Source organism: Odocoileus virginianus, unplaced genomic scaffold (assembly GCF_023699985.2).
Source record: "Odocoileus virginianus isolate 20LAN1187 ecotype Illinois unplaced genomic scaffold, Ovbor_1.2 Unplaced_Scaffold_3, whole genome shotgun sequence".
In the NCBI taxonomy this organism is placed as follows: Eukaryota; Metazoa; Chordata; class Mammalia; order Artiodactyla; family Cervidae; genus Odocoileus; species Odocoileus virginianus.
In genome coordinates, this window is record NW_027224265.1 from 1,901,452 (window position 1) to 2,045,630 (window position 144,179).

At 38.3% G+C, this 144,179-nt stretch overlaps 1 protein-coding gene and 1 long non-coding RNA gene across 5 annotated transcripts; both read left to right on the forward strand.

Moving 5' to 3' along the window:
- Nucleotides 1–29,198: 29,198 nt before the first annotated feature.
- Nucleotides 29,199–30,474, forward strand: LOC139033355 (uncharacterized). The gene is made up of 2 exons (XR_011485938.1): nt 29,199–30,140; nt 30,264–30,474. It is a non-coding gene; the product is annotated as an uncharacterized lncRNA (long non-coding RNA).
- Nucleotides 30,475–35,057: 4,583 nt separating this feature from the next.
- Nucleotides 35,058–99,345, forward strand: YTHDC2 (YTH N6-methyladenosine RNA binding protein C2). 4 transcript variants are annotated; one of them, XM_020888252.2, is made up of 30 exons: nt 35,059–35,450; nt 36,986–37,076; nt 43,235–43,431; nt 44,763–44,962; nt 46,106–46,272; nt 51,065–51,167; nt 51,982–52,138; nt 56,351–56,458; nt 57,546–57,694; nt 59,539–59,674; nt 63,409–63,535; nt 63,927–63,992; nt 68,950–69,128; nt 69,366–69,462; nt 69,538–69,625; nt 69,712–69,792; nt 71,723–71,805; nt 74,429–74,534; nt 76,247–76,366; nt 76,694–76,966; nt 81,167–81,293; nt 82,347–82,552; nt 82,901–83,096; nt 84,231–84,340; nt 85,802–86,094; nt 90,330–90,507; nt 95,117–95,320; nt 96,068–96,250; nt 97,469–97,556; nt 97,672–99,345. In XM_020888252.2, exons 1-29 carry the CDS (start codon nt 35,267–35,269, stop codon nt 97,547–97,549), a joined length of 4,290 nt encoding a protein of 1,429 aa, XP_020743911.1. In that variant the 5' UTR covers nt 35,059–35,266; the 3' UTR covers nt 97,550–97,556; nt 97,672–99,345. The 4 variants fall into 4 exon arrangements, with proteins under 4 accessions (XP_070318454.1, XP_020743911.1, XP_020743912.1 ...); XM_020888253.2 differs by lacking the exon at nt 35,059–35,450 and adding an exon at nt 35,800–36,316; XM_070462353.1 differs by lacking the exon at nt 97,469–97,556 and having other exon boundaries at nt 35,058–35,450.
- Nucleotides 99,346–144,179: the final 44,834 nt, after the last annotated feature.

Below are 144,179 nucleotides of genomic sequence, written 5' to 3' on the forward strand. Positions count from 1 at the left end.
TAGCAGAGGCTAGAAAAGCACTGATAAGGAATCTAGTGGGTGGTATGAATATACAAAATCTAGGATCCCTTCCAACTCTAAGATTCAAAGAGTCTATGGTAAATATGTTATCTTATATTGTCTCATATATTTAAAATTATTCAAAATTTATTCTCTTGTTCAAAACTCTTATTTCTGTCTTCAATTTCTATCTTTCTTAAATAAAAAGATTTCATAAAAATATTGATGAAATTTGAAGTAGTTATGCTATATGAATATATATTATATATCTATCTTATTTCTATCTATCTATCTATCTATCTATCTATCCCTGCTGCTGCTAAGTCGCTTCAGTCGTGTCCAACTCTGTGCGACCCCATAGATGGCAGCCCACCAGGCTCCCCCGTCCCTGGGATTCTCCAGGCAAGAACACTGGAGTGGGTTGCCATTTCCTTCTCCAGCGCATGAAAGTGAAAAGTGAAAGTGAAGTCGCTCAGTCGTGTCCGACTCTTAGCGACCCCATGGACTGCAGCCCACCAGGCTCCTCCATCCATGGGATTTTCCAGGCAAGAGTACTGGAGTGGGTGCCATTGCCTTCTCCGATCTATCTATCTCTAAGCTAGGATAAATATTCATATATATATATCACATATATTCATGTACTCCTATGTATGAAGTGATTTTAGAAACTCTAAGATCTCAATTATGTAATCAATTGATTCTGGTATCGATTGATTTCTTTCATCCACCATGAATGATAAGTGCCAAAGAGTGATATGTGGTCATTAACATCAGCAAAATACCCTAAGTGACTATTTCTTATTCCATTTACTACCATAAGGGACTGATTATTTGGTGATTCTGTCTACAACTTGGCAATGATTCTAACCACCTTTTAAACTTACGTAAATATGCATCTATAAACCTCAAGTAGAGTTCATATTTGAACTATTTTTTCACATTAGCCTTTCTCTCAAGGAAATAATAATGAAAGTATGATAAATATTTGTAAAGGAATTTAGAGTTTTTAAAGAAATTTATGCACATATTTGATATAGTGCATTTTGTACCTTGTTACAGCCTGAATACAATCCTACTGTGGTTGTGTGTATATGTGTGCTTAGCCGTGTCTGACTCTTTGCGACCCCATGAACTGTTGCCTGTCAGGCTCCTCTGTCCATGAGGATTCTCCAGGCAAGAAGTACTGGAGTGGATTGCCATGCCCTTCTCCAGGGGATCTTCCCAACCCAGGGATCGAACCCAGGTCTCCTGCATTGCAGATGGATTCTTTACTGTCTGAACCACCAGGGAAACCCTACTATGATTACCATTTTATAGATAATGACACTTAAAGTCAGTGCAGTTGAGTGTCTTGCCCAAAGTTACCCAAATAGTAATGATTGAATTGGGACTGAAAAACCAGTTTCCATAATTCAATAATCCTTCCCCACTATACTAATATTGATAAATGTTCTCAGCAGTTTCTTCAAAGAGGTAATTGAGTTAAAATGGGGTTCTTTGATTTCTGTTTGAATGCTCTTCACAATGTTGGAATGTGATAAATCTAAGTACTAGAGAAATAGGACCTGCAGAAACCGACTGATTTACAGAATTTTTCAAAGCCCCTTTACAAAATTGTAACATGATGTATAACTTTTTAATAAATATAATTAGGAAGCATTTAAATGTTGGCAAGATCTGCTACTATATAATGAAGTGACAAATCAAACTGTGGTATAATCTCAATAAGAATATATAATGATAGTATCAATATAACTCCAAAATAACCACTTTTTTAGAAAATGACATTGCAGAGCCTAATTTTTTAATTTTTCTATTCATTGGTCACATTTTGGACATAATAGAGGCAAAGTCTCTATTTAAAAATATAAATACTCATATGAAAATTGAAGAATTCAGTCCAGTGTATCTGGCTTTTCTTGCAGTCATTTTTATATTTGATTTCAGGGTCTGCTCTTTGATCTTAAGCTTCTGGAGCACAGACTATATCTAGATTATATTTTTCTCAAGACACTGTTTGGAACAGAAGAGTGGTCTAAAGAACGTGTACTGAGTTGAATAAAACATGAAACAAATGGGCTTCCACGGTATTCTACTCTATGACCTGTAGTAAATTTCCAAAGCTGTTTAAGTTTCTCATCAAAATGAGAACCATTCCTTTCAACATAGACAACCACTCCTTGAAATCATTTCATCCCATGACTTGAGAACATTTCTCTCCCGGTTTCCAGCTCTTCCTTTTGCTTTGCCTTTCTCTTTAATGTTGGTGCTTCCCAGGATCCTCTTTTCTACTTCCTTCTGATCTCTTTCCCCATTATCCCTGGGTATCTTCATATATGAATCCTCCCCAGATCTTTATGAGCAGCTCATATCTTTCAGTGGAGTTCTAGATCTATATATCTAGCCACCCACTGGCTAGCTTCACATCTGCACTTGAATACACAAACACCTAAAACTGAATTTATTCTCTTTCTTCATGGGGGGATCCTCTTACCATGTCCATCATTTACTTAGTTTTCCAAGCCAAAGCCCCTAGAATCCTTGCCTTTCTCGGCCCCTCACTTCCCATCTTCTATGAGCCCCAATACCATGTCCATGACATATTCACAGGTTCTGGGGACTAGCATGTGGATATCTTGAGGGCCATCATTCTGCTTACCACATGATCCATCAGCTTATCTTTACTAAAATGAAATGCCTTTGTCTTTCTACCTTTGTCTCAATCATCCCATTGTATCCAACCCATTGGAAAGATTGGAAGATTGTGACCTGGGTGAACTCTCTGCAGCAGGGTTGGTTCCTGACAGGCTGATTGCTCAGGGTTGTCTGCTGACAGCATTCTTAGAAGCTGGGGCAACAAGCTCCTTTCTTGAAGGAAAACCATATGGTGTATCTCCAAGTTCATCAAAGTTCACTCTTTGAGCCATTTGGATTCACTTCTTCACAAATGTTTTGGGAACAGCTCCTCTTGGATTCTGGTGAGTCTTTCTGTCTGGGAGAGTTTCAGAATAAGTGGTGGGGAAAAGCACTGCTTTTCTGACCACTGCTGCAGATCCCAACTGACACTCATCTGCTCCCTCCCCACTAGCAAGCCCTGTCAGCCCTGGCTCACCTCATGGCACAATGCAGATCCTGTTTTTGATCAAAGCACTTGTTCATTTAATGTTACAACTGAACAAGGGAGTATGCAAGTTGTGCCCACATGAATTACTCAGCATATTCTCTGCCTCTGGTGTATACTTGTAGCCCTGCCTCTTCTGGACAACTGGGATCAATTACTTTAGCCAAGATGGTGACTTCTCTTCTTTCCTGCTGATATCTGTATCCCTTGGTGGGAGAGCTCTTCCACTAAAGACCAAGATTTCTAACCCTGCAGAGGCAAGAGCCTTATGAACAGGAGGCACCCATTTCTCAAATGGGTCATGGACGTCAAGGTAAGTGTGGTCACTTTGGCTTCTACCCCTTGGCTGCTAGATGTTTTTGGTCTTCCTAATGATGCAGCACTAAATGAAGTCTTTGATTCAAGGTATGTCCTGTGTCCTGGAGGATGGTCCACCATGTTCATAAAGTACCACCCTCAAGCTGGCATTTTAGCTGTACTTTCAGAAGGCTATCCTACTTTCTTCCCAGAATCTTCTTAGTGTGGAGTACGGGATGGGACCAGTGAATCCCACGGTCATGAGCCCCTTCCTGTGCTTCAGGTAATGTGAGTTCACTGATTTGCCATAATGTTTTGTGGGGCTCCTGGGTCCATAGAACAAATACTCTGCAAGCTCTTGGTTAATAACACTGGCTGAAGCCCTGCAGGTTGGAAAGGCAAACCCACACCAGGAATATGTGTCTAGTATGATCATGAATCACTGGCCCTTTCAGACTAAAAGTGGCCCAATGTAGTCAACTTGCCATCAGATGATCAGTTTATCTCCTCAAAGAATGGTGCCATATAGGAGTCCAAGCATTAGCCTCTGTTCATGGCAGGCCGAACATCAAGCAGCAGTGGCAGCAACACCAGCCTTTGTTAAGGGAGTCCCTGGCTGGCTGGGTCGGGAAGATCCCCTGGAGAAGGAAATGGCAACCCACTCCAGTATTCTTGCCTGGAGAATCCCATGGACAGAGGAGCCTGGTGGGCTGCAGTTCATGGGGTCGCAAAAAATTGGAAAACTCAGCAGTGGCCACAGGACTGGAAGAGTCAGTTTTCATTCCAATCCCAAAGAAAGGCAATCCTAAAGAATGCTCAAACTACCGCACAATTGCACTCATCTCACATGCTAGTAAAGTAATGCTCAAAATTCTCCAAGCCAGGCTTCAGCAATATGTGAACTGTGAACTTCCAGATGTTCAAGCTGGATTTAGAAAAGGCAGAGGAACCAGAGATCAAATTGCCAACATCCACTGGATCATAGAAAAAGCAAGAGAGTTTCAGAAAAACATCTATTTCTGCTTTATTGATTATGCCAAAGTCTTTGACTGTGTGGATCACAATAAACTGTGGAAAATTCTTAAAGAGATGGGAATACCAGACCATCTGACCTGTCTCTTGAGAAACCTGTATGCAGGTCAGGAAGCAACAGTTAGAACTGGACATGGAACAACAGACTGGTTCCAAATAGGAAAAGGAGTACATCAAGGCTGTATATTGTCACCCTGCTTATTTAACTTCTATGCAGAGTACATCATGAGAAATAGGCTGGGCTGGAAGAAGCACAAGCTGGAATCAAGATTGCCAGAAGAAATATCAATAACCTCAGATATGCAGATGACACCACCTTATGGCAGAAAGTGAAGAAGAACTAAAAAGCCTCTTGATGAAAATGAAAGAGGAGAGTGAAAAAGTTGACTTAAAGCTCAACATTCAGAAAACTAAAATCATGGCATCTGGTCCCATCACTTCATGGGAAATAGATGGGGAAACAGTGGAAACAGTGTCAGACTTTATTTTTGGGGGGCTCCAAAATCACTGCAGATGGTGATTGCAGCCATGAAATTAAAAGATGCTTACTCCTTGGAAGGAAAGTTATGACCAACCTAGATAGCATATTAAAAAGCAGAGCCATTACTTTGTCAACAAAGGTCCGTCTAGTTAAGGCTATGGTTTTTCCAATAGTCATGTATGGATGTGAGAGTTGGACAGTGAAGGAAGCTGAGCACCGAAGAATTGATGCTTTTAACTGTGGTGTTGGAGAAGACCCTTGAGAGTCCCTTGGACTGTGAGGAGATCCAACCAGTGCATCCTAAAGGAGATTAGTCCTGGGTGTTCTTTGGAAGGACTGATGCTGAAGCTGAAACTCCAATACTTTGGCCACCTCATGAGAAGAGTTGACTCATTTGAAAAGACCCTGATTCTGGGAGGGATTTGGGGGCAGGAGGAGAAGGGGATGACAGAGGATGAGAGGGCTGGATGGCATCACTGACTCGATGGACATGGGTTTGGGTAAACTCAGGGAGTTGGTGATGGACAGGGAGGCCTGGCGTGCTGTGATTCATGGGGTGGCAAAAAGTTGGACATGACTGAGTGGCTGAATTGAACTGACACAGTCAAAGTCTTTAGCATAATCAAGGAAACTGAAGTAGATGTTTTTCTGGAACTCTCTTGCTTTTTTGATGATCCAACAGATGTTGACAATTTGATCTCTGGTTCTTTTGCCTTTTCTAAATCCAGCTTGAACATCTGGAAGTCTCAGTTCCTGTACTGTTGAAGCCTAGCTTGGAGAATTTTGAGGATTACTTTGATAGCATGTGAGATGAGTGCAATTGTACAGTAGTTTGAACATTTTTGGCACTGAAATGAAAACTGACCTTTTACAGTCCTCTGGCCACTGCTGAGTTTTCCAAATTTGCTTGCATATTGAGTGAAATACTTTAACAGCATCTTTTAGGGTTTGAAATAGCTCAGCTGGAATTCCATCACCTCCACTAGTGTTCACAGTGATGCTTCCTAAAGCCCACTTAAGCTCACACTTCAGGATATCTGGCTCTAGGTGAGTGATCACACCATCGTGGTTATCTGGGTCATGAAGATCTTTTTTGTACAGTTCTTCCATGTATTCTTGCCACCTCTTCTTAATATCTTCTGCTTCTGTTAGGTCCACACCATTTCTGTCCTTTATTGTGCCCATCTTTGCATGAAATTTTCTCCTGATATCTCTGATTTTCTTGAAGAGATCTCTAGTCTTCCACATTCTGTTTTTTTCCTCTATTTCTTTTCGTTGTTCACTTGAAAAGGCTTTCTTATCTCTCCTTGCCGTTCTTTGGAACTCTGCATTCAGATAGGCATATCTTTCCTTTTCTCCTTTGCCTTTCACTTCTCTCCTTTTCTAAGCTATTTGGAAGGCCTCCTCAGAGAAACATTTGCCGTTTTTGCAGTTCTTTTTCTTGGGATGGTTTTGATCACTGCCTCCTGTACAATGTTATGAACCTCTGTCCATAGTTCTTCAGGCACTCTATCAGATCTAACCCTTGAATCTATTTGTCACTTCCACTGTATAATCATAAGGGATTTGATTTAGTTCATACCTGAGTGGCCTAGTGGTTTTCCCTACATTCTTCAATATAAGTCTGAATTTTACAATAAGGAGTTATCTATACTGTATTTAGATTCACATCTCTGTAGTAGTCTGGCATTTTCCTTGCACACACAGCATCTCTTATATGCAGGAGGCTTGCATTTCTTCTTGCAGCGAAAGAGTATGGCAAACACAGTATGGAGTCTTGGGGCAGGCTGAGTAGGGGATGGTGGACATCATCATTTTCTCATGACCCCAGATGGTGACTGGCTCTCCAGTGAACTCCACCTCAGCTATCTGTGAAGAGGAGCCTTCCATCTGGTATGTACTCAGTGTTGGTTGATTTTAAATAATCCCTAGCTAAATATCATCTTTTGTAAGAAGCCTAGGCACCTTGGATTTAAGCTGAGTAACCTTACTTTGTTGAGGGATCAGACTGGCTCCTAGTGAAGGAAACAGTGAGGCCAACAGCCCCAGAGAGGAGCACTCCAATCTAGCATCTTAGGTAAAGCCCCTAGGGCAGTGGCTTTGGACTGCAACCCATAAAATGCAAAATCATTTTATTTATTTAAGTGGATGTGACCAGCTTTTTTTTCCCCTTTGAATGAGCTAAAGAAATAGAAAATATCTGAATGTATTAATATTTAACTTAATAATCTTACATTATTCTTACATAATCTTACTGTTTCAGAAAACTTTTTCATTTGTTCATGTTTTTTTTTTTTTTTTTCTGGAATACAATGTAGAAAGAGTGTGTATTTGGTTGTGTGTCTGGTTGAAACACAACCTTAGGGAGAAGAGACTTATAATAAGAACAATTACCCTGACACTCTTAGTCCAGAAGCCTTACTTTTCTTTCCTTTTCTTTCCTTTTTTTTTTTTTTTTTGAGGAAGGGTTTGAGACATTTCTCTTAATCCTGTCCTTTTCATTCATTGTCTGTTCATCCTACTTGGGATAATCAAGAAAGAAAACATTTGCTTCTGTCCCTCCGATGCCCCTTCTCAGTTTCAGGCTGTGCCCAGGAGGGTCTAGAAGGCTGGGCTACTCCATCTCTCTCCTCAGGGGCAAAGCAGTGAAGAGTGAGCTGGGCTGCTGGGTTCTGGGGAGGGGTTGGAGTAGCCTTCTTACCTAAGGTAGGTGACATCTGTGAAAAAATTACAGAAAATATCCTTTGGATCCTCAAACCTAGGTTGCTAGGCAGAAATCTGGAGCCAGTGTGCAGGGACAGTGTTTAAAACAAAATAGAGGAGGAAGGGTTGATCTTGCAGTGTTGAAATGGGAAGAGGGGAGGTTAAGGGGAAGAATTCCCAAAATGAGAAACAGCCATAGTAATGCTTCATGATCTGAAAATGAGAAAAACTAAAAATCTGTAAGCTCTTTCCTTATTTACATATTTACATATTTTGAATATGACCAGAAGGAGATGACAGAGGTGTGTGTTACATGGGCATATCCGTTTCCAAATTATGTAGCTAACTGTGCATTTCAGTGCATATACATTTTACTTAAAAAAAAAAAAAGGATCCCTCCCACCATGTGAGGGTACAGTGAGAAGGCTCCAGTTGTGAACCAGGAAGGAGGTCTTTACCAGAGAAGGAGACCATGCTGGTACCTTGATCTTGAACTTTCAGCCTCCAGAACTATGAGAAATAAATTTCTGTTGTCATATATACATATGTCAAATTTATATATACATACATACATACATACATACACACACACATATATATGTGTATATATATATATATATATATATATATATATAGAGAGAGAGAGAGAGAGAGAGAGAGCAACAAAAATTTATTTCTCATGATTCTGGAGAAGACCATGAGAAATAAATTAGACATCAAGAGGTCCTCTTGATAAATTTAGACCTTGAGGTCCTCTGGTAAAGACCTCCTTCTTATATATATGTATGACAGCAGAAATATATACATAAAATTGAATAAGAGTGGGAAGTGTATGGTGCTTCCCTGGTGGCTCAGATGGTGAAGAATCTGCCTGCAATGCAGAAGACCTGGGAAGTGTATGGCGGTACATATGGTTCAAGAATGGCTGATTATAAAGGCTGGGTGATGGGTACATAGGGATTCATGATACTATTCTGTTTACTTTGTGTTTGAAAATTTCCACAATATCTCAAAAGCCATTAGCAGTCTTCCTTGTTATTAATCCATCCAAGGGCTGATATTATGTTTTTCTCCATAACCCTAACCAACATGGAATCAATGAATGGGCTACATTTCCCCACATTCTTAACTACTCCCAACAGCCAAGTCCTGAAGTCAAGGTAGACAAAGGTCTCCAGGAGTGGTATAGCTACCACATTTACACTGGACAATCAGAATAGATCTAAAAGAGACAGTGGATTTGTGTCTGAAAAATTTATTACGTCCAGCATTCTACAGATCTCTTTATTTATTTATTTTAATTAGAGGCTAATTACTTTACAATACTGTAGTGGTTTTGCCATACATTGACATGAATCTGCCATGGGTGTACATGTGTCCCCCATCCTGAACCCCGCTCCCACCTCCCTCCCCATCCCATCCCTCAGGCTCATCCCAGTGCACCAGCCCTGAGCACCCTGCCTCATGCATTGAACCTGGACTGGCCTCTTTAATGTCAGAACTTTCCAGAAGTCTGTGGAGGTAAGAAGAGACTTGTGCTTGTTATATCTGTGTGCCTTGATAGTTAAGGAGGCAATAAGACTTGTAGCTACCTAGCAAGTACCTGATGTTGTCAATGATGACTGAGAAGGTGGGATGGCAACAGCTGGAAATTCAACACATGTGGTTTGCTCTAACAGGAAGCCACAAACTAATCCTTGAGACCCAACACAGCATGAAAGTTGCAAAATTGCTTTCTCAGAGCTAAGACTATAAAGGCTTGCTAGTGAGGAAATGGTCCCCCTCATCTACCTCCTCATTAACAGGTCCAGAGTGAGGGTGTGCTGCCAGAGGCTGATCTGGTTGTCTAATGACATGAAGTAGAACTGGAGCACTGATATGAAATGATGTAGTAGAAAGACGTTCTAGTCTTGAGTCTTCAAGTAACAGTACAGTACTGGACAATCCATCCAGCTAAGTTATACTTTCATGAGGAAATTTGGTTGTATTTTAATGGTCCCTTTTATTTCTAAAATTCCATGATTCATTTGCCATAATTAAAGTTTCACTCACCCATTACATGAGTAAATTATCAATAAGGCAAAATTGTCCTCTGCTCATGTGTGACCTAATTTTTTTTGTTGAAGTATAGTTGATTTACACTACTTGTTAATTTCAGATAAGAGTCAATCTCACAAGGAGAGAGAATAATAATTACTTCTATGTCGTGATTTAGGGCATAATGAGATGGAGTCTGAAGTTTGCAAATCCTCACTAGCTCTAGCATTTCCTGAAATTACAATAGATTTGTCTCTTTATACTTTGGAGATTCCTCAAGACTCCGTTATTAAATGGAAATGCACTTGGAAGAATATTCAGCCCTTAATACCAATTTAAAACTTTATGAGAGTAGTCTATTAGGTAGGGCTTTGGGGCAGGAGGAGAGGAAGGGGTGAAGAAGAGTAACACAAGTGTGAATCCAGTACACTTCCTGCACTCCACTACCCTGAAGGATGGATTAGTTGTTATAGGACAGGGAATATGGGGGAATTAAGGTGAGACAGTTGTTTGGGGAGACTTGAACCAGTTGGAGTCAACATGAATTTTAGCACCTCTCAAATTCCTTTCATCTCTGTTATGGACTGAATATTTGTATCCCCTGAAATTCACATGTTGAAACTCTAACTTCTAATGCTATGGTATTTGGGGATGGGGCCTTTGGGAGGTAATTTGGGTTCAATGAGGCCATGTAGGATGGGGCCCTCATGATGAAATTAGTGCCCTTATAAGTGGAGACTTGAAAGAGTTTACTCTCTCCCTATATACACACAGTTTACTCTCTCTCTCTCCATACATACCAAGGAAAGGCCATGTAAGCATACAGTAAGAAGGTGGATGTCTGCAAACTGCAAAGACAACTCTCACCAGAACTGGACCCTATTGGATGAGATCATAGGCTTTCCAGCCTCCAGCACTGTGAGAAGATAAATTTCTAGTTAAAGCCTCAGTCTGTGCTACTTTGTCTTGTCAGCATGAGCCAACTAATACAATCTCCTTTTAACCATGTAGCCCCTTTCCCTTCCAATGTTAGCCATGAACCAATTTGCCAGAGTAAACATGAAAGAAGTGTCCCTAAGATATCTGTCCAGGATTATTCTTTAATGTTATTCCTCAAGCAGAGGTTACCAGGCTAGTTTCCTTGTGGTACTGTTGCTGACATTGACTACTTTCAGAGTCTATTCAAACATGGTGGTTACATTTCTTAAAGAAACATTTCTTTCTTAACCTGTCCCACGTGTGAAGTGGGTTTATTAACTTGATATCTGTTGGAACTGAAAAGACTTAAAATTTTTTTTTAAATTATCAACATTTTCAAACATGTTCCAAAGTAAAGAGAATGCTACAAAGAGAACCTGTATACCCATTACCCAAATTCAGTGATTACCAGGATTTTGCTGCTGAAGAGTTTAAAAAAAAATTACCAATGAGTGACAAAGGATTGTATTTATATTATATTTAAGCATGATATGGGGAAAGTAAGCTCAGTATTTTGTGGGGTGTGAATATACTATGAAGTTAGAGAAAAAAGCATATATCTGATTCTTCTTCAACTATATGCAAGGGTAAATTTGACCCAAGCTTTAAAAACTTAGATTCTTTAATAAAATTCAAACATTAAAATTCAGTGATAAATACTTTTTTTTTTTTGGACTGCACTCTGTAGCTTGAGGGATCTTAGTCGCCTACCCTCAGCAGTGAAAGTGTGGAGGCATAACCACTGGGTCACCAGGAAATCCCCAAGAAATCTTTTCTCCATCAGTAGGTTCTTGATTTTTTTTTTTTTTTTTCTCTTTAGAAGATCCTAGGAGAGGATTTCCAGGAGAGGGTCCCACAAATAGATAGGTTCTTTCTCTTCATTTTGAGTTCAGCTGAACACTCTTCTGAGGGAGAAATCTAGGGGCATTCATTCTCGGACTCTTTGCGACCCCGTAGACTGTAGCCTACCAGGCTCCTCTGTCCATGGGATTTTTCCAGACAAGAATAATGAAGTGGGTTGCCATTCCCTTCTCCCGGAGATCTTCCCGACCCAGGGATTGAACCTGAGTCTCCCACATTGTAGGCAGATGCTTTACCATCTGAGCCACCAGGGAAGTCTCCTTCTCCCCACCCTACTGCGTTCTCTCATAGATTCTCTCTGATTCTTTTCATGCTGCTGCTGCTGCTAAGTCACTTCAGTCGTGTCCGACTCTGTGCGACCCCATAGACGGCAGTCCACCAGACTCCACCGTCCCAGGCAAGAACACTGGAGTGGGTTGCCATTTCCTTCTCCAATGCATGAAAGTGAAAAGTGAAAGTGAAGTCGCTCAGTCGTGTCCGACTCTTAGCGACCCCATGGACTGCAGCCTACCAGGCTCCTCTGTCCATGGGATTTTCCAGGCAAGAGTACTGGAGTGGGGTGCCATTGCCTTCTCCAGATTCTTTTTGTAATCACAACTAAATCCTAACTTGTTACTGGCCCCCTAACAGCATCATTTCCCTAAAATTCAACAAAGATGTGTGCCAAGGGACATATTTTTATCACTCCTATCTTCCAAACAGTATAGGGGTTCTACTTCCCAGTAAACTCAATTTCCTCTGCTTCAAGACCACAGATTGGACTCATATGTCTCCCTTTGGGTTGCTGCTTTCTTCCTTGCTTCCTTCAACCTGCCTTGCTGTGTTCCCAGAGAGTAGTTTTCAGGGTTGTGACATGGTACTTTATCTTCAACACCCCTTTGCTTAGAAAGTTCTTCCCTGTGAACTTTTCCATACCTCTTCTTCCCCTTTTACTGTGTGTCTCTTTAAAATTACAACTACTTAAAAAACTAGTAGTCATATATGGATGTGAGAGTTGGACCATGAAGAAAGCTGAGTGCTGAAGAATTGATGCTGTTTTGGAGACGACTCTCAAGAGTCCCTTGGACTGCAAGGAAATCAAACCAGTCAGTCCTAAAGGAAATCAGTCCTGAATATTCATTGGAAGGACTGATGCTGAAGCTTCAATACTTTGGCCACCTGATGTGAAGAACTGACTCCTTAGAAAAGACCCTGATGCTGGGAAAGATTGAAGGCAGGAGAAGGGGACGATAGAGGATGAGATGGTTGGATGGCATCAGTGACTCAGACATGAATTTGAGCAAGCTCCAGGAGTTAGTGATGGACAGAGAAGCCTGGTGTGCTACAGTCCATGGGGTTGCAAAGAGCTGAACATAACTGAGTGACTGAACTGAACTGAAAAAACAAATAAGACAGTCTGTAAGAGGTGATCTTCCTCTTCTCTTCAGTCATCCTCAGCATGAGATAGCATATGCTATGTGAGTTATACAGTGCATTTGCTGGCCTAATGTACTCACATTTTGGTGCTGAGCTTTAGTGTTTGGGGGAGATTTAGGGGGTCCTAGATATTTTGAAGGCATATCCTGTAAAATATTCATTTAAAATTTACACTCTGAGACCTAAAATGCCACGCTTATTTCAATGTTCCTCCAAGTGCTAAATACATAGTGTTTGATATTTCAGGTAACAGTTGGGATATTCTACAGTGATATGATAGTAGATAAGAAAAAGAGGAAAAATACAAAATAGTCGATAGCAACTTGATAAGAAAAAGAAGAAGAATATAAAATAATTGATAGCAGCTTTCACAATCTATTTTTTAATTTTTAAGTATGAGCATTGTCTCACATGAACCTGCTATCTCAACTTCTGCTCTGATTACTGAAATTACAGTTGTTCACAGTTGTATTGATATATTAAAACTAATGACAGTCAAGGAGGGGCTAGGGCAAAAGAGAGTTTTCTAGTACCACCTTGTGGCCAACTTATTAACATACATTTTAAGCCAATTACTATGTAGGCAGGAAGGTAGATACATATAGAGAGAATTAGCAAAATAAATATTTTTGATATACCTGTAATTATACATGTAACAAATGATAGAGCTGGAAGAAATGTCACAATTCCTGAACACTTAGGTAGTGGGGACAGATTTCACTACATAGATTCTGACATGCAGGACTTAATTTCTTTGTAATTAAGTTAGTCTCAGTTAATTCAGTGGCCCCTAGACTTTTTCTTAAACTCTGGATGACTTAAGCGGTGTCATGACATTAGAAAATGTGGTTTCTGATCTTTTTTCATCTTACTACTTGTCCTGAGTGGGCACAGGAGGGCCGAGAGGAGATACCCCTCATCCAAGGTAAGGAGCAGTGGCTGCGCTTTGCTGGAGCAGCCGTGAAGAGATACCCCACGTCCAAGGTAAGAGAAACCCAAGTAAGACGGTAGGTGTTGCGAGAGGGCATCAGAGGGCAGACACACTAAAACCATAATCACAGAAAACTAGCCAATCTGATCACAGGACCACAGTCTTGTCTAACTCAGTGAAACTGAGCTTCAGTTAAGCCACGCTGTGTGGGGCCACCCAAGACAGACGGGTCATGGTGGAGAGGTCTGAATGTAGTCCACTGGAGAAGGGAATGGCAAACCACTTCAGTATTCTTGCCTTGAGAACCCCATGAACAGTGTGAAAAGGGCAAAATGATAGGATACTGAAAGAGGAACTCCCCAGGTTGGTAGGTGCCCAATATGCTACTGGAGATCAGTGGAGAAATAACTCCAGAAAGAATGAAGGGATGGAGCCAAAGCAAAAACAATACCCAGTTGTGGATGTGACTGGTGATAGAAGCAAGGTCTGATGCTGTAAAGAGCAATATTGCATAGGAACCTGGAATGTTAGGTCCATGAATCAAGGCAAATTGGAAGTGGTCAAACAGGAGATGGCAAGAGTGAACATCGACATTTTAGGAATCAGTGAATTAAAATGGACTGGAATGGGTGAATTTAATTCAGATGACCATTATATCTACTACTGTGGGCAAGAATCCCTTAGAAGAAATGGAGTAGCCATCATGGTCAACAAAAGAGTCCAAATGCAGTACTTGGATGCAATCTCAAAAACGACAGAATGATCTCTGTTCATTTCCAAGGCAAACCATTCAATATCACGGTAATCCAAGCCTATGCCCCAACCAGTAATGCTGAAGAAGCTGAAGTTGAGTGGTTCTATGAAGACCTACAAGACCTTTTAAAACTAACACCCCCAAAAAATGTCCTTTTCATTATAGGGGACTGGAATGCAACAGCAGGAAATCAAGAAACACCTGGAGTAACAGGGAAATTTGGCCTTGGAGTACAGAATGAAGCAGGACAAAAGTTAATAGAGTTTTGCAAGAGAACGCACTGGTCATAGTAAATACCCTCTTCCAACAACACAAGAGAAGACTCTACACATGGACATCACCAGATGGTCAACACTGAAATCAGATTGATTATATTCTTTGCAGCCAAAGATGGAGAAGCTCTATATAGTCAGCAAAAACAAGACCGGGAGCTGACTGTGGCTCAGATCATGAACTCCTTATTGCCAAATTCAGACTTAAATTGAAGAAAGTAGGGAAAACCACTAGATCATTCAGGTATGACCTAAATCAAATCCCTTATGACTATACAGTGGAAGTGAGAAATAGATTTAAAGGGACTAGATCTGATAGACAGCCTGATGAACTATGGACAGAGATTTGTGACATTGTACAGGAGATAGGGATCAAGACCATCCCCATGGAAAAGAAATGCAAAAAGGTACAATGATTGTCTGAGGAGGTCTTACAAATAGCTGTGAAAAGAAGAGAAGCAAAAAGCAAAGGAGAAAAGGAAAGATATACCCATTTGAATGCAGAGTTCCAAAGGATAGCCAAGAGAGATAAGATCAGTGATCAATGCAAAGAAATAGAGGAGAACAACAGAATGGGAAAGACTAGAGATCTCTTCAAGAAAATTAGAGATACCAAGGGAACATTTCATGCAAAGATGTGTTTGATAAAGGACAGAAATGGTATGGACCTAACAGAAGCAGAAGATATTAAGAAGAGGTGGCAAGAATACAGGGAAGAACTGTACAAAAAAGATCTTCATGATCCAGATAATCATGATGCTGTGATCACTCACCGAGAGCCAGACATCCTGGCATGTGAAGTCAAGTGGGCCTTAGAAAGTTAGTGGAGGTGATAGAATTCCAGTTGAGCTATTTCAAATCCTAAAAGATGATGCTGTGAAAGTGCTGTATTCAATATGCCAGCAAATTGGGAAAACTCAGCAGTGGCCACAGGACTGGAAAAGGTCAGTTTTCATTCCAATCCCAAAGAAAGGCAATGCCAAAGAATGCTCCAACTACCGCACTATTGCACTCATCTCACACGCTAGTAAAGCGATGCTTAAAATTCTGCAAGCCAGGCTTCAGCAATACGTGAACCGTGAACTTCCAGATGTTCAAGCTGATTTTAAAAAAGGCAGAGGAACCAGAGATCAAATTGCCAACATCTGCTGGATCATTGAAAAAGCAAGAGAGTTCCAGAAAAACATCTCTTTCTGCTTTATTGACTATGCCAAAGCCTTGACTGTGTGGATCACAATAAACTGTGGAAAATTTTTAAAGAGATGGGAGTACCAGACCACCTGACCTGCTCCTGAGAAACCTATATGCAGGTCAGGAAGCCTCAATTAGAACTGGACATGGAACAACAGACTGGTTCCAAACAGGAAAAGGAGTAGGTCAAGGCTGTATATTAAAAAAAAAAAAAAAAAAAAAGGCTGTATATTGTCACCCTGCTTATTTAACTTATATGCAGAGTACATCATGAGAAATGCTGGGCTGGAAGAAGCACAAGCTGGAATCAAGATTGCAGGGAGAAATATCAATAACCTCAGATATGCAGATGACACCACCCTTATGGCAGAAAGTGAAGAGGAACTAAAAAGCCTCTTGATGAAAGTGAAAGAGGAGAGTGAAAAAGTTGACTTAAAGCTCAACATTCAGAAAACTAAGATCATGGCATCTGGTCCCATCACTTCATGGGAAATAGATGGGGAAACAGTGTCAGACTTTATTTTTTTGGGCTCCAAAATCACTGCAGATGGTGATTGCAGCCATGAAATTAAAAGACACTTACTCCTTGGAAGGAAAGTTATGACCAACCTAGATAGCATATTAAAAAGTAGAAACATTACTTTGTCAACAAAGGTCCGTCCCTAGTCAAGGCTATGGTTTTTGCAGTAGTCATGTATGGATGTGAGAGTTGGACTGTGAAGAAAGCTGAGAGCCGAAGAATTGATGCTTTTGAACTGTGGTGTTGGAGAAGACTCTTGAGAGTCCCTTGGACTGCAAGGAGATCCAACCTTCCATCCTAAAGGAGATCAGTCCTGGGTGTTCATTGGAAGGGCTGATGCTGAAGCTTAAACTCCAATACTTTGGCCACCTCATAAGAAGAGCTGACTCATTTGAAAAGACCCTGATGCTGGGAGGGATGGGGGCAGGAGGAGAAGGGGATGACAGAGGATGTGATGGCTGGATGGCATCACTGACTTGATGGACATGAGTTTGAGTAAGCTCTGGAACTAGTGATGGACAGGGAGGCCTGGCGTGCTGCGATTCATGGGGTCGCAAGGAGTCGGACATGACTGAGTGACTGAACTGAACTGAGCTGACCAATGCCTACAGGTCTGGTGTGTATTTCTGCCAATTTCAGGCCCCTCTGGCACCGGCATCTGTGTTCTGTGCCGCATTGAATCCCACCTGCCAGACACCCTCTGCACCGCTCTTCCCCAGGCTTCCTCCCAGGGCTCCACCTGAGAGAGGCTTGTCAGGCTTGTCCAGGGTCTCCCAGACCAGGTGGAGCTTCTGTTTTGTCCCCCTGTAGGAGGAAAGAGCTCAGGATCCTTTTTATTTCTTAGTTTCTTATTTTCAAAAATTAAAAAAAAGTACTTTTGTCCGTGTTGTGCGGTATGCCGGATCTTACTTCCCAGACCAAGGATTGAGCCTGTGCCTGCTGCAGTGGGAGCGTGTAGTCCTAACCGCTGAAACTCCAGGGAATTCTTTCAGGATCCTTCTTAGTGACTCACTAGCATGTTAGTACATGACTTCTTCCTCCCCGTCTCCCCATTTCTTCCTCCTCCCAGCCCCTAACAGCCACCTTCCCACTCTCTGTTTAATTGAGTTTGACCTATTTTTTTTATATCTTAAAAAAAAAATCACCTTTAAGTGCTTATAATTCCACATGCAATATTTGTCTTTCTCTGTCTGGCTTATTTCACTTAGCATAATGTCCTCCATGTTTATCCATGTTCTTGCAAATGATAGAATTTCCTTATTTAAAAAAAAAAAATATTTCCTTACTTTTAAAAAAATGTGAATGACATCCCATTTTGTATATGTATATGTGTATATATATATGTACATATACACCGTATTTTCTTAATCCATTCATCCATTGACAAACATTTAGGTTGTCTCCTATAAGGAAGGATGTTTCAGTGAACATGGGAGTACAGATACCTTTTTCAGGTAATAGTTTTGTTTCCTTTGCATTTATACTTAGAAGTAGGATTGCTGGATCATATGGTGCGAAAAGTGTGTGAAAGTGTTAGTTGCTCAGTTGTGTCTGACTCTGCAACCCCATGGACTGTAGCCCGCCAGGCTCCTGCTGTCTGTGGAATTCTCCAGGCAAGAATACTGGGGTGGGTAGCCATTCCCTTCTCCAGGAGATCTTCCCAACCCAGGGATCGGAACCTGGGTCTCCTGCATTGCTGGCAGATTCTTTATCATCTGAGCCACCAGGGAAGCCAAGTTGGTATTTCTCTTTTTAATTTTTGAGAGGCAACAATTCTTTTGTCCGCAGAGGCTGTACCAGTTTGCATGTCCATCATTCATGTACCTGTTGGCCGTTTGTATGTCTTCATACAAATGAGGAAATGCTTTTTCAGGTCTTTTGCCCATTTTTACTTGGGTTATTTGTTGTTTTGCTATTAAGTTATGTGAGCTTCTTTTATGTCTTGGATATGAACCCCTTATGGGATATATGACTTGCAAATATTTTCTCCCATTTCATAGGTTGCCTTTTCCTTTCGTTGATTGTTTCCTTTGCAGAGAAGAAGATTTTTAGATTGATGCAGTCGCACTTATTTTAATTAATTTTTTTGCTTTTGTTGCCTAATTCAAAAAATCCAAGGCCAATGTCAAAGAGATTAGTCCATGTGTTTTATTCCAGGAGTTTTGTAGTTTCATGTCTTATGTTTAAATGCTTAATCCATTTTGAATTGATCTTTCTGTATAGTATAAGGTAGGAACTCAGTTTCTTTGTTTGGCTTGTGGTTGTCCAGTTTTCTCAACACCATTTATAATTAGAATACTTCTGTAAGGAAGAGCTGTCCTTTCCCTCATTTATTGATATATTCAGTTATATATTAATATTACTTTCAGCTCATGGATGTTTATTTTATGAGTTATATTCTAATACCATCATTATTTTATCAAATTATACCAGCACTGACTCTCAGGAAGGAGCTCCTTGAGGTTGTCTCCTGTGTCCTTTTGATAAGAACCCTGTTTTGAGCAATTCCTTGCTTTCTGATACATAAAGATGATTCAGGTGCATCTTGTTCTGTCCTTTCCAAGCCCTAGAATCAATCTTTTTTTTTAGGGAGCCTTGGTTCCTTTTATCAGAGAGTGGTATTTAGAAAATAGGATCTGAGTGCTAGGTGAACTCAAAGGTATCGGGGTGTCAGTGCGTCCAGGCCATCTCAGTGTTTACACTCACACATACACACTTATTTTTGTCTGTCTATCCCTCTCTGTATATATATTAAGACCCAGATAATGCTAATTCCAATACAATACCACAGACCTCATTCTGATTTTCCCTCTTATTTGTAATTCCTTCTTCCAAAATCCAGCTGCAGATTAGAGAAGAGGGAAAATCACAGGAGGAGGAAAGTAAATCACTCTGTAAACATTCCACTGGCTAGAACTTAGCCATTTGGCTTCACAATTTCAAGGCAAAAATAGAGGCAGACACATGAGAGGATATGGGAGAAATATGGTCTAGTATTCTTAGAAAGAAGAGGAAAAACATGAAAATTTATGAGAATGACCATTCTTTGCCATATACGTGGTGCCGCACAAATATTGTAATTTTCAAAGTGTGCTATGAAGTGGAAAAGTTTGGGAAGTACTGATCTAGAGAGACTCAGTGATTTGTAACAATTAAGGATCCACTACATTTCTTCCAATTAAGTGATGTTATCTAATTAGGGCTGAGCACAACAATTTTATTATTATTATTATTAGGGAATATTTTTGAAAAGTAAATAATGGAGTTAGTGGGAAAACATCAAAACTTAAGTGTAATAAGTAGCTCAAGGTTTCAATTCAGAACACGTATTTTTACCTTAATCTCTAAGACAAATAGAAATCTGAGTGTTTATGTATATAATAAGTCTATTTGTTGTGTTAGGTTTTTGGGTTTATTTTTGAAACTATCATTATTTGTGACTCTGTGACATCCTGGGAAATCTGTAAAAAAGTGATTAACATGGTAGAATAATAATTACTCTTTAACAGATACTGGGTTGCCAGTTCAAATTCTATGTGGATGTATGAGGCGTTGTGTGGTCTTTTCTACTTTAGTAAAGGAGACAGTTACTTTCTGTGGCCTACTTTCTAATTTCTTATGAAGTCTTAATGCACCTTCTGGGAATTAAAATATTCCACCCTCAAAGATAACTGTTCTTCCCCTTTTAGTGTAACCATATCTCTGTTATTTGCTTGTGGAAAATTAGACATATTTACTTGAGATAAATTATCTGAACTAAACAGACCTGCAAGTAGGTACCTGGTATGAGGGACTATTTAATTAATAAAGAATATTTGATCATTCAATTTGAACTGAAATTATATTTCATTTTAAAACATAAAAAAATCACATAACAACTCAAAGGGCCAAGAATGACTTTTATGAAGAAGGAAAACCAGTATACCTATGCCTTCTGTTAATATGTAGGAAAAAATAGTATTAGATTCAAAGTCTTGTAGGTTATTTTTAAAAAAAAACAAATTTACTGAGGTATAATTGACTACAATAGTACATATATTGGCAGTGCATAATTTTAAAAGTTCTGAGATATGTGCACATAAGTGAGACCGTCACCCAAATCAAGGTAATGAGTACACCCGTAACCCAGACTTTGCTCACGCCGCCCTGAAACCCCTTCCGGTCCATGCTGTGCCTAGGCAACAACTCATCTGCATTCTGTCACTGCAGATTAGTTTGCACTTTCCAGAGTGTTGCATGAATGAAGTTATATAGCTTTACTCTTTTTGTCTGACTTCTTTTATTTGGTATATTTATTCTGATGTTCATCCATGTTGCTGTGTGTAACAATAGCTCATTTTTTTATAGTTGGGCAGTGTTGCACCGTATGCCTGTATCACCATTTCTTTATCCATACACCTGCAGGTGAATATTTGTGTTCTTTCCAGTGTTTGAGCTATTACGAACAAAGCTGCTACGAACATTTGTGCTCTTATCTTTGTACAGATACATGCTTCTGTTTTTCCTGGGTAAACACCTAGGAATAGAATGGCTGGATTTTGTGGTAACTATATGTTTTGTGTTCTAATTAACTAACTTTGGCTCTGCTCAGTCTTTGCTGCTATGCATGGGTTTTCTCTAGTTGCAGAGTGGGGCTTCCCCTCCAGCTGTGGCATGCAGGCTTCTCGTTGCGGCACTTCAGTAGTTGCGGCTCTCAGGCTCTAGAGCGCAGGCTCAGCAGCCGTGGCACACGGGCTCAGCGGCTGGGCAGCATGTGGGATCTTCCTGGATCAGGGATTGAACTCATGTCTCCTGCATTGGCAGGTAGATTCTTTACCACTGAGCCACCAGGGAAACCCTGTGTTTTATTTTTTAAAGAAACTGCCATACTGTTCCAAAGTGCTTTGTTTCCCATCTTAGAATATGAAAATTCCAATTCCTCAGCTTGCTCTCTGATAATCTGTAAAATCAGTTAATTTTAGATTTAGACATACTGATCAGTAGGTAGTGGCATCCCTTGGTGGATTTAAGATGCATTTTTCTAATGATGAATGATGTTTAGCATTTTTAATGTATTTATTTGCCACCCGTATCTCTTTTTTGGTCAAGTGTCTGTTCAAACTTTGCCCAATTTAAAAAATTTGGTTGTTTGTTTTCTTCTTATGGTATTTGAGGGTTATTCATATATTCTGGACATATCTTTTATCAGATATATGATTCGTAAATATTTTCCCTCAGTCTGTGTTTTATCTTTTAACAATGTCTTTGAAAGAACAAAAGTTCTTAACTTGGATGAAATCCAATTTAGCAGTTTTTTACTTTAATGATTTGTGCTTTTTGGTGTTATATCTTAAAAAAATCTTTGTCTAACCCAAGGTCACAAAGATTTTCTTTGATGTATCCTTAGAGAAGTTCTATAGTTTTAGTTCTTATACTTAGGCAATGCCTATAATCCATTTTGAGTTAATTTTTTGTATGGAGTGAGATAAGGTTTGGAATTATTTGCATTTGGCCATTCAGTTTCAGCACTTGTTGAAAAGCTCAGCTTTCCTCCAGTGTGTTAGCTTTTACCTTTGTCAAGAATCAGTTGTCCAAATATATATGGGTTTATTTTTAAACTCTATTTTGTAGCAATGTTTGTTCAAATTTATGTCAGCACCACACTATCTTGTGAAATGCAGCTTTTTACTAAGTTTGTAAATCAGATTGTGGTAACCCTCAAACATTTTTTTCTACTTAAAATTGCTTTGGATATTTTAGTGCATTCCCATATGAAGCATCAGCTTGTTACTGTTTTAGAAAAAAGTTGTGCTGGGTTCCAGAAAAACATTTATTTCTGCTTTATTGACTGTGCTAAAGCCTTTGACTATGTGGATCACAGCAAACTCTGGAAAATTTTGAAAGAGATGGGAATACCAGACCACCTGACCTGCCTCCTTAGAAATCTGTATGCAGGTCAGGAAGCAACAGTCAGAACTGGACATGGAACAACAGACTGGTTCCAAACAGGGAAAGAGTACATCAAGGCTATATCTTGTTACCCTGCTTATATATGGAGTACATCATAAGAAACGCTGGGCTGGATGAAGCACAAACTGGAATCAAGATTGCTGGGAGAGAAATATCAATAACCTCAGATATGCAGATGACACCACCCTTATGGCAGAAAGCGAAGAAGAGCTAAAGAGCCTCTTGATGAAAGTGAAAGAGGAGAGTGAAAAAGTTGGCTTAAAGCTCAACATTCAGAAAACTAAAATCATGGCATCTGGTCCCATCACTTCATGACAAATAGATGGGGAAACATTTTTGGGGGGCTCCAAAGTCACTGCAGATGGTGACTGCAACCATGAAATTAAAAGATGCTTACTATGACCAACCTAAAAAGCAGAGACATTACTTTGTCAACAAAGGTCCGTCTAGTCAAGGCTATGGTGTTTCCAGTGGTCATGTATGGACGTGAGAGTTGGACCATGAAGAAAGCTGAGTGCTGAAGAATTGATTCTTTTGAACTCTGGTGTGGGAGAAGACTCTTGAGAGTCCCTTGGACTGCAAGAAGATCCAACCAGTCCATCCTAAAGGAAATCATTCCTGAATATTCATTGGAAGGACTGATGCTGGAAGCTGAAACTCCAATACTTTGGCCACCTGATGCGAAGAGCTGACTCATTTGAAAAGACCCTGATGCTGGGGAAGATTGAAGGCAGGAGGAGAAGGGGACGACAGAGGATGAGATGGTTGGATGGCATCACTGATTTGATGGACATGAGTTTGAGTAAGCTCCGGGAGTTGGTGATGGACAGGGAAGCCTGGCGTGCTGCAGTCCATGGGGTCACAAAGAGTCGGACACGACTGAGCGACTGAACTGGACTGAACTGATGGTGATAAGAGGAGAATTGCTGTCTTATTTCTACTGACTTTTCTCATCCCTGAACACAGTATATGTTTTCATTTGTTTAAGTGTTTCATTTTTCTTAGAAATATTCTCTTGTAGTTTTAGGGTTTTTAAACAATTTGGAGTAGGATAATATTCTTTCTTTCTTAGACATGTTTTGTTAGTTGTTTTAGTTGCTCTTAGACATGTTTTGCAGTGAAAAGTGAGGTCAAAATGAAAGTGAAACATAGCACTTCAACTCACCCCTCACTGGCCAGAACTAGTCAAATGTTCCCACTCAACTGCAACAGGGCCAGGGAGGACAATTCTGAGACATCCTGGAAAGGAAGAAAACCAGAAATGTTTGATGAAATCATTGTTGACTGACATATCTTTTGTTGCCTATGCAACAGTCATTCTCCACCCTTTTTTACTTGCTATGAGAACATAAATTTAGTCCATTTTCTTCTAGGTGACCACACTGTTCAACATAGACCAGACATTTCATGTTTGTTGTTCAGTCGCTCAGTTGTGTCCTACTCTTTGTGACCCCATGACTGCAGCACGCCAGGCTTCCCTGTCCTTCATTATCTCCCAGAGCTTGCTCAAACTCATGTCCATTGAGTTGGTGATGCCATCCAACCATCTCATCCTTTGCCATGGTAATCCCATTTTTCTTTGCTGGTTGTTGGGTTAGCCATGTTCTGACTAGGATACATAAGCATATATATTTCTGGAACTTCTAGGAAAGTTTATCTTAAAAGAAACATCAGACAGAAGGCACTTGTCTTTATCTCAGGCTTTGTAATGATTTGCTTACTTGGACCTACAACCAAAAGGGTAATGTCAAGCCCTAAGGAGGCAGGCTGGTAGGGTGGACAGATTCTGCATGACTGACAACATTGGTATACAATGTTGAAATAATCAATCCTGGAAACACCCTATCCTGTGACTTTATTTGGGGCTTTTTTTTTTTTTTTAACTTGAGTTTCCTGTTACTTGAAGTTAAAAGCATCTAGCAGTTAGTGCTGACTGTTAAGGATGAGCCAAGAATTGTACTAAGTATTTCATTTGCATAAGGGTAATATAGTCTAACTTAATTCCTATAATATTAATAACACTGTGGGTCAGGAAGATCCCCTGGAGAAGGAAATGGCAACCCACTCTAGTATTCTTGCCTGGAAAATCCCATGGACAGAGGAGCCTGGAGGGCTACAGTCCATGGAGTCACAAAAAGTTGGACATGACTGAACACGCACACACACACAGGGAAGGTAAGTCCTTCCACAGACCATAACTATACAGTGGTAAAAACAAACATGAGAACTTTAGGTCTCTCTGACACTAAGTTCAACTTGAAATCATTTGTAAATATTCCATATCTTCTCTAATTTTAATTTTTTCCCCAAAGCATATGTATAAAGGAGAATTGCAGTGTTTCACCCTAAGCACCAGAAATTTCTAGGAGTATACAAAAATGATAGATAATGAAGAATCTGATTAACCTTATAATTTATTGATATATAATGTGGGTAAATATTCTCTTCTATTTCAACAAACATATTCCATACTCTTACTAGGTGCTGCTGCTGCCGCCAGGTTGCTTCAGTTGTGTTTGACTCTTTGCAACCCCATAACTATAGCCCACCAGTCTTCTCTGTCCATGGGATTCTCCAGACAAAAATACTGGGGTGGGCTGCTCTTTCCTTCTCCAAGTAGGACTATGAATCTTTTGGCATTTATTCTAAAAGAAAAGAAAGAAGGAAAAAAGAAGCACACATCAGATCAATGCTTGATATTTACATCTTATGTCAAACTCACAGAAATCCTATAAAATAAATATTAAAATACCCATTTTATGGACGGGAACATGAAGCTGGGAAGACAAAGTAATTCATCAAGTCACAAAGCTTATAAATGATGGAGCCAATAAACAGTGGAATAAAGAAGTTATGGAGGGAGATTAAATATATGTCTGACCCCACACAAAATGTTTTCAGTTTCATCACAATATTCAAATATTATCTTCTATTTATGATTTGTCCTGGAATGAAGCTAGGCCTCCTAATCAGCTGGGCCTAGTTTCCATTACCTCATTAATTATTGCTAATTAATAAACCTTGGACCAGTTTTAACCTCATCCAGCCAGTTTCCTCATTTGTGTCTGAGGTAATATAACTACTTCATATGATTTCATGAGGACTGGAAAAATAAAAACAGTGCCCCTGGGCACTTAATAAATTGTGGGCATTATTACTGCACAGCTAAGGAACTTAGGATACACAGAAATCAACATAGTCTTAATAGAAAATGTCCACACAGTTCACTGGTAACCATGCCAGGACCGGGGTACAGGATCCATTTCTGCTTATCAAGAACTCTTTCTAGCGGCCAATCAAATTGATTCAGTTCAGTCACTCAACCATGTCCGATTCTTTGCGACCCCATGGACTGCAGCACACCAGGCCTCCCCGTTCAACAGAAACTCCCAGAGTTTACTCAAACTCATGTCCATCAAATCGGTGATGCCACCCAACCATCTCATCCTCTGTCATCCCCTTCTCCTTCTGCCTTCAATCTTTCCCAGCATCAGGGCCTTTTTAAATGAGTCAATTCTTCACATCAGGTGGCCAAGGTATTGGAGTTTCAGCTTCAGCATCAGTCCTTCCAATGAATATTCAGGACTGATTTCCTTTAGGATGGACTGGTTGGGTCTCCTTGCAGTCCAAGGGACTCTCAAGAGTCTTCTCCAACACCACAGTTCAAAAGCATCAATTCTTTGCCACTCAGCTTTCTTTATGGTCCAAACCTCACATCCATACATGACCACTGGAAAAACCATAGCGTTGATGAGATGGACCTTTGTTGACAAAGTAATGTCTCTGCTTTTTAACATGCTGTCTAGATTGATCATAAATTTCCTTCCAAGGAGTAAGCATCTTTTAATTTCATGGTTTCAGTCACCATCTGCAGTGATTTTGGAGCACCCAAAAATAAAGTCAGTCACTGTTTCCACTATTTCCCCATCTATTTTCCATGAAGTGATGGGACTGGATGCCATGATTTTAGTTTTCTGAATGTTGAGCTTTAAGCCATTTTTTTCACTCTCCTCTTTCATTTTCAAGAGGCTCTTTATTTCTTCTTCTCTTTCTGCCATAAGGGTGGTGTTATCTGCATAACTGAGGTTATTGATATTTCTCCTGGCAACTTGTTTCCAGCTTGTGTTTCATCCAGCCCAGCAGTTTCTCATGATGTACTCTGCATGTAAGTTAAATAAGCAGGGTGACAATATACAACCTTGAGGTACTCCTTTCCCTATATGGAAATAGTTTGTTGTTCCATGTACAGTTCTAACTGTTGCTTCCTGACCTGCATACAGATTTCTCAAGTTACTTTACTAGCATGTGAGATGAGTGCAACTGTGTGGTAGTTTGAGCATTCTTTGGCATTGTCTTTCTTAGGGATTGGAATGAAAACTGACCTTTTCCAGTCCTGTGGCCACTGCTGAGTTTTCCAAATTTGCTGGCATATTGAGTGCAGCACTTTCACAGCATCATCTTTTAGGATTTGAAATAGCTCAACTGGAATTCCATCACCTCCACTAGCTTTGTTCATAGTGATGCTTCCTAAGGCCCACTTGACTTTGCATTCCAGGATATCTGGCTCTAGGTGAGTGATCACACCATCGTGATTATCTGGGTCATGAAAATCTTTTTTGTATTTCTTCTGTGTATTCCTGCCACCTCTTCTTAATATCTTCTTCTTCTATTAGGTCCATACCATTTCTGTCCTTATTGTGCCCATCTTTGCATGAAATGTTCCCTTGATATCCCTAATTTTCTTGAAGAGATCTCTAGTTTTTCCCATTTGTTTTCCTCTATTTGTTTTCCGTATTGTTTTCCTTTATTTCTTTGCATCGATTGTTAAGGAAGGCTTTCTTATCTCCTTGCTATTCTTTGGAACTCTGCATTCAAATGGGTATATCTTTCCTTTTCTCCTTTGCCTTTTGCTTCTCTTCTATTCACAGCTATTTGTAAGGCCTCCTCACACAACCATTTTGCCCTTTTGCATTTATTTTCCTTGGGGATTACCTTGACTCCTATACAATGTCATGTACCTCTGTCCATAGTTCTTCAGGCACTCTGTCTGTCCCTTGAATCTATTTATCACTTCCACTGTACAATTGTAAGGGATTTGATTTAGGCCATACCTGAATGGTCTAGTGGTTTTCCCTACTTTCTTCAATTTAAGTCTGAATTTGGCAATAAGGAGTTCATGATCTGAGCCACAGTCAGCTCCCAGTCTTGTTTTTGCTGACTGTATAGAGCTTCTCCATCTTTGGCTGCAAAGAATATAATCAATCTGATTTCAGTATTGATCATCTGGTGATGTCCATGTGTAGAGTCTTCTCTTGTGTTGTTGGAAGAGGGTGTTTGCTATGACCAGTGCGTTCTCTTTGCAAAACTCTATTAGCCTTTGCCCTGTTTCATTCCATACTCCAAGGCCAAATTTGCCTGTTACTCCAGGTGTTTCTTGACTTCCTACTTTTGCATTCCAGTCCCCTATAATGAAAAGGACATCTTTTTTGGGTGTTAGTTCTAGAAGGTCTTGTAGGTCTTCATAGAACCATTCAGCTTCTTCAGCATTACTGTCAGGGCATAGACTTGGATTTCTGTGATATTGAATGGTTTGCCTTGGACATGAACAGAGATCACCCAGTCATTTTTGAGATTGCATCCAAGTACTGCATTTTGGACTCTTTTGTTGACTATGATGGCTACTCCATTTCTTCTAAGGGATTCTTGCCCACAGTAGTAGATATAATGGTCATCTGAGTTAAATTCACCCATTCCAGTCCATTTTAGTTCACTGATTCCTAAAATGTCGATGTTCACTCTTGCCATCTCCTGTTTGACCACTTCCAATTTGCCTTGATTCACGGATCTAACATTCCAGGTTCCTATGCAATAATCCTCTTTACAGCATAGGACTTTACTTCCATCACTAGTCACATCCACAATTGGGTGGTGTTTTTTGCTTTGACTTCGTCTCTTCACTCTTTCTGGAGTTATCATCTTATCTGAAAGATGATCTCCAGTACCATATCGGGCACCTACTGATTTGGGGAGCTCATCTTTCAGTGTCCTGTCTTTTTGTCTTTTCATACTGTTCTCAAGGCAAGAATACTGAAGTGCTTTGTCATTCCCTTTTCCAGTGAACCACGTTTTGTTAGATCTCTCCACCATGACATGTCCATCTTGGGTGGCCCTGCAGGGCATGGATCACAGTTTCATTGAGTTAGACAAGGCTGTGGTCCATGTGATCAGATTGGTTAGTTTCCTGTGACTGTGGTTTTCAGTCTGTCTGCCCTCTGATGGAAAACGATAAGAGGCTTATGGAAGCTTCCTGATAGGAGAGACTGACTGAGGGGGAAACTGGGTCTTGTTCTGATGGGCAGGGGCCATGTTCAGTAAATCTTTAATCCAATTTTCTGTTGATGGGTGGGGCTGTGTTCCCTCCCTGTTATTTGACCTGAGGCCAAACTATGGTGGAGGTAATGAAGATAATGGTGATTCCTTCAAAAGGTCCCATGCATGCACTGCTACACTCAGTGCCCCCAGCCCTGCAGCAGGCCACTGCTGACCCCCGCCTAATCAATCAAATTGATTAGGATTCCTAGAATTATGAAGAAAATTTGTAGAGGATAAAGATGATAAATCTTAATTACAGATTCTATTTTAAAAAAATTTTTTTTAAACCCCTTTATTGAGGTATGAGCAATGACTGACACACAAAAAGTGGTACACATTTAATGTTTATGATCAAATGGGTCTGGAGATAAGTATACATCCATAAAGCATCTCCATAATCTATACCATAAACACACCCATCCACTCTAGTTTCATTCCACCTTCATAATTTATTATTAGTAGTATTTGGTAATAGAAACATGACAGAACAAGATCTACCGTCTTAGCCTTTTCAGGACACATCAATTCCAGGGCCTGGAGGAGATACACAGGTGCTTGGTCCTGGCTTTAGCTACATCCTATATCCTGTGGCTCAGAACTCTGACAACCTACTAGAGGAAAATCAACAACAGGCCTTTCAGCATTCTGGAAGGTGCTTTGTCTGACTGATGGGGAGAGGCTGGGTAAACCAGTGAATCTCCCTAGGATTCACTGAGGTGTGTCCACTTCTGCTCTTTTCCAAAGCTGATAAGTAGTAGTACAGTAGGCTTGCACATGAATAAGGAGAAGCGAAGGAAGCTCAGAAAGCCAACCCAAATCGAAACTCTGAGGTGGCCTGGCTGCGACACTCAGTAACCCATTTTGGGTTCATGCTGGAGTCAGCATAGTGGACTGGGAGGGCAAATTCAAATCCAGAGGGATGAAGAGACCATTCAAATTGTACAGGAATGCACATATTTGGCTCATTCTGTCCACTCTTTTTGACAGAGCTGCACACTAAAATTCCACAAGTAAAACTCTGCCGGATCTGAGTCCTTGCCTCCTCCCAAGTATTCTAGCAGGTCCTGTGCACCACAAGACACAAAAATTGGACCTCTACCAATTGGAGATCAAATCTCTGCTCCTTCAGAGTGCTTGAGAAAGGGACGGTGAGAGATGAAGTTCAGCTCCGCTTGCCAACAGACTGCTGACATCAGCAGAGCGACTTAAACCACTTCTAAACAAGGTTTGTAGTTTTAATCCACATCTCCAGTGATCCTATTGATCACAGAGAAGTCGCCCTGAGGACATATGTATGGGTAAAAAGCTCTTAGAGGATAAGCAGTCATACTTTTTACTTGTCCTTCAGGTGCTGTTTCCACAAGTTCCTCTTGAGGAAGTTCTCTGCACAGGTCTGGCTACGGCCAGGCGTTTACAATCAGCTCTTGGAGGGATGGTGAAGATGCCGAGGGGACCTGGTGTCTCACGGGGAGCACATTGTAAGGGACACTCAGATAAGGAAAATTAAATTGCTCATGCTGAAAAGGGACGAATATTTCCTTCTCACATTTCCTCAAAAACTGGAGTGTGGTCAGTTCTTTGTCTGACTCTGCAAAATCACTTCATTCGTGTCTGACTCTGTGTGACCCCACAGACGGCAGCCCACCAGGCTCCCCTGTCCCTGGGATTCTCCAGGAAATAGGCTGCCATTTCTGACTCTCTGCAATGTATGCAAATCTTTTCTGTAAGTTAAATAAGCCTCTTGGAAATTTGGCAAACCAAGAGTGTTCCTTCAGGGAACTGGCAGCAAAAGCAGTGACCAAGAGCCCATAAAGCAACAGGTAAAGGGCAGAAAATATTTCTGGGGGAAAAATAAACAGTGTAAGCAACAGCAGTGCCTTCTCAGAACTCCCTTAGATTATATACTGTGCAACAGTACAGCTGGACAAAGAGCTCCCCTTCCACAACAGCCATTTGTCACAGGTCTAGGCAACACAGAGCAAGGAAGTGACAGCAAAGCCTTCACTTGCAGACAAAATCACAATTCACTTGGGAAAGTGGAAAATAATCCTCTTCTCACAAGAAATGTCCTAGTTTATATGAAAGCCGTATCTTTTTATAGTATATCCAACAGAGTCCATTGTTAACTTCTGTCCCTCAGCTATGCTAACCCAAAGGAAGGGCACGAGAATGGAGAAAGGAGACAGGAGAAAGAGCCCGGAGCCCAAAATGCCCACCACAGTCGTCACACCAAAGACCCTTGTCCTCCCCACTGTCAGTCTTCCCTTATACTCTCAGAGCCTCCTCCTCGTAGTCCTGCTGGGCCCAAATTTCCCGAATCAAGAGATAGCAGAAGCCTGACATGGGGAAACCATCAGGCCTTATCCCTCCCCCAACTGAGCTCCCCTTTCGTCTCCCCCACTCCAGTAGCACAACACCACAAACAATGCATAACTGTCCCTCCACTGGTGTACCAACAACACCTTCTTCCTTGAGAGTGCAGAGAAGGTCCCCCTGAGGCAATGTCACCCCCACCAACAGGAAACCCCAAATGGAAGAGGAGCCACCACCAGCCAGCCTTTCTGCTAGAAAGGCTTTCTAGCAGATACACGGGTGGGAGAGACAGTTACAGCCTGGGGGTTTAGCCCTCTCCCGCAAGAGGAATACAAGGGCTTCATCCTCCAGCTGGGGCACCTGGCTCGGGAGGTTCCTGGACATCCGGGCTCATTGGCATATGCCCTGAAGGAAGCAAATGGCCCCGGATTCATGGACAGTTCACTGACGAGACCCATCGGACCTCTGTCTTCCAGCCAATGTGCAGAGTTTGCTCAGTGGAAGAGTGCAGAAAGTGAATGTGGGAGAGTTCCAACCACATTCTGACAGACAGAGTTGGGACTCCTCAGGATTCCCAATGTGCCCTCGCTCGGCACAATGGCACAGAATTCTGACATCAGGCTACAGCCAACTTCTGCCAAAGACTCAACATTTCCCATGCATCACATGTTGCCAATGCCAATATGCACCTTCTTTAGGACTTTAGCAAGGCACCTGAGGTGTGTGAGTGTCAAAGGAAGAAGTGTCTGGTTGGTATATCAGTAGAACACACAAGCAACAGCAGTTCACATTCATGTGCCTGTTTATGGCCACAGGTAGTCTCAACAGAAGAGTTGAGTGGTCTACTCAACCAAGTGTAGTCAACGTCAGCATGCGCCTCCCAGGAGACCCTCTCAGACTACTGCTCTAGACCACAGTATAGGAGGGCGAAAGGTCACCTTTCCTGAGCTGCTTTTCACTGCCTAAGGCAGTGCACAGACTGAAGCAGGAACACAAGAACATCCCTAACAGTGAAGTCCAAATTCTGTGGAAGGCTGTAACATAGGGTAAAGCCTTCATCATGAAAGTCTCAACTTTGCCGGGAAGGAATCCACTGTCATGTCACACTCAGTGATGTGCACTATTATGTTCAGTCCGCTTGCTACAATGATCCCAGGCAGTACCAGGGATTGAGAAATAGGAGACACTTTTGACCACAGAAAGTCCAATGCACCTTTCACATGGAGGGCCTATGTCCTCCTATCCAGCTTTCTCCTTGTGCTCTCACAGCAGCTCTACAGAGGGTCACTCTCCCCAGTCCCTTCCCCACCTCTAGGCTTTAGGCACCCCAACGAAGGTCCCTATGTAGTCAGTCATTCCATCTTTCCTGATCATGGAACTGCTTCCCACTTTGAGCCTCTAATCTCTACAGTACTTCTCCTGAAAAGAACCGACAATCAAAAGTGGCCTGAGAACCACTCATGTAACTCATTTAGTTCAAGATTCATTTGGTATAGCTGCTATGGAAAACAGTATGAAAGCCCCTCAAAAACTGAAAAACAGAACTACCATCTAGTCCAGCAATCCCACTTGGGGTATGTATCCAAAGGAATACCTCACACCAAGAATTTATAGAACATTCACATTCCCACGAGTGAGTAGACATTCACTAGGTACTGTCTCATGAGCCTAAGTGACATGGCTGGCCTGGGAATGAATTCCTGGGAAAGAATATAATAATATAATAAGAATATAAGAATACATATAATATGGAAAATCAATAAATATTTATTGTATGACCATACAGTTCTTGCTGCTGATCAAATATTGACAAAAAAGATAAGCAAGTTTCCTGCTCTTAAAAGGCTTATGTTGTAGTGGGAAGAGCAAATAATAAATATATAAGTAAAGTAATTTCAAACAACAGTAAATGATGGTGGATTACTGTGGGAGAGCATATCTAAGTAACGGATGGAATCCTGGCTTTAATGATGAGAAAGAGGCATCCATATGAAGTATTGGGAGGGAGACTGTCATGTGCAGGAGTAAACCGTTCAAGTGGAAAGTTTCCTTGACAATAATGAACTCGATGTGTTCAAGGTACAGGAATGAATCAGTGCATTTGAGCACTGTGAGGATGAAAATGGTCACAGATGAGCCTCATGGAGGTAGACAGATGCCAGACCATGCAGAGTCTTAAGGTCTTAATGAGGAAATGAGGGTATTTTAGAGTTGCAGTGGGGACTGATAGGAGTGCGTTGTGTAGGCATGTTATCCTACTTGGCTTGTACAGTCGTCTCTCTGTCCACAGGGATTGGTCCCAGGACCCCTTGAGGATACAAAAATCCAAGTCCCTTATCTAAAATGGCAGTGAGTGAAAATCACTCAGTCATGTCCAACTCTTTGTGACCCCATGGACTATACAGTCCTGGAATTCTCCAGGCCAGAATACTGGAGTGGGTAGCCTTTCCCTTCTCCAGGGGATCGTCCCAATCCAGGGATCCAATCCAGGTATCTTGCATTGCAGTCAGATTCTTTACCAGCTGAGCCAAAAGGGACTCCCAACAATACTGGAGTGGTTAGCCTATCCCTTCTCCAGGGGATCTTCCAGACACAGGAATCGAACCAGGGTCTCCTGCATTGCAGGCAGATTCTTTACCAACTTGAACTATCAGGGAAGCCCTTAAAATAATAGTATTTGCATATAATCTATACACATCCTGTTATATACTTAGAATCATCTCTAAATTACATATAATACCTAATAGGATATAAACACTATGTACATAGTTGCAATGCATAGTAAATTCAAGTTTTGCTCTTTGGAACTTTCTGAATTGAAAAATTTTTTTTTTTTGGTTTGGTGGTTGGTTGAAACAGTGGATAAGGAACTCAAAGATACTGAGAACCAAGATATTTTTAATGTGTTTTAAAAAAGATCATTCTAGTTGCTTTCTGGAGAATGGATAATAGGAAGGCCAGAGTGGAAGCAGTGTGGCTGGGTTTAGGTTTGTGTTAGTGTAACTGTACAAATGTAAATGGACATTCTCATAATCTTCCTGGACTTCGCAGACTAAAGGGTCCATCTTCCTATTCCATTACCTCACATAGCACTTACAACTACCATTTAATCTTTTTTTTTAGTTTATTGCCTGTTTTTCCCTTCTAGGGTTGCCAAATAAGGCCGCTCAGTTGAATTTGCATTTCAGATATTGAGTAATTCTTTACTCCTAGTGTCCTTGTGTTCTCAGTCGTGTCCAACTAAAGACTGTAGCTGGCCAGGCTCCTTTGTCCCCGGAAATGCTACAGGCAAGAATACTGGAGTGGGTAGTCATTCCCTTCCCCAGGGTATCTTCTCAAGCCAGAAATCAACAACCCTGCATCCCAGGTAGATTCTTTGCTGTCTGAGCCAGCAGGGAAGCCCAGGGAATTCTTTAGTCTGTGTGCTCCCAAATACTGCATGGTAAAGCCCTATACTAAAATTCTGTTCTTTATCTGACATTCAGATAAACGGGGCATCTTGTATTTTTATTTACTAAACCTGGCAACATTACCCCCAATAGAACGCAAACTCCTTGAAGGCAGGAACCCCTTCTGTCTCCCAACTGGTTTCCCAATGTATATCCAGGACATAGACCAGGAGCCCACACACGCTTATTGAATGCATTAACAAAGGATTCAACTACAGAGCGATCGAATAAGAGCCCCTCGGTGAGGGTGCAGATGAAGACCGGAGGCAACGGGGAGAAACATAGGTGTTGACCCGGAGACTAGGGTGCAGCGACACCGGGCCTGGGCGGCCTGCGCGCTGAGGTCACGGGCGCCGGCCCCGGTGACGTCATCACGGCCGCGCTGTCCGCCGGGCTCGAGCTTCATTGGCGCCGGCCCCTCGCCGGCTGTTGTGGAGACCGAGGGCTTTCTGGTGCGCTCTCCGCAGTGCAGGCCCCCTCTGAGGCCGCCCGGCCCCGGCCAGGGCCCCAGAGGCCCACTTGCGCGGTCGTTGGCTGTCAGCCAGCAGGACTGGCCGCTCTACCGCGGGGAGAACGTCTCCTCAGGGCCATGTCTAGGCCGAGCAGCGTCTCCCCGCGGCCGCCGGCTCCCGGTGGGGGCGGGGGCGGCCCCGCGCCCTGTTGCCCTGGGGGCGGCGGCCGTGCCAAGGGGCTGAAGGACATTCGTATAGACGAGGAGGTGAAGATTGCAGTCAATATCGCTCTGGAGCGCTTCCGCTATGGGGACCAGAGAGGTGAGGTTCCTGACAGGGACCCCGCCGGCTGCCCCACCTCCCGGAAGCCCGGCCCCTCGGTGGGCAGGGGCTGCCTCATGCGTGGGAGGGAAGATGGCTCAGCGCAGGCGAGGAGGGCGGGGGGCGGAGGCCGGCGTGGTCGCCCTCTCCCGGGATGTGAGGAGTCGCAGAGTGCTGCGGGTCAGCCAAGTTTCGGGACCCTTCGTGGCGTCCGAAAGCGAAAAAATCAGGTTGCTCCGTAGCGGGAGGCATTTCTTTCCCTAGGGAGAGGGCTTCCGGTAGTTTTGCCACAACTTTTAGGTATTGTTTAGCCCCTGCTTTTTTTTTTAGCCCCTGCTTTTTTTTTGTTTTTTTTCCCTAAATCGAGGTAGATTTAGTTTGAGTTACGGAAGTAGAGGAGCGGAAGGAAATCGTAGAGATAAATGAAGTGGCAACATGTAGTCCTTTGCTTAAATCCTGGAAGCATCACTCTATTGAACAGTTTTTTTTAAAAAAGGAGTTAGACTCCTGGTAGACAAAACATCTTCCCCACCTCTTAAGGTTAGAAAGCGACTTGAGTCACACACTGCAAAGCCAGCAGCCGATCTGTGATCAGTACAGTATATATTAAGTGCTCATTCTGATTTGCTGGTCTAAGTACAAGACCCCCTTACTCTGGAAGCTTAATTAAAAGTGTCTTAAAGAAAAAGAAGAAAAGAAAATATGTGAAGCCCCAGAAATACGCAACATACCCAGTCTGAGATTGTAAAATATGAATTCTGTGCAGTTTTGAAGGCAAAGACAGTGGAATCTGATGCTGAGCGTTCAAAATTCTTGAGCATATCTCATCATTGAAGGAAATAAGCATTTTGTTAATTAAACAAGAGGTAAGATAGTAAACTTGTCAGTTTTTATAGGAGCTCAAGCAGCACAAGTAAGAGTAGTAATCTTTGGTGAACATCAGAGTCCTTTATCATATTTAGGTTTACGTGTTACTAATATCAGAATTCTGGTAGACATTAAGTGGTTAATTAGTACAGGTATATCTGATTATTACACTTTATTGTACTTTGCAGATTTTTTAAATAGTTGTTTTTTCTTTTTTAAACAGTTGAAGGTTTGTGGCAATTCTCTGTTGTCAGATGATGGTTAGCATATTTTATCAATAAATATTTTTAAATTACTGTGTATACATTGTTTTTTAATACATAATGCTGTTGCACATTTAATAGAGTACAGTGTAGTGTAACCATAAATAGGCCCAGGAACAAACCAGCATAGACCCTGGAAACCAAAACAATTTGTATGACTTGCTTTATTATTTTTTATTATTTTACTTTATTATTTATTATATTTGTTTTATTGCAAGAGTCTGGAACCAAACCCACAATCTCACTGAGGTATACCTGTATCTACTTTTCACATAAAATATGGTAAATGTGATTATATGCTTGTATGATTTTTTCAAATTTTATAAATACATGTGTACTGAAATACCTTGAAAAAAATTTGCCTATCAGCAAATGATGCTTTGTGTTTTTTTTTTTTTCATGTAGAAATGGAATTTCCTTCTTCTTTGACCAGTACAGAAAGAGCCTTTATTCATCGATTGAGTCAGTCTCTTGGTTTGGTTTCTAAAAGTAAAGGGTAAGCTGGTAACTTTTTTAACTAGAGAAACTTTACTGAAAAAGAGAAATGTTTTTGACTAAATAGTTAATACCGTTTTAGATTCACATCCTTAATTATATTGTATATAGAAGATCTGATTTATGTTTGTACTTTGCTTTTCTTCCTATCCCCCTTTTTTGGTTTCCCTGGTTGGGAGAGGGTGGGAGAAGAAGGTAAATTTTAAAATGTTAGCAAAATGGTTTAAAAGTTGAAGTTGATTGCATCCAGAAAGATATTTTCATTTTTTGTAGAAACCAAAACTCTTTTTTTTCCCTTGAAGAATGGATAGCCTTAAAATAATAAATACAATTATTAACAGAACTTATTTTTTAAAGCTACTGTACTATAATGGTATGCTTTAGAACACATGCTTATTTTCTTTCATACCAAGTCACAAAGCTGATTAGAAATGATTAAATAAAATGGAACTTATGTTCACTCCTGAGTAGAGATCTTTTATTTTTAATCTCCTAGAATTAACTTTGTTGATTTAGCAAATTAGTCTTTCTGTCTTTTTTTTTCTTTTGTGCCTGGTATTATGGTTCCACTATACCTATTTGAGAGGTATGGAGAAAAGGGCAAGAAACCTGGATTCTACTCCCAGGCTGTCAGTGCTTCATTCTTTAGTTTGATCATGTCCCTTAACTTTAAATGCCAGTGTTTTTTTTAATGTAAAAAAATGAAAAAGTTAATCTCTTTGTGCTAGTTGAGATTCTGTGATCCTGCAGTTTATTTTGAGCTTCTTATATGAGTTTTAAAAACAGATCGCAGAATTACTGTGTGATAATTTACAGTTGTTTTTCTGATCACTTTTTTTTTATATCCTTTCTTTTGAAATGAAACTATGTATGTTGGATTTTGTTTTTCATCTCCTCTTAGAGAGTTGGATTTACTTTGAATTGCTTTTTTTTTTTTTTTAGTAACTGTTCACCTTTTGGTGAAAATACTCTTGTTAGAATAGCACTTGTTTTATGTTCTTTACTATATCCTTATGTTTTCTTAGAAATTCCAGTCAAGTATTCCCATACCCCAGATTTCACCTCCTTATAATTTGTGTCATTTTTCCTGAACTGGTATCACTATGTTTTGGTTCTAAGAGCACACCTTTCTGAGTCTTTAATTTGTTCATGAAAAAAACAAAATTGGTTCCTATTCTTCTTAGTCCAAGTTAGACAAAATGAAACTTACAAAGTGAACTTGTTAAAAACTTGTAGAGAGAATAGATATAGAGTATATGAAAGCAGGTTTTCCAAGTACAGGTTTTTAATCTTGTGATTGCTGAAGGTGCTGCTTAATAGGTATACACGTATTTCACTTGGGCTTCCCAGATGGCTCAGTGGTAAAGAATCTGCCTGCCAATGCAGAGATACAGGAGACACTGGGTTTCGATCTCTGGCTTGGGAAGATCCCCTGGAGGAGGAAATGACAACCCACTCCAGTATTCTTGCCTGAGAAATCCCCTCGACAGTGGAGCCTGGGGGGACATGGAGTCGCAGTAGTCCAACATGACTTAACGACTGAGCGTGCGCACATGCGGCATGCATGCAAGTGTTTTTCTCACCCTGACCAGGATGCTGTGTCCTATAAGGCCTTCCTTTCAGATTTGAATTATTGCCTCCCTTACCTTCTGCCCTAGAAGATTGAATGCTGTACTCCCCCTCTCTTCCCCTAGCTAAAATAAGAAAAATGGGTTAAAAGTGAGGAACCCTGTTAGTGAAGTTTTGGAAATCCATTAAAACCCTGTGATGTACAGAAATAATAGTAACAGTAGCTAGTATTTATTAAGTGCCCTTGTGCAACAGGCATTGTGCTAGGTGCTTTAAGTAAATTATCATTTGATCCTCACAATAGTCTTGTATGGTGGGTTCTACTTTTTTAATACGCGATTCCTATATAACAGATGAGGCAAGTCAAGCTTAGAGATATTAGTTTTCCAAAGTTCACACAGCTAGCAAGTGGCAGAGCCAACAATCAAACATAGTTAATGTTTAGCTAATTTTTGTTGTTTGTAGTGAATTCATAGCAATGTTTTAGGAACTATGAGTAGTCAAGAGGGAAATGTTAGATAATGCTTCTTTCGACAAGGAAAGAAAATTGTCACAAACATAGTGAGTGTGACATGGAAATAATTGTGTTTAGTCACAAAATTAACTTGGTTTATTATTTCTGAGCTAATCATAAAAAGAAACAGATTTGTGTGGTGTAAACTTCAATAAATTTGTAAATTTGTATTACAGTATCAAAGGTAAAATGGTTTGGAGTTAGGTCTTTCTGTCTGTCTGCCTGTGCTTAGTCACTCAGTGGTATCTGACTCTTTGCCACCCTTTGAACTGTAGCCACCAGGCTCCTCTGTCCATGGGATTTTCCAGGCAAGAATACTGGCGTGGGTTGCCATTTCCTCCTCCAGGGGATCTTCCTGATGTAGGGATTGAACTGGCATCTTCTGTGTCTCCTGTACTGGAGTGGATTCTTTACCTGCTGAGCCACTGGGGCAACCCCTCTATCTGCCTAGTGGAAGTATAGATTAAAGGGAAATGAAATTAAGTATTTGCTAGACATTAAACAAATGTGTATTATCTTTGTGAAGTGAAGTGAAAGTCCCTCAGTGGTGCCTGACTCTTTGTGACCCCATGGACTATACAGTCCATGAAGTTCTCCAGGCCAGAATACTGGAGCGGGTAGCCTATCCCTTCTCCAGGGGATCTTCCCAACCCAGGAATTGAACCAAGGTCTCCTGCATTGCAGGTGGGTTCTTTACCAACTGAGCTATGAGGGAAGACTTTGTATATTTATATAGAGACATTAATTCCTTGGTGGCTGAGAACTTTTAAGTAGTGCTTTCAGATTTTGGCTCTTCAGCAGATTTTTAAACAATTCTCAGGTTTGTAAAGTGGGGAATAGCTGTATGGTTGTATTTGAGGTAAATTGTTCAGTAACATACTGTGTAAATGCAACATTTATGTCATGGTCCATGAGTGGGTTGGAAAAGAATTTCCAGACATGAGACAGAATGAGAGGGAAATAAAGTTTATTAGAGTGGGAGATGCTGTTAGAACAGCGGGCTGGCTCAAGGGAGAGCTGACATTGACTAGGTCCTTGGTCTATTTTTATAGCCAGGGTACAAGGAGCGGGATAGGGGTCTTGTGGGTCATTTGCTGATTGGATGAGGCATGTATACTGGGTCGGGGATGAGTAAGGCAAATACTTTTTCCCTGTGGGGTAGAAGGGGAGACAGGTTATGCTGCTCAGGAGGACCTGAAATTTGTTAATAGTTACAGCATGGGTGTGGGAGGGAATGACACTAAGGGTCTGGTTTTTCTCTTCCTGCATTCCAAGACCCTCCTTGGTTTCATCTGCTCTTTCATCCTTGGGTCACCACAATTTATTAATATTAAAATTACATCAAATTTGATTAGTTATATCATCATTTCTTTAAAAGGAAGAAGCTATTGAAATATTAGAACTTCATTATAATGTATGATTACTTTTTCCTTTGAAAGTTAGAAGTTACGATGTTCTTACCTGTACTTTCAGTCCATCTATACTTAAATATGGCATATGTGCCTTGCGTGCTACTATATTTTTAAAACTTCTTGTGAACTTCACTTATCTAGCATCTTTCCGACATTTTGCAGATTTCTAGTTAATTTTGCTTTGTAAAGGTACTACTAGATTTTCATGGTAGTGTGTTACCTTGGAATGAAATCATGGTGAGATTTCATTGTATTAATTTACGGACAGCTGCTGTATAGAATGTTTTCATCTGCATAATAACAGTGAATATTTTGCCAGAATTTCACTAATTTTTGAATTATATGTCAGTGCCACTGTGGTGGTGAATGGTATAGGGACAGCACTAATATTGACAAGTAGAAGTTTTTACTAAAACATAAAAACTAGTAGGTTGGTATTACCTTTCTGTCCACCATCTGTGTTCAAACCAAATTTAATAAATTTTAAATGCTAGTGGCTAAGTCCTCCCACTGCTTAGTATGAGTTATTTTTATACATTGTTTTGCTGTCTTTTGCAACATGAACTCTGTAGCCCACCAGGCTCCTCTGTCCATGGAGTTTTCAAGGCAAGAGTACTGGAGTAGGTTGCCGTTTTCTTCTCCAGAGGATCTTTCTGACCCAGGAATCAGAGTAGCATCTCCTGCATCTCCTCTTTATCACTGAGCCACCAGCGAAGCTCATTCTTACTCATTAATTCTGTATGATTGTTAGGCAATCTCTGTTAGGAAAGTTTCAACCTAACCTGTTCATTTAGTTGTTAGCTTACTGAGGAAAAGTGTGTTTTCCTTAACTTTGTAATCCTGATCTCTAGCATAGTGCCTGGCATACAGTAGGTATTCAGTATATGATGAATGATTGAATAAAAGAGAATTAAAAGTAAAATCTAGGAAAACTTTCCTGAGATGATTTTTAAGAAAATTAAAACATCTTGGAACTGATAGACATATTCGAGATTTTAAAATTAATGGTTCTACTGTGTCAGAGAAGTAAATTGATTTATTTTTGATCGCATGTTACTTGAAAGATTATTACTAGGTGAACAGAAGCCTCCTGACTCTTGCTCTAGTGCTCATTTCAGCACACTTCTGGCCTTCTATAGTTAAAATTTTATGAAGTAAATGAGAGAGAAGGGGAATGAGTGACTGATGGGAAAAGAACCTACTATGGAAAACATCTCTAGAATCCAGTAATTCTGATTTACCATGGAATTGACTAAAATTTCTAGATAAGTTTAAATTTTAATAAGTTCATCTTTATGTCATCATTTAAACATCACTAAGCACTTGTTCAGGAGTAGATGATGGCATAGAAAGGTTGTAATTCATGGAGGAATTTTCAGAAGTTAAAAATCTTGGTAAATTGAAGGCCAAGACTTAGAAAACTTAGATAGCTAAAACTGTATAGGTTAATCTTCGGTTTCATATCATTTTATAGTGAAGGTATTGTTGAAAAAAATTTAAATCTAATGAGAATTAGAAAAATTATACATGTATTTTTCATTGTATTTGTGGCTTTGTTCATTTTTGTAAGGTGATAGTGGCATTAACAAATTGTAAAAATTTTATTATAAAGTTTTGGTTAACTTTTTTGGTATAAGAAATGATATTTTTTCCTGGCTATAATAATTGCTTTCATTTATTATATTTAGTATGTACACAGTAAAAGATACTGCCCTTTATGCATTATCTTATTTAATCATGTTAATAGTTCTTTGAGGCAGGTATCATCATCATCATCATCATAGGCTCAGAGCTATTACATAATTTGCTTGTGGTCCCACAGCTAGTAAGTGGTAGAGGTAGGATTCAAATCCAAGTGCATGTGCTTTCAGAGCCGGAGCTCTTTGCCAATATTACATTGTACTAGATTATAGACATGTATTATTAAATCCTTCAAGATACATCTGAGGACTTCCTTTGTATGTGACATTGTACTTAGTACTCTTGAAGCTACAGAAGTCATCAAAGATATAATTAGGACTCGTTGAAGAATCTGGTAACTTGAGAGCAGTTATATGTCATCATTACCTTATAATCAAAAGTTGGAGTCGGAAACTTTGAAAGATTTCTTTTTATTTTTTTTTCCCAGTATACATCTGAAAATGCTTATCAATAATGCTGATTTTTTGGTTCAGCCACTAAACTTGGCTTTCTTAACAGGTTTTTCATGGGAGTGTGACATTACCAACATACTGGGAAAACACTCAGTGGGATATATTAGTCTGGATCACTGTCATAACTGGACCACCATGGCATTGTCATTATCATTTTTAGATTCTGTTGTTCAAATTGATTTTCTCCCTCTGTATATTTCCCAGCATGTATTAGTTGGTGATGTTTCATCCACCATGAAGCCTGCTAAGACAAACTTTCAGGGTAAGTAAGCCTTTTTTGCTGATTAAAACTAGATTTGCAGCATTTTAAAATTTTAATTGAAAATGGTCCTGTGGCCGCTTTAGCACTCAATTCCTCTTTACTGAATTTTTTGGAGATTTTCAGCATCTTATCTCAAAGCATTTTGATCTTTTTCAGTGTTTTGCTTGAGACATGTTTTCTAAGTAGCCATACATCATATGTGAACAAATTGACTTATATAGTAAATAAATGATTTTTATTAATATTCAGAAAGGGAGCAAATAGATACCTAACTGTGAAGAAGAAAGATGGATCAGAAACAGCTCATGCAATGATGACCTGTAATTTGACTCATAATACAAAACATGCTATTAGGAGCCTAATTCAGAGATTTCCTGTCACCAATAAAGAGCGTACTGAACTTCTGCCTAAGACAGAAAGAGGAAATGTGTTTGCTGTTGAAGCTGGTATGTATTTTCTGGGGAGATTCCTTGTTTATCCTTTTATTGAATGACTATTCTTTTTCCACTTAACATTTAAAATTTTTTAACATTTTAAAACAACATTGAATAAGATTTCTCACTGTGAATAAGTTTGTTTGAAATGATTAGAATTTGTAAAAATTTTTGTAATGAAATGCAGTGTTAAGGCATGTCATTAAGTTAGACAGGGTTTTTGTTTTTGTTTCTTTTTTTACATGTTATAGTAATAGCTAACCCTTTATTGAGCACTTATTGTGTGCTGGACAGCATTGTAAACTTGATATAGAGCCTCATGGCAACCCTTCCAAGGTAAGAATTTCCCCTATTTCACAGGTGAAGAAACTGGGCTCAGAGAAGTTTAAAGATTTGTTCAAGGCCGCTCAATCAGCTAGTAAACTGCAGAGCTGGGGTTTGACTCCAAGGTCTCCACTTGGACTATTATATATTATGCTGCCATGATACACTATGAGTGGAATTTTGAATTAGGGCTTCAGCTTTTGCGAAGAGATAGGACAGAGTCTTCAGTATATTAACTTGCTCAGAAGTAGATAAATATATATATTTAGGTTATAAAGTGAAGTTGTAATTTTACTGTTTGGAAAAATAATTTTCCTAATGAGAAGTTTATTTCTTTTATTATCTCCAGTGACAGAGTTTCTGTTGGTGAAGTAGGTTTGCAGAATGTAGAAAATGCATGGTCCTAGCCATCAAGGAGCTTTATTAATAAAAATATTTTCACACAAAAATATTTTAAGTTATATGAAGAATATAAAACACATCATGCCTTTTTTATTCATATCTGCTTAAATATAGATGTTGGCTAAAATGCACAATTAGGAGATTTGTTAAGCATTAAAGCCTTAAGTTCACACGTTATTCTGTTTGATCACGTAATCTTACATGCTAACTTCAAGAGGGGTTTTTTCTTTTTCATATGTGTTTTCATACTGCATGTAATAGACTTTACAAGTATAATGTGTATTGTTTCCTACTCTAAAATTTTGTTCTAATTGATAGAAACAAGTTTGAGAATCATTTTAGGATATCAAAATTGGATTTTATTTTTAATGATTTTTGTTCATTTTAAAACATTATACACTAGGAATACTTCCGAGAAGTTTGCCATCTAATTGATATCAAAACGTGTAGTGTTCTCTAAGAATACTGTGTAGGAATTAAGCAGCTAAGGTACTGCTTGCTAATTTTATGTTGACTGAGTAGAGAAGAAGCACTTAGAAGGTATTAATTACTTACTTATGTTTTTAACTGTATTGTTGATCATAAATTTTTTTTTGTTCTCTGATTCATTTTCAAAGAAAATCGGGAAATGAGCAAGACAAGTGGGCGACTCAACAATGGCATACCTCAGATTCCAGTAAAAAGAGGAGAATCTGAATTTGATTCTTTCAGACAATCTCTGCCAGTGTTTGAAAAACAAGAGGAAATTGTTAAAATAATTAAGGAAAATAAAGTAGTTTTGATTGTCGGAGAAACTGGATCTGGAAAGACTACACAGGTTTGTGTCTACTTTGTTGTTTATAGAAGAAAAATATTTTACTTCATGTGATGGTTTTGCATCAAATTTATGCTACATATACAAAGTAAACATAATTACAGTTTTTAAACTACTAGTTTGGCTGAAATTTAAAAATTCATGAAATCCAGCATTTGCATAGGTATTGACAAAACAGCATCTTCTGCTCTTAGGATAAAAGTATAAATTGTTTTGAAGTGCTGATTGATCATTTTTTTGAAAATTAAATTTATATACTCTTTGACTCAGCATATATTTGTCTTTGCAAAAGTATTTGAGGATAGATGCTCAGTACAGTGTTCTTTATAGCAAGCAACAACATCAATAATAACAAACCTAAAAAAGCTGGACACTATATGTAATCATATTTGTTAAATTATAGCACATCCACTAGATGGAATGTGCAGCTGTTAAAATGGATTAGGTAGATCTGATATGTTGTTAAGTGACATCAGCAGATTACAAACATTAATAATGACTTCGTGGGAATAAAAGCCTGTTTATATACACAAATATTTTAAGTTGTATAAACATATTTTCCCCCCAAAAGAGTTTATGAGAAACTTACCAGTAGTTACTTTTGTGGAGAGGACTGTTGGTAATGGTAGGGGTTGGTAAGACTTTTACCTTATATTCTAAATCTTTTTGACCTGTTTGAACTTAATTATATAAGAGTGTTTGCAGTCCTTCTATTAGGCTATTTCTGATTTCTTTATACTTTTCACTATTTAAAAGAGTCCAACAGAGTTTTATTTCATTGACTTTATAGGATATTTTGGAAAGAATTAATATTTTTGCAATATTGATTATTCCTGCCCAGGAATATGTCATATTTTTTTAGAATGTTCCCATCCTTTATGTTTTTTAGTAGTGTTTTATAATCTTTTTCATGTAAACCTTAACTGTTTCTTTATACTTTTGTTTTTAAGTGTTTTAGTTTCTATTGTGAACAAAATCTTTTTAAATTATGTTTTTTAGCTGATTATTAGCAGTTAACATGAAAGGGTTTTTTTTTATGTTTGGACATGTTACATAACTTTTTTAGTTCTAATGATTTTTCAGTTGACATAGATTTTCTGGATATACAGTTATGCCATCTTAATAGTACTTTAAAATTTGTTTCAGATTCCTCAGTTCCTTTTAGATGATTGCTTTAAAAATGGTATTCCCTGCCGTATATTTTGTACTCAACCAAGACGATTAGCAGCTATTGCTGTGGCTGAAAGAGTTGCTGCAGAGAGGAGAGAAAGGATTGGTCAAACAATTGGGTATCAGATTCGTTTAGAAAGCAGGTAAAGACAATTCACCTGTAACCTTTTATCATTCTTAGAAAAGACTAAATATTTGTATTTCACTAAACATAGAGAATGTGTTAGTTGAAAAATGAGGTGGTCATTTTGCTTCAAGTAAGTTTGTGAACAGAACATTGAGGTCATGTCTAAACTTATTGAGGTTTTGAATAAATAAATAGTTTGAAAAGAAATTCTGTTTCATAGTTTCATGATAAAGTGCAAGTTGTATCACCTCTTTGAGTCTTAGTTTCCTCATCTGTAGTATTCGGTTAATGAAAGCATCTAGAGCACAGGTTTGATGTGAAGTTTACAGTAAGCACTCAGTAAGTGTTAGTGACTGAATTCATTATTATTATTGTTATTGATATTAGTAGTACTTAGTAGTGCCTTCTTGACAGGTAGTACCATTTCTTTGCTCATAGTTATTTGGGTATAATGATTCAAAAAGCTGATCTCATTTATGATGTACTGTTTTACTCAAGTTAAAAATGTTTGGGATCTTAAAAACAATCTCTTTGTACTCTTTAACAATTAATTAATAAAAGGCTATTAGTAATAATAAATTTGTGATATTATCAAACATAAAATATGTATTTCATATAACTTTGCTAATAAAGCATGTATACCAGTACACTAAATGTATATGTATACCAATACACTACATGTATACCAGCGAACTAAAATGGACTGGAATGGGTGAATTGAACTCAGATGACCATTATATCTACTACTGTGGGCAAGAATCCCTTAAAAGAAATAGAGTAGCCATCACAGTCAACAAAAGAGTCCAAAATGCAAAACTTGGATGCAGTCTCAAAAATGACAGAATGATCTATGTTCATTTCCAAGGCATACCACACAATTGCACTCATCTCACACTCTAGTAAAGTAATGCTCCAAATTCTCCAAGCCAGGCTTCAGCAATATCTAAATCGTGAACTTCCAGATGTTCAAGCTGGTTTTAGAAAAGGCAGAGGCACCAGAGATCAAATTGCCAATATCCGCTGGATCATCGAAAAAGCAAGAGAATTCCAGAAAATCCTCTGTTTCTGCTTTATTGACTATGCCAAAGCCTTTCACTGTGTAGATCACAATAAACTGGAAAATTCTTAAAGAGATGGGAATACCAGACCACCTGACCTGCCTCTTGAGAAATCTCTATGTAGGCCAGGAAGCAACAGTTAGAACTGGACATGGACAGCAGACTGGTTCCAAACAGGAAAAGGAGTACGTCATTGTTGTATATTATCACCCTGCTTATTTATCTTATATGCAGAGTTCATCATGAGAAACGCTGGGCTAGATGAAGCACAAGCTGGAATCAAGATTGCTGGGAGAAATAGCAGTAACCTCAGATATGCAGATGACACCACCCTATGGCAGAAAGTGAAGAAGAACTAAAAAGCCTCTTGATGAAAGTGAAAGAGGAGAGTGAAAAAGTTGGCTTAAAGCTCAACATTCAGAAAACTAAGATCACCACGTCCTGTCTGATCTCTTGGCAAATAGATAGGGAAAGAGTGGAAACAGTGGCTGACTTTATTTTTGGGGACTCCAAAATCACTGTAGATGGTGTGACTGCAGCCATGAAGTTAAAAGACACTTACTCTTTGGAAGGAAAGTTATGACCAACCTAGAGTAGTCCAGTGGCTAAGACTCTGTGCTCCCAATGCAGGGGGCTTGGGTTTGATCCCTGGTTGGGGAACTAGATCCTGCATGCCACAACTAAGACAAGCCAAATAAATGGGCCTACAAGACCTTCTAGAACTAACACCCAAAAAAGATGTCCTTTTCATTATGGGGGCTGGAATGCAAAAGCAGGAAGTCAAGAAACACCTGGAGTATCAGACAAATTTGGCCTTGGAGTGTGGAATGAAGCAGGACAAAGGCTAATAAAGTTTTGCCAAGAGAACACACTGGTCATGGCCAACACTGTCTTCCAACAACACAAGAGAAGACTCTACACATGGACATCACCAGATGGTCAACACCGAAATCAGATTGATTATATTCTTTGCAGCCAAAGATGGAGAAGCTCTATACAGTCAGCAAAAATAAGACCGGGAGCTGACTGTGGTTCAGATCATGAACTCCTTATTGCCAAATTCAGACTTAAATTGAAGAAAGTAGGGAAAACCACTAGACCATTCAGGTATGGTCTAAATCAAATCCCTTATGACTATACAGTGGAAGTGAGAAATAGATTTAAGGGACTAGATCTGATATATAGAGTTCCTGGTGAACTATGGACAGAGGTTCATGACATTGTACAGGAGACAGGGATCAAGACCATCCCCATGGAAAAGAAATGCAAAAAAGCAAAGTGGTTGTCTGAGGAGGCCTTACAAATAACTGTGGAAAGAAGAGAAGCGAAAAGCAAAGGAGAAAAGGAAAGATATACCCATTTGAATGCAGAGTTCCGAAGAATAGCAAGGAGAGATAAGAAAGCCTTCCTCAGTGATCAGTGCAAAGAAATAGAGGAAAACAACAGAATGGGAAAGACTAGAGATCTCTTCAAGAAAATTGGAGATACCAAGGAAACATTTCATGCAAAGATGTATTTGATAAAGGACAGAAATGGTCTGGACCTAACAGAAGCAGAAGATATTAAGAAGAGGTGGCAAGAATACACAGAAGAACTGTACAAAAAAGATCTTCATGATCCAGATAATCATGATGGTGTGATCACTCACCTAGAGCCAGACATCCTGGAATGTGAAATCAAGTGGGCCTTAGAAAGCATCACTACAAACAAAGCTAGTGGAGGCGATGGAACTCCAGTTGAGCTATTTCAAATCCTGAAAGATGATGCTGTGAAAGTGCTGCACTCAATATGCCAGCAGATTTGGAAAACTCAGCAGTGGCCACAGGACTGGAAGAGTCAGTTTTCATTCCAATCCCAAAGAAAGGCAATCCTAAAGAATGCTCAAACTACCGCACAATTGTACTCCTCTCACATGTTAGTAAAGTAATGCTCCAAATTCTGCAAGCCAGGCTTCAGCAATACTTGAACTGTGAACTTCCAGATGTTCAAGCTGGGTTTAGAAAAGGCAGAAGAACCAGAGATCAAATTGCCAACATCCGCTGGATCATTGAAAAAGCAAGAGAGTTCCAGAAAAACATCTCTTTCTGCTTTATTGACTATGCCAAAGCCTTTCACTGTGTGGATCACAATAAACTGGAGAATTCTTAAACAGATGAGAATCCCAGACCACTTGACCTGCCTCTTGAGAAACCTATATGCAGGTCAGGAAGCAACAGTTAGAACTGGATGTGGAACAGCAGACTGGTTCCAAATAGGAAAAGGAGTACGTCAAGGCTGTATATTGTCACCCTGCTTATTTAACTTATATGAAGAGTACATCATGAGAAACGCTGGGCTGGAAGAAGCACAAGCTGGAATCAAGATATGCCGGGAGAAATATCAATAACCTCAGATATGCAGATGACACCACCCTTATGGCAAAAAGTGAAGAGGAACTAAAAAGCCTCTTGATGAAAGTGAAAGAGGAGAGTGAAAAAGTTGGCTTAAAGCTCAACATTCAGAAACTAAGATCATGCCATCTGGTCCCATCACTTCGTGGGAAATAGATGGGGAAACAGTGGAAACAGTGTCAGACTTTTATTTTTTTGGGCTCCAAAATCACTGCAGATGGTGATTGTGGCCATGAAATTAAAAGATACTTCCTCCTTGGAAGGAAAGTTATGACCAACCTAGATAGCATATTAAAAAGCAGAGACATTACTTTGCCAACAAAGGTCCATCTAGTCAAGGCTATGGTTTTTCCAGTGGTCATGTATGCTTTTGAACTGTGGTGTTGGAGAAGACCCTTGAGAGTCCCTTAGACTGTGAGGAGATCCAACCAGTCCATCCTAAAGGAGATCAGCCCTGGGTGTTCATTGGAAGGACTGATGCTGAAGCTGAAACTCCAGTACTGTGGCCACCTCATGTGAGGAGTTAACTCATTGGAAAAGACCCTGATGCTGGGACGAACTGGGGGCAGGAGGAGCAGGGGACAACAGAGGATGAGATGGCTGGATGGCATCACCGACTTGATGGACATGAGTTTGAGTAAACTCCGGGAGTTGGTGATGGACAGGGAGGCCTGGTGTGCTGCGATTCATGGGGTCGCAAAGAGTCGGACATGACTGAGCAACTGAATTGAACTGAACTGAGAAAGCATGTTAAAAAGCAGAGACATTACTTTGCCATCAAAGGTCCATCTGGTCAAGGCTATGGTTTCCAGTAGTCATTTATGGATGTGAGAGTTAGACCATAAAGAGAGCTGAGTGCCGAAGAATTGATGCCTTTGAGCTGTGGTGTTGGAGAAGACCCTTGAGAGTCCCTTGGATTGCAAGGAGATCCAACTAGTCCATCAAGGAAATCAGTCCTGAGTGTTCTTTGGAAGGACTGATGTTGAGGCCAAAACTCTAATACTTTTTCCACCTGATGTAAAGAACTGACTCATTTGAAAAGACCCTGATGCTAGGAAAGATTGAGGGCAGGAGGAATAGGGGATGACAAAAGGTTAGATGGTTGGATGGCATTACTGACTCAATGGAGATGAGTTTGAGTAAACTCTGGGAGTTGGTGATGGACAGGGAGTCCTGGCATGCTGGAGTTCATGGTGTTGTGAAGAGTCAGACATGTCTGAGTGACTGAACTGAACTGAACTGAACCAGTACACTGTTATTTTAGTAATACTTACTAAAATACTAAGGATACTAGCATTTTAATATGGCCATGTTTTAATTGCAAAAAAGATTTGTAATTATACTTTTTTTTCTTTTAAAGGGTTTCTCCAAAGACACTTCTGACATTTTGCACCAATGGGGTACTGCTTCGTACACTGATGGCAGGAGATAGTACATTGTCAACTGTGACACATGTTATTGTGGTAAGAATAATTAAATTTAAATAGCTAAGATTTTAGAATACGATATAAGTGAGCACCAATTTTTTTTTAAAACAAGCTGTTCTAATCAAGTTACTTTTCATTTTCTGTAATTATTAGAAGTAAATATTTATATTAAGTAAAGATATTCTTGCCATCAGTTTTCATGAGTGAAAATAGATAGCTTTGTAAAAAGTGCTTTTTATATGTGAAAATGATACATGTATTTCAAGAGTCTCCAGAATAGAGAAAGTTTTCTTTTTTCTCTGTACTTAGTCATCTATTTTCTCTTCCATATCTTAGGAGAATACTTAAAGTCAGTTAAATTACTGGTTAAGCTGCTAAATTAACTAGCTGCTGATGAAATAAGTAGATGAATTAGCACCTTATTAAAGAATTCTAAGCTTTTATCCAGTTTGTGTCAGAAAACTTAGATTAAATTCTATAAGCTTTTGATAAGCAGCTTTTGGAGTTATTAGTTCTCTGCATTCAAACTACAATATGCACCTGGTCCTGATGCTAACAAGCATATTTAAATAGATTTTATATTTATTAAAAGTACATTAAATTAGACTGTACTAATTCAGAATTTTAGTTTCTGCAGTTTTACATTCTGTGGGAAAAAGGGCAATATGTTACCCACAGAAGATTGTTAATATCTGAGTAGTTCTAAATTGTCCGTATAACAAAATTTTCACTAATTGACTGTGTCCACATTTTAATTTGATTTAGTGTGAAACTCAGCAGCTCCATAGTTTTAAAGACTTCACTTATTTTACGTTTTAACTGTTCCATGGTTTGTTTTTGTTTACTGCAGGATGAAGTACATGAAAGGGATCGATTTAGTGATTTTTTACTTACAAAGTTAAGAGATTTACTACAGAAGCACCCAACTTTGAAACTAATTCTTTCTAGTGCTGCCTTAGATGTAAATCTTTTTATTAGATATTTTGGGAGCTGTCCAGTGATATATAGTAAGTAAAATTATCAGATTTCTTCTAGGATTTTACAAAAGAATTCTTTTCTGGCTTGATTTTATTTATTGAAATAGAAATATTAAGGAATATTCTGATGTATAGGGCATCCTTTTCTGTTTTCTCTGAGATGAGCTTAATCAGTCATCTCTATATATTTTCATCCTCTCCTTTTTCACTTTTTGGTATTGTGTAGTGAGCCAGTTTTCTAGTCTTAAAAGGAGATATGTTTTAATTTGGTATTCCTCTTTAAATTCTGTCTTACAGCTTCACCTTTATTGCTAGACTCTTTCACAGAGTAGTCATAGTCCCATGTTTAGTTCCCATGTATTTCTGAATATGTTGCCACTGAACTTTTGTCCTTGTCCTTTAATAATACCTGATTTTTCCACCAATCTTTAACAAAATGATTAATTTTCTTCTCAAAAATTGAAGAAGTTGTGTTTACCTCAGTTCAAACATGTAGGATGTAGTTTATTATATTGAACAGCTACTTTTATATTTCCTAATATGAATGTACCATGATTTATTTAACCATTTCTTAATTTTTAGACATTCACATTGGTCCTGGATCCTTCCTTTTGCCAACTATAAACCTTGTTGTTATGAGCATCCTTATACATATATTCTTATATATGTATATATAACTGCTCTTATTTCTGAGACTAGATTCTTAAAAGTGAAATTGTTGAGTAAAAAAGTATGTCTGTTTTTAATTTTAACAATAATATGGTTTTGCCATTTTACTTTTCCAAAAGGCTGAAATGATTCACATTTCTGCAGCTTATGGGGCTATTCATTTATGCATTCTTAACAGTATTGTTTTGAAACTGATTTAATTGCCAAGCCTATTATTCAAATTTTATATAAAAATCTTACTTAAAGTTGCTGTAGTATTTCTTGTAATCATTCCCCCTTTTTTGTGAAATGCTCATATTCCCATCATCTGTTTGCCAGCACTGCTTCCTGAGTCCCATTCTGTATTACAGCCTATACTTTCTTGGTCTCCTCTGTGGGCTTCTTTTGCATAGTGCTTAAATATTGGTATTTTTGAGGATTATTCCCATAATCCATTCTTTTTTTCTCTTCCTCTCTTCTTTACCCTCCCCTTCCCCTCCTTTCCCTTCCTTTTTTGACTTCTTTGCTTTTTCTCTTTCCTGCTCTATGCTGCTCTCGACTTGATACTGGGAATGCATAGTTTGTTTCCCTGGAAGATCTCATTCTTACCCTTGACTTCTACTTCCTCTTTTATGGATGACTCCTGAATCTTTATTTCCCAATTCAACCTGTTCTCCAGAGCTTTGGACTTAGGAAGTTTATAAGCAGTTCACATCTAATATGCGCTAACTGAATACTAATCCTTTCTAAAAAATATACAAGCAACTCCTGCAGCTCAATTCCAGAAAAATAAATGACCCAATCAAAAAATGGGCCAAAGAACTAAACAGTTCTCCAAAGAAGACATAGATGGCTAACAAACATATGAAAAGATGCTCAACATCACTTATTAGCAGATAAATGCAAATCAAAACCACAATGAGGTACCATCTCACGCCAGTCAGAATGGCTGCTATCCAAAAGTCTATAAGCAATAAATGCTGGAGAGAGTGTGGCGAAAAGGGAACCCTCTTACACTGTTGGTGGGAATGCAAACTAATACAGCCACTATGGAGAACAGTGTGGAGATTCCTTAAAAAACTGGAAATAGAACTGCCATATGACCCAGCAATCCCACTGCTGGGCATACACACCGAGGAAACCAGAATTGAAAGAGACATGTGTACCCCAATGTTCATTGCAGCACTGTTTATAATAGCCAGGACATGGAAGCAACCTAGATGTCCATCGGCAGATGAATGGATAAGAAAGCCGTGGTACATATACACCATGGAATATTACTCAGCCATTAAAAAGAATGCGTTTGGTGCTCGCTTCGGCAGCGCATACACTAAAAAGAATGCATTTGAACCAGTTCTGATGAGATGGATGAAACTGGAGCCTATTATACAGAGTGAAGTAAGCCAGAAAGAAAAACACCAATACAGTATACTAATGCATATATATGGAATTTAGAAAGATGGTAATGATAACCCTATATGTGAGACAGCAAAAGAGACACAGATGTACAGAACAGTCTTTTGGACTCTGTGGGAGAAGGCGAGGGTGGGATGATCTGAGAGAATAGCATTGAAACATGTATATTATCATATGTGAAATACATTGCCAGTCCAGGTTCGATGCAAGAGACAGGGTGCTCTGGGCTGGTGCCCTGGGATGACCCAGGGGGATGGGATGGGGAGGGAGGTGGGAGGGGGGTTCAGGATGGGGAACACATGTAAACCCATGGCTGATTCATATCAATGTATGGCAAAAACCACTACAATATTGTAAAGTAATTAGCCTCCAACTAAAATAAATAAATTAAAAAAAAATAAAAGAGGAATATATAAAATAAATAAAAAATCTGCTTTTGTGTTGCCTGTTTTAGTTAATCATACTATTGACCAAATCACCTAAGTCACAACCTATAGGACTTTTTGTTCATAAGACCAACCTAGACAGCATATTAAAAAGCAGAGACATTACTTTGCCAACAAAGGTCTGCCTAGTCAAGGCTATGGTTTTTCTAGTAGTCATGTATGGATGTGAGAGTTGGACCATAAAGAAAGCTGAGCACTGAAGAATTGATGCTTTTGAACTGTGGTGTTGGAGAAGACTCTTGAGAGTCCCTTGGACGGCAAGGAGATCCAACCAGTCAATCCTAAAGGAAATCGGCCCTGAATGTTCATTGGAAGCTGTAGCTCCCATACTTTTGCCACCTGATGTGAAGAATTGACTCTTTGGAAAAGACCCTGATGCTGGGAAAGATTAGAGGCAGGAGGAGAAGGGGACGACAGAGGATGAGATGGTTGGATGGCATCACTGATTTGATGGACATGAGTTTGAGCAAGCTCCGGGAGTTGGTGATGGACAGGGAAGCCTGGCGTACTGTGATTCATGGGGTCGCAAAGAGTTAGACATGACTGAACGACTGAACTGAACTGAAGGCACATAAAATTTATGCATCTGCTAATGGAAGCTCATTTTGGCAACTAACATTTGACATGTATAAAACCAAACCCCAGCTCCCATAAGCCAACTTGTTTTTCTTTAGCTTTCCTTGTCAGCCTCAGAGAATGACATCTTCCTCTATCCAGTTTTTTAAGCTAGACTTGTAAGAGCTGTGGTTGATACTTCCTTGTCATTCCTCCATATTTAATCTAATACTGAGTTCTGTGGATTTTCCTTCCTGTCTATCTAGAGTCTGTCTGTCTGCTTCCATTTTTACTGTCACCAGTCTTATTCAGGTTATTGTCCTCTTCAGCCTGAAGAATTGTAATTGCCCCTGCCTAGTCTGTTCCATCTACTCTGATCTGTTTTAAATCCATTCCCCAGGTTTCAGCCAGAGTGTTGTTTTCTGAAGTGGAATTTTGATGATTTAAACACTCTCATGAGCTTAAAACTTTGAATGACCTTTGCCTCAGAATAAAGACCTAAACCCTTAATAAGACCTGTTTCTTCAGCCTCATCTTGAACTATAGCCCCCTCTCCACATCACTTCTCACATCATGTTCCAAATAGCTTGGCTTTTTAGTTCCTTGAGAAAACCATACTCTTTCCCACCATAGGACCTTTGTGCATACTGTTTTTTTTTTCTTCTTCATATTATACTCTTTCCTCTTTGTGTAGCTTAGTTATTTTGTTTACCTCCTTCTCTTGGTTCTCATTTTTCTCAGTGAAGATGTTTTTCTTGTCTTACTCAGGTTCTCCTATTATGTACTGTCATGGTATCTTGTACTTCTCTCTCGTAGGACTTTTCACAACTTTATTTTTACATTGTTGTTCTGAATTACTGGATTAAGGTCTGACTCTCCTGCTAGACTGCAATCTTTAAGCTTCAGGAGAACAGGAGGAACTCTGTTTCCACTTGCCATTTATATTCCTAGTACCTAGTATAATGCCAGACACACAAGTGAAGAGCAAACACTGGAAAAAACATGCAAATAAACAGTTGTCTATCAAAGTTATATTTAAAGGGCAATATGAGGATTACTTGATCTATGGAATTGCCTTTGGATTAATACTCAGATTTATTAATTTGAGAATCTCATGTTTTATTGCAAATTATCTCTGAGATGCAACTTGACTGTTTAAAATACTCCTATTATTTAGTACAGGGAAGACCATTTGAAGTAAAAGAAATGTTTTTGGAAGACATTTTAAGAACTACTGGATATACAAACAAAGAAATGTTAAAATACAAAAAGGAAAAACAGCGAGGTAAGCTCTTTATCAAACAAATATAAAAGAAAATTACTATTGATACTGACATTTCAGAGTACTCCAGTCTTATAGTGTGCAGATACAAGGATACTTGAAAGTATTTCTCTCTGTGTATAGTTGTAGAATATTATATTAGACTACTGTCCCAAATGGACCTTTTATGTTGTGGTTTATGTCCACGAGTTATAATCTATGGAGCGGAATTGAAATGGAATGCCAGAGCTGGGTAGGCTGAGTGTCTGCATCCAAAGATTCAGCCACTGTTTTAAGAAGGGAGAAGATGATATGCTGGCTGTCCCCCAGCATATGTTACAGAGTGGGAGCGAGAGGCGGGTGAGGAAGTGCAAAGAGTTGTATGTGAGTGATGAAAGGCTCATCTTTGTTATAATTGTCAAGTCCTTCAACTCTTGATATTGTTATGAATTGCATCTGAATTTTGAATGTAGCATGACCTGCCTATTAATACATCTCTTATTATTTATGCTGTATGTCCACTTTTGAATTAAGGTTAAGTTCCTTCTGGTTACTTTTAACTACATTATTCATGATGGAAGACTTCAAGTTTTGATTCCTTTGTTTAGTTAGTATAACTTTGGACAAATAATCTTCTTTGGATTCTTTGCTTGAAAAAAGCAATTAGCAATGCCTGTTTCACAGTGCAATGTTGAATCACTAATATGTACATTATAAAATTTCTTGCTTTGATCATAACTTGTATCTCAGACAACTAGCATGGTGGTAGAAGTTCAGTAAATGATTTCCTTCAAAGTGCCATATGGATATAGTCATTGGTTTAAACAATATTTGTTACATGGATAAAATACTGTTCATTAAATTATGTACTTATATAGAAGTAAACTTCTTACCAGTAGATGAACAGATGAAGTTTTTTAAAGCAGTTTCATGTCTCCTTTTGGTTCAGCATAACATGTTTTATTGAATGTTTCTAATTAATTAATTTTTTAAAGTAACTTTAAAATGAGACCAACTTTTAGGTATTTTCAAATTCACTTAATTTTTTTAAAGAAATGTGTTTCATAAAACAAAGAATGTGTCTACTTATTTTCTTTGGTAATTAATTTAGAGGAAAAACAACAAACCACACTTACAGAATGGTACTCAGCTCAAGAGAATACTTTCAAGCCTGAATCTCAGAGACAGAGAGCTATCCCAAATGTGACTGAAGAGTATGATTTATTGGATGATGGTGGTGATGCTGTCTTCAGTCAGCTGGTAAGACCTCTGTGGTTTTACACTGATAGTTTGAGAGAAAATTGTGTAAACAGTATTTTATGAGATTATAATTTTTATTGCATTATTAAAGCATAATTCCCTTACTTTATCTTAGACTACAACACATTTTTCAGAATAACTTTCTATAAACACTTTTTTCAATAATGCGACATCTTTTATTGTTTCATTCTGAGTTAAAATTATTTCAATATTTTCTATAAATTGTTTCAAGAAAATAGTTGTAGTTATTATATATATATATATATTATTATTGCTTGATATTTTACCATGTCAAAAATTTAAGGACCTGTGAGCTAAGCAATGTAAGATTAGCTAAGTTAGGAAAAAACTGAGAAAAGACTGTTGGTATTAAGGCAAGTATAATCAAGACCAGTGTTTCTACCACAAAGCTGCTGCTGTTGCTCCTGCTAAGTTGCTTCAGTCGTGTCTGACTCTGTGCGACCCCATAGGTGGCAGCCCACCAGGCTCCCCCATCCATGGGTTTCTCTGGGCAAAAACACTGGAGTGGGTTGCCATTTCCTACTCCAGTGCATGAAAGTGAAAAGTGAAAGTGAAGTTGCTCAGTCATGTCTGACTCTTTGCGACCCCATGAACTGTAGCCTACCAGGCTCCTCCCTCCATGGGATTTTCCAGGCAAGAGTACTGGAGTGGGTTGCCATTGCCTTCTCCCCACCAGAAAGCTATGTGACTGTAAAGTCAGTTACACATCATAGATCTCAGTTTCTTCTTCTTTTCTCCCTTTTATTTTGCCACAGAATCTTTCTACAAAATCTTTTTTGTAGACATCCTGCCAACTCATCCCTCACTCTCCACCTCTAACCCCTAGGTGGGGCTTCTGCTACTTTGGGTTCCATGAAGTCTATTTGAAAACAAACTAATGAATTTCCTAGGTTCCTTCTGGTCTTTGATTGTGGTTTAGAATTCTTAAGGGCTTCCCTGGTGGCTCAGATGGTAAAGACTCTTCTGCAGTGTGGGAGACCTGGGTTCAATCTGTGGGTTAGGAAGATCCCCTGGAGAAGGACATGACAACCCACTCTAGTATTCTTGCCTGGAGAATCCCCATGGACAGAGGAGCCTCACAGGTTGCAAGAGTCAGACACAACTGAGCGACTTTCACTCAGAGTTCTTAAAAAGGCATTGGCAATTAGATTAATGGCTGGGACTGTGTATTTTTTAGAAAAGGAATTAAACTGTATTGAGCATGAGAATGCAAATATGCTTGGCAGTTTTCTCCCATTGTTTAAAGTTCTGATGTATCCAAATGAACTATTCTTGTAAAGAATGTATACTTTTAAAGAATGTTTAAAAATTGTTATTTAGTGTTGGGAACATCCATTTGGTTCAGTGAATAGCATTTTGATCCTGTAAGTTAGTGATTCTTAAGTCTGGCTACATATTAGCATCTCCCAAGGAACATTTAAAGTCCCGTGGAATCTGGCCTCCATCTGAAATTCTGATGTTCTTGCTCTGGGATGGGACTTGGCTTCAGTGTTGACAAGCTCCAGGTGATATTTCCTCTGTGGTACAGTTGGGAGGGAAGACCACTGATCTGCAGGTATATTCAGCACATTGTGTCAGAAGCACAGTTAATATTGTGACTGGATCATACTGCTTTGTTGACAAACTCATTCTCAGATAAAAGATGAATGTGAAAACAAGATACAGTATTGGGAATGGTAATGTTTATGATGAAATGACAAACTTTTATGTCAAATCCTTTGATATAACACTGTATGACTAATAGTTCTTATGGTCATTATGACCATCTTGTGTTCTTTGCCAGCAAAGGTTAAGTAATTTATAATTTTTGCTTCTTTTTGAAGACAGAAAAAGATGTGAATTGCCTTGAACCATGGTTAATAAAGGAAATGGATGCTTGTCTTTCTGACATATGGCTGCATAAAGATGTTGATGCCTTTGCTCAGGTCTTTCACCTTATTTTAACTGAAAATGTTAGTGGTGAGTATAAATTATTTCAGTGTTTTAAATTACTCTTGCAGTTATTTATTATGATAGAGATACAGTTTAATTAATAAAATTCAACATTCACTTTTTGTTCATGACCAATAATTTGTTCTTTTGGAGAACTTATTTCAAATATACAAGTAAGGATTTTTCTTATTAGCATAGTAGAATAGATATTGTACAATAGAATAGTATTGTATTAAATCAAGGATTCTTAGCCTAATGTCTCCAAAACAGTTTTATGGGGTCTGTAAATATATGATAATTATATGTAAAAGTATTTTTATGTGTATAAGATTTGTGATATAAATATACTCACCCCCAAATCACCCCTCTTCCCCCTTGAAAATCCAAATATCCTGGATTTTCAAAGAGATTTATGATTTCAAAACATGGAAAAATATTACTATCTTTTGCTCTAGATTATTCCTTCAGTAAGGGAAAAGTTTTAGTATAACTTTAGTTATTTAGGCTCAAGTTCTGAATCACATGTACCTGCATTATATCATGTGACATATTTTCACTAATGATTTATTCTGATTTCATTAGTTGAATATAATGGATATTAATAATCAGAGGTGAGTTTTAGAACCCTAAAGGCTTTTAGACAAAAGGTAGAATGATGGTAATGGAAGGTCAGTACTGAAAGGGACTTAGGTGTCAAATAGTTTATCCCCTCACTTGAACTTCTCAGCATTATTATAATTGACCACTCCCTTCTTGAAACATGTTCTTCAGTTTACTTCTGATATTCCGTACTTGATTTATTTTCTTCTCATCTCCCTGACTGGTAGGTCTTGGTTTCCTTGGCAGGATTTTTTTCTTTTTCTTGACCTTCAAATATGGAATGTCCCGGCCCTCAATCCTTAAACTTTACTTCTCTTTACACTTACTCCTAAGTTGAATCTCATCTAGTCATAACTTTAAATATTTATTTAAAATGACTCCTGACTTTATGTCGTCTCTAATCCTGACCTCCCCTCTCACTTCAATATACCTCACCACTTGACATTTCCAGTTGGAAGTCTGTAAGGGGAATAAAGCTAGATTTACACCAAACAACTTGATTTTCTATCTCCTAATCTCTCTCTCAACCTGCTATTTTGTGAATGTTCCTCAAGTGATCATTATCAGTTTCAGACCCCATTAAAAATGCAAGTGCCTGGCCATCCCAGGCACACTGAATCTAACCTTACTGTACTACCATTCACCTAGTTGCTAAGGTAACAAAATATAACATCATCCTTGACTTTGCTCTCATACCTCACGTGTAATCCATTAGCAAATCTTGTTAGTTTTACCTTATAAATAAATCCTGAATCTCACCATATTTTACTGCCTATACTGCTGCCATCCTAGCCCAAGCCAACGTTTTTTTCCTGGACTGTTACACTGACCTGTTAACAACTTCTGTTCTTAGGTTACTTATAGTCTGTTCTCCAGAGAACAATTGGATTGATCCTTTTCGAAAAGGAAATTGGATCATGCCACTTCTCTTCTCTCAACTCTCCGATGGCTTTCAATTACACTTTGAATAAAAATCAAAGTCTTTTCCCCTGATTTAGTCTCTGATAGTCTTTTTAAATCTCATTTTCTACTGTTTGCCTTGTTCACTGTAATTTAGCCACTCTTATCTTCTTGCTCTTCATATATGCTGTCTCATTCCCATCTTTGGGCCTTTGCTTTTATTGTTTTTTTATGCTTGAAATGGTCTAATATGGTCTAATATGGTCCAATGCCTGCTTCATTTAGGTTTCTATCCATAAGTTAGGAAATTTGAACTCTGAGACACATTGCTTTAAAACATTTATGAAACATTTTAAAGTATTTTTGTATTATCTTTGACCCTCTTTTTAGATATTTCTTTTGTGACTGCTAGACTATTACTTTGATAATGGTCATCTCTCCTTTATAGTTTTATTGGACATTTTCCAGAGCCCAGTATTCTAATGTCTTAAGCCGCGTGTAGTGAACTAAAATAAAGATTAGCATATCTCTATGAACAGTAATTTACTTTCCATATTTTTATTTCTCTTCTAAAATCTCAATGCTTAATTTTAAGGTAACAGAAGTTGAAAATACTTCATGTGATCCAGGAAACCTTTGGCTTCATAGATTTCTTTTTAACTGTGTCAATTTTCCTGTGTGATCTTGTGTAGCCAGGTAGTAATTAGCTGGTTTAGTAGGACTAGGCATTCCGTGGAATGCTGGATGCTAGTCATCTTTTGCTGTGTAAGAAATGATTCCCAAACTTAGAAACCTAAGACATTTATTATTTTACATAGTTATTGAGAGTCAAGAATGTGGGAGTGCTTTAACTGAGTGGTTCTGGCTCCTAGTCACTTGTAGACTGATAGTTAAGCTGTTGGCAGGGGTTGCAGTCATCTGAAAGTTTACTGAGACTGAGGATCTGCTTCTAAGATGGCTCACTCTTGTGGCTGTTTGTCAGAGAACTCAGTTTGTCTCTGCTATTAGCAGAAGGCCTCTGTTCTTTGCCATCTGGACTGTCCATAGGATTGCCTTGTTCTTCTCAGAAAGTGACAGCTGGCTTCTTCCAGAGTGTATGATTCAAAAGGGAAAAAGGAAAAGCAAGCAGGAAACTGTAGGTACCTTTCATGTCCTAGTCTCCAAAGTTGCACACCATTTTTTCCACTTTATTCTATTTGCTAGAATCAGTCACTTAGTCCAGCTCACACTCAAGGAGAGGGGAATTAGGCTCCACCGCTTGAAGGAAAAAGTATTAGTGAATTTTTGGTTGTTTTCAAACTCCCACGCTTATCTGTACCCCTAATTGAATTGAATTACTACATTGAAGTAGTAATTCTCATGTAGTGAACGTAAATCATAATCTTTGCAGATCTTTTTAATAATGCATGTGCTTTCCCACCCCAGACTACTGAATCTGAATCTAGAAGTAAGGCATAGCTTCAGAAATAAGGCAGTAAGGCAGTAAGGCAGTGCTTTCAGAAATAAAAACCCTGAGGTAATTCCCTTATAAGTCCCCCTGTCTACCTTAAGAACCATTGGTTTATATTAATATTTGATACCATGTTTTAGAGGGTTGTTAACATGTTTTACTATAGAGGGTTTTTCTCAGTAGTGATTTCTTTCTGAAATTACCAATTTTGTACTTTATGAACATTAGTTCTAAGTAATTATATCACATTGCTTGAAATATATTTTAAGATGGAATTTAAATTCAATAAAAGTTTTTTTTCTCATGGAGGGGTTTTATAGGAGGTAAACTTTCTGCCAGTGTTACTCTCTTTAAGCATCTTATAAGACGACCCTGGATTGATGGGGGAATAAAAGCAAAATAAAAGGATGTCAAAAAATCATTTTAAATTTCTCATTTGTCCTTTTAAGCTTTCACTACTAGATTCTGATGACAATTAACTTTTAAATTATATCTTGTCATTTGATTAAGCAGAATCTAGCTTTAAGAAGGTTACTTAATAGTTCAACAAGTTAGTAGCTTTCCTTTCTGTTTTGATTAACACTATCTTTCCTCCTCCTGCCTTCCAACTTGTGGTACTTACTTTATCCTGCTTATACTAATGACACATCAGTATCAGATCTTGGATGATCTGAGTTAAGGGTTATACAGTGCTGTTATATATTTAGGTAAATGACCATGTCCTAGGTTAATTCTCTTAACATTCAAGTAAATTAAAATGTATTTGAATAATTTGAACGTTTAACATTTGCATACCTTTTCTTTCTTTTAGTTGATTACAGACATAGTGAAACCAGTGCAACAGCTCTGATGGTTGCTGCCGGGCGAGGTTTCTCAAGTCAAGTGGAGCAGTTAATTAGCATGGGAGCCAATGTTCACAGTAAAGCATCAAATGGCTGGTAAGTTTTAATTGCATCCATCCTTTGTATACCTTTGTATAGCTACATATATCTTTTTTGATTTCTTATATTTGCCTTTATATTAAAAGCTATTGTGAGGGGACTTCCCTGGTGGTCTAGTGGTTAAGACTCTGAGCTTCCACTTCAGGGGACATGGGTTTAATATCTGGTTGGCAACTAAGATCCCGCAGACCATGCAGCACAGCCAGTAAATAAATAAAGTTGCTTAAGAAAATAAAAAAGAAAAACTTAAAAAAAAATGAAAGCTGTTGTGTAAAATTGCTCATACATCTCTACTTTAATTGATGAATGAAGAACTTTGAGTAACTAGTTTCCTAATTTTGAGAACATTATTTCTCTTTTTTAATTTGATACCTTTGAATTTTGTCAGGATGGCTTTAGATTGGGCTAAACACTTTGGTCAGACTGAAATTGTGGATCTTCTAGAATCTTACAGGTAAAACTTTTTGCTATTTTTAATTCAAACTCCTTTTGAAAAATATTAGCCATATAAATCATAGAATGTGACCTATAAAAGCTATTTATAGTATCTTATACAGGTATATATATATTTTTGTAGTTCTGAGAACATTTTCTAATAATAGTTTTCAGTTACTTTGTAGGTTGCTAATAAGATTTCTAAGGCAAACCATTCAATATCACAGTAATCCAAGTCTATGCCCCAACCAGTAATGCTGAAGAAACTGAAGTTGAATGGTTCTATGAAGACCTACAAGACCTTCTAGAACTAACACCCAAAAAAGATGTCCTTTTCATTATAGGGGACTGGAATGCAAAAGTAGGAAGTCAAGAGATACCTGGAGTAACAGGCATATTTGGCCTTGGAGTACAGAATGAAGCAAGGCAAAGGCTAATAGAGTTTTGCCAAGAGAACACACTGGTCATATCAAACACCCTCTTCCAACAACACAAGAGAAGACTCTACACATGGACATCACCAGATGGTCAACACCAAAGTCAGATTGATTATATTCTTTGCAGCCAAAAGTGGAGAAGCTCTATACAGTCAGCAGAAACAAGACCTGGAGCTGACTGTGGCTCAGATCATGAACTCCTTATTGCCAAATTCAGACTTAAATTGAAGAAAGTAGGGAAAACCACTAGACCATTCAGGTATGACCTTAAATCAAATCCCTTATGATTATACAGTGGAAGTGACAAATAGATTCAAGGGATAAGATGATAGACTACCTGAAGAACTATAGACAGAGGTTTGTGACATTGTACAGGAGGCAGTAACAAGACCATCCCCAAGGAAAAGAAATGCAAAAAGGTAAGATGGTTGTCTGAGGAGGCCTTCCAAATAACTAAGCAAAGAAGAGAAACTAAAGCAAAGGAGAAAAGGAAAGAAACAAGCATCTGAATGCAGAGTTCCAAAGAATAGCAAGGAGAGATAAGAAAGCCTTCCTCGGTGATCAATGCAATCAAATAGAGGAAAACAATAAAATGGGAAAGACTAGAGATCTCTTAAAGATAATTAGAGATACCAAGAGAATATTTCATGCAAAGATGGGCTCAGTGAAGTAAAGAAATGGTATGGACGTAACAGAAGTAGAAGATACTAAGAAGAGGTGGCAAGAATACACAGAAAAAGTGTACAAAAAAGATCTTGATGACCCAGATAATCATGATGGTGTGAGCACTCACCTAGAGCCAGACATCCTGGAATGTGAAGTCAAGTGGGCCTTAGGAAATATCACTACGAACAAAGCTAGTGGAGGTGATGAATTCCAGTTGAGCTATTTCAAATCCTAAAAGATGATGGAAACTCAACAACTGCCACAGGTTGAAAAGGTCAATTTTCATTCCAGTCCCTAAGAAAGGCAATGCCAAAGAATGCTCAAACTACCACACAACTGCACTCACCTCACATGCTGGTAAAGTAATGCTCAAAATTCTCCAAGCCAGGCTTCAGCAGTATGTGAACCTTGAACTTCCAGATGTTCAAGCTCATTTTAGAAGAGGCAGAGGAACCAGAGATCAAATTGCAAACATCCGTTAGATCATCAGAGGAGCAAGAGAGTTCCAGAAAAACATCTATTTCTGCCTTATTGACTGTGCCAAAGACTTTGACCGTGTGGATCACCACAACCTGTGGAAAATTCTTAAAGAGATGAGAATGCCAGAACATGAAGTTAAAATATATTAAAACATCTATTATTCAGGAACACAAAATATTTATTTGACTTGGGTTTTTATTATATTACATCTATAGATTTAGTGTTGAATATTGGTAATATCAGACCACCTGACCTGCCTCTTGAGAAACCTGTAGGCAGGTCAGGAAACAGTTAGAACTGGACATGGAACATGAACATGGACATGGAAAATTAGAGTTAGGGTTAGGTTAGGGTTAGGACTGGTTCCAAATAGGAAAAGGAGTACATCAAGGCTGTATATTGTCACCCTGCTTATTTAACTTATATGCAGAGTACATCATGAGAAATGCTGGGCTGGAGGAAGCACAAGCTGGAATCAAGATTGCCAGGAGAAATATCAATAACCTCAGATATGCAGATGACACCACCCTTATGGCAGAAAGTGAAGAACTAAAGAGCCTCTTGATGAAAGTGAAAGAGGAGAGTGAAAAAGTTGGCTTAAAACTCAACATTCAGAAAAACTATAGATCATGGCATCCAGTCCATCACTTCATGGCAAATAGGGAAACAGTGGAAACAGTGTCAGACTTTATTTTTTTGGGCTCCAAAATCACTGCAGATGGTGATTGCAGCCATGAAATTAAAAGACGCTTACTCCTTGGAAGGAAAGTTATGACCAACCTAGATAGCATATTTAAAAGCAGAGACATTACTTTGCCAACAAAGGTCTGTCTAGTCAAAGCTATGGTTTTTCCCATGGTCATGTATGGATGTGAGAGTTGGACTATAAAGAGAGCTGAGCGCCGAAGAATTGATGCTTTTGAACTGTGGTTTTGGAGAAGACTCTTGAGGGTCTCTTGGACTGCAAGGAGATCCAACCAGTCCATCCTAAAGGAGATCAGTCCTGGGTGTTCATTGGAAGGACTGATGCTGAAGCTGAAATTCCAATACTTTGGCCACCTGATGCAAAGAGCTGACTCATTTGAAAAGACCCTGATGCGGGAAGATTGAGGGCAGGAGGAGAAAGGGGATGACAGAGGATGAGATGGTTGGATGGCATCACCGACTCAATGGACATGGGTTTGGGTGGACTCTGGGAGTTGGTGATGGACAGGGAGGCCTGGCGTGCTGTGGTTCATGGGGTCGCAAAGAGTCAGATACTATTGAGCAACTAAACTGAACTGAACATCTATAGATTTAGTCTTGAAAATTTATTAGATGAAGTAAATATTTGATGTATGAAATTAGTTTTGTCATTTTAATTTCATTAAATGATAATGTAGTGTCTCAAAATTCTTGGCAGATCCAAATGCTAATTCTGGTGTGGTGGGTTTTGTTCTCATTTCATTAATTGCACCCAGAACTTGCAGTCCTTTTAGTTCTAACACTTTGAAAATTCCATTCTTAACGGTGTTAGGTATAGCTTACTGGTTACTACAGATTATCACAAAAGCAGTTATCTGTATAATATTTTAATTATCCCAGCTAAGTCAGATTTCTTTTTGTTATATAGATCATGATATTATCAATTATAAATTTAAAATATTTAAATTAAATTCATTATGTTTGCTGGATTGTTAAAGTTTATAGCTTTAAACAACACAGAAGTAAAACAATAAACTTGAAATGTTTTACGTTTTAAAGACTTAAAATTTTAAGTCTTTAAAGTCTTAAAAATTTAAGACTTAAAAATTTTAAATACTACAGGTATAAAGTTGCAAATGGTTCATATTTTTTCTATTGAAAGCAGTCTTATTTTTCTGTTAAGCTCTTTAAGAGACAGTGAGCTGAACTGAACTTTCTCGAAATCATATTGATAGTTGCTAGTGATGGCAGTAGTCTATATTTTTACATACAGCATGAAGAAACAAGTGGGTTATTCCAGTAATTTCTGCTGATGCTGGCTTTTGGGAAATAGCACAATCAACCTACTTTTAGTTTGAAGTGAAAGTCGCTCAGTTGTGTCCGACTCTTTGCAACCCCATGGACTATACAGTCCATGGAATTCTCCAGGCCAGAATACTGCGAGTGGGTAGCCTATCCCTTCTCCAGCAGATCTTCCCAACCCAGGAATCGAACCAGGGTCTCCTGCATTGCAGGCAGATTCTTTACCAACTGAGCTATCAGGGAAGCCTACTTTTAGTATAGGAGAATCAAATTAGCAGTCATGTTAAGCTGGCACCTGTACAGTTCTTTTATTTTTAATGAGAACTATTTTTCAGAATATTGTTTACAATAATGAGTAGTTAGAAACAACCTATTAAAATATAAGTGATGACCAAAAGTTTGTGTTTTTTAAGTTTTATTGATATTCAATTCACATATCATATAATTCACCTACTTTAGTGTGCATTCTAGTGGTTTTTAGTATGTTCAAAGAGTTATGCAGTCATCACTACAGTCAGTTTTGGTAACATTTGTATCACCCCAAAAAGAAACCTCTGCTCATTTGAAGTCTTCTTCTTTTCCTCAACTTTCCCAGCTCTAGGCAACCACTAATCTACTTCCATTTTCTATAGACTAATATTCTGGACAATTCATATAAATGGAATCATATAATCTGTGGTCTTCTATAATTGGCTTCTTTCACTTAGCATAATGTTTTCAAAGTTCATCCATGTTGTAACATCCTTTTAATGACTTAGTAATATTCTGTTTTCTGGGTAGACCACTGTTTGTTTATTCACTCATTAAATGATGAACAGTTCATTTCCACTTTGGGGATGTTATGAATAATTACTGGTATAAATATTTGTGTACAGCTTTTTTTGTGGACAGATATTTTAATTTCTTCTTGTGTATATTCCTGGAAGTCTAACTGCTGGGGCACATGGTAACACTGTTTAACATTTTGAGAAACGGCCACATTGTTTTCCAAAGTGGTTACATCATTTTACGTTTCCACTCCAGTTCCAGTTTCTTCACATCCTCTCTCACACTTACTATTATTTGTCATTTGATAATAGTCATTCTCGTGGGTGTGAAGTGGTATCTCATTGTGGTTTTGAATTTCATTTTTCTGATGACTAATGATGTCATGTGCTAGTTGGCTGTTTTGTGTATTTGCTTTGAAGAAGTGTCTTCAGGTTGAGCTTTTTAAAAAGGATCTGTTGCCAAGTTTTACTTTGAATAATATAATTGAAACCAAAATATGAATTACATTATAGCTAGAGCATTAATTGTCACTTCACCTTCTTAGAGTATATTGAAAATTTGAAGGTGGACATATGGGAATAATTGACAAGGGTTACTCTTTTTAATGGAATTTGACTTGGTCTATTTTTTTTTTTCTAGTGCTTCTTTGGAATTTGGAAATCTGGATGAAAGCTCTTTGGTTCAAACAAATGGGAGTGATCTCAGTGCAGAAGACAGAGAGCTTCTGAAAGCTTATCACCATAGTTTTGATGATGAAAAAGTAGACTTGGATTTGATTATGCATCTTCTATATAATATCTGCCATAGTTGTGAAGCTGGTAAATGAGTATTATCTAAAAGAACTGGAACAAAAATATATTCTTTGTTTTAGAAATTAATATTTTGTATATATAAATTTTTATATGATTCCATTGATAATGCACTCTCTCTTTAAATGTCATAGGTATTAGAGTTTATCAGTACTTGAAAACAGATATATAGTTCATTATATATAGTTGTTTTGATTGATTCTTGTTTTACAAAGAGATTAAATGTTAAAAAAATCATTCTTCAAGGTGCAGTACTGATTTTTCTACCTGGATATGATGAAATTGTTGGTCTGAGGGATCGCATCCTGTTTGATGACAAGCGGTTTGCTGATAATGCACATAGGTAAAAGCTAACACTTTGCATTTGTTACTTTTTAATAACAGGTATCACAGTGTATTTTCTCTTAATTGTCAACAGGTATCAAGTCTTTATGCTTCATTCAAATATGCAAACATCTGATCAAAAGAAGGTATTAAAAAACCCACCTGCAGGTGTTCGAAAAATAGTAAGCCTCATAAAATATTCATTTTTCCATTTTGTTAGTCATTGGTTTTACATTCATATTAACTATGATATAAAATTCTATTGCAGATCCTTTCTACCAATATTGCCGAAACCAGCATCACAGTCAATGATGTTGTCTTTGTTATTGATTCTGGTAAGGTGAAAGAGGTATGTATGAATAAATTGCATTTTTACTTAAATGAAGAAGGTTAAGTTCCATAACAATAAATATTTTTATGAGCAGAATTCATCTTAATGGGGAAACTTCTGGTTCTAGGATGAATTTGACATAGTAAATGTTGGTTTCACTGAAGTGAATATTCTACCTTAAACAATTCAGTTTGTAGGGTTTGTCTTGTTATTCTAACAGTTTAGTTTCTGCAGCTTCCCTGTGGCTCAGATGGTAGAGAAACTGCCTGCAATGCAGGAGAGCCAGGTTTGATCCTTGGGTTGGGAAGATCCCCTGGAGAAGGAAATGACAACCCACTCCAGTATTCTTGCCTTGAGAATCCTATGGACAGAGAAGTCCATGGGGTTGCAAAGAGTCGGACACGACTGAGTGACTAACACACACACACACTAATTATTAGGAAGAAAATGAAGCATTTGGCTAGTAAGTGAAAGTTTCGTCAATGTGGAAATTTGATTACATACTTTGTATGTTTTCTTTCTGCTTATGGGCATGGACTCTGTCCTTGTTCACTGTTACATGTCCAGTGCTCTGCATGTAGTATTAATGGGTATTCAAAAAATAGTCAGTTCAAAGAAACTCTCTTTACTTCAAGAAAACAAACATAAAACCAGGCTTCAGCAAATGATGGCTACCAGAAGAATTGGGCCCATCAACTGCTTTTGTAAAAATAAGTTTTATTGGAATAATGCCGCGTTCTTGTCCACTTTTACCCATTGTCTGAGTGCTTTCATTCTGCAATGGCAGATTTGGGTAGTTGCAACAGAACCCCTCTGCAAAGGCTAAAACATTTCTGCCAACACCTGATATAAATAAAAGTCAGTGTTTATTTCCTTGTAGTATTGCAGTGCCCACCAATTCTCAGTATCCCTAATTTTGGTCAGTCCTTTCATGAAAGAATTGAAAATTTTTGGTTTTTCAAGGAAATAAATGCTATCCATGTTGGGAAAACAAATCATGTCTGCTCTAGTGGATATAAATGATCATTTTTAGTGTGAAAAGAAGTTACCTTTGTGTGTTATTAAGAAAACTGATGATAGTGTCAAAAGTTACTTTATATACAAAATTGATAATGTAATATTTTATTAAAAACAAAATAAGCAGCATCTTTTCTAAAAATGTCATAATAAACTATTAAGAGAACCCATTTATATTTATTTATGCAGTTATTTTATGAAAAGGAAGATATAAAGTCACTAGAGTTGGTATATTCTATATATTCTAGTATATATTCTATATGTATATTCTATATATATTCTATATATTCTAGTTGTATATATTCTAGTTGGCAATGAATTCTTTTAAAATATTTCTCTATAGTAAATTTTCACTTTAGTAGTGAAAATGTGGGGTCAGTAGTGGTTCTTTTTCACTTTCTCTTTTGTAACATTCTGGATAGGCTAATACATTAGTAGTTCAGCAGGGGATAAAATGGATGGGGTTGAAAATTCTTCATTTGGGAATAGGATTACTTTAGTGATTATTACTGTTCTCTCTGATCAGCTCCTGAAAAGTATTTCAGAAAATGTCTTTCCCTGATGACTCCTATTCCCCACAATGATGTAAATCTGATAGAAAATGACCTTAAGAGAATAGATCAATTCTCTCCAATCTTGATGCTTTTTCAGAACTGACTGCCATTATCCAAGTGTAGTAGAGAAAAACAAATAGCTTAGCAAGGCATAGCATGAGGAAATTTTACAGCTCTTCAGAGTTTAGTTTTTCTTCTTTTCCCTTAGAATGATTATAATGAGAAATCTGGATTTTTTAAAAAAATCAGTACCCTGTGCTAATTAGTCAAAAGGGACTCTGAATTAAACTTGTCATGTTAAAATATATTCATAATGTTTTCTATATCTTCTTAAATACCTTTTATGTATTAACATGAAGGTGATTTAAATATTACAGAAATCCTTTGATGCACTGAATTTTGTTACAATGTTAAAAATGGTATGGATTTCCAAAGCTAGCGCCATACAACGAAAAGGCAGGTAATGTATATTTAATGAAAATTCATTCAATTCCCATTCAAATGGGAACATATTTAATGTATATTCTACTTTCTATAAAATGTTAAAATCTTCATGTTTGTCTTAATTTTTATATTATTTTTTCAAAGCAGACCATTTTAATACTTATTTTAAAGTCAAATTTAGGTTATATTAAAAGTAAAAATTTTTGCCTTGTATAATCTACACTCAGAACATGTGAAAAATTTAAAAAATGAAAATAAAAGCAATGTAAGATAAAACTAATTTCTGTACTATACAAAAAAACTCGGAATAAATCAGTTAAATAAAGATTAACCTCATGTATGCCACATGTATCTCACATATATGTGAAGAAACGCAAATGAATGAGGTACTGCTAGTTTTTGCTTATCAGATTGGTATCAATGAAAATGTTTAAGTTGGAAAAAGCACAGGTCAGTAGGCTTTCATAGTTTGTTACTGGAAGTGTAAATTGGTGTGACTTCTTCACAGGATGATTTGAAATTGTTTATCCGGATCTCCCTTTTTGCAGTGGATTCCACTTCTCATAATTTATCCTGAGTATACTTGCACATGTGTGCAAAGATACATGTTTAAGTATGCTTTTAGGCAGTATATCATTAGTAGTGAAAAATCTGGGAACACTGTAATGTCCATAAATAGTGAAGTGGTTAAGCAAATTATATTGTTGCCACATAATGTCTTACTAAGTAACTGTTAAAAGGAAATATGTAGATATATGTGTCTTATGTGGATAAGTTTTCAGAAACTCATATTAATTGAAAAAGTAAGGTATAAAGCATATATCTAGTATTTTCTTGTGCTAAAAAGTATCTGTATATGTTTACATATGCATTTAGACGTACATTGTCAAAGCAGAGAACAATATTAAAAAAACGGGTTTTTGACTGAGAAGGAGGACAAAACAAAAGATTATATTATCTAAACTTAGTTGATAAAGCAGCAGCAGAGTTTGAGAAGATTGACTCCAATTTTGAAAGAAGTTTTGTGGGTAAAATGCTATCAAATAGCATGGCATGCTTCAGAGAAATCATTTATGAAAGGAAGAATCCATAAATGTGGCAGACTTCATTGTTGTCTTATTTTAACATATTGCCATAACTTCCAGCCTTCAGCTGATCAGCAGCCATCAACATTGAGGCATGACCCTCCACCAGCAAACAGATTATGACTTTGAAGGCCCAAATGATGGCTAGCATTTTTTTTAGTGATAAAGTATTTTTAAAATTAACATATACACATTGCTTATTTAGATGTAATGCTATTGCATGCTTAATGTACTACAGTATAGTGTAAAACAACTCTTCTGGGTACTTGGAAACCAAAACATTCTTGTGACTCGCTTTGTTGTGTGTGTTACATCGTTTATTGTTATGTTGTTTGTTATTATGTTTATTATGTGTGCTTTAATGCCATAGTCTGGAACTGAACCTGAAATACCTTTAAGGTATGCCTGTAAATAATTCAAGAGGTACTCCGGAGAGTAATATTGGTGATTGTATGTTCAGGAGGTGAGGGGTAGGGAATAGAGTGGAATGAAGGATGTCTTACAGGTTTCTAAGAAAATTTTGTGGATGGTGGTGCTATTGTCAGGTGAAATGTGAAAGGAGGTGATATGAGGATAGTTAATCTTTGATTGTGTTGAGTTTGAGTTGACTGTGGAAAATCCAGGGGGAGCTAAGAGGCTTCTGAAATACAGGTCCAGATTAGGATAATGAGACCTAGATGGGTGAAATTTGAAGTTATGAGGATTATTAATTTCACTTGGGAGAGAGAGTAGAGTAAGGAGAGCAGAGATCTGAGGTCTGACCTCAGAGGAACATCAGCATTTAAGAACTGTGGAAGGATAGGAATTTCTTAGAGGAGGCTAGTTAGGTGGGAAAACTAATGTGTATGTAGTCAGGGAAATGGTGAAGGAAAGAATGGTCCAACAATGTCAGATTTTCTAACTTGTATCACACTGTGTTATAGTTCTGTTTTTCTCTCTGGATTGTGAACTTTGTGGCAATAGGGATATTTCTGTATCTCTGTCACTTGATATTAGCTTTGCTATTAGCTGACACAAGGACATTAAATGAAATTAAAAGTCACTGCTTTTCTTCAAAGTATATTTCTGGTACTTTACAGAACATTATGCAAGTCTCTGATGATGAGGTAAATGACACTCCTTTAGAGTTGTATAAATGCATAACTTCCACAACTCTTATCAGTGGACCTAAACACAGTGCTTGGTATCAGCTTAATAAAACTGATTAAATTTAAATTGCTACATATTTATTCATACTTTATTTTTTATTCACTTTTATTTGTGTGTGTGTGTATATATATATATGTATTAAAATTTTTTTACTATTTTCTAGAAGTATTACTTGTCAGGTAGATATCATTCATGAATCTCACTTGTAAATGAAATAATTGAATTTCACACCTATGAAGTATCTTTTCAAAGGTTAGGGAATCAGTTTCAGAGTACAGATTGAAACTCACCAGATGTCCTGATACTGGTTTATTGTTCTGTCTCCTAAATCACATTGCTTTTCCAGTTTCCCTCTTATGGTTTTTATTCCTTGTTTGAGCCTTAATTTTGTGTTTTAATTTTAAGGGCAGGGCGATGCAGACCTGGAATTTGTTTCCGGCTGTTCAGTAGACTTCGATTCCAGAATATGTTGGAATTTCAGACTCCAGAGCTTTTGAGGATGCCATTACAGGTGGAAATTTACTAAATTCTAAAACGCTATGTTTGTGGGTGAGGGAGGAGAGGGATCATTTCAACTTACACCAATTGGACTTAAAAACAAATCAATTTATAAAATAAAATTCTAAAATATATATTATGGAGGGTCATTATATAAAACTAATATTTTTTCTATAAGAAAATTTAATTCAGAAATCTCCAAAATTTTAAAGAGCTGCTTGAGTGCATTTCAGTTATAATATAGTTTGTAAATATACTGTTCTTTTTACTGTACCATTTTAGGATTTTGGCAACCACATCAGTGTTCACCTTTTAAATTCTCAATGAGAATTAGAAATGAGAAGTAGAAAACAAATCATTTCTGCCTCTCTCAATGAGAAGTAGAAAACAAATCATTTAAGGTCCAAAAGATAATACCAAAATCTCAGTTCAAGTTGCTGGACTTACCTTGTTAGTTTTGTAACTGAGTTCACTGAGATTTCCTGGTCTATATCAATTATTTTCCTTTTAGTTTTCTGATTTAATGGAACAATCAAACACTGTGTAGTTTGTTGGGAAAACTATGAGAAGTACATTAATTTGATTCTTTGGTGTGCCAAGCTACATGCTGGCTTCCAAATCTTAAAGAGACACTGGATCATATTATTGGCATCCATATACCTGGATGACTTCCCACTTCTCCATGCCTATGTGCCATTACTTTCTGTTCTTCTTATGATGGAATGCAGAATTCTTAACAAGAGCCTAAATCATCTCTCCTGCTTGTGTCTCTGGTTGTAATTTTTAATTCATACCTTTCCTCTTCTCTCTACTCATACTAGTAGCTTCAATTTTTCAAGCACATTTTGTTTCTTTGTATCTCAGGGCCTTCATATGTGCCATCCCCTCTCTGTAGAATCCACCACATTATTCCTTTTCTGATTAACTAATCTTTACATAGGAGTTAATGCAGGAGACTTAAGAGATGCGGGTTTGATCCCTAGATCAGGAAGATCCTGTGGAGGAGGGCATGAAAACCCACTCCAGTATCTTTGCCTGGAGAATCCCTTGGACAGAGGAGGCTGGAGGGCTAGAGTACATAGGGTCGCAGAGAATCAGGCACAACTGAAGCTACTTAGCACGCACAATCTTTACATCTTAATTTGTGTCATTTGTTTAGAGAATTGTCTTTGACTTCCCATGACCACCTCCTCTTGCCATTTCTTGAACCTCATGTTTATGTCTTTAGTTCCTTTTATCCTTCATTATCACAACTGTAATTAAGTAGTTAATTATATAATTATTCTGAAAATCCATGAGGGCAGTGTCTGCCTATGCTCTTCTTTTTCTCCAACTTGATGTGTAGTGACTAGCATCTATCAAGCACTTAAATATTTGTCGAATAGAGAAAAGGTTGTAGAATGCAGTATAAAGGGGAAAAAAAGATTTTTGGACAATGACTATTATTGTTATATATAAGGACTATGTGAGAAGACACTGCCAGCAGGGACAGTAATGATCTTGAGAGGAGTAATGGGAGATGATTATTAAGATTCTCACACTAAAGTATGAGCCCATCTTTCATAGAAAGATCTTTCATGGAATGACATTGTTTCCTTTGCCGGTCATTTTAATCAGGGACTCTAGTGATCTCTGTTGGGGATCTATAATTTCCATGATTTAAAAAAAAATGAAAATCAGCTATAATTGTCAACATTCAGAATTATTTGCTCTTTTTATTTACAGGAACTGTGTTTACATACAAAGCTTTTAGCCCCAGTTAATTGTGCTATTGCTGATTTCCTTATGAAAGCTCCTGAACCTCCACCAGCTTTAATTGTAAGAAATGCTGTACAGATGCTTAAGGTTGGTATCTTTATAGACTTATTTTACCTGACTATTTTACTTGAAGTTTTAACCAATTGATAATATGTCTTAACTAACTTTGTACCTTACAAAATTATCTTAATAATCATGTATTTTGAATAATGCTTTCATGGTAATTATAGTAAAACAGTAGGTATGGTTCATTTTTACATGATATATTTGAAGCAGAAAATTTTTTTATGGGATGTAATAGCAAAAGAAAATTTATGATTTATGTTCTTGTATCTTGCTTATGGATTTTTAAGTATAGGGTTTGATTAAACAGTGTTGATCATGTCCGCTTGTGTTTCGTATCCTTTTGTTTAGACAATAGATGCAATGGATGCATGGGAAGATCTCACTGAGCTGGGCTATCACTTGGCTGACTTGCCAGTAGAGCCGCACCTTGGTAAAATGGTCCTGTGTGCTGTCGTCTTGAAGTGTCTGGATCCCATCCTTACAATTGCCTGCACACTGGCCTATCGGGATCCTTTTGTCCTGCCAACTCAGGCCTCCCAGAAACGTGCAGCTATGCTCTGTAGGAAACGTTTCACCGCAGGAACTTTCAGTGACCACATGGCACTTCTCAGAGCATTCCAGGTGATGCTATTGTCATTTTACTTTTGAGATGTTGCTAAACACATTTCTAGAGTAAGTGTAACAAATTAAAAAAAGTAGATATGATTCCATTAATTTTATTTCATTATAAAGTCACAGTTTATTAATAGCTCCGAAGAATACCTTCCTACTACTAATATGTTAAAATTGTCATGTTTTTCTCTAGTTTCTTTCATTTTCTCAATTTTCTCCTTGTAGAAATATGTGTATATATACATTTTTTACTTTTATGTATATTTATTTTTTTGCAAGCTCAAATTCCTTATCATTAATCATATCTTATTCAGGAGTGCTGTAAAATTTTAGTTAATAAGCAACTGTATATTACTCAAAGTGTATAGAACAAAACTTAGAAGAAAATTATTTTGAATTTAATATCTATTTATTGATTTTTTAGAGTATATCTCTTTCTTATGTAGTCAAGACAGTATACTAAGAATTTAATTTTATAAAGCAAAATCCAAAAATCACTTAAAAATTTTAAGATAATAATGGTGAGAAATTGAGGAAAGTGATAAATGGGAAAGAAAGGATAAGAATAGTGAGCCTGAGTAAAGGAAATGATATTGCAATTAAAAAAATAATAATGGTAAGCTCTTTTGTGGGCATTATTGAACAGAGGTTGATGCATTGCTATTAATTGGGTATATCAAATACTATATATCATAATATTAAGTAATAATATTGTAATTAGAGGAAGATTTGGAGTGGAATTCCAAATTCTAGAAAGTCTGTTTTTTCCCCAGCTTTTCAGTTATATTCTGAAACAAGAGAACTCATTTTCAAAGAGAAGCTTTACTATACTACATATAGGTAATTTCTAGGAATCTCACTTTCCATTCTTACACAGAGTAGGAAGTTGATATAAAGGTTATTTTTAGAGGCCTGGAGTTACAGGATTCTTACATATAATGGTATTATGATGGCTTAGTTGGAAATCTCTCATACTTTAGTGGAGGAAAACTAGCAGGCACATCTATAAAGGTGAATATTTTTACATAGCTAGGTGTTTAGGTTAACTGATACTTCATTATTGTTAGAACTTTATAAACTCAATGACTTTCATAGCATCATAGCATTTGAGTATAAATTATCTAATGATAATTCTATTTGATTACGAAGTCTTAGATTTTATTTTATTTATTTATTTATTTTCATTTATTTTTATTAGTTGGAGGCTAATTACTTTACAATATTGTAGTGGTTTTTGCCATACATTGACATGAATCAGCCATGGATTTACATGTGTTCCCCATCCTGATCCCCCCCCTCCCACCTCCTTCCCCATCCTGTACCTTTGGCTCTTCCCAGTGAATTATTTATTCTTAAAAAATGAGATATAATTGACATATAATATTATATTAGTTTTAGGTGTAGAGCCTGATGACAGTATTTGTATATATTGTGAAATGATCACCACAATAAGTCTAGTTAACATCATCCATCACTATGTTGTTGTTGTTTAGTTGCTAAGTCATGTCTGACTCTTTGCGATCCCATGAACTGCAGCATGCCAGGCTTTCTGTCCTCCACTGTCTCCTGGAGTTTGCTCAGACTCATGTCCATTGAGTCAGTGATGCCATCCAACCATCTCATCCTCTGTTACCCCTTCTCCTCTTGCCCTCAATCTTTCCCATCATCAGGGTCTTTTCTGGAATTGGCTTTTTGCATCCAGTGGCCAAAGTATTGGCACTTCAGCTTCAGCACCAGTCCCTCCAATGAATAATTACAGTTGATTTCCTTTAGGACTGACTGGTTGGATCTCCTTGCTGTCCAAGGGACTCTCAAGAGTCTTCTCCAACACCACAGTTCAAAAGCATCAATTCTTCAGCACTCAGCCTTCTTTATAGTTCAACTCTCACATCCATACATGACTTCTGGAAAAACCATAGCTTTGACTAGGTGGACCTTTGTTGGCAAAGTGATGTCTCTGCTTTTTAATACTTTGTCTAGGTTTGTCATAGCTTTTCTTCCAAGGAGCAAGCATCTTTTAATTTCATGGCTGCAGTCACCATTCACAGTGATTTTGGAGCGCAGAAAATGAAATCTGACACTCTTTCCCCATCTATTTGCCATGAAGTGATAGGACCGATGCCATTATCTTTGTTTTTTGAATATTGAGTTTTAAGCCAGCTTTTTCCTTTCACCTTCATCAAGAGGCTCTTTATTTCCTCTTCACTTTCTGCCATTAAAGTGGTATCATCTGCATATCTGAGGTTGTTGATATTTCTCCCAGCAATCTTGATTCCAGCTTGTGCTTCATCCAGCCCAGCATTTCACATGATGTACTCTGCATATAAGTTAAATAAGCAGGGTGACAGTATACCATCTTCTGCCCAGTTTTGAACCAGTCAGTTGTTCCTTGTCCAGTTCTAACTATTGCTTCTTGCCCTGATACAGGTTTCTCAGGAGGCACGTACTGGGGTCTTGTATTTCCATCTCAGTAAGAATATTCCACAGTTTGTTGTGATCTAAACAAAGGTTTTACTGTAGTCAATGAAGCAGAAGTAGATGTTTTATGGGAATTAAGCTTACTTTTTCTATGATCCAGTGTATGTTGGCAATTTAATCTCTGGTTCATCTGCCTTTTCTAAATCCATTTTGTACATCTGGAAGTTCTCAGTTCACATACTGCTGAAGCCTAGCTTGAAGGATTTTGAGCATTACCTTGCTAGCATGTGAAATGAGTGCAATTAGTACAGTAATTTGAACATTCTTTGGCATTGCCTTTCTTTGGGATTGGAATGAAAACTGACCTTTTCCAGTCTGTGGCTACTGCTGAGTTTTCCAAATTTGCTGACATAATGAGTGCAGCACTTTCAAAGCATCATCTTTGAGGATTTAAGTAGCTCAGCTGGAATTCCATCAGCTCCCCTAGCTTTGTTCATTGTAATGCTTCCTAAGGCCCACTTGGCTTCATACTCCAGGATGTCTGGCTCTAGGTGAGTGACCACATCATTGTGGTTATCTGGGTCATTAAGAGCTTTATTGTACAGTTCTGTGTATTCTTGCCACCTTTTCTTAATCTCTTCTGCTTCTGTTAGGTCCTTGCTGTTTTTGTCCTTTATTGTGCCTATCTTTGCATGAAATGTTCCCTTGGTATCTCCAATTTTCTTAAAGAGATCTCTAGTCTTTCCCATTCTATTGTTTTCCTCTATTTCTTTGCATTGTTCACTTAAGAAGGCTTTCTTATCTTTCCTTGTTAACAATGTTTTTCTTGTGATAAGAGCTTTTAAGTCCTATTCTCTAGTCTGTTAACTAAAATTGTGATCATTTCACAATACCTACACGTATTGAATCATTATATTATGCACCTAAAGCTAATGTTATAAGTCAATTCTGTCTCAATAGAAAAAGTTACTCTTGGGGACTTCCTGGTGGTCCAGTGGTTAAGACTCTCTGCTTCCAATGCAGGGGGTGCAGGTTTGACCCCTCATCAGGGAACTAAGATCCTACATGCTGTGTGGTGCAGCCAAAAAACCAAAATTACTCTCAGATGAACTTATTTACAAAACAGAAATAAAGTCACAGATGTTGAAAACAAACTTATGGTTACTAAAGGGAAAAGGAGGAGGGAGGGATAGATTGAGAGATGGAGATCGACATGTATACACTACTATATATAAAATAGATAGCTGTGGAGAGCTTACTACTGTATCGCACAGGGAACTCTGCTCAGTTCTCTGTAATGACCTATGGGGAAAAGAATAAAGAAGAGTGGATATATGTATGCATATAACTGGTTCACTTTGCTGTGCAGAGAAACTAACACAGATTGTAAATCAACTATATTCCAGTAAAAATTACTTAAAAAATAAATGTTCTTGTCAAAAATGAAGAAAATTACTCTCTTAGAAACTTTACAGTATACAATACAGTGTTATTAACTATAGACCATGCTGTACATTACATCCCCAGGACTTATTTATTTATAACTTGAAGTCTGTACCTTTTAATCCCCTTCACTTGTTTCACCCACCCTCTACTCCCCTAACCTCCCCCCTCTTGCAGTCATCAATCTGTACTCTATATCTATGAGTATGTTTTTGTTTGCTTGTTTTCTTTATTTGTAAGAGAATTATAAAAAGAAGAATTGACTTTGAGTGGTTAATATAATGATTTTCAGTGACTTTGCTGCCTAACTGAGAGTGATGTGTCTTTTGTGTAATTTTGTTTTTATAGGCATGGCAGAAAGCTCGAAGTGATGGCTGGGAACGAGCCTTTTGTGAGAAGAATTTTCTTTCACAGGCTACCATGGAAATAATCATCGGCATGAGAACTCAGTTGCTTGGTCAGCTTAGAGCGTCAGGTAAAGTTTTCCTACAGAGAACCTATTTCAGCTACTGGGGGTGCCCTGCCTCTACCTTATAACATTTCTTCTGTTAACTAACGCCATCTTGCATTGTCTTTGTAACATTATTATGTTGTCTATCTTTTGTTCATGAACTGCTTTGTATTAAATTTGCAGACTTCTGCATGATGTCAACTTTGTTTGTTGATTAAAAAAATGAAATTGTAGAAGCTGTGGGTGATAAATAAACGAATGATATAATGTTGGCAATAAACAATTTATATTTTTTGGGAAAATAGATTTAGGTATGGTACTTATTATATTTTATCACTATTAATAAATAGTTTTATGGAAGAGAAATTGCTAAAAATTAAGTAGATTGATATGAATGCTGTCCTTTATATTTTTGGAACATAAAACAACTAGTAAGCACGTGAAGACACTTGATTTTTTTTTTTAAGAGAATGCCAGTTTTGCTATATCATTTTAGAATTGTTTCTTTGAATTTCTGTTTGAGTGGCATTTTATCTTGAGGAAATAGAAGAAAAATACCTGAGCCTGGATTCCTAGAATAGCTCAAGTGCCAAAGTGATATAAGGCATGAACCAGAGGATTTAGAGTTGTTTCAAATATGGGGAGATATGAAGGACTATTGAAATTCCAGCAAGAATACTTTATATTTATTTGACTTCACTTCCAGGATTAGTGTCATCACAACCAACATGATATTAATACCATTCAGCAGAGTATTTTAGGTTTTTAGGTATGATTTTAGGATGCTTCTGATAACTGTTTATGAAGAACTTTATTGCAAGAGTGTGTATTTTTTTTTTTTAAGTCCACAACTTCCCAGTGTATCTACTGCTTACTTTAGTCTAAGTAAACCTAAACTTTCTTAGAGCATTGCTTCTGTATGTTAAACTTTTGAGAAGATATTTTATGAATTATTGTGAAATTTGAATCATTAAACTTGCATCTGTTATAAATTATTTTTTTGTGTGTGAAAACCACAAATTTAAAAGATATCTTGTGAAGTAGAAAAAGTTGGTGTGGTTTCTTTTGTCTTTCTAGGTTTTGTGAGAGCAAGAGGTGGTGGTGACATTCGAGATGTTAACACAAATTCTGAGAATTGGGCTGTTGTTAAAGCTGCATTGGTTGCAGGCATGTATCCTCATTTAGTTCATGTGGACAGAGAGAATATAGTATTGGCGGGGCCAAAGGAGAAAAAAGTACGGTTTCATCCCACTTCAGTTCTCAGTCAGCCTCAATATAAAAAGGTAAAACTTTTTGAATGCTTTTTGGCCTTGAGGTAAAACTTGTCTAATTTAAATAGTTGAAAATCAATGAAAAATGTTCCAAATACCAACATGCTTTGCAAAATTAATTAGTTATAAATGTACAATTCAACACTGAAACAAAACTTTGATAGAATTGAAAGAAGTAATGTGTTAAGTATTAAGGGACTTTTGTACGAACTACGTGAGCAATGATTTGCTTTAATTCTTGTTTGAGTAGTAATATATGCATCATCTATTTTGCTGAGGGACTTTATACACTTTAAAAGAATTAACAGCAAGTTAAGTGATAAATTCAGTTAATAGTTTTAAAATTTATCTTCCTAACAGATTCCTCCAGCTAACGGCCAAACTGCGGCCATCCAGGCGCTGCCCACAGATTGGCTCATCTATGATGAGATGACCAGAGCGCACAGAATAGCTAACATCAGGTGCTGCTCAGCAGTGACGCCTGTCACTGTGCTGGTGTTCTGTGGGCCAGCGAGGCTGGCAAGCAGTGCTCTTCAGGAACCTTCATCTTTTCGTGGTAAATATGCTGTGATGGAAATACAAATCCATTTGAGAGAAACATCTGTTTTTTTCTTCTTATTGAACCAAACAAAATTTGAAATTATAGAAATTTATGTGGTAGTAGCTCCCTTTTGATGTATTAAGACTAATTAATAAATATTAAACTATACCACTGTTCTTGAAATTGATTTCTAAGGTAGCTTGATATTGATTTGTACATTTTTAATTAATCTTGCTGATAGGAAGTTTAGTTTTCTCTTCCACTTGAATTTAAATGATAGTTTAACATAAATAAAGGTAATTATTTAAAAGAAATGTTACCCATAATCCTACTAACTTTATGCAGACACTTTTTAATATTATGTATTTTTTTCTGTGTGTTTAAATATTTTAGGTATTTCACCCATACTGTTATTTTATATTCTATTTTCATTTCACAAAATACAAAATATAGAAAACATTTTTAATATTTTATATTAATGGTTGGAAAATATTCTGTCACATTAAAGTGACAGAATGCTTTTAAAATATTTCTTTATAGTTGGATCTCTTGATTGTTTTCAATTTTTTGTTATTTGGTGTTTCAGCAAATATTTATTTATGTCAATTATTGTGCTGGGCATTGAGGATGTAAAAATTGGAGAAAAAGATTTGAGAAATTCTGATATTTAGAATTTGAGTAGAGAAATAAAGAATGGCCAGATGCTGAGTTTTAATTTGTGACCTACTAGAGACAGAGAAGGCACTGGCACCCCACTCCAGTACTCTTGCCTGGAAAATCCCATGGACGGAGGAGCCTGGTGGGCTGCAGACCATGGGGTCGCTAAGAGTTGGACACGACTGAGCGACTTCCCTTTCACTTTTCACTTTCATGCATTGGAGAAGGAAATGGCAACCCACTCCAGTGTTCCTGCCTGGAGAATCCCAGGGACGGGGAGCCTGGTGGGCTGCTGTCTATGGGGTCGCACAGAGTCGGACACGACTGAAGTGACTTAGCAGCAGCAGCAGTGTTGAGAGAACTCTCCACCAAATTGTTAGTATATAAGGAGGATTTGTTTAAATGCAGAGTATCTGTATTGGCTTACTTTTTTTGCTGTGATGTTAGATAGTAAAAGTGAATTTTTTTCCCTTTCCATACGTGTTTGAACAGCGGATGGTATTCCTAATGACAGTAGTGATAGTGAGATGGAAGACAGGACTACTGCTAATTTGGCAACTTTAAAACTTGATGAATGGCTCAGTTTCAAACTAGAGCCAGAGGTAAGTTGCTTTCTAGTAGTATGATAGATTCCTTTCATTCAGTTGTATGAATTATACATGGTGTGATGAAAATTGTCTCTTTTAAAATAGAGCCCTTAGTGTGAGAGAATAGAATACAGCTTGTTTTTCAATTTTCATAGGGCCCTGTTACATTCTCTGACATGTTGTGGTTTATTCCTATAGAGGATTTGAAAAACCTCGGTGTCACTCAGTATTTGAACATGGTGATATTTGAATATGTTTGTGCATGTTAGAAAATACTGAGTATTGGGTACACAAGAAATTCTTTTATTTTATATAACTCTGTTTAAAGGGAAAGATACTAGGTCATTCTGTTTTTTTTTTTTTTTTTTTTTTTTTCCATTTATTTTTATTAGTTGGAGGCTAATTACTTTACATCATTACAGTAGTTTTTGTCATACACTGAAATGAATTAGCCATGGATTTACATGTATTCCCCATCCCGGTCCCCCCTCCCACCTCCCTCTCCACCCGATCCCCTGGGTCTTCCCAGTGCACCAGGCCCGAGCACTTGTCTCATGCTGATTCTTCTATCTAGAGAGGCTGTTCTTTCTTAGGTTCTTTCATGTACTCTTTTGTATGTGCTTGTACCTTAAATGTTAGATGTTCACCAGTAGTATGTTCTTTATTCTGTCTCTGCACAGTTTCTGGGGACCTTACCTCTGTGTGTAGATTTGGTAATCATTTATACATTGATAACTTCCAGGTACAACTTATCTGTATCTCTAGCTTAGGATTTTCTCTGTATGAATTCCGCTGCTTTCTGGACATCATCATTTGGCAGTAAAATAAAGTATGAGTGAAATTAAATGTATTTTTTTCTTTATTTACTCTGCTGTTACTTTTCCAGTATTGATCACACTTTACCACACATTGTTTTTCTTTCTCTCATCATTGGACTGTGTAACTTGATTTTGTTTCTCTAGTGCCTCAAAATGGTAAAGAAGAAATTTTATTTCTTTCATGCAACAAGATGAATGGAACTGATAATGAAATATATGAAATGTGAAATGTGTTCTTTGGAAACGATTTCAGACTAATAAATAATTGTCTTGCAAGTGTGGTACATATTTTGCTGTTACCTATTTGAACTAGGGGCTTCCCTGATAGCTCAGTTGGTAAAGAATCCGCCTGCAATGCAGGAGACCCGGGTTTGATTCCTGGGTCAGGAAGATCCCCTGGAGAAGGGACAGGCTGCCCACTCCAGTATTCTTGGGTTTCCCTTGTGGCTCAGCTGGTAAAGAATCTGCCCGCAATGTGGGAGACCTGGGTTCAGTCCCTGGGTTGGAAAGATCCCCTGGAAAAGGGAAAGGCTACCCACTCCAGTATTCTGGCCTGGAGAATTCCATGGACTGTATAGTCTTTGGGATCACAAAGAGTTGGACCCAACTGAGTGACTTTCACTTTCATTTGAACTGAAAAAAAGCTATTTTATTACAGGCAGCCAGTTTATTGCTGCAACTTAGACAGAAGTGGCACAGCTTATTTTTACGTCGAATGAGAGCTCCATCCAAACCTTGGTCTCAAGTTGATGAAGCTACTATAAGAGCAATTATAGCTGTTTTAAGCACTGAAGAACAATCTGCAGGCTTACAGCAGCCATCTGGGATTGGCCAAAGGCCAAGACCTATGTCTTCAGAAGAACTTCCTTTGGCATCATCTTGGAGGTCAAATAATAGTAGGAAAAGTTCAGCAGATACTGAATTTTCTGATGAGTCTACTACTGCAGAAAGGTAAATTTATAGCATTTTATTAAAATGAGATATTTTCTCTAGGAAATAGTTATTTATCATAGAATCACATGCTTTTATAATATTTAAAAATTACTTATAATCTGAGATAGGCAAAAAGGTTGCAATAAAATGGGAGGAATTTATTACTTTTAAAACGTAATTCTTTTAAGTGTTAGATAATATGAAGAATTTCAAGCTCCTGGGGTCTTGAATTATTTTAAAAGGATTTTTTTTTTTTTTGGTCAGGGAAAGCTCAAAATGTTTAATTTTCAGAATTTATAAATGTAGGGTCTATGAAAAAGATAACAGCATTTTTTATTATGCATTTTAGTTCATATATGTCAAGTCATGTCTTTCCTAGATACCTCACAGCAAAAAGTGTTGGCTATGGCCATTTAGAAGAAGTGTCTCCTCCCAAGTCTTACCTAGATATTAATAAAACTGATTGGTTTTTATACAGAAAAGTACTTTATTCATTTGTTCATACAGGGACATATTAAATGCTTAGTGTTCTTGGTGTGAGACATATAGCAGTGTATAACAAATAAAAAACAAATCTCTTCAGAAAGGTTATATTTTGTTGAAGAAAGGAATACATATATTAAAAAAGTAAATTTACTGTCTTGGCAAAATTTCTTAGAATTTAGCTAAATTCTTTTATCCTTTTTATCATTTGGCAGTTAGATGTGAATTTTTTATTCTATGATTATTGAGAGCTCTTATATTGAATCATTTTTCCGAAATGTATTTGGTAATATAATAGTATTTATAGTGAATGGTTGGCCATGATTTAGAAATATTTCTGGTTGTAAAAATGTTTATTAGAACCCAATTTGTTTTTCTTTATATCAGTTAAATTTTTTTTTTTACCCTGATAGAATGGATAACAGAGACAACATTCTTGCCTGGAATGCTAGTTTGAACAATATAGTAGATATTATCTCTATGCTAAGAATATTATTTCATTGTTAAAAATTGAAAATAGAAATAATAGAAGCATAAAAGATATGTGATGCTTATTGTTTTTCAAGGATCAGATGGAATATTTAGTACCTACTGTCTTTTGATCAGATTTTACTTATTTGAATGAAGCATAAAGTCATGTTATCAGTTAAGACTTCAGTAAAAATAATAATACATGATGGTTTCCAAGTTTTTCATATATAACATTTTAGGAATAATTCAACCAATTGCTTGTAATAATGTGTGTCCCTAAACCTTTTTCTGTGATGTAGATACTGCCAAGCAAAAAGAAAATAGTAAAAAATACATTTTCTACTTAGATACTTCTCACTTTTTAAAAAGATTTTTCTAAAAACTTCCTTGAACAAGGGTTATTTCAAATACGTGAATACATTTGTGTAGAAATTGTGTGGTAGACTTATTTATAGACTCTTCTGTAAAATATATATATATTTAGAGAATATATATATTCAGATATATATATATTTAGAGAATATATATATATTCAGATGTATATATATTCAGAGAGACTATTTATACACATGTGTTTATATACATACATACTATACACATTTATGAGAAAATTTTTCCTATTTTCTTTATAAAAGTAATATATACTCATTTAATGAAAATTAGAAATGCAGGAGAAAATCATAATTATAATAAAGTGTAATATTAGTTATGCTTTAGAAACTGATTATCTTATAAATTCATTTCTTCTCCTGTGATATGAGTATCTGCCATTTTCCTTTCTTTATAGGTTGTAACCTTGCTTTCTTTATTCTCTTATCTGTTGAACAGTGAGAGAAAGAATTTCATGTATTTTTAGACTTTGTAGTTTTAATAGACAAGGCCTGAAACTGAGGTAGCTTATTGAGGAATAGATTAAGGACTCTTCTGAAGATGTATTTTTGAATGGAGAATAATCTTTCTTTATAATCTTTCTGGAATTGCTTCTTGAAGAAAAGGTATTTATAGTTAGTTTTTACAGTAGGATGGTAAAATATAGATCAGATAATTTCTTTTAATAAAAACATTTTATTAAAGTTATTTTTAAAAGCTTAAGAAACTATTAAAACATGGAAATTGCTCATATCCCATTATAAAATTAAACCAGTGTTTTAAATTGTCATTTTTTACATAATAATTTGCTTATTCTTTTCTATGAGAAAAATGAGATATAACTGAGTTATCAGAATTCTTTGTTCCTCTTAAATGAAAATGTAGGTGGAAGGGTTTATACAAATGCTTTGTTTCTACATGCATGAAATTTGAGGGGGAGCCAAAATTTGGGGAAGAGAGAGGAAAGCGAGAATAGAGCACAGAATCAAAGATCAAATTGGAAACTGCAAAAGTAGGCATTTAGTTCTATTGGAAGCATCTTTTTTATTTTAATAAGATATTACTCTCAACTAAGTTCTGTTACCTAGTTTTCAGATAAATAATCTGCCAAGGTAAGAATGATGGAATTTTAGAGGTATAACTTGATAATTCACTGAACTTCAATTCTTGAAGACAAAAGCCCTGAAAAGTTGGTTTTTTATATTTATCAAGTCCTTAATAATTAGTCACATGTTTATTCATTATATATTTTTGTTAGCATTTTTAGACTTTAGCTATTTTATTTCATTTGTGAAAGAAATATTGAATTCAAGGTATTTATTGAAAGAGAAGCAAATTGTGGGGATAAGCTATTTAAACTTATTTTGAAGGCAGAGTAATTATAATTGCAAGACTCAGTGGAAGTTTATGAACTGTTTATGACTTATTCTTTTTATGCTTTGTTTAATTATTATATATAAACACAGCAAAGTAAATTGATTGTTGTTGTTCAGTCACCCAGTTGTGTCCAACTCTTTGTGACCCCATGGACTGCAGCACACCAGGCCTCTCTGTCCCTCACCATCTCCTGAAGTTTGCCCAAGTTCATGTCCATTGCATCAGTGATGCCATCCAGCCATCTCATCCTCAGACGATTTTCACCTGTTTGCTGTATCTACCCAATTATTTTTTCCTTGCTTTCTTTCTTTTTTGTTCACGTATTTCAAAATCAGTCTCTCATATCATGTCATTTTACTCCTCTGTATTTAGATTTGTATTTCTTAAAAAAATAGAGGCATTTTTCCTTTACAATCAAAATCCAATAATCAGTCCCAATAAAATAATCATTTCCCCAATTCTCAAACTATGTTTATTTGAAACAGCATTTAGGGAGGACTCAACTCATGCACTGTGTTAGGGTGTCTTGTTTCTTGAATCTGTTGTGATCTAGAGCAGTTTGTTCCTTTGTTGACTTTTCTTAGGAAACTAGGTCAGTGGTATGAGATGTACCACATTCTAGATATGTCTCTTTTTGTTGCTATACCCTGCATATTTCGTGGATGTGGTTAGCTGTCAAGGCTTGATTAGATCCAGTATTTTGGCAAGAACATTTTTTTTCCTTTTGGCAGGAATATTTTATAGGTAATGCTATGAACTTTATATTATACTGCTTTAGTAAGTACTTAATGTCTTCTTTGTTTTTTAATGTCTGGTTTTCCACTGAGATGTATACTTTAAAAAAATATAAAATTCTTGACTGTCATTTTTGCTGCATTTATTCATAGAACTTTAAAACAGAAGAATCTTAGCATTTAGCCAGTTTAATCCCTTTATTTAACAGCTAAGGGTATTAGCTAAATTAAATTAAAAGATAAATTACAAGACTTGCCCAGAATCACCTACCTCATTAGTTGTAAATTTAGTTCTGTCTGAAAATCTTCTCTTCTGACTCTAGTCCAGTATTATTTCCATTTTGCCATGCTGTAATTTTTAGTATACTTTTGAAATCTGTTTGGTTTTAAGACATATGCAAGTGGAAGAGGAGTAGGTGATTTTTTAGTAACGGCCATTAGCATAGATGTGTTTAAATAATTTTAAAATGTTAAAGACATTAGGCATCGATATATGACATTATAATTGTTTAGGATTTTTTCTAGACTGTCATAAAAGATGTTAGGAGTTTTGTAAGGAAAATAATACATGGGTATCTAAATTAAAATTTTTTATAGGTTGTTTTTAATGTATTTTTGTATTGTTTTTTAAAAAAAGTAATCTTTTTAAGTGTACCTAATAGTACAGTCCTTTCTTCTAAGTGTAATAGAAGAATGAAACTGCCTTTTTAAATGCTACTCTGTATATCACAGAATCATTGAACTTTGGTTTGAAATGGAGTCTGCTTTGTATTATGATCTTATGTGTAACTGATCTTTGCTTCCTTCTTTTTACTCAAGAGTACTGATGAAATCTCCAGCTCCAGCACTACACCAACCTCAGAAGTATAAAGATAGAGGAATTTTGCATCCTAAACGAAGCACTGAGGACCGGTCAGATCAATCTTCTGTGAAATCTACAGACAGCAGTAATTATCCAAGTCCTTGTGCTAGTCCTTCTCCTCCATCCTCAGGAAAGGTAGAGTATCAGGGATTTGTAGCCCGTCTGGTGTTACATATTTAAACAAAATTATAAATAATTCTACTTTTAAATCACTGATCATGGCTTCTGTTCTAGATACAAATAGAAGTTTGCAAACAGTAAATTTTTTAGTTTTTCCTGCTTGCCAGGTATTTTTGGTCGGTATCATCCAGGGAAGTTTTCATACTAGTAGACCATTCCCTAATGGCATGTGGCTAAGCAGTTCATGATTCCCTTTCTGTATCTTTAGAACCTTTTTTTTTGTTAAATACACATAACAAGAGGAATTTCTTAAATTAATTTTGATTTGTACTTTCAGAATTGAAAACAATCATTTCTTTCATTCTTAACTGAGTTCTTCAATTCAGTGGTTATATTAAAAATACAACATATCTTAGGAAGATAAGGAAATGTTGATAAAGAATTGAGAACTATATATCTTTTACAAAGTTTATGATATGAATGATTTCAACTATTTAGAATAATTTTAATTTAATACCTGAATAAGTATTTGGTTAGTGTTTTTTAGCTATGTGATGTAGTTCTGGTGAAAATGTCTGCTAAAATACTGTTGTTAAATAAGAGGAAAAGAAATGTTTTTGCAGATTTATATTCTTAGGTTTTACGAGTATTTTTGGTTTTAATTTTAAGTGCCTTTATTAAGGCATAATTTACATGATAAAATTCACCAGTTCAAACTGTTCAATTCAGTGAATTTTGACAAGGGTATGCAATCATGAATTGTACTATAGCCTCATGGAGAGCATCCCCATTACCCTCGGATTCTGGCAACCACTAAGCTGCTCTTTGTTCCTAAAGCTTTGCCTCTTTTTGGAACTTCCTGTAAAGGAAATGGATATAACTTTTTCTGACTGGCTTATTTCACTTTTGAAATTGATTTGTAAATTATTGAGTTTATTATATTATTATTATATTAGTTATATATAATATGCAATGTTATTATATATTTATATTATAGTATATAGTATAAATATATTTGATTTATATTAAATTATATTAAATTATATTTATATATAAATTATATATAAATTATTATATATAAACAATATATAATTATAATTTTGTATCAATTATATAATTGATTATTATATTATATTTAATTATATTTATATTTTGAATTATATTATGGCTATTATAGCTATTAATATTATTATATTAATATCTATTACATATAATATATAATAGTATATATTATTTATATTAGTATTATGTATAATATAATGTAATATTATATATTATATATTATATGTTATATAAATAATATGATACATTACAATATATATAATAATTTAATATATTAGTATTATGTATAATTATTATATATAATATATATATTAATAATATATTAATTATGCAAGTAGAAGATAATATAAGTGGAATATTAATATAATTATATTATATTTTAGTTACATATATTATTGTTATAATTATTATATTATTAGTTTATTACTTGTTATTGCTGAATAGTAAGTATTCCGTTGTGTGGATATATCCTGTTCAGTTCAGTTCAGTCACTCAGTGCTGTGTCTGACTCTTTGCGACCCCATGGACTACAGCACACCAGGCTTCCCTGTCCATCACCAATTCCCGGAGCTTACCCAAACTCATGTCCACTGAGTTGATGCCAACCATCTCATCCTCTGTCGTTCCCGCCTTCAATCTTTCCCAGCATCAGGGTCTTTTCAAATGAGTCAGTTCTTCACATCAGGTGGCCAAAGTACTGGAGTTTCAGCTTCAGCATCAGTCCTTCCACTGAACACCAGAATGAATACTCCTTTAGGATGGACTGGTTGGATCTCCTTGCAGTCCAAGGGACTCTCAAGAGTCTTCTCCAACATCACAGTTCAAAAGCATCAATTTTTCGGCGCTCAGCTTTCCTCACAGTCCAACTCTCACATCCATACATGACCACTGGAAAAACCATAGCCTTGACTAGATGGACCTTTGTTGGCAAAGTAATGTTTCTGCTTTTTAATATGCTGTCTAGGTTTGTCATAACTTTTCTTCCAAGGAACAAGCATCTTTTAATTTCATGGCTGCAGTCACCATCTGCAGTGATTTTGGAGTCCCCCAAAATAAAGTCAGCCACTGTTTCCACTGTTTCCCCATCTATTTACCATGAAGTGATGGGACCGGATGCCATGATCTTAGTTTTATGAATGTTGAGTTTTAAGCCAACTTTTCACTCTCCTCTTTTGCTTTCATCAAGAGGCTCTTAAGTTCTTCACTTTCTGCCAAAAGGGTGGAGTCATGTACATATCTGAGGTTATTGATATTTCTTCTGGCAGTCTTGATTCCAGATTTGTTTATAAACAGTATGTTCATCTATTCACCATTCAAGGACTTTTGGCTTGTTTCTACTTTTTGGCTGTTATTAATAATATTCAGGTACACATCTTTATGTACAGATGTGTTCTGTGATCTTGGGTACATACCCATGAGTGTGTTTGTTGGGTTGTGTGGTGAGTGTAACTTTACAAGAGACTACTCAACTGTTTTCCAAAATAGCTGCACTATTTTCTGTCCCCTTCAGTAATCTATGAGGATTCCATTTGCTCAATATTCTTAACAGTACTTGACATTACTAGACTCTTAATTTTAGCTATTTAGGTGTATAGTGAAGCGCCATTGTAGTTTAACTTGCATTTTCCCAGTGATTAAGTATTATATTGACCATCATTTCACATGCTTTTTTCCATTTCTGAATCTTCTTTGGTGAAATATCTGTTCAAGTTTTTGTTAAACTTTTTTAGGTTGTTTGTTGGTTGTCTTTTTTTTATTTAGTTGTAAGAGTTCTCTATACAAGTTTTAATTATCTGTGTTGTAAACACTTTTTTCAATAGTCTGTGCTTGCACTTACATTTTACTAATGGTGTCTTTTTTTGTCTTCATGTAACCCATCACTTTATTTATGTATTTAAGAGTGTTTTTAACTTTTTTTAGTTTTTAACTTTTTATTGAGGTATACTTGATTTACAATATCATATTAGTTTTAGGTGTACAACATAATGATTCAATATTTTTATGGATCATACTCCATTTAAAATTGTTACAAAATAATGGTTATATTTTCCTGTTCTATACAATGTGTCCTTGTTATTTATTTTTAATTTAATTTTTATTTTATATTAGAGTATAGTTGGTTTATAATATTGTGTTAGTTTCAGGTGTTCATCAAAGTGATTCAGTTATCTTTTAAAGAACAAATGCTTTTAATTTTGATGGAAGTCCATTTAATTTATTTTTAATATTTCATCTGTATTTTCTATTACAGTTCATATTTTTTGTGTCTAAAAGTCCTTGCCTCATCAAAGATTCCAGAGATTTTCTGCTGTGCTTTCTTCTAGAGATTTTATAGTTGGAACTCTTTGCATGCTTATACCTCACTTGGTCATTATGTATTACCCTTTTAAAATATTGCTGGATTTGATTTTGCTCCATCAAAAATTTTATTAAATGAGGGATCTTTGTTTATGAGGGATGCTATTCTCTAGTTATCTTTTCTTGTGTTATCTTTGTATGATTTTGGTATCAGGGTTGTGTGGTTATGTTATGGTTAGTGGGGAAGTGGTCCTTTGACTTCAATTTTTGAAAGAGATGTATAAGCTTAATATTATTTCTTCCTTAAGTGCTTGATGGAATTCACTACTTAAGTCATTTTTACCTTGTCCTAATGTATCTTGAATCAGTATTATGCCCTTTCAGTTATAGTTTGAGAACCTTGCAACAGTATATTTATATTACTACCCTTCAGTCCTTTGTTGATAATGGTTTCTTACATTTTATTTCTACATGTTACAAATGTCAGAATATATTAGTTTTTATTTTATACAATTACCTTTTTATCAAAAGTCAAGAAAGTGTCTTATATTTACTAGGGCAGAGGGCAGTTTTTATTCTGGTACGAATTTATTTACAGCACTAGGGTGTGATCCTTCCATGGGCTGATGTGCTAGGTATTACACATTCTTTCCATTCTGTCTGGGAAAAAGATGAAATATTCCCAACCATGTATGAGCTCTAAGAACTCTTTTTCTTTGAATTTTTCCTTGCTTCAGGTCATCGTTTCTTACTATGTTCAGGTCTTTACTTAGCCAAAAACTTGTGAGGACCCCTTCTGAGTTCCCTGTTTTCTTCCCATGCAGCTCCCTTCCATCTGGTACACTGCCATGCAAAATCTAGTTAACTTGGCCTCTAAACTGTGAGTTCAGTGAGACCATTGGATTCCGTTTGTGTTTCCCTTCCTGCATTGTCACCTGGAAACTGTATCCAGGCAGTAAGCTGGAGCAGTTTTTGTTTTGTTTTCAGTCTTGGCAAGTTTATTAAGATATTTTCTGAAAGTACATTTGGAGTATAAATCAGAGTTTACTATTCTGAATGCTTTGAAAATCAGGACTTGGTTTTGGTTCTTTCACCTCACTTTGATTGAGTCTTGTGTAAGTTTTCAGCCATGATAGAGCTACTTAAATTTGTTGAATATTTGGTGAAATATTTTGGTTTATATATTTATAAGGTGTTATTTAATTGAGCCTATTGATTTTGAAAGGTCAAGTTTCATTTCAAGAATTTATGCATCCTTTTTTAGGGCTCAAAATCTCCTTCACCAAAACCAAACATGCCTATTCGATACTTCATAATGAAGAGTAGCAATCTGAGAAACCTTGAAATTTCTCAACAGAAGGGTATCTGGTCCACAACTCCTAGTAATGAGCGGAAGCTAAATCGAGCCTTTTGGGAAAGCAGTATGGTTTACTTGGTATTTTCTGTTCAAGGATCTGGACATTTCCAGGTGAGCCATCCTGAAACAGTAAAAGGGCATTATTCTGGCTGTAGATTAGATCAGTTAAATCATAGAGGTTAAGAAGAAGCTGGGTTTTTATTGCATTGGAATGTAAGAATGCATTGTGCTTGACTGAGGATAAGGAATATATTGCACCTCTTCAAAGGAATGATATAAGGGATCCCTTTGTTTTTGCCTTGTTTTCCTAGAGTCTCTCCAGATAAACAATTTTTCCTTCTGAGGACAACTTAAGATTTCAGGTGGATTAAAAGTAATGAGTAGTGTGACTTTTTGATAAAATGTTTATTTAAATAGTGCCAAAGAGATTAGTCCGACCATCAAGAAACTAAGTGTGTTTCTTAGCTCAGCTTGACTTGATATATATCTGAATTTATAAAATAATGGATTTATTATTTGATATAATTATCATTTTTTGAACTAAAAACCTAGAAGTTAGATTGTATTCATATGGTAATGGAATAAATGTAGGTTTAGAACTATGATACATTATTTAGAAAATATGTGTTTGTATTTAAAATTACATTAGAAAGCTGAAATCAGTCTTTCCTCTAAAATTTTCTAATTCATCTTTTTATAAGAAATACTTAATGAGTGGCTTTCTGGAATTTTGTTAGATATCTATTATTTTTATATTACATTGTTACCTTAAAAGTATAAAACCTCAGGGCTTTCTCAGATAAATTGAATTCAGAGGTCTTAATGTCATCCTCCCCTTTTCCCTCATTTTACTCACAGGGATTTTCTAGAATGTCTTCTGAGATAGGAAGGGAGAAGAGTCAGGATTGGGGCTCAGCTGGACTAGGAGGAGTGTTTAAGGTGGAGTGGATACGGAAAGAAAGTCTTCCCTTTCAGTTTGCACACCATTTACTCAATCCTTGGAATGACAACAAGAAAGTCCAGATAAGCAGAGATGGGCAGGTATACAATGACATTTGCTGTTTTTCTTCCACTCTTTGTTTTGTTTGGCTGTTATTGAGTGACTTGTTTGAGGAACAAATGCAAGAATACAAATTGTATATTCCCTGTGCACATGGGAAGATAATGGTTCAATTTGTAGAAGAGTTAGTTAAAAACCTACCTGCAAAGGTGCCTGACAGAGCTCTTTTTTTTTTTTAAAAACATTTTGTAAACCTGACTTTGCTCTGTCATTGTATATATAATCTTTCATGTCAGTTCTTGGAGTTTCCTATTGTCTAACTAACGTGATATAATAAAAAACCTAGTGTAATTCTGAAGTAATTTCACTAAAGTCTAAGGATAAGAACAGTATCTAAGTTCTTTATGGATTTAACTAATGATATAAATAGCAGCAATTTTATATTTTTGTGGCTTGTTTTATTTCTGTTATGCTTTGCCTTCATGATACTGCTGATAGGCATTTTAAACTGGTTAAGGTGATAGGAATTAACATATATATTGATGACTGTGCTAGTTTCTTTATATGAGGTAGTTCAATTCTTAAGCCTAAAATAAGTTATTGACCAAGATTTTTGTAGGAGAAAATAGATTCAGAGAATCTATTTACAGAGTTATCTAGTTATTTATTTAGAGAGTTATCTAAGGCTATATCTAATACTTCATCTGAACAAGTGTGACTGTTCAAATAACCACATGAAAACTGTTAAGGTTCTTTTTAAGTGCACATGATGTCACAAGAGGACAATAAATGACATTCTTTTCAATTATGTAAGAATATTTTAATTTTTATTTGATAATAATTTTGAAATCAATTTCATTCCTTAAGAATATTATATAGTATCTAAGAATCTTTCTTGAGGGAAAAAACGCAAATATCTAAAATGCTAAGTATTAACATAAACGTTTGGAAGTACAAAAGCTGAGTATTTTTGCTAAATCTTCATGAAAAAAAATTCACTGTTTCCTGGGAGAAAAAATTCCAGAAGAACTCCCCAGAAATTTTTTACCATTTTGTCATGGGCAGTTGTAATATTTGCAGGTTAACTGCAACCTTGGACATTGGGAAGTCAACTCTAAATCTTCATGAAAAGCATTAGAGCAGTGAAGGCATAACACATGATTTTAGTAGAAATATGAAATTTGATTTTCTTACATTTTTATCAGTATAGGTTTCAATCTAGTTGTTTTTATGTTTATTGTGACTTTTGGTTTATCTAGGAACTAGAACCTCAGGTTGGTGAACAGTTGCTCCAGTTATGGGAACGCCTTCCGTTGGGAGAAAAAACCACAACTGATTAATATTCAGGTTATACCATACTTAACTTTGAGTACAGGCATTATTTGTTATCATTAAGGAAATCTTTCAGATTATTTATATTTTCTTTTCTTCTTCTTCTTTTTTTTGTTTTTAACTCTTTCAGAACTCTTAGCTTTCAGAAGAACATCATGCTTCCTTATAACCACTGAATGCACTGACGTCCAAAAACTGAGATGGGGTTGTGTTATGAATGAGCTTTTCTGGTTGAAAGTGTTTCTTGAGGACCACCATCTTCATATAAAAGAGAAAAGGATAATTTAATTTTTATAGTGATCATAGAGAATGATTATGTGTTTGTTAATGTGTTTATAATTGAGAAAGAGTTGTTTCTTTATTTAACACAGCAGCAGTTAACATATTTAATTTGAAGTTAAACGGTTGTTTGAAACACTGACTTAGATCTCTAATTGGTGATTTGTTTTAATGAAAGATAAATTGTTTACTTTTAAGAAAAGTCTGATTTTATCTGTCCACCTGAGCACCATTATAGAAGAGTCAACTCTAAAGATTTATCATTAAAAACAAAGAAAAGCAAATGACCAAAACAAGAAAGAATCTTCTTGTTCTGCAACTATATGAAGCACAGTAAAAACTGAAGAAAGGCAGAATTCCTTCCTGACTTGAATCACATCAGATTAAGTGCTTAATAGAGGTGCTACCTCTATTAACCTGCTGTGTCCAAGCCATCCTTTCTCCTACATGACAATCTTCACTTATCTCTGATATAAAAACAGTGATTATGAACTCTTCATTTTGGCTAGAGAAACTTGATTTAGACAAGTTAAAGATTTAAGCAAGTTATACAAGTTGGAAAAAAAATGCTTGTAACAGTTAATGGTAACTTGATTTATGTATTTTTCCAAACTGAAGCTCCCAAACAACACACAATGTTTTCTAGTACTTTTTATCCTACTTATGTTTCCAGGTAAGATTTCTCTCTTGCTCCTTTTTTTTTTTTTTTTTTTTTTGCATTTGTGGTTTAATAAATGGAGAGTAACTTTTTGTAAACCCATGTTAGTGCCAACTCTTACCTTTCTTTGCCATCTGAGAATTGTTTGGTTTGATCTCTTTACCACAGTTGTCTATAAAATTTCCTTAGAGGCTTTCTGAAGGGAAATGGAAGTTCAAGGAGAAATCAAAGAATTGTATTGGTTACTGAGTTCTAAGTGAAACAGTTTTGATAGCACTTCTCATGATGCATTTGGGTCATTGCTATGTAACAAAAAACCAACATGAATCTAATTTAAATACAAAAATAGTAAGTGTTCTGCTTCTTTATTTAAGAATAAAGAAGTGAAAAGTCATACATCAACATAAAATCTCGGGTACTCTTCTCTACTCTCTGGGAAAGCATTGTATGTTGGTGCATTAGTTTAAAATGCTGGCTGTAACTTTTGCCTATACTTGTAGTTACTGGGATTTTGTTTGTTTTATACTTTGAAACATACCTGTAAATTGAGCCTGTGTGAATTATGTTCCACTATATGTATATTACAGTTCTTTTCCTATTAGAGCAAGTTGTGGTTTTCTGATAATGTATACATTTATTTAGGCATATATTTAGCAGTTCACAGTATTCTAATCTGGAAGTAAGAACTTCTAAAAAATAGAACTTGTTTCAATTTCCACCTGTTTTCTAATATCTATCCCTGTATGTAAATAATGAGTTTGTTGATATTTAAGATGAACACAATTTGAATGTAATTAAAATGCTGTTTTTTTTTTTTGAGAGAGGTGAACTTTAAATATACTTAATAAATGAAATTCTGTTAAATCATTTAGATTTTGTTATTTCTGACATTATCAATGATCAACAATTATCCCTTGAGATATTAATGAATTTCATACACTTTGAAAAATACTAAATTGCCATAGAAGGTGATGGCCTCAAATCAGTACCTTTCCCTAGAAAAAAAATTACCTTATTATGATAGGGGCATGAGAAAAATCCCAAGACTTGTTTTAACATAAAATCTTCTGATTATTAATAGGCTATGTAGCTGTCCACCTTCTGTTCTCAAGACGGCGCATTATGTACTGTGCCATTGTATCCAGCCTCACTCTACCAATTACAGCAAAGATAAACAATAAGGAAAGAATAATCTCAGTTGAGTACTTCAAGGAAAGACATGTTCATTTAAGAATTTGTTCTCAGAGACTCGTTCTTCACCATTTAAAATCTTATATCCTGAGACAGAGAAAATGTTGAGAAATAAGTCAAATGAACTTTACACCTGAATCAATACCAGGGTGAAAAGCTGGACACATAATTCACAGGTGACCACACGTCTTGGTCTGAGTGAGCTTCTCATACACAGATCCTCGCTGTGCTGCTGAGATCTCCATGATTGCTGTCTACCCAGAGGCCCACACAGTGCCAAGCCCACACAGTGCCAAGTGTGGCCAAGGCCACTGGGTGCATCATGGTCTTTCTAGCCAAATATGAATTTCTACTTGGCTGTCTAATAGAATCTCAAATTCGGTATTTTGAAAATTTAGCCGCAATTCTTTCACCACAGTCTGTTCCATTTAAAGTTGTCCTGTTTTTGATTAGTGCCACTTTCATTTTTTCAGTTGTTCAAACCAGAAAACTTGGAGTTATACGTGATTCCTTTATTTCTGTCAATTCAATCCGTCAGAAAATTTTCTTGGGTTCAGCTTCAAAATATATCTAGACTCCAGCTGTTTCTCACCACATGTGTCACAACTGCTCTGGACTGAGCCACCTTCATTCCTAAGATGTCTTCCCTTCTTTACCCTTTCCTCATGCTACCAGTCTATTTTCAACACAGAATCAGTGTTTAAAAACATTGAATCAATTTATATTATTCTGTTTGCTCAAAACCCTGCAGTGGCTCCCCAATTCACTCAAAGTCAAAGTCCTTATAATGGCATAATGATCTGGTCCCCTTTTAGGAGCTGGTCTCCTATTCTCTGACCATCTCTCCTCTGCTCACCTCCTCTACGTACTCCACTTTAGCCACGTTGACCTCTTCATTGTTCCTTCAATATCAAGTACCTTCCAGCATCAGAGACTAGTTTTCTTTCTTCCCTCTACCTGGAATGCCTTTCTCAGAATACCTGTTTGGCCAATTAGTTATGTCATCATTTAGTGTTAGCTTTACTGTAAAGTTTTTTTTTTTAAAGAAACTATATCAATAACTTCAGATATGCAGATGATACCACCCTTAAGGCAGAAAGTGAAGAGGAACTAAATAAAGATTAAGGTGAAAGAGGAGAGTGAAAAAGCTGGCTTAAAACTTAACATTCAAAAAACAGATCATAGCATCCAGTCCCATCACTTCAATGCAACTTGATGGGGGAAAAATGGAAATAGTGACAGACTTTATTTTCTTGGGTTCCAAAATCACTGTGGATGGTGACTGCAGCCATGAAATTAAAAGACACTTGCTCCTTGGGAAAAAAAGTTGTGACAAACCCAGACAGTGTATCAGAAAAGCAGAAATATCACTTTGCTAACAAAGGTCCATAGAGTCAAAGCTACGGTTTTTCCAGTAGTCCGGTATGGATGTGAGAGTTGGACCATAAAGAAGGCTGAGTGCTGGAGAATTGATGCTTTCGAATTGTGGTGTTGGAGAAGACTCTTGAGAGTCTCTTAGACAGCAAAGGAATCAACCCTGAATATTCATTGGAAGGACTGATGCTGAAACTGAAGCTCCAATACTTTGGCCAGCTTTTGCGGAGACAACTCACTGGAAAAGATCCTAATGATGAAAGATTGAGGGCAGGAGGAGAAGGGGATGACAGAGGATGAGATAATTGGATGGCATCACCGACTCAATGGACATGAGTTTGAGCAAGCTCCAAGAGATAGTGAAGGACAGGGAAACCTGGCATGCTGCAGTCCATGGAGTTGCAAAGTGTCTTAATAACAACAGGTTAACTTTAAAAATTAACAAGCAGTAAAATCAAATGCTTCTTAGATATATAGCTTTATGAATTTTCATACATGTACAGACATATGTAGTTTATACCACAATGAGGATACAGTTCCATCACCTCCAAAACTCCCTCATGCTATTCCTTTGTAGTTACATACTCCTCCCACATTTAACCCCTGCCAGCTGTTGGTCTATTCTCTGACATTCTAGTTTTTTCCTTTTGAAAATATATTAAAAGATTATACATATAACCTTTTGGGTCTGTTTTTTTTTTTTTTTTCACTCATCTTAATGCCTTTATTTATTTACTTTTTTTTTTTCATCTTTTTTATTAGTTGGAGGCTAATTACCTTACAATATTGTAGTAGTTTTTGCCATACATTGACGTGAATCAGCCATGGATTTACATGTTTTCCCCATCCTGATTCCCCCCCTCCCGCCTCCCTCTAGGTCTTCCCAGTGCACCAGCCCTGAGCTCTTGTCTCATGCATCCAACCTGGGCTGGTGATCTGTTTCACCCTTGATAGAATACTTGTTTCAATGCTGTTCTCTTAAAACATCCCACCCTCACCTTCTCCCACAGAGTCTAAAAGTCTGTTCTGTACATCTGTGTCTCTCTTTCTGTTTTGCATATAGGGTTATCGTTACCATCTTTCTAAATTCCATATATACGCATTAGTATACTGTATTGGTGTTTATGTTTCTGGCTTACTTCACTCTGTATAATGGGCTCCAGTTTCATCCATCTCATTAGAATTGATTCAAATAAATTCTTTTAATGGCTGGGTAATATTCCATGGTGTATATGTACCACAGCTTCCTTATTCATTTGTTTTCTGATGGGCATCTAGGTTGCTTCCATGTCCTGGCTATTATAAACAGTGCTGTGATGAACATTGGGGTGCACGTGTCTCTTTCAGATCTGGTTTCCTTGGTGTGTATGCCCAGCAGTGGGATTGCTGGGTCATATGGCAGTTCTATTTCCAGTTTTTTAAGGAATCTCCACACTATTCTCCATAGTGGCTGTACTAGTTTGCATTCCCACCAACAGTGTAAGAGGGTTCCCTTTTCTCCACACCCTCTCCAGCATTTATTGCTTGTACATTTTTGGATAGCAGCCATTCTGACTGGCGTGTAATGGTACCTCACTGAGGTTTTGATTTGCATTTCTCTGATAATGAGTGATGTTGAGCATCTTTTCATGTGTTTGTTAGCCATCTGTATGTCTTCTTTGGAGAAATGTCTGTTTAGATCTTTGGCCCATTTTTTGATTGGGTCATTTATTTTTCTGGAATTGAGCTGCAGGAGTTGCTTGTCTATTTTTGAGATTAATCCTTTGTCTGTTTCTTCATTTGCTATTATTTTCTCCCATTCTGAAGACTGTCTTTTCACCTTGCTTATAGTTTCCTTTGTTGTGCAAAAGCTTTTAAGTTTCATTAGGTCCCATTTGTTTATTTTTGCTTTTATTTCCAATATTCTGGGAGGTGGGTCATAGAGGATTCTGCTGTGCTATATGTCGGAAAGTGTTTTGCCTATGTTCTCCTCTAGGCGTTTTATAGTTTCTGGTCTTACATTTAGATCTTTAATCCATTTTGAGTTTATTTTTGTGTATGATGTTAGAAAGTGTTCTAGTTTCATTCTTTTACAAGTGGTTGATCAGTCTTCCCAGCACCACTTGTTAAAGAGGTTGTCTTTTTTCCATTGTATATTCTTGCCTCCTCTGTCAAAGATATGATGTCTGTAGGTACATGGATTTATCTCTGGGCTTTCTATTCTGTTCCATTGATCTATATTTCTGTCTTTGTGCCAGGACCATACTGTCTTGATGACTTATGACTATACACCACATTAACAAATTGAAAGATAAAAACCATATGATTATCTCAATAGATGCAGAAAAAGCATTTGACAAAATTCAACATCCATTCATGATAAAAACTCTCCAGAAAGCAGGAATAGAAGGAACATACCTCAACATTATAAAAGCTATATATGAAAAACCCACAGCAAACATTATCCTCAATGGTGAAAAATTGAAAGCATTTCCCCTAAAATCAGGAACAAGACAAGGGTGCCCACTCTCACCACTACTATTCAACATAGTTTTGGAAGTTTTGGCCACAGCAGTCAGAGCAGAAAAAGAAATAAAAGGAATCCAGATAGGAAAAGAAGAAGTGAAACTCTCACTGTTTGCAGATGACATGATCCTCTACATAGAAAACCCTGAAGACTCTACCAGAAAATTACTAGAGCTAATCAATGAATATAGTAAAGTTGCAGGATATAAAATTAACACACAGAAATCCCTTGCATTCCTATACACTAACAATGAGAAAACAGAAAGAGGAATTAAGGAAACAATACCATTTGCCATTGCAACAAAAAGAATAAAATACTTAGGAGTATATCTACCTAAAGAAACAAAAGACCTATACATAGAAAACTACAAAACACTGAGGAAAGAAATCAAAGAGGACACAAATAGATGGAGAAATATACCATGTTCATGGATTGGAAGAATCAATATTGTCAAAATGACTATACTACCCAAAGCAATCTATAGATTCAATGCAATCCCTATCAAGCTACCAACGGTATTCTTCACAGAACTAGAACAAATAATTTCACAATTTGTATGGAAATACAAAAAACCTTGAATAGCTAAAGCAATCTTGAGAAAGAAGAATGGAACTGGAGGAATCAACCTACCTGACTTCAGGCTCTACTACAAAGCCACAGTCATCTTAATGCCTTTAAGCATGATCTAAGTCGTGTATATCAAGGTTTACTTCTTTTTATTGTGAATAGTATTCCATTGCAGAGAATGTGCCACATTTTATATTTAACCATTTATTTGTCAAAGGGTATGTAGGTTGTTTTCCATTTTTTATTTCCATTTTTATAAGTAGGATAGCTAAACATTTGTGCACAGTATTTTGTATGGAACATGTTTCCATTTCTTGAGTAAATACCCAGGACTGGAATTGCTGGATCATATGGTAAGTTTATGTTTTATTTTATAAGAAACTGCCAAAGTGTTTTCCACTGTGACTATACCATTTTGCATTCCTAACAGTGCTGTCTTAAGAGCTCCTGGTTGCTCCACATACTTAACAGCACTTACTACTGCTAATACGTTTATTTCCACCATGCTATCTGCAATAGTATCTCTTCATCATTTATAAGTTTTAGCTCTCTAATGACTGTTAATGTTTGCTATCTTTTCATGTGCTCCCTTAGTCTGTTCAGGTTGGTAAAATAAAATATTACAAACTGTGTGGCTTGTAAACAACCAAAATTTATTTCTCACAGTTCTGGAGGCTGGAAGTCTAAGATCAAGGTGCCAAGTGTGCAAACCCTCTTCCTGGTTGCAGGCTGCTCACTTCTTGCTGTGTCCTCAAATGTTAGAAGGGGATGAGCAAGCTCTCTGGGGCCTTTTTTATTAAAGCACTAATCCTGTTCATGAGGGCTCAGCCGTCATCACCTAACCACCTGCCAAAAGCCCCAGAAATATTTCTAGTATCATCACATTGGACATTAGAATTTCAAAAGAAGAATTTTTGGGGCACACAAACATCCAGCCTCTAGCCATCACCCATACATCTTCTTTGGTGAAGTGAGTGTCCAAATGTGTCGACTATTTAAAAATTAAATCGGCTTGTTTTCTTACTCTTGAGTCTGAGGCTTTCATTATGTTTTTAGAATACAAGTTCTTTGTCAGATATGTGATTACATTCTTTTCTTTATTTGTAGCTTGTCTTTTAATTCTCTTAACAGTAACTTTTTTTTTTATTTTTAAATTGTGATGAACTATAACTTACCAGTTTTTCTTTTATGAATCATGATTTAGGTGTCATTTCTCAGAATTCCTTTACCTAATCTGTAGTCATGAAGATTTTCTCTTGTTTCCTTCTAAAATTTCTTTAGCTTTATATTTAGATTCATGACCCATTTTGGGTTAATTTTTGTGCAAGTTGTGATATTTAGGTTGAGGTTCATTTTTAATGCATATGAATGTCCAGTGGTTCCAACACTATTGTTAAAGACTTTAACCTTTATTGTCTTCGTGCTTTTAACAAAAATCAGTTTGCCTATTTCTTTGGCTCTGTTTCAGAACTCTGTATTATGTCCCATTGGTTTATGTATCTGTCCCATCACCAATACTGAAGTCTTGATTATTGGTATATTAGGGTAATTTTTAGAAATTGGATAGTAAGGAGTTTTACCTCTAAGATTGGGAGTAACATGGACCTTTACTTTCTTTCCTGAAACAAACAAACAAAAAAGACAAAATACATGAAGTTGCAGTTTTCAAGACACTGGACATCAGGTGAAGGACAGTAATCCCTGAGACATAGGAAACAAGATGAGTTCTACAACTGCCCAAGTTTAACTGCCTCAGAGAGTTTCCAAGTTGTGGCCTAGGGAGGGCAACTGAAGCAGAAGTCGAGAGTTTCTGAGTTGAGGAGACAGAGGTTAGAGTGGGGAAACAAAAGCAGCTAGAGTTCCTAGAGCAGAGTAGCAGAAAGGGTAGAACTGCACAGCAGGTGAGGCCCAAACCCTGCGGTACTCATCAGAGCGCTTCTCAGCGCATGCACACAGAGGTTACCTGAGGCGAGGAGCTACCTGAAAGACTAAAGGAGATGGTGCTCGGTGCTTGTAATGGGTCAGGAATAGTATCTCTTCCCACTAGCCAGACTTGTAAAAATACAAAAGAAGGCAGAAAAGAGGAAAAAAGAACATACAAAAATAGCAAATAGAAAACAAATAATGAGATGATAGGCTCAGACCTAAAAAAATCAGTAACCATATTGCCTCACAATCCCAGTTAAAAGGGAAAGCTTTTCTGACTGGATAAAGAAAAAGACTCAATTATATGATGACTATAAGAACTGTACTTTAAAAATGAAGACACAAATAGGTTAAAAGTTTTAAAAATGAAAGAAGTTATACCATGTTACTATTAGTTTAAAAAAAAAACAGACAAACTAGAAGGGCAGTGGTATTCAGAACAAAGACTATAAACAAGGGATAAAGACAGTAATAATAGAAACAATTGACATAATAATGCTAAATATTTAGTCACTTAATTGAAAGAGCTTCAAAATACTTAAGTGAAAGGTGATAAAACTGAAAGGGTAAGTTCATAGTATTGTCAGATTTCAATACCTCTCAGTAACTGATAGAGTAGACAAAATCAGCAAATATATTGCAGACTTAAAGAGCCATGTTGAACAACTTGACCTAATTAGTATTTACAGAACTTATCACCCAACAGGAGCAGAATATACACTCTTCAAGTGCACGTGGAATATTTATCATGATAGACCACTTAATGGGCCATGACACAAATCTCAATACATTTATTAATTGATTTTATAAGTAGGGTAAGAGCATTTAACTGTGGGTCTACCCTCAACAAATTCTTAAATGCTCAATACAATAATGTTAACTATAGGCACAGTGTTGTATAGCGTATTTGTAGAACTTCTCTGCAATTCCCATTCCCCACCTAGTCCCTGGCAATCACTGTATTCTCTATGATTTTGTCTACTGTAGATATAAAGTGGAATGATGCAGTATTTGTCCTCCTGTTACTAGTTTATTTTATTTAGCATAATGTTCTCCAAATTCATTCATGATATGTTTGGCAGAGTTTCCCCCTTTTTTCAAGGATGAATAATATTTCACTCTAGGATGGACAGTATTTTCTTTATCCATTCATCTGTGGATAGAAATCTGTGGATAGGTTGTTTCTGTATCTTGGCTATTGTGAATAATGATACAGTAAACAGACTGCACATATCTCTTTGAGATCCTGATTTCAATTTTTTGAATATATCAGAAGTGGAATTGCTGGATCATAAGATAGTTTTATCTTTAAAAATCTCAATAAATTTAAAAATGATTCAAATCATGCAATGTTTTCTTACAATAGACTTAAATTAGAAATGAGTAACATCCTACTTTAAACCAGCTAGAAAAAACAATGTTTTCTCACTAGCTTCCTCTAAGCTCCAGGATTGCTTCTCAATGGATCAGCTGGTCATGTGCTTCTTGTTCCACAAATTACTATGCTAATTGGCCAAATCTGTGTCAAATATTCACCCCAAACACATGGGCCAAGAATAGAAGAGAAATGGCTCTCTAAAGGAATATCAAAGTAATATTACCAGAATAAGGATTCTGGGGAAGGCAAAATTATTAGCTATCCACTACCAAAAGCTACTAGAATTAATTAGTGAGTTTAGTGAGGTTGCAGGGTACAAGGTCAGTATTAAAAATGTACTTCTGTTAACAAGAAACAATTATAAACTAAAAGAAATGCCATACTAATAACACTAAAAATAAAAAATACCTAAGAATGACTTGCAAGAGATGTGGAGAAACTTAGACACTGGAAAGTATGAAGTAGAAGCACTGGTAAGTAAGTGATAAAATGTGTTGCATCGAATGAAAGTTACCTTTCGGGTCACCTCTAAGAATTTGCTGTGTGTATCAATCAAAACTGTAACTTAGTTGTAAGTAACACGTTCGCATATACTGTAAGAGGATTTACATGATGTCAAAACACAGGGACTTTGCAGGTGGCACTAGTGGTAAAGAACATGCCTGCCAATGCAGGAGACAAGAGATGTGGGTTTGATCCCTGGGTGGGGAAGATCCCCTGGAGGAGGGCATGGCAGCCCACTCCAGCATTCTTGCCTGGAGAATCCCATGGACAGAGGAGCCTGGCGGGCTACAGTCCACAGGGTTGCAAAGAGTCAGACACAACTGAAGTGACTTCGTACACACCCACGTCAAAACAAAGGATGTAGAGAACTTATGAGATTGAATAACCAGATATGGAAATGGCCGGGGGAGTGGGTAGATGGAGTTCCAGCTAAAGAAAGGTCAGTCCGGGATTTTACCCCTGGCTTTGCTGCTACTGGACACTGACAATACCAGATCCCCCTTCTTTCTTGGGTGATTTTTCCAAGTCTCTCCTGTATCTTTGCCACACCCTCTCAAGAATCAAAGTTTGTGGGATCAAATGACTAGCCACGCGGGTACCCTTCCTGTCACAGAGTAGGAAGCGGGAGGTTCTGGCCTCTTCTGCTACAGAAAATGGGACCCTGCCTCCTACCAGCCCTAATACAATGAAGTATTCCTCCCAATAACAAGGAGGTTTGAATTATGTTTTCTTTTTGTTTTTTGTTAAGGGAGACATATATCTGTTATAGCACCTTCTGATTCCTGATGATTACAGGATCGTTTCTCGTTTTCCCAACGGTTGAAATAATGCAAACAGTACAGGCTCTTGTTAAACTGCGGCCCTTGCATGATTGGAGAAGTCTGAAGGAGACCATTATATTCCCTGAAATTGTATGTAGAATTTTGGTACGTGTAGCTTTCTCACTGGGGTGGGGGGAGGAATCCCACAATGTATTAAAAAAAAGAATACTACGTGGAACATTCTATAAAATTACTTTCTCCTAATGAGGAAATTTCCTTTTGTTTGTATTAATTGTCACTGGTATTACTTCATTTCTTCCACTAGATGGCGGTGTTGCATGGAGTTTTCAAACCAATCGCAAGAATTACAGACATGATAGAAAAAGTGCGTTTAAATGGCACGTTTAAGTGGCACGTTCTCAAGATGATTTTAGGGTTGGAAAGAATTTAAGAAATCACAAAGTTCATTTTTTTTTTTTTTAAACAGGCGAAGAACCTGTTGCTCCCAGGTTAAGGGAGAGGTCTGACTGAAAACAGGTCTTTGGAAAATTCTAAAGAATACCCTGATGGGAAGGAACAGCTGAAGCTTGGGCTCTTCAGTCACACATACTGTACAGATGTGCCTCTGGCCACTGAGGGACTGGAGTGATACTAGTTGTGGACTTTGACTCTTTGGCACTGAGACATTTGTATATTTTAGTTACATTTGTGAAGAAAGCCTATCTTTCTCCCCTGAGGCAGAAGGGATCCTAGTAATGCCCAGAGGCTTTGGTTGAGGAGGGAGCTTGCCCAGAGCCTTCCTTCGACTAAGCTTCCTTACTGCCTTCACATACCTTGCAGTTATGTGTTTTATGTTCTTTACACAGCCAAAGGTAACCCAATAAATGTGTGTATATGGAATATTGATGACACATAAGGAACATACTATGTACTGATGTTTGAATTCCTCCTCAGACACGAAGAGAGAGGAAACTCAAGTCAAATGGGGAGACCACTTGGGCAAGGTGGCTTGTAGGTTCTCTGTAATATCCCTTCTGTTCAGTTCAGTTCAGTCGCTCAGTCGTGTGTGACTCTTTGCAGCCCCATGGACTGCAGCACACCAGGCCTCCCTGTCCATCACCAACTCCTGGAGCTTACCCGAACTCATGTCCACTGAGTTGATGACATCCAACCATCTCATCCTCTGTCGTCCCTGTTCCTCTTGCTTTCAGTCTTTCCCAGCATCACGGTCTTTTTCCAATGAGTCAGTTCTCTGCATCAGCTGGTCAAAGGAGTGGAGTTTCAGCTTCAGCATCAGTCCTTCCAATGAATATTCAGGACCGATTTCCTTTAGGATGGACTGGTTGGATCTCCTTGCAGTCCAAGGGACTCTCAAGAGTCTTCTCCAACACCACAGTTCAAAAGCATCATTTCTTCGGCACTCAGCTTTCTTTATAGTCCAACTCTCACATCCATACATGACCACTGGAAATCCCTATGTACAGACCACTAAACAAATTATGCGGAGGAGCCATGGCATGTGCTCAGGACCCACATCTGAGCACCCAAAATTCTTTTTTTTCCTGACCATATTGTGAGGCTTACAGGATATTAATAATTTCCCTATCAGGGCTCAAACCCAGGCCCATGGCAATGAAAGCCCTGAGTCCTAACCACTGATTTGCCTGGGAATTTTCCTTTCCTCCCAGAATTCTTGAAGTGCCTAAGCCTCCAAAAGATGTGCTATTTTTCCCTCCACTTCCTTATTTTCTTTTTTCTCTGATCCTTTCTAACTTTGGTAATATTCTCAGCCACACTGTAGCCAAGACCAGAACTAAAGTGCTCACCATTTACACTTCTTTCCACTAAAGCTAATAATATTGAGTCAATAAATTATCTTTTAAAAGAGCAACCTTTTCATTTGCACTGATAAATGTATATAACTATATCTAAAATTCAATGTTGTGTCTTAAATTTCAGTAAGCTACTGTGAAGTTCACTATGATGGATAGTTCTTGACTCTACAGTTCACTCTCCTTTCTGCCCAGGATGCTGGCTTTTCTGTCCTCTGACTTCGTGCTGGGTTTGGCCAGTGGGAGGCAACAGCAGGAGGTAGGAAGGTGAGAAGATAGAGAGCTGAGAATTTACTTCCCTGTGCCTGTCTTCTTCCAGGTGGCGCAGTGGTAACAAATCTGCCTTTCTGTGCAGGAGACACAAGAGACACGGTCAGGAAGAGCCCCTGGAGGAAGAAATGACAACCCCTTCCAATATTCCTGCCTGGAGAATTCCACGGACAGAGAAGCCTAGCGGGCCCAGTACATGTGGTCACGGAGAGTCGGACACAACTAAGCACGCACACACTCTGTCTGCTAGGTCACTGGGTAGCTTCCCTGTGTCCTTGATCCTTTGCTAGAAGTCATACTTTCTGTTAGATAACTCTCTCCTGCAGTTGGTAGCTCCTGTCACGTAAGTCTCTCCTGTCACTGGGACTTTGTGGTTTCCAGCAACTTCTTGTTCCTTTGGGTCTAGAGGTGGCAGTAACCTCCTGCTCTTGCAAGTCATCAGGTACTTCATTCTCCCTTGTTTTTTTCTAACCCTGCTTTCTCCTCTGTAAACAGACCCTTCAATTCAATCTCTTCGATCTTTTCATCTGTTCTTACTCAAAAACCCTGACCTGTTCAATGAAACTATTCAATTTCTATAGTATGAGATTCCTTATAAAGGTCTGTTTGTAATGTTGGATTTCTGTGTGAATTTTCAAGTTGGAATGTTAATGGTCAAGTTTTATTAGACTGAGCTTGAAAACATTTATTAACCTTAAACATTAACCTTTAACCTTAAACATTATTTAAGGTTAAATAATATCTTTGAGAGACAACATCATTTGAACCAAATTAGAGAGGGGTGCTCAGAGCTGAGTCTTACGTCCTTTGATATTGGGAAAGGGACAGATTTCAAAATCTAAAATAGTGGATTAGAAAGAACCTCACTAGTAACTTTACCTTGATGCTATAAGGAGTAATCATATGAGTCGATCAAGGAGAAGTAGTTGACTGCACCACATTTCCAAAAATGACGTATTCCAAAAACAACAAAGGAGATGATGTTGAAAGGTACCGAGTGCCTACAAACTTTACTGTTGAAGATCTGCTGGGATAACTTTCAAAATGGCCAGGATCCTAAGAGGATACCAGCATGTTTATATAACAGAGAGTTAATGAGTTTTGTAGGAAAAGAATTTATATTAAGCCTAGGTTTCTATGTAAAGGCCAAAAGAAAAAAAAAATTAGAAAACCAAAATCTCCAAGAAAGGAAAGTGAAGTTTGTGTCAAAGATACCCTAAAGCAGATAGTTTTGACAATAAAATGATTAAGAAGTGAAATAGGGTATTAGTCACTGCTATAATATCTTGAGGAAATGTCTGATTTCTGGTTTGAACTTAAGAGAAAGAGGAATAATGAAAAATTTCTGAAGTTATTCTCTTACATGCATAGTTTACTCTAATTGTTTGATTATTTTTCCCTATTAATGTTAGATCTTTATGTCACTAACCTAAACACTTTTTTAATACTAAATAAGAAAAGGAACTGGTGAAGCAAACCTGGAGATTTCCCATGATTTTCATGGTTTAGGTAATTTCTGTTTTCTGTATCCTGAGATGATCAAGAGTTGACCGGAGGTGAAAATCATGTTGAAAATCTTTGTCATCGGGTGAATTCTTTTCGTACTTCCGTGATTTCCAATATACACAAGTTATATAATGTCTTATCATTATTTCCTATAGAGAATCTGTTGTCCAAAGACAAAGTATTAACTTCTGCCTTTTCTTATCTGTGTGACTTGGGGCAACTTTCCCAATGTTTTCAGGTTTTGCCCTTTTAAAATGCAGATAATGTATACCTCATACAGTTGTTGTAAGGATTAAATAATATTTCATAGAAAACACCTGATTTAGAGTCTGGGACAGAGAGAGTGTCCTAATAATACATTGTTGTTGCTAAGGCAATGATGAGAACTCATAAATAACATGATCATGCCACAAAGAATGCTTCTTTCACTGAAGGATTTTGTCCCTCCTAGGTGGTAGCCCACTCATGACATCTGTTACATTATTCTACATTCTTAAAATTAGCTAGCATAGCATTCTGCTGGACATTTTATAGATGGGAATAATTAGAAATTTTATTTTTGGTTCATATAATGGCCTCTGAGCATATGGAAGCCTCCTAATTCACTGGCAATGAGTTCATAAACTCTGCTGGATCTACATCTGTGAACCTACAGTACACATCCTCTGGGCATTTAAAACAAACTTTTACTTGGTGATAATTAATAAATTAATAATTGGAACTAAGGGAATGTAATGTAGCATGCAAGGAGAAGCAGAAGCAGCAAGTCAGAAATTCATGTGTCTATAAGGGACATGCTATTAGAACAAAAGGAAAGTTTGAAGGGTGATTCGACCTTGGCTAACATACTAGCGTGTTAGATTGATTATTTCCCACTCCCTTGTGATGATAAAATGAGTCTCCTTCATTTAAGCACTGATCACTGATGCTATGGAAGTTATCTTGGTTTATTAAGCTAGTGGTATTATGGGAACTCATGAATTATTAATGATTAGTGCTTAAGTATTAAATTCATACAGAATACATCTGCAGCCTTTTAAGGAAAAGTGATGTTCACCTTTTCTTTGAAAAATTATTGCTGTGCAAAGTCTTATTCCTCTATATAATCCCTCTCCTTTAGTAAGGAAGATCTCTGTATATAGTTTCATAATCATTCTCAATAAGTTATCCAATGTTCAGCACAATTGTATGCACCCACTGGTGAGTTCAATGCATATAGTGACTTTTAAAGGTCTTCTCCAAGTTGTTTTGCATTAAATATTTTATTGCAATAATTATTTTTAAAGTTCAGGGACCAGGAATCTTTGTTTATCAGAGATTATAGATTGTAGTGCCCTTCAGAAAGACTCATGGCTTGAGAGTGAGTCTGTCCTAGTAAGAATAGTACCTCTGGCTTCATTAATTTCTTTTTTTTTCATTTATTTTTATTAGTTGGAAGCTAAATACTTTACAATATTGTAGTGGTTTTTGCCGTACATTGACATGAATCATTAATTTCTTTTGAAAAATGGAGAAAGCAGTGAGAGGTACATGAAAAGAATGTTGTTTTGATAACTTTTCTTTCTTTTTTTTTTTCTATGATAAACTTATAACTGTGATCAGAGGCCATGTGAAAGGCTTAAGGTCCACACTGCCTCCTACCCACTATTTCCACTGGATGTCTCCAAGGAAACAAATTGCCAAGGTCACCATTTGGGTTCCCCCTTCCCCCACTCCTCACCCCCTTCCACTTTTGATTTCCCAGCTTAGCAAATGATATCTCAGTTTATTTAGAGGCATATGCCAGGAGCTGGGGGTGATTCTTAATCTGGAGACATCCTTCTGCTTCACCTTCCACAACCATAACTGACCAATTTACTTCATATCTTTCGAATGTTTCTCTCCATCATCAATGCCCTTGATAAACCATCCTCACATTTTACCCATACTTCTGAGCCATTTACTTGGTCTCTCCATTTCCACTTTTCCATTCCAATCCATTTTCTGCCACTCAAGCGATCCTTTAAAATCATGTTGGATTATATCCTGATCTATTTCAGATCTTTGCAGTGGGCACAAAGTCTGTCTGATCTGGCCCCTGCTTGTCTGTCCAGGTTTGCCTGACATCTCCTTTTCACTGGCTGCACACTGTCTTAAAGTCCTTCAGCTGAGAGGTGTTCCTCCCCACAGCAGGGCTCACTTCAGTCCACTTCTTCAGATCTCAGAGCAACGTTCCACCTGGAGCCTCCTCAGATAGTTCAGGCTTGGTCAAATCCCCATTATGTGCTTTTATTGCATCAGCTATTTCTCCTTGGACATTTATGAGACCTATACCTTGCGTAATCTTTTTTCAGTGTTTGCACAGTTTCTCTCCTCTCTGCTTGCACATTTCTAAGATAGTTCTGGGGGCTTCTGAAGTAAGAATGTGAACAATAAGAGGACACCATTATCTTATCAGGCATACCCTAACACAATGCTTTATTTGTGCTAGACCTAAAATTAGGAAATAGAAGGAAACAAATGAATGAACCACTTAATCAATTTTAAAGGATAAAAATAGACTCCAGGGTAGAGTAGAATCTAGGACAACAGTGTTTTAGAAAATAAAATTGAAGATAATAAGTAATGCCAAAGACACACAGTAAATGAAGCCCTTTTCAAAGCAAAAGTGTTAAATTAAAAACTTTCAGGCAGTTCAGGGAATTTAAGAAGCATATCATCTTGTTGAGCAACTTGTGACTAGGGGGGAATTCAACATCTTTTGGGAACTTTTTTTCTATTTAGGTCTCATAAAACCAAGTCCTGTCATTTAAGTTTCAATCCTTTGAAAAAGCAAGCCTTTAACAATAAAGGTGCCTTGCTCTATCAATTTCCTTTCACTTGGGATGGCACTCAGGGTACAAATGATGTGTAAGGAGGCTGCAGTTCTCTCCTTAAGCTAGTTGAAGATAATAAATAATGCCAAAGTTGGTTGTGTTTCCATGGGGTCACTAGTGTGCTCTTTAGCATTTTTAATTCTATCATGGATCAGACTGGGCAGGAGGAAAGGTAGATTCTTTTTTTTTCCATCCTGTTGTCTAAACTTAGATATGTCCTATTTCTGAAGCATTATCATTTTTGGAATTGAGGAAAGAGAGCTAAATTGAGTCATCTAAGTTTACTTTTTGCTGGTTGGGTGTAGAAGCCTTGTGCATGCCCTCCCTCCCACATTCAGGAGGTCATATCTCTTTGAAACTAATCCAGTCTTACAGGCTGAATGCTCTGAAGCAGATGAAGCAACCAACAGACAAATGATCATCCCCATTCAACACTGGTATAAAGTATAGAAAATGCTTCACAATTGATCTAACAAAAGAAGTTATCACTGTTTTCCAAGTTAAGTCAAGTACTGACATTGCACAAGGCACTGAGGTAGGTGCTGACACATATGTTATTTCACTTCATTGTTAGTATCATTGTTTTCCCCAAAGTTCCAGTGGGAAATTAAATGATACTATAAGCCATTTGTGGGTGAAATTGCTGCCAGATGCTTAAAGGAGATTCAGAGGTTTAATTCAAGACTGAAGTGAACCTACCTCAAATGCTTTTTCATTCCAGTTCAACTTGTGTTGTTTTTGCCTCATTCCTTGAATCTTCCACAAAAGGTCTCAGGTCTGAGACCTTGTCACTCTGAGCACTAGAACGATGAAGACATATTAGAAATCTACAAACTCTGCAAAGACACCAGGACTTATCTATACTTGTCAAAAAGTCCATTTGTTACATTGATTCAGCTAAGAAGTTTGCATCCCAAGACTTGAAATTTACCAACTGCTTATAAAACCCTTAAGAAAGAATAGCCAGAGATGAGATGCATGCAATAATATTTTATGACACTGGAGAAGTGCATCTCTGAAGCTTAACTCTTAGTCCTCCATTCAGATGAGATGTTGACAGAGGAGCCAGAAGGAAGATCAGGTATGTGGGGCTTTCTGGATGACTGGACCTCAATATATATCTCTAGTCATATTCCAATTCCATACTTTTTAAAAAAACCTTTTAAGGCTGCAGGTCAAAGGACTTACTACCTCAGTTTTTAACCCTTACTCCAATTCACTTGAAAAGGCATTTGAGCCCAGAGATGATGTAATACTGCCAAGACAGGTCAGAGGCCAAGCCTGAAGGCACGCATATGATCTGGTATATGGACAGGAGATGAAAGTGTAACTGAGGAGTCTCTAACATAACCACCAGGTCCCTTCACTCCCCTTCCTCAGTAAGGAGTTGGGGTGGGCGCCCGGAGAGCTTGGCTCTTGTCTCTCCCTGCCTCACAGTGTAAAGCTTTAGCTTCTTCTGAATGTTTAATACAAGCCCCTGTGATGCCATCTCACTGTCAGGATGCTTTCCAGGGGGCAAGGAGTTCACCGAGTTCAGCTGGCACCAAGAATGGAAGTTAGCCCCTGGGAGAACAGGGAGCGAGCCCCAGCGGAGTGGGTGTTCCCGTCAGACGCGCTCAGGCCCTCGGGTCCCCTCTGCCTCCTCCAGTCACGAACGGAAGTTACCCCCTGGGAGAACAGGGAGCGAGCCCCAGCGGAGTGGGTGTTCCCGTCAGACGCGCTCAGGCCCTCGGGTCCCCTCTGCCTCCTCTGGTCAGGAACGGAAGTTACCCCCTGGGAGAACAGGGAGCGAGCCCCAGCGGAGTGGGTGTTCCCGTCAGACGCGCTCAGGCCCTCGGGTCCCCTCTGCCTCCTCCAGTCAGGAACGGAAGTTACCCCCTGGGAGAACAGGGAGCGAGCCCCAGCGGAGTGGGTGTTCCCGTCAGACGCCCTCAGGCCCTCGGGTCCCCTCTGCCTCCTCCAGTCACGAACGGAAGTTACCCCCTGGGAGAACAGGGAGCGAGCCCCAGCGGAGTGGGTGTTCCCGTCAGACGCGCTCAGGCCCTCGGGTCCCCTCTGCCTCCTCGGTCAGGAACGGAAGTTACCCCCTGGGAGAACAGGGAGCGAGCCCCAGCGGAGTGGGTGTTCCCGTCAGACGCCCTCAGGCCCTCGGGTCCCCTCTGCCTCCTCCAGTCACGAACGGAAGTTACCCCCTGGGAGAACAGGGAGAGAGCCCCAGCGGAGTGGGTGTTCCCGTCAGGCGCGCTCAGGCCCTCGGGTCCCCTCTGCCTCCCCCGGTCCAGGATGAGGGCCTGGCTGCCCAGTGTGCGCGGCCACAGAGCACAACCTCGAGGCACAGAAGGGGTCACAGCTGATGAAGGTATGCCGTGCTTTTTCTAAAAGGAAAGTCAGTTCTTTATTAGCACGAATCTAGTACAGCAGCGTGGATACGTTTTCTATTCAGAGCAAGCACAGCTCTGCCTGTGCACGCACGGGCACGTATGCATGTGTGTTTATGTTGTGGTAAAATAGCATATAACATAAGCTTTTCCATTTTAACAGTTCTTCAGTGTACACTTCAGTGGCACTGGATGCATTCACAGTACTGTGCAACCATTACCACAGCTTTTCCTCATCCCAGACTGAAACTCTGAACCCATTAAGCATTGACTCCCTGGTCTTCCCCTTCCTCAGTCCCTGGCAACCAGTGTCCTCCTTTCTGTCTATATGAATTTGACTCTTCTAGATACTTCACAGAGGTGGAGTCATACAATATTTGTCGTTTTGTGGCTGGCCTGTTTCATGTTTTTAAGGTGTATCCATGTTGTAGCGTGTGTCACAATTTCCTTTGTTTCTAAGGGTAAATAATATTCCAGTTTGTGTATGTGTGTCTGTATACATATATAAACACATATGTATGCGTCACCATAATTTGTTAATACGTCTGTCAATAGATACTTGGTTTGCTTTGGTCTTTTGGCTATTGTGAATACTGCGGCTATGAATATGAGAGCACAAACATCTGTTTGAGAGCTTAGTGTTGTTACCATGAAAAACTACATATCTACAATTTGGGGTTGGAGCATTATGTATTCTTATTTGGGTTAGCATTTTCATCCTTGAAGAGTGTCCCAGCACGAGAGAAAGGAGGATATTCCCAAGTATTTGACTAGAAAAACTGGGCCTGGCCTGGTTCTCTGAAGCACAGAATTCATGAATTAATGCTAGTTTCAAAGGTTTCTCTGATGACAAAATCTTTCTGAGTGGTATGCTGCCAATCAGCTTTTGAATGTGTTGGTTGGTTTGACTTTCCAAATCTTAACTGATGTTCTTGACGTTTGTTGGCCGGGGGGTAGTTTAATCAAGATAAATTACCTGCTTCTGGGGAAGATGAGGCGGATGCCGCAGGGCAGCCGGACCTGGGTTTGGAGGACCGGGTTTGGAGCTTCTTTTCAGCGTGGTGTTCTTCTGAAGATGCAGGATACCCTAGACCAGGGCCCTGGCCGTGGCTGGGCAGCTTGGGGTGCAGATATCCGCCTGCACGATGCAGCGAGCCCGCACCAGGAAGCAGCAGCTTCTGATTCTGGTGGCGCAGCTCCAGTGGATACAACGCAGCGAAGGTCTGGCATCTGGTTGCAGTCCTGGCCGAGCGCAGTGGCCGTCTCGCTGGTGAGCCTCCGGGGCGGGAGCATCACCGGCGCTGGCTCGAAAGACCTCGTAGAGGCAGGCTCCTAGCGGAGCATGGCGTGAGTCTATTTTCCTTGGGCAATGGGCTAACGTGTGATAGAGACCTTACATAAACGTAAGGATTTTTGTACATTTTCTGTCTCTGGTTCCAGGAGCACACTATCTTTATCTAGTCATCTACTGATGGGCACTTAGGTTCTATGCTTTTGTTTCTGTGAATAATGCTGCAGTCAATATAGGGGTGGTGTGTATCTTTTTGAATTGGTGTTTTCCTTTTTCTCTGGATAAATACTCAGAAGTGAAACTGCTAGATCATAAGCTAGTTCTATTTTTAATTTTTAGAGGAATCTCCATTCTCTTTTCCATAGTGGTTGTGCCAGTTTACATGACCATCGGCAGTATACCTGGGCTCCCCTTTTCTCTGCATTTTTGCCAGTATTTATGGTTTGTTGTCTTTTTGCCACTAGCCATTCTGACAGCATGCAGTGATCTCACTGTAGTTTTGATTTGCACTTCCCTGATGGTTAGACAACATATTAACTGCATATATGAAAAAGCAGAGACATTACTTTGCCAACAAAGGTCTGTCTAGTCAAGGCTATGGTTTTTCCAGTAGTCATGTATGTATGTGAGAGTTGGACTATAAAGAAAGCTGAGCGCAGAAGAACTGATGCTTTTGAACTGTGGTGTTGGAGAAGACTCTTGAGAGTCCCTTGGACTGCAAGGAGATCCAACCAGTCCATCCTAAAGGAGATCAGTCCTGAATATTCATTGGAAGGACTGATGCTGAAGCTAAAACTCCAATACTTTGGCCACCTGATGCGAAGAGCTGACTCATTTGAAAAGACCCTGATGCTGGGAAAAATTGAGGGCAGGAGGAGAAGGGGACAACAGAGGATGAGATGGTTGGATGGCATCACCGACTCAATGGACATGGGTTTGGGTGGACTCTGGGAGTTGGTGATGGACAGGGAGGCCTGGCGTGCTGTGGTTCATGGGGTCACAAAGAGTCGGACACGACTGAGCGACTGAACTGAACTGAACTGATGGTTAGTTACATGGATCACACTACTTCTGTTTGGTGTGTTGTATTCATTTTTCTGTCTTCAGGAAAGCTAATATCTTAGGCATTTGTTTCTGGCTTGCTGTTGTTGTTGCTGATACTGGGAGAAAATGGGAAGATACTTTCTCACCCCTGAATATCCACACCAACTAAACACACTATAAAATGACAGTGGGCATGGTAAGTTTCTCAGAAATGAAGTGATACCTAAAGCAAACTGTTGCTAAATGATTAAAATAAAATGAAGAGCATTTTCTGACATTACGGTAACTATTCCTTGTAGTTTTATCTCAGTGGTAAAGACACATACATGTGCAGTGTGTGCTCAGTCACTCCAGCTGTGTCTGATTCTTTGCGACTCTATGGACTCTACCCCACCAGGCTCCTCTGGTCATGGGATTCTCCGGGCAAGAATACTGGAGTGGGGATGAACTTATAGGATTGTTACAGTAGGAATATAAAGAGAAAGAAGGAATTCACATTCAATTTCTGCCATATGAAACAGGATTTTGCATTATGGCAACAGGCTTGTAAGACAAACTTTATTGAGGAAGAGACAATTTTCTCAAATTTAGCACATCAAGAGCAAAACAGGGGAGCTTGGGTTAGAGTATCAGAGTTTCTTCAATAAAGGTAAACAAAGATAAATGCCCATCTGTGGCTATTCCTTAAGGCATATGGCCTCAAGGGTGAAATGAAATCCTCTTGTCAATATGGGATTATGGAATAAAGATGGAGGAGAGAGGCAGAGTAAATGGTGAGGAATGGAGCTTTTCCTGCCATGTCAGTAAACAGAAGATATCACAGTCATTAGTAGCTGCAGCCACAGCCTGTGGTGAGCTTGTGAGCCTGAGAGAACTCAGCAAAGAAGGAATACTTGCCATCTAGCAGACATCAGACTGCAACCGCTCCCAGTGGCTGAACCCTGAGGAATCTCAGGATATGAAAACATAGGATACTGGTCACAAATAGCTGAGGCGCATATCAGAGGGATGATTTCAGTAAACCCAGACTCTTGGATCTTTCCATACACTGGAAAGCACTAAATTCTTTAACTTGCAATTTCTGATTTTCTTTAACAGTAATCTATTGATGTTCTGATTACCTGCCCTTTGCTGCAAAACTCATATATATCCCAGCTCCCCCTTCAACTCCTCAGAGCAGTTCTCTCAGTGTTACTTGAGATGCTACCTTCCAGGCTTGAAGTCCTAAAAAATCCTGCCAAATGAAAGATAACCCTCAACTTTTATGTTGTAAATATTTTTTAAGTTGACAGTAGAGAATGAGAGACATCCCAGTCTCTCCTCTCTGGGCTAAAATATGTTAAATAATCTAAAGGAAATGACAAGATCCCTGATTGGCATTTTGGTGTGGGAGTAGGGGATTAATTTTTCTAAGTTACAACCTAATTTGTGGAAGTTTTTGTTGTTTAGTCTTGTGTCTGTTTAGTAATTGTGTCTGACTCTTTTGTGACCCCATGGACTGTAGCCCACCAGGCTCCTCTGTCCATGGGATTTCCCAGGCAAGAATACTGGAGTGGGTTGCCATTTCCTTCTCCAGGGGATCTTCCTGACCCAGGGATCGAACCCACATCTCCTGCATTGGCAGGTGGATTCTTTACCACTGAGCCACCTGGGAAGCCCCTATCTGTGGGAGAGACAACATCAAATTAAACTTGGTGATTTAGTGGTTTTAGTTGTAAAAGAGGGGCTAAGCTTGGTTTTCTCACTCACCTTTGGTTCATGGCCTAGACAAGAACCAGACGCTTCCAGTATTCTTTTGGAATGACAGAAAATTTTGCCATTTGCTCTAGGTTTGAATAGGGGAGAGTGGGGGGTGGGGAGTTACCATGTAGCTGAAGGTTGCAAGGCAGAACCCATGGGCCAGGATCATACAAGAGACACACACTTCCAGGGGCCAAGTAAGCCAACAAGTAATGCTAGGCCCAGAACAAGCCAAAGAGACCAAGCTACAGACTATACCAGGTGTGTGTTTGTGTTGTAAGTGGTGGCAGAGGGAGAAGTGGCCAGTCTGAGTAGTGCAGTTGATCTAGAGAAGCAAGAGGACACCACTCAGATTATTAGATCCTTTTGCCCATTGCCATGAGCAGCGCCCCATCTGAGGACAAGGGTGGAGGAGGAGTTCTGAAAGCCTGGCCTTGGTCTGAGCCTGAGAGTCCCCAGTAGATGTTTGGCTGTATCTCCAGTATGATCCCATGAGGGATCAATGAGTTTCTTCAAGAGATACTTCAGAGTATGATCTCAGACAGACAAATGACTGGATTGGACTGAAATGTAGATGTCTTCCTTCTGCTACTAGCTAGTGGGTGCTTCAGCACTTTAGAAGAGTTATAGGCAGGATTTTATAACTACATTTTTTCTGCCCATGTCAACCAAGGGTGGGAAATTGACAGCCTTAAGAAAGCAATAAACATTCTTTAACTATATAGTATGACAAATGACAGCCACAACAAATTGAAGTGAGAAAACCCTTGACATTTTTAAATTCTGGAAATGTATTGTGAAAATGCTGAACACCTTGGGGGTTGATTCTGATTGTTGTCCACTAGGTAGGGAATATGGGCCACTGCTCCTGAGGGCAGTGGTATAGAGCTGAGAGTGCAGGCTTTGGGCTCCAATCCAAACTGCACCGTTCCCTGCACTGGAACGTGGCCAGGTTGCATCTGTGTCCCTGTCTGAACATGGGAAGGACCAAACATCTTCATAGGGTGGCTTTCAGACACATGGGTTGATATGTGTAATATTTAATAAGTGTTGCACTTTAATAAGTGGCACAGTGGTAAAGAATCCACCTGCCAACGCAGGAGATGCAAGAGACGTGAGTTCAATCCTTGAGTCAGGAAGATCCCCTGGAGTGGGAAATGACAGCCCACTCCAGTATTCTTGCCTGGAGAAATTTCATGGATAGAGGAGCCTGGTGGTCTGTAGTCCATGGGGTCACAAAGAGTCGGAGGTGACTGAGCGTTCTTGCATGCACAATAAGTGCTCAAATATTCACTTTCACTAAAAATGTGGACTCTCTATTGCCTCATGTGAAAACAAAGTTGAGAACTGTCTAGGAGTAAATAAATCATAGAGGTCCTGCTAGGGGAGCTTCTCTGTGGGGCATACCTTTTGAGCATCCTGAGTCTGTATATTTGGCAGCAACTTTATTCTAAATCTTTAGATTCTTTAGTTGATTCTTTTAGCTGGTTATAAAAGAGCAGAAAAAAAATACTATAATATGAGTAGTTCTTTAAGAAGAATTCCATTGTGTTTCATCATATTAAATTCCACTTTCAGAGATCAGAATATGATCATAAGACTTAAGAAACCAGTTATGAATTAGCTTAGTATGTATATATTTAATGTCACATTAGAGCTCATTTCATGGTTCAGTATAACTTCCCTTAGTATTTAAGTGCTCTGTATAACTTATTTTGGCCTTCCCAGGTGGCACAGTGGTAAAGAACTCATCTGCCAATGCAGGAGACATAAGAGACCCAGGTTCAGTACCTGGGTCAGGAAGATACCCTGGAGAAGGGAATGGCAACCCCCTCCAGTATTCTTGCCTGGAGAATCCCATGGACAGAGGAGTTTGGCGGGCTACAGTCCATGGGTCACAAAGAGTCAGACACGACTGAAGGGAATTAGCACGCATAACTTATTTTGCATTTCTTACCCATGGGTTTTTCTAATGTGAAGAAATTCACTGACATAATTTCTTAAAGGGGATGAGCTCCCTCAGTTTTCCCCCACACTGTGTAGAAATTCCTTTTATTTGTAATTAAACCACCTCTCTCAAACAAAAATGTTTCACTTGGTTTTCAGACAAAAGGAATGAGGAAAATGTTGTTTTTGCTTTCATGATGCATAGTAATCTTTGAAATGAGATAGTTTGAAAGTAGCCTGGCAACTGAGCTAGATTATTTACCAAAGTTCAGAAGACATTGTTCTTTACACATGAGTGAAAAACAGATGATTTCTTAAAATGACTGTGTACTGCCTATCACTGTGAAATCCAAAGCCCTCTCCCAGGGGTTAGAATTTGGGGACTGTTGTCTTGGATGAAATTTCTCAGTGAGGCTTCTATGCATTTCTGAGTCCTTGTTAAGTACAGCATATAATGTGGATATTCTGGTCCTTACTTTTCACTGGGAAATTAAGGAAAGAAGCTCCAGATGACTAGCAGTTTTGAATTGAGTGGTTGCATGCGAACTGACTTACTGGAAAAGACCCTGATGCTGGGAGGGATTGAGGGCAGGAGGAGAAGGGGATGAAAGAGGATGGCATCACTGACTTGATGGACATGGGTTTGAGTGGACTCCGGCAGTTGGTGACGGACAGGGAGGCCTGGCGTGCTATGGTTCATGGGGTCACAAAGAGTCAGACACGACTGAGTGACTGAACTGACTGAAGTGATACTCAGTATACTTCTTGAGAAGAATGAACTGAAAAACAAAACCTGTATATGTTAGCAGACAGTTCTCCTTGTGCCTCATGCATTTCTGTATTTCTTGTGAGCAGAGGCACTGAGTGCCTTCGTTTTGTTTTCAGTGTTTGTCTTGACTTAGAGGAAAATACACAGCTTAAGAGTTGTGAATTTTAAATTTTATTCAGGGTCTTCCTGAAGACTGTAGCCCAAGAGGCAATCACTTAGCTCTGAGAAAACTGCTCTGAAAAGGTAGGGGAGAAACCAGTTTATACCTGACTTTTGGCTAGGGGATATGTACAGTCAAGCATACATCTTGACAAAAGGTTATTGCTAATCACAAAAACAGATATCTCAAGTGAATGACTTTAGTGCTTTTCTATGTATGAGAAGATGCAAGAACCTGGGGTCAGATACACATCTAACTATATAAGGGACCTCCTTGTCCAAAGCACAGAATGCCTCATCCTGTTATCTCAGTTTCCTCTCAGAGTGCACTGTGGGTCAGCAGTGGGTTAACTCTTAACCCTAATGGAACTTGGGTGGTGAACAACACACTTTGTTCTTTGTTCACATTTGTATAGCAAACAGCCTTGGAAGACAGAGACAGTGTCTCCCTCTGAAACAAACGAGAGGCAAGCTTACTATCCGTGTAAAAAGCTAAGGTTCCTGCAACACACCCTGCTATGTACAGGTGTCCCTTGACTCTTGGCATTGCCTTCTAGGAACCCGGGCTCAGGGAGCTGACACAAGAAAAGTACTCTGGCAACTGCTGTTGCTGTGAGTAGCCAAGTGTTTTCACTCTGACCCAAGAGTTTTGTGTCTTCTGGCAGGATCTGTAAACTGTGGCAGACTGAGAGTGAAAAAGGAGTGACTCTCCAAAAGAAAGCTGGGGTGCAATTAATTACCTAAAAAGGAAAAGGATACTGCACAAACAATGACCAAATATCTGCTACCCTGACAGGTACTTTGGTATCAGTGCTCCTTTCCTCCTGTTGATTTTCTTGCTTAGCAGCTCTCCTTGTCCAAGTCCTAGTCTTCAACCAAGGCCAAGCAAAATCTCTGCAGCCTAGGAATGGCATCAGAACTCTGGTATCTTATTCCTGGAAAAGTGCATTCCATAAAGTAGGCCTTCAGTAGATATTTGTTTAATCACTTTGATCTGTGCCCTTCTATGTCTTTTGGCTATAAGATCTTGGAGGACAGAGTGTATAGTATTTGGGATTTATTAAACTCTTTAGCAAATGTGGGTATACCAAGTGAAAAGAATTTTATTAGTCTATAAATATGTGTTAAAATTAACTATGTTGATAAATAGCTTATTCTGGGGTTCAAACTTATATCACAGGGAAAAATCACTTGCAGTAATATAAAATAGATAAAGTGTAAAGTCTTCCTTTGGTAAAGTACAAGCTGTGTTCTTCTCTGTTCTGAACTTTTGGGTCATGCAACTTTTCGCTGTATCCTTGTGGAAAACTTTAAGATTTAGTGTGTGAAGAGATATATACAGGGAAATATTTTTACTTAAAATACTTCACTGGAATTTTGGCAAGTTTGCTAAGAAATTAATAATAATAATGAAAAAATGAATAAAAATGGAAAGGTGGTCTTTGGTTTCAATATCTAAGAGCTATGGCCATAAATCTAGCCTTGGTAAATTGAAAAAAATTGAAATCATTCCAGTCATCTTTTTCTGACCACAGTGCAGTAAGATTAGATCTCAATTACAGGAAAAAATTATTAAAAATTCAAACATATGGAGGCTAAATAACACGCTTCTGAATAACCAACAAATCATAGAAGAAATCAAAAAAGATTTAGTGTGAAGAGAGATATATACAGGGAAATATTTTTACTTAAAATATTTCACTGGAATTTTGGCAAGTTTGCTAAGAAATTAATAATAAAAATGAAAAGATGAATAAAAATGGAAAGGTGGTCTTTGGTTTCAATATCTAAGAGCTAATTTGACCACATATGTGGCTCAAGGTAAACTTCTCTTTGTAAAGATCAACTTGGCATGTCTCAGGACAAATGCTTTTATGATCCTCTCTAAGATCATGGACCTCACTTGAAAGTACTCCAAACCATGAGTACCTCTCTTCCATACTCATATCAAGATTCCATTAAAACCCCATCTCTTCCTTTATTCTCTGAGGTTAATACTTTATAGACCTTAAAGGTCTAAATGTTTAATCATTCTTTTTAGAGCAATTATTTAAAATGATGTGGATTTCCAGTGGGTACAATGATCTACTCAAAGGAATCAGATCCGAAGCAGCTTGTTTTTGCCTTTGGCAGAAATATGTATTCTGAGGCAAAGACTGGCAGATTTGTGGCTCCCTGGAGTAAGAGCAGGTCCTAAGATCTCAGAGCACAATCAATAGGAAAACATAACCATATATTCAATAAGATATTCTTTTGTTTTTATAAAAGGCTTCATTTTAATACAGATAACCACAAGGGAAAAGTTTAAGACTTTTAATAAGCATGCAGAAAAAGTAAAACTGGAGCATTTTGAACTTGAAGATAGTGAAAACATATAGAAACAAAGAACTTCTATGAAAGCAGTGGTTTCCAAATCTTGTAGCACATTAGCACGAGCTGGGGCATCTTTAGAAACTGCTGGTGCCTGATTCTGCTTCTCCAACATTGCAGCTCGTTTGGCCTGGGGGTGGCAGCAGGGCGTTAGGACTTTTCCACATGACTTTAGTGTGTAAGCAGAGTTTGGGAACCACCATGTCAAAGAGTGTTTCCTCAAGAAGGTCTCTTAGGATCTGTGACAGGTTTTAAAGGACATTAGTGACCAGTGGTGGGCTCAGTAGTGGCCCCCCCAAAACATATGTCCATTTCCTATGGTAATTTATTGGAAAAAGGGTCTTTACATGTGAAATTAAAGATGACAAGTAAGGAGATCATCTTGGCTTATCTGGGTGGGCCCTAAATCCAGTGACAAGTGACCTTTTAAGAGGTAGGCAGATTAGAAAAGAAGGGAAAAAAGGGCTTGTGACCATGGAGGCAGAGATAGGAGTGATGCACCCATAAACCCAGGAATGCCCAGAGTCTGGGAGAGGCAAGGAGTGGACCCTAAACCCTCTGGAGGGAGTGTGGCCTGCCAACATCTTGATTTTGGACTTTGGGCTTCTAGAACTGTGAGAGAGCAAATTTCCATTGTTTTTGGTGACTTGCTTTGATAACTCTAGGAAAACAAATACATTATCTAATGCTGCTGTAGTAGCAGAGTAGATGCTAAGATGAGGGATGCAGTTGATGGATGCTAGCTTATTGCTACACATGAATTATGGCCACAGGGCAGCTTTGTAATTCAGGTTCACATGTTTCCATTGGGGGAGTTCTGCTGGAGTTACAGCTTGGCAGGCCATTGTTTGCTAAAGCAAAACCTCCTCAGCCTCAAATATCTTTTACATTTGTATCATTTAGGAATTTTACAGTTGAGACAGAGTGTTCAACTGACCTCCTCCAAACTGGCAGATAGATGATTGACTGAGATGTCCTAGTGGAACGCTCAATAGCTTACGTCGAGGATTAAAATAGTGGAAACGGGACAGAATTCTTTACATACGGCAGCTCTGTCCCCTCCACGTGGGCTGCATTCTCAGACAAGCTCAGTCCTTTGAGGACAGAGAGGAATAACTGCAGACCTGTGTCCTCACGGCAGCAGCTGCCTCTGCCTCAGAAGTGTCAGCAGACCTCTCCCAGCACATCACTGCGGGTAGTGGTCAGAGGCTAGTCCCCATGGGCGTAAGCTAGTGTGAAGAATACACGTGTCTAGACGTGTGCTGATGTTCCTGAATATGTGATTCTATCTCAAGGCTAAATTTTAATGATTAGGGGACCTTATTTACTGTAATTTATTCTTATAAGTAGAATACTTGTATTTTATTAATCTTTACTATTGTTTCTTTCATTTCTTTTTCATTTATTTCTGCTCAGATCTTTATGATTTCTTTCCTTCTACTAATTTTGGGGTTTTTTTTTTTCTTCTTCTTCTTTTTCCAGTTGCTTTAGGTGTAAAGTTAGGTTGTCTATTTGATGTTTTTCTTGTTTCTTGAGGTAGGATTGTACTGCTATAAACTTCCCTCTTAGAACTGCTTTTGCTGCATCCCATAGGTTTTGAGTTGTCATGTTCTCATTGTCATTTGTTTTTGGAAATGTTTTTATTTCCCTTTTGATTTCTTCAGTAACCTGTTGGTTATTTAGAAACATGCTGTTTAATCTCCATGTGTTTGTGTTTCTTACACTTTTTTTTCTTGTAATTGATATCTAGTCTCATAGCATTGTGGTTGGAGAAGATGCTTGATACAATTTCAATTTTCTTAAATTTACTGAGGTTTTTTCCTGTGATGGACAAGGCTGAGTGAGGTGGTACTCCTGTCTGCTGATGACTGGGTTTGTATTTTTGTTTTGTTTGTATGAGGCGTCCTGCACGGGGTGCTACTGATGGTTGGATGATGCCGGGTCTTGTAATAAAGTGGTTTCCTTTATGTGAGTTCTCAGTATTTGATACTCCCTAGACTTAGTTCTCTGGTAGTCTAGGGTCTTGGAGTCAGTGCTCCCACTCCAAAGGCTCAGGGTTTGATCTCTGGTCAGGAACGAAGATTCCACAAGTGGTTTGTTATGGCATTAAGGGAGAGTAAAACAAATATCCAAAAATGAGAAACCAAAGATGAACCCCAGACAAATGGCAGTTACAAAATCAGGCAAATAATAATTAAAATAATGGAATATACACATATACATATACACCTATGAGCAAAGTGAAAACAGTCCAACAAAAATAAAGTACAGTAGATTGATCCAGCAAACAAAGGAAATAAAAAATTATATTTACCAGTTAAGAACAAAACTAACTAAAGCACAAACTGGAAAACAAAACTAAAGCAAGGTGCCAAGTGGGGAATAAAGCAATGAAAACAAAACTAACAAATATGTTGAGAGGAAAGGAAAGAAAGAATAGATATGCAAAGTTAAATAGAGGTAGATAAAGAAGATTTATATACATTAAAGATTAACTGCAAGGAGAAAAGAACAGTAGGAAAGGCAAATGAAGGAATAAATGTAGAAAAATATAATAGGTTTAAAAAAATTAAAATTATAAAAAGAGAAAAGAGAAAAAAATGGAAGAAGAAAGAAAAAAGGGGAAAAAAAGGAAAACTCCACAGAACTGCAAAAGCCCAATGTAGAGGCAGAGGTTTATAACAACAATAGAAAGTGTGACTGAATATACACATATACATATACACCCATAAGCAAAATCAAAACAGTCCAACAAAAATTAAGTACAATAGATTGACCTGGTGAACAAAGGAAATCAAAAATTATATCTACCAGAACAAAACAAATTAAAGCACAAACTGGAAAACAAAGCTAAAGCAAGGTGCCAATTGGGGAATAAAACAATGAAAATAAAACTAACAAATATGTTGAGAGGAAAGGAGAGAAAAGAAAGAATAGATATGCAAAGTTAAATAGAGGTAGATAAAGATTTATATATGTTAAAGATTAACTGCAAGGGAAAAGAACAGTAGGAAAGGCAAATGAAGGAATAAATGTAGAAAAAATATAATAGGTTTAAAAAAATTAAAATTAAAATTAAAAAAAGAGAAAAGAAAAAAAAAAGAGGAAAATTCCACAGAACTGCAAAAGCCCAACATAGAGGCAGAGGTTTATGACAACAATAAAAAATGTGACTGAGGGGAAAAAAAAAAAAAGCTCAAAAGCTTAATTGGATTTCTTAGTGCCAATAAAATTGACAACTGCAACTGAGGGGAAAAAAGGTAAAAAAAAAATGAAAAGAAAAGAAATTAAAAAATCCAAAAGAATCTACAGAACAAGTCAAAGACTGAAAATAATAAATGTTTTTCTTGAGTCAGTGCTGTCAGAGTCCCTTCCATCGCTGGGAAGCCCCGTCCTCCTCACCTCCTAGGATGCCCTCCAACACTGCGCTGGTCTCTGGACCTGCTGCGGGGGCAGCTCAGATTCTAGTCTGGTCCTGCTCCTGTGTTCTTGCCTCCAATGTCCGCAGCTGTCAGAACTAGTGCGTTTTCTTCTGCGGGAGCTCTCAGTGGCCTTTTATATCTTCCACAGACACAGTCTGCTTAGCTGATCGTGTGGATTTACTCCGCAGCTTGCACAGCTGGTGGGCAGGGTTTGGGTCGTCTTCCTTAGCCCCGCCGCCCCTGGGTTTCAGTTGTGGTTTCATCTCCACCTCTGCATGTGGGTCGTCCACTGGGGTTTGCTCCTGAGGCTGCCCTGGAGGGCTTGGGTTTGCCCCTGTGAGGGCCAGGTGTGGAGGTGGTGCAGCTGCTTGGGTCGCAGGGGTTCTGGCAGCACCAGGTACTCAGGGGGGTTGGCAGCTAGGGCAGCAGGAAATAGAGCGCTCTAGAAGGGCATGGCAGCCAGTATTGGCCAACACGCTCCAGTACTCCTGCCTGGAGAACCCCCCTCTGACAGAGGAGCCTGGCAGGCCACAGTCTACAGGGGCGCAGATCGGACAGGACTGCGGAGACCCTGCACGCGTGAGCGCACTTTTTTTGCTTGGCTGGCGGGGACCCTGGCGGCGCCAAGTATGCAGGGACACGGACGGCCTCCGAGGCAGGAGTTAGGCCCGATCAGAGTCTTTTTTCGGCCTCTCGGAGCTGGTGCTCAGAAGGCCTCTTTGGCCAGTCTTTCTCCGAAGCTCCGCCCTTCAGGCTCTTAGAGGGCTCCCTTGCCTGGGGGCCTTCTCTGTTGTTCTTCGCGTCAGGCCCTTAAAGGGCCACCCTGGGCGGGGTCCTGGCCTATAGTTCAGTGCCTCAGGCCTTTGATGGGCCAGCCTCTGTTGTTCAGCCTCCAATGCTGGCTGTGGAGAGAGAGAGGCTGTGGTGATACTCTGATGTGAGAGAATAGACCCTTTGTGTTTGAGGTACTATAATGTGTTTCTTTATATGTAGCTAAACCTACTTCTAATCAGCACTGCTACCCCAGGCATTTCAAACTTGCATCTTTGCGGTTGAGCACACACAAAGGTAGCAGGAGATCATCACTGTTTTCAAGGCGCTCATAAGCTGGCATGAAGGGCAGAAACCTGCACAACTCACTCTGGCATAAGGTAAGGTAGAAGAGGTGCAGACGAGATCGCAGAATGCTGTCGGGGTTCAGAGGAGAAAGAGGCATCAGGTTTATCATGGGGCACATGTGGTGAGACTCAGCAAAAGATGGATCTTGAAGGAAAAGAATAGATTTTGTGAAAATGTAGGAGTCAGGAAGGGAAGGCTTTCGAAGCAGAGTGAATAGCATGAGCAAAGGGGAATACATGGTATCTGTTGAACGAATGCTGTGTTGTCCAGATTGGTGACGTTTCTGCCTGAAGAGGAGTAGGGAGAGGTGAAGCTGGAGAGTTAGGTTGAGGCTACTTCTAAGGGGCGTGGAATGTCCATGTGTTAGGGTCAATGTATTGAAAAATGGTAACACTTTATCTTTTTAAATTCTATGTACTTGAGTTACTCCATCAACAGCCAAAGCATACAACTTCCTTTAGAGCACAGACATTAGAATTCTTTAAGGATTTCCATTGAAATGAAATGAAAACCAAGTATTAATATTTAGCTTATGATATTCAAAATAGGATTTAGCAACAAGACAATAAGCTTGGGAGCCAAGTTTTTTCTTAAAAGGAGGATTGCTTTCTGAATTCCTTTATCAGGCTTAGAGCAGAGCCCAGGGCTTCCGAGGGTGGACTTCTGCTACCGTGTTTAAAGATTCCCCTGTGTCTTTTGTTGTCTATGCCTGGAGGCTTGAATCAGGAATAAGGCAGAACAGGGCTTCCCAGTCCAGTGGGTGAGAGCCTGTCTCCTCTCTCCTAGTTTTCAAGAAAGCTTGGCATGACCTGAGGTGGCCATGCCCTTGGCTACTAGCTGTGGCACCTGGCTGGCAGTTTCTCACATGGACGGTTTTGTATGTGGCTTGAGCAAGATGGAATCAGGCACTCTGCCTGTGCTTGGCTTAGGGGATGCTCTGCAGTTTGGACTCCACCAGCCAGCTTCTGGGCAGGTATGTTGCTACCCATTGTGGCCGCGTGGCTTCCGATGCTGCAGGGGATTGTGTAGGGCTGCGGGGAAGCTCATCTTCCAGGTGCAGGGTGGGGTGTGACCTGAGGGTCATAGTTCAGAGGCAGAGAGGCCTGGCACAGACTCCCACTAGACCTAGTTATGGCTGTTTTCCCACAGATGATATATTTTTGCTCAGCTGCAGCAGATGCACTCTTTCATGGTGCCCAAGCTGTGGGTGGAGAGGCTGCTGTAACAGCGCATGCGTCCTGTTCAAGTTAGCTTTACTGTTAATTAGCACACATACTTGCCTTTGAGGTGCTTTTACATAATCACTTACAATTTCAATATCTCATTTGTCTATAAAAGAAAAGAAAGAGCTCATAGATTCTTTAAATGTCACTATTTGAACTGTTATACATTTTTGAAGTTTTATACAATCCCAGATTTTGAATAGTTGCAGAATATTTGATGTAAAAAAAATGGTTCTAAATGTGTCACATCTTTGTGGGAAAAAAACTTTCTCATCAGGGTCAACTTTCTGAATTTGAAGAGCTCATCATTAAAAACTTGGTCAGAAATTACTTGTACTTATTTGAGGGATAAAAACTGATACACAATTTATGCATAAAGAGTCACACCCAAGTTTCTCTTAAAAGATTGAAAAGTAGTTATGTGTTTTATACGAATTCAAGTTCAACAGCTTTCTTGATTCCTGTCTATTTATCAAAATTATAATTATAATGTAATATATTTTTTGTCTATATGATTAAACTATAATGTAATATATATTTTTAAGCAGGCCATGTATAGATGTCCCCAAGTCTCCTCCAGTGTGCAGAACAAAGATGGTGAACTTTTATGATTGTTATGAAAAAAGACAAGAAGCATTGGCAGAGAGAAAGAAAAGTCTGTGATCCCTCTGTCCCCTCTCTAAGGCTTAGAAGGAAGGGAAACCAATGAAGTCAGGCATCAAGGATTACAGAACTAGCCAGATAGGCATGTGAGGCCTAAGATACTAGTTCTAGTAGTAAATGGTCTTAGTTATGCTATGAGATGCTGCAGGATTTAAAAGCAGCCTTGCAGCTGGCCACTACGAACATGGAAAGTGCAGATGGTACCCAGCAGCAATGGTGTAAATGAACAGGCCTGTGGCAGCTCTTCTGGTTTCATGGACTTGGAGTCATGACCACGGGATACAGGAACCCCTCTCTGCCCCAGGGAGGGGATGTGGAGGTGCCATCTGTGATAAGACCTGACAGAGGCCTGGAGTGAGAACATTGAGGTTACCATCTGTGGGGCCGTCTAGACCGGGGACAAGCAGCTGGGACAGGAGACCTAGAGATGGGTCCTCTCACGTCACCTCCAAGCAGCCAGACTTGACCGACTGTATCACGGAGCAAGGGCTTGCTGCCTGATAACACGTAGAAGCTGATACCGTGGCCCTGGCTTTTGAGAAAAGGATGTGCTTTATCACAAGGTCCACCAGCAAGGAGACAAGAGGCAGGGGCAAATCCATCTCCCTGATATGGGTTTGGTCAAACTTTATGAATTAGTGAAGGATGGTTTGGTATGAGGAAGCACTGGCAGGTCAGATTTTGATTGGGAGGATTTTAAGCAAGACCATTTATGATAAAGTCGGAAAAATGGCTTTACCTCTGAATCTTCCAGAAACAATGGACCCTTTCCTCCTCCTGAAGAAGAGCTGGCTTTCAAGGTCTGGTTGTGTTCCAGGCCTTTGATTCCCTGGTGAGGAGAAATTTGGGTGCCTGGAGGTATCTCAGGTCAAAATATCCCCTTCTGCAGGTGCTCCAGTTACATGACTCACAGCTTAGACTCAGTGCCCCTGTAAGATGACTTTGACATCCTGTTATTGACATGATAGGGCCAGACCAGACCAGAGCGGTGTGAACTGGTCTGTGATGGTTACAGTTGCACCCGTGGGGCCAGGCAATCCAGCCACTCAGCAGCAGGGGCCACTGGATTCAGAGGACACTGTCGTTGTTGGACAGTCCCTCCTTGCCACTACCAGGAAGGCAGGGTAAGTGTCTTTTATCTATACAGTGGCCATCTCAGGGAAGTCGGAAGTAAGGGAGCAAAGGCTAAAAGGCTGAAAATTTGATTATAAGGTCTGTGCCATCCAAAAGAGATCAGGGAAACTAGCTGTTGTTCTGAGGCTAGCTTTCTGTAGACTATTTAAATGTGATCATTTAAACTGACTGTTTAAGATCAAAGACAGTGAAATATTACTAATGGCGCATCTAAACTGCCCATGCTCCTAAGCTTGATGGGAGTTTGATGAGGAAGATCAGGTCAGTCTTACAGAAAGAAAACACTAAGCTCTTCAGTCACATTGGACTGCAGTGTGAGTAGATAAGTGTCCACTCTCCCCAGCCGAGGACTTTCAGCCTCGTTTGCGAGGGAGAGGTGACTTTAAGCATTTGTTGGCCTTAGTGGCTCTCTGAGCTATAGACTGGAAAGACGCCTTCTTTCCCCTTCTGTCCTCCTGAACCTCCAGACTCTTCCAAGATGGACACATGCTACTGGAACAAGGGCGTCCTCACTCCTCTCAGCAAACCAAAGGAAAACCTCTTTTTAATTCAAATGATGCATTTTCCTGTTAGGAAATAGTCTGGCCTAATAAATATGCTCATTAGAGCTTTTATTTCAGTTCACCCTATCTTTTCTTCCTAAATTCTTAAATATACTAAAATACATTAGGTGGCAGGAGAGTGATGAATCCCCTTATGTAAAGTGGCTATAAGTAGAGATTGTTTGTAAAAAGTTGGCATTGAGACATCACCAAAAGCATCCTCTCAGGTCTGCAGAAAGGATTTTGGAAATGATATGTGATACATTAATTCTAACTTACTGCTTCCCACATACCATGGAATGGAATATTCACTTTTTTAAATGCTGAAAATATTGGATGATTATTTCTAATGTGAAACTTTTAACATCATAAAATATGCATTGTGAAATGCCTGTCATCTTGGGTTGGTAATCTCTAGGATAAAGGCAAATAAATATGAAAGCAGAAAAATGAATGTTGTAAGGGAGCCAGGCCTCTCCCTGAGGTTCCTGGTGTGTCTAGGCTGCTCCCACCAGTGACACGAGTTTTTTGCTGAGGATTCTACCTCTCAACTGTCCTGCTTGCTCTGCTGTCCTCCTTGAGATGCATCTTACTGCGTGCCCTTTCTCTTGGAACACTCATATTTTATCACATACTGTATGGGAGTCATGTACTAAATATCTTTGTGATCTAGAAAATGTGATTGCTACATTTTCTTTTTTCTTTTAAAAAAGTGAAGAGTCCAGTTAAGATGCTCAGACTTCAATTATATACAGAAAATGTGACTACAGCTTCTTAGCCATTCTCTCTTAAACTACACCACTGATTGAAATGTTATAAGGAGTAGCTGGTCCATGAAATATGATTAAGAGTGACAGATGCTTCGATTTTAAATGAAAAAGGTCAGGTCCTTAATGTATCACAGAATCCTAGTTGAAAAGGTCCTGTTTTACCAGCCTGCCCATCTCCTTTGTCTCCCGGATTGTCTTTATTTTAAGGACACGGCGATGCTGTGGGTTTCGGGCAGGGCCCTCTGCTGTAACAGCAGTAATGGAAGATTAGGGGGAAGTCTCACACTGACGATGCAATCTTTCCTTTATTCTGACAGTCTTGTCTTTGAATGCGAAAGGGTCAGTATGTTCACTACGGAAATTAACGATGAGCCCTTTTTCCCCTAGAAAAGAAAAGGAGAAACATTAAAGTTTCAGATGATCATTGCTCTTTGACTCTGGACATGAGTCTTTGGAGAAATTCCCTTTGGTAAATGCAGTTCACTGCCATGCAGTGGAAAAGGCCATCAGAAGCTTTCATAAAGAAGCTAATAGTATAGAGTAATAACTATTTTGCCAGGGCGTTGGGGGAATTCACCAGAGAGGTTCTGTAAAGTGGTTTAGAGATGAAAAGTGCAATATAAATGCTAAGTAGCCACATGTTTTTTCTGGGAAGAGGTGCAGCAAATGTAACCAGGGTTCCGCTCAGGCTGAGCTGCCTTATGGCCACCTCCACACTCATACTTCATGTTGAGAGAATCACCTGCAAAACGTCCAACAGAGCATCTTCTCCCCTACTACCACAATGTAAGCCTTTTCCACAAAACTTCGGGCAGCTCAAGTCTCTGAAAGCTTTTGCATGATTGTGAAGAAAAAACCAGCATAAGATACTTACATAGTAGGTACTCTGTTGATTTAGTTTTGTTTTACCATTGTTTGCTGCTGCTGCTGCTAAGTCGCTTCAGTCGTGTCCCACTCTGTGCGACCCCATAGACGGCAGCCCACCAGGTTCCCCCTTCCCTGGGATTCTCCAGGCAAGAACACTGGAGTGGATTGCCATTTCCTTCTCCAATGCATGAAAGTGGAGAAGTGAAAGTGAAGTTGCTCAGTCGTGTCCGACTCTTAGCGACCCCATGTACCGCAGCCTACCAGGCGCCTCCGTCCATGGGATTTTCCAGGTGAGAGTACTGGAGAGGGGTGCCATTGCCTTCTCCGACCATGGTTTGCGGGAGCCCTTTATTCGGGTGCTTTTCAGTGTCTCCAGGATGTCAGCACTAGATGGCGCTCCATCACTGCAGAAGACTGGTCCCACCGGCGTGCTGGCAGGGATGGGAATCTTTCACTTTGTAATTAGCCAAGGATGCAGATAAGCCGAGGTTTATTTTAAGCCATTTTCTTCTCGTTTTCCTTGATAAGAAATCCTGACCTTTTATTCTGGAAGAGACAGGGTAGCCAGGGACCTACTGTCTGATTTTACCTCTACATAAAGCAAATGCAATTTGATTTAATTCTCACTTTGAGGGACAGAGTGCCAGGCTGCTGGCAGCTCTGTCTCACAGTGTGTGGTATTGGTTAATGGGCTATGATGGCATCCCTCCTACCGCTGACTCTATTTCACGTGAGCAGTCGGAAGGTGACCGGAGAGACGGAGGTGTGTGATCGATTCTGTGTGATCGATTCTCACGATGAGAATCGTGAGAATATGTTTTACTAGTCTTTCCTTCTCTGAAAGCTACTGACCTTAATTTTCATCAGAATGAAAGTATTGGTTTTCTTATAGTCCTTGGAAATTCCCATAATGGACTGAAATGTTCCTTTGCCCATTAAAAAATAGTTTGCAATGATTCAGACTATTAATATGATTTTTAAGATAACTGAACAGTTAAACCTTAAGGTAATGTCTAAGAGCGAATGCTTAACAGAAGAGATTACTGGGTTTCACAATAAATAGAATTATTTTTGTGGGCACAAGGGCTATTCCCTGCAGCTTCCCATTGTCTACAGGTGCTGTGAGGAGATGTGTTTTAATTCATTCATTGTGTTATGATCAGTTTGGTGTTTAAAACATTCAGTTCAGTTCAGTTCAGTTCAATCGCTCAGTCGTGTCCAACTCTTTGCGACCCCATGAATTGCAGCACGCCAGGCCTCCCTGTCCATCACCAACTCCCGGAGTTTACTCAAACTCATGCCCATCGAGTTGGTGATGCCATCCAGCCATCTCATCCTCTGTTGTCCCCTTCTCCTCCTGCCCCCAATCCCTCCCAGCATCAGGGTCTTTTCCAATGAGTCAACTCTTCGCATGAGGTGGCCAAAGTATTGGAGTTTCAGCTTCAACATCAGTCCTTCCAATGAACACCCAGGATGATCTCCTTTAGAAATGACTGGTTGGATCTCCTTGCAGTTCAAGGGACTCTCAAGAGTCTTCTCCAACACCACAGTTCAAAAGCATCAATTCTTCGGCACTCAGCTTTCTTCACAGTCCAACTCTCACATCCATACATGACCACTGGAAGAACCATAGCCTTGACCAGATGGACCTTTGTTGGCAAAGTAATGTCTCTGCTTTTTAATATGCTATCTAGGTTGGTCATAACTTTCCTTCCAAGGAGTAAGTGTCTTTTAATTTCATGGCTGCAATCACCATCTGCAGTGATTTTGGAGCCCCCCAAAATAAAATCTGACACTGTTTCCACTGTTTCCCCATCTATTTCCCATGGGCAATAGATGCCATGATCTTAGTTTTCTGAATGTTGAGTTTTAAGCCAACTTTTTCACTCTCCTCTTTCACTTTCATCAAGAGGCTTTTTAGTTCCTCTTCACTCTTTGCCATAAGGTGTTGTCATCTGCATATCTGAGGTTATTGATATTTCTCCTGGCAATCTTGATTCCAGCTTGTGCTTCTTCCAGCCCAGCGTTTCTCATGATGTAGTCTGCATATAAGTTAAATAAGCAGGGTGACAATATACAGCCTTGACGTACTCCTTTTCCTATTTGGAACCAAAACATTCAGAAGGAGTTAAATCCTCTAAAGAATTTAGAGGACAAAGGAAATGAGTTCTTCACCAGAATAAAGGCCTCTGAATGATTGCCTGGTTATTTATACATTTGTCCCTTATTGAGGCAATCGTGGGGCTTCCCTTGTGGCGGTAAAGAATCCATCTGCAATGCAGGAGACCTGGGTTCAATCTTTGGGTCGGGAAGACCCCCTAGATAAGAGCGTGGCAACTCACTCCAGTATTCTTGCCTGGAGAATCCCCAGGGACTGGTGGGCTACAGACCACGGAGTCGTGAAGAATCAGACATGACTAAGTGACTAAGCAGAGAGGCAATCCCAGAGGGCCCTAGTGGTAAAGAGCCCACAGTGAGATTCCTTAGAGCAGATACTCAGAAAGGAAATCGGGGAGGAGAAATTCTTGAAAGAAAAACCAGAGAAGCTACTGAAGAGGCTAAAAGTAGCTTGACCTAAGAGAAGGGAAGAAGTTCAGGTGTGTGTTAACACCACAGATCTTAACCTGTGTGCTGGGACACCCCAGGGAACTGCAGCGAACTCACAGGGATGCCCCGTGACTCTGATTTCTGAGAGAAACAGAGCATCACCTGTCAGAACCCAAGCAAACCACTTCAGTTTCAGTACTGGATTGCGCTCATATTCCTTTAAATGACATATTTCTGCAAGGCTGGTTTTATTGCAGTTAAGGGGATAAAAAGCAAGCACTATTTTAACACCACTGAAGCAATGGACATGAAATTGGACAAACTTCGGGAGATGGTGAGGGACAGGAGTGCCTGGTGTGCTGCAGTCCATGGGGTTGCAAAGAGTTGGATACGACAGGGCGACTGAGCAACAAAAATTTAAAAAAATCAACATGTAATAGTGAGGGTGACAGTGTCTGATCTGATTCCAATAACTGAGGAGTTGTGCAGTGTCCAGAAAGGCTCATAGATACCTCATTTGTAAGTGACTGTAGTTGACAAGTAAGTGAAACCAATTTTTTTCCCCTTCAGTTTATGTGTATTATTTTTTCAACTGGCTACTAAAATTGTTAGGACCTAAATACATACTTGGTGTTTTGGATCTAACTACTCAATGAAAGGAACTAGTAGGTATTTATTTTGGCATGGGGGTCCATGAAAAGAATTACTGAGAACCTTAGGGTATCATGACCTTTGAGAAAGCTTGAGCACCTCTGGGTTAACTTTTAAGTGGCTCCTCCATCTTCCTTAAGTAGTGGCTGACATACTCCATCTCCAAGCCATATCTCCATGTGGCTTGTGCTTTCCTCAGATACCTGATTGATTGAATCCATCACTTGCAGGAAGTCTACTCAGATCTCATGTATTCACCGAGGCCTCTGCTCATCTTGCTCACCTCTCCAGTTCTCACCTGCCCCTTCTTATTCTATTCTTCCACCATGCATATCACTTTTTAAGGCACTAAATTATTTAGTTGTTTGTAATTTTTATTATTGTCTACTCTCTCACTAAACTGTCATATGGGAAAAGTTCTTTATTTACTGACTTGTAAATTTAAAAAAAAGTGTTTGGAAGAGTGCCTGGACACAGAGTTCTTCGTAAATATTTATTGAAATAGTGAAAAATTGTCAGTGGTATCTCAAGCCTGGTAAAGCCATGTTTCCCATGTATGTTTTTATACAAAAAGTTTAAAAAATTATACAGATAAAAATACCTTAAGAACGAGTTGTTCCTTGCTCAGAGATATCTTGTGGTTCGTGTGCTGGAAGAAAAGTTAACTGAGTCACGTTGTTGTTACTACTTAAATAAATTCCTGTGTTTTTACTTTATAGAATGAGAAAGTAAGTGAATCCAAAAGTTCTATTTTTGCTTTCCATAGTTCTTCATTCTTTAAGATTAGCTTAATATATACCAAAGCTATACTTATACAGTTCCTTTCATTATCTCCAGTAGATGTGATCTTTAGTTCTGTGAAAGAATTAAGAAGTATCTGTGATGGTTCACTTAAAACTTGAGACCTCTCTGAAGTTAAGAAAACCTCACAGAGGTACCAGGCCTGCTATAGTGAGGGCTGGAATCATTACAAAGAAATGAGGGAAGAAGGTCAGCTAAACTTGGTTGATTCGAGATAGAAAGATTCCATGTTGACTCAGTGTGTCCATTTTCCACACTGCATAACATGCTACCGTAAGCTCGGTGGCTTCAAATAACACACATGTATGACCTCACAGTTGCTGTGGGTGAGAGGCTGTGTACGGCTAGCTGGGCGCCCTGCCCAGGCCCTCACAAGGCTGCAGTCAGAGTGCTCGCTGGCCCATCCTCTCAGGTGAAGGCTTGACGGGAAAGAATGGCTCCAAACCTGCCTAAGCTGCTGACAGAATTCATTCCTGCGGCTGAGTGAGTGTGGACCCCTGCTCCTCAGTGGCTCTTGGCTGGAGGCCCTCTTGGACTCTAGAGGCCGTGCAGTTATCGGCCATGTGACTTTCTCCATGTCTGCTTTCTGACCTGCACTTTTTTTTCCCCCTCTTGGGCCAGGCTGCATGGCATGCAGGATTGTAATTCCCTGACTAGGGATCCAGCCTGTGCCCCTTGAGCAGAGTCTTAACCACTGGACCACCAGGGAAGTCCCCTCCATAGCTGGTTTCTAACATGGCTGGTTGCTTCTTTAAGGCCAGCCAGGGACTCTCGCTGAGACAGAATCATGTAACATGATTGTGGGAGTGACAGCCCATCACGTTTACTGTATTTTGTTGGTTAGAAGCAAGTCATGCATCTTACACTCAAGAGGAGGGGATTTTACAAAGCCATTAGCATCAAGAAGTGGGGATTATTAAGGTCTCCCTGCTACATCAGGTGGCAGAAATGGAGCACTTCTTTATTTTCTGTAAGAATTCTGACTCCTGTTTACCACGTCAGCTCTATATTAGGCAAATGCCCTTTTCCTGGCCTGTATTCTCCAGCAAGAGCTATAGAAAGGCCACTGACTGTGCTCCTGCTGTGAGTTCATAGTGATGAGGCCCTTCAGCCCAGGCTGCTCTCTGTGCCCGCTGAGGCCCCCGGCCGCCTCTGCTGAGACTTGCTAGCCCCCTCGTCTGACAGAGGTGGTTCAGCTTTCGGCTCTTTGCTGCAGGAACTCTGTGTTTGCTATAAAATAAAGGTTTGAAAATACATTCCCTCCCGTGAGTTTTAGGCCTCATTATTTTATGTTTATTTTTTTGAAGGTTAGTTGTTACATTGGTGATCTAAGGAAGTACTACCTTGGAATCAATGATAACATGTTGTGTCCGGCCAAGCGTGTTTAGATACATTTAGATGATGGGACCTAACACATCTCATACGTTTTCTTATCACAAATATAAAAAAAATTACCTAAAAACTCTATAGCTTACCCCTATTCTTATCTAATTTGAACTTCTCATCTATTTTATTGCTAACAAGTGGTACTCTCTTTCTGTCAAGACAGACTGCAGTAATAGTGGTGAGCAGCACAGTGGAGCTGCCTTGCAGCTACATTGGATCACCCTGGATGGACACTAAATCTTCTGCTCCTGTCTTTCCTCGCTCTTAGAGTTTCTCAATAGTCTCATCCATAAAACAGCCTTCAGTCCTTGGAAGAGTACAGGAGGGGCAGATTGTTTTGTTCTCACTGGCTTAAGAAAAGTTTGGGCAAAAACGTGACTCAGGAATGCAGGAAGATATTAAATGCATTTTAAATAACTATGTTTTACTTAATTTGACCATACGCTTTCACTGAAATACAGTGTGCATTTTATTAAATATTGTTAACCAGCATCTTTAGAAAAACATAAGGATAGAGTTGCCATTTGGCATTAGAGAAAGAGACTCTAATACTGCTTTCTTGCATTAAGCTCTAAAAAATGGTTTCATCACCTGATAAATTCTACTAATTATAAAACGGAACTTTAGAAAGAAAAGAAAAACACAAAGTAGTGATTTAACAAAATTAATCTATCATTTTTACAATGAATATATATAGTTTCAGTAATAAGAACAATTAAATGTTATTAATAAATAAATTAACCTATCAAAAGACATGTGCAAGCTATTTAGAAGTCGGAAAAAAGTCATTTTTCGAGGTATTATGAAGTAAAATTTCACTGGGGATGAATACTGGAATGTTTTTCTCAAAGCTCATGAGAACCATAAATCCATGGAAACTGAGGAGTCTTTTTGCTTTGGTGGAAAAGAACTGTGGGAAGCTTTGCCCGGACTGTGAATCCACATTTATAAAAGCCATAAAAATCTCGTTGTTTTTAATCATCTCACCTTTCTGCGGATTTCACTGTGAGTGAACTCTGTACCATGGAAAGCCTATGATACATAGTTACCCAACAAGATAGTCAGGATTCAACTACTCTAGCAAATTGGTAAGTATTTTTAAAATATTTGTCAAGCACTGTTACTATCTTGGACGCCATATAGAACACACTTGGTCTTCCCCCATGGCCTCATAATTCAAGGTATCATGGTGTCTATCCCACCATGGTTGTCAGAATGCAGGGTTGTATGTATCTGCACGTTCTCTTTGGAGGAATGTTGACTTTAACTTGTGAAAGTTTTGTAGGCTTGATGTAGACTTTATAGGTAAGAATAAATTCTTACAGCCTTTTAAGGTCGGGATTTCCCGTGCACATGCTGGGGGTGCTTCGTGAAGCCAGTCAGTGTCTGTCCATGAGAGACAAGTTTATTGACAAGCAGGTCAATGGCTGCTCCAAATGGGGACCCACATTGAGAAGGTACCATGTCTGCAGCAGCAAACCTATAGCAGTGGTTCTCCAATTGAAGCTTCTCTCGGAATCACTTGCAGGCCTTGTTAAAACAAAGATTGCTTCCCCACCCCCAGTTTCTGATTAAGTAGATCTGGCTGTGGGGTGTGAGATTCGGCATTTGTAATGACGTCTTAGATGATGTGCAGCTGTTCTGAGAACCGCATTTTGAGAAACCGTGACCTGCAGGGTCATCCTAAAGGAACCAGTCCGTCCTAAAGGAACCAGTCCATCCTAAAGGAGATCAGTCCTGGGTGTTCACTGGAAGGACTGATGCTGAAGCTGAAATGCCAATACTTTGGCCACCTGATGGGAAGAACTGACTCATTGGAAAAGACCTTGATGCTGGGAAAGATTGAAGGCAGGAGGAGAAGGGGACAACAGAGGATGAGATGGTTGGATGGCATCACCAACTCGATGGACATGAGTTTGAGCAAACTCCGGGAGATGGTGATGGACAGGGAGGCCTGGCGTGCTGCGATTCATGGGGTCGCAAAGAGTCGGACACGACTGAGCGACTGAACTTACTGACTGCCTGACATGGAGGGTCAGACCATTAGCTAGTTTGATTAGGAGCTGGCTGCTTGCAGGGAGAACATAAGGAGAGGCAAGCTGTAAGGAAGACCTGAAATTAGAGTGAGGACCCTGAGACTTGATATGAAATACTTTCTTAGGGAGTCCATGGCTGACAGTGATCTTGAGAGCAGTCACTCCCTCTCCT

What these genes read in the sequence shown, in the direction of transcription:
- YTHDC2 (XM_020888252.2), top strand. Translation starts at nt 35,267, where the DNA reads ATGTCTAGGCCGAGCAGCGTCTCCCCGCGGCCGCCGGCTCCCGGTGGG. An exon ending in GTCAGCCTCAATATAAAAAG is followed by an intron (nt 82,553 to 82,900) that starts GTAAAACTTTTT and finishes TCTTCCTAACAG; the next exon opens with ATTCCTCCAGCTAACGGCCA. An exon ending in GGAACCTTCATCTTTTCGTG is followed by an intron (nt 83,097 to 84,230) that starts GTAAATATGCTG and finishes GTGTTTGAACAG; the next exon opens with CGGATGGTATTCCTAATGAC.